Source organism: Magallana gigas, chromosome 4, assembly GCF_963853765.1.
Source record: "Magallana gigas chromosome 4, xbMagGiga1.1, whole genome shotgun sequence".
Taxonomy (NCBI): Eukaryota; Metazoa; Mollusca; class Bivalvia; order Ostreida; family Ostreidae; genus Magallana; species Magallana gigas.
In genome coordinates, this window is record NC_088856.1 from 1,902,767 (window position 1) to 2,046,945 (window position 144,179).

The 144,179-nt window shown below is 34.4% G+C and overlaps 11 protein-coding genes across 16 annotated transcripts; 4 read left to right on the plus strand and 7 right to left on the minus strand.

Annotated features, from left to right (window-relative positions):
* Positions 1–9,707: 9,707 nt before the first annotated feature.
* On the minus strand, positions 9,708–18,530 carry LOC105348017 (uncharacterized). Its single transcript, XM_034450500.2, has 6 exons — positions 18,180–18,530; positions 17,040–17,199; positions 15,384–15,670; positions 14,923–15,103; positions 10,417–10,584; positions 9,708–10,153 (listed from the first exon to the last, which is right to left on the minus strand). Exons 2-6 carry the CDS (start codon positions 17,119–17,121, stop codon positions 10,128–10,130), a joined length of 744 nt encoding a protein of 247 aa, XP_034306391.2. The 5' UTR covers positions 17,122–17,199; positions 18,180–18,530; the 3' UTR covers positions 9,708–10,127.
* A 2,478-nt stretch (positions 18,531–21,008) lies between these two features.
* Positions 21,009–27,884, minus strand: LOC105325994 (uncharacterized). 3 transcript variants are annotated; one of them, XM_034450495.2, is made up of 6 exons: positions 27,759–27,884; positions 25,498–25,598; positions 24,638–24,876; positions 24,145–24,346; positions 23,642–23,824; positions 21,009–23,175 (listed from the first exon to the last, which is right to left on the minus strand). In XM_034450495.2, the coding sequence occupies exons 2-6, from the start codon at positions 25,577–25,579 to the stop codon at positions 22,955–22,957; spliced, it is 927 nt and encodes a 308-aa protein (XP_034306386.2). In that variant the 5' UTR covers positions 25,580–25,598; positions 27,759–27,884; the 3' UTR covers positions 21,009–22,954. The 3 variants fall into 3 exon arrangements, with proteins under 3 accessions (XP_034306386.2, XP_034306387.2, XP_065936942.1); XM_034450496.2 differs by having other exon boundaries at positions 27,665–27,776; XM_066080870.1 differs by lacking the exon at positions 27,759–27,884 and adding an exon at positions 27,281–27,462.
* Positions 27,885–34,066: 6,182 nt separating this feature from the next.
* On the minus strand, positions 34,067–38,243 carry LOC105325993 (uncharacterized). The gene is made up of 6 exons (XM_011425822.4): positions 38,084–38,243; positions 36,685–36,783; positions 36,291–36,544; positions 35,519–35,702; positions 34,724–34,903; positions 34,067–34,485 (listed from the first exon to the last, which is right to left on the minus strand). The coding sequence occupies exons 2-6, from the start codon at positions 36,770–36,772 to the stop codon at positions 34,262–34,264; spliced, it is 930 nt and encodes a 309-aa protein (XP_011424124.3). The 5' UTR covers positions 36,773–36,783; positions 38,084–38,243; the 3' UTR covers positions 34,067–34,261.
* A 1,666-nt stretch (positions 38,244–39,909) lies between these two features.
* Positions 39,910–45,594, minus strand: LOC105325992 (uncharacterized). Its single transcript, XM_011425821.4, has 5 exons — positions 45,439–45,594; positions 44,585–44,675; positions 43,828–43,964; positions 41,617–41,670; positions 39,910–40,908 (listed from the first exon to the last, which is right to left on the minus strand). Exons 1-5 carry the CDS (start codon positions 45,488–45,490, stop codon positions 40,802–40,804), a joined length of 441 nt encoding a protein of 146 aa, XP_011424123.1. The 5' UTR covers positions 45,491–45,594; the 3' UTR covers positions 39,910–40,801.
* A 1,399-nt stretch (positions 45,595–46,993) lies between these two features.
* Positions 46,994–50,468, plus strand: LOC105325990 (uncharacterized). Of its 2 annotated transcripts, XM_066080873.1 has the most exons (5): positions 46,994–47,229; positions 48,941–49,025; positions 49,250–49,419; positions 49,753–49,944; positions 50,158–50,468. In XM_066080873.1, exons 1-4 carry the CDS (start codon positions 47,181–47,183, stop codon positions 49,932–49,934), a joined length of 486 nt encoding a protein of 161 aa, XP_065936945.1. In that variant the 5' UTR covers positions 46,994–47,180; the 3' UTR covers positions 49,935–49,944; positions 50,158–50,468. The 2 variants fall into 2 exon arrangements, with proteins under 2 accessions (XP_065936945.1, XP_034306385.2); XM_034450494.2 differs by having other exon boundaries at positions 46,996–47,229; positions 49,753–50,468.
* Positions 50,469–54,328: 3,860 nt separating this feature from the next.
* On the plus strand, positions 54,329–58,804 carry LOC105325989 (uncharacterized). Its single transcript, XM_066080871.1, has 5 exons — positions 54,329–54,521; positions 57,052–57,133; positions 57,350–57,522; positions 57,967–58,297; positions 58,356–58,804. Exons 1-4 carry the CDS (start codon positions 54,473–54,475, stop codon positions 58,170–58,172), a joined length of 510 nt encoding a protein of 169 aa, XP_065936943.1. The 5' UTR covers positions 54,329–54,472; the 3' UTR covers positions 58,173–58,297; positions 58,356–58,804.
* Positions 58,805–60,521: 1,717 nt separating this feature from the next.
* On the plus strand, positions 60,522–72,722 carry LOC105325988 (alpha-latrocrustotoxin-Lt1a). Of its 2 annotated transcripts, XM_066080874.1 has the most exons (6): positions 65,284–65,417; positions 65,866–66,593; positions 68,755–68,791; positions 69,968–70,030; positions 70,128–70,238; positions 70,367–72,722. In XM_066080874.1, exons 2-6 carry the CDS (start codon positions 65,871–65,873, stop codon positions 71,878–71,880), a joined length of 2,448 nt encoding a protein of 815 aa, XP_065936946.1. In that variant the 5' UTR covers positions 65,284–65,417; positions 65,866–65,870; the 3' UTR covers positions 71,881–72,722. The 2 variants fall into 2 exon arrangements, with proteins under 2 accessions (XP_011424119.3, XP_065936946.1); XM_011425817.4 differs by lacking the exons at positions 65,284–65,417; positions 65,866–66,593; positions 68,755–68,791; ... (1 more) ...; positions 70,128–70,238; positions 70,367–72,722 and adding exons at positions 60,522–60,610; positions 61,916–62,003; positions 62,383–62,552; positions 62,781–62,999.
* A 2,815-nt stretch (positions 72,723–75,537) lies between these two features.
* Positions 75,538–101,845, minus strand: LOC105325985 (uncharacterized). Its single transcript, XM_011425807.4, has 23 exons — positions 101,576–101,845; positions 91,990–92,076; positions 91,483–91,815; positions 91,206–91,296; positions 85,260–91,096; positions 84,917–85,144; positions 84,684–84,821; positions 84,379–84,597; positions 84,112–84,285; positions 83,741–83,945; positions 83,452–83,645; positions 83,186–83,287; positions 82,654–82,880; positions 82,371–82,517; positions 82,165–82,247; positions 81,777–82,057; positions 81,445–81,653; positions 81,177–81,332; positions 80,692–80,819; positions 80,172–80,434; positions 79,893–79,962; positions 77,780–77,976; positions 75,538–76,465 (listed from the first exon to the last, which is right to left on the minus strand). The coding sequence occupies exons 2-23, from the start codon at positions 92,042–92,044 to the stop codon at positions 76,071–76,073; spliced, it is 9,732 nt and encodes a 3,243-aa protein (XP_011424109.4). The 5' UTR covers positions 92,045–92,076; positions 101,576–101,845; the 3' UTR covers positions 75,538–76,070.
* A 1,272-nt stretch (positions 101,846–103,117) lies between these two features.
* LOC105325983 (mitochondrial inner membrane protease ATP23 homolog) lies at positions 103,118–108,918 on the plus strand. The gene is made up of 6 exons (XM_066080875.1): positions 103,118–103,324; positions 103,591–103,636; positions 104,511–104,592; positions 105,949–106,080; positions 107,669–107,752; positions 108,686–108,918. Exons 1-6 carry the CDS (start codon positions 103,141–103,143, stop codon positions 108,899–108,901), a joined length of 744 nt encoding a protein of 247 aa, XP_065936947.1. The 5' UTR covers positions 103,118–103,140; the 3' UTR covers positions 108,902–108,918.
* An 8,672-nt stretch (positions 108,919–117,590) lies between these two features.
* LOC117682578 (NF-kappa-B essential modulator) lies at positions 117,591–127,070 on the minus strand. The gene is made up of 5 exons (XM_066080876.1): positions 126,801–127,070; positions 125,534–126,401; positions 124,857–125,036; positions 123,157–123,396; positions 117,591–119,481 (listed from the first exon to the last, which is right to left on the minus strand). Exons 2-5 carry the CDS (start codon positions 126,389–126,391, stop codon positions 119,359–119,361), a joined length of 1,401 nt encoding a protein of 466 aa, XP_065936948.1. The 5' UTR covers positions 126,392–126,401; positions 126,801–127,070; the 3' UTR covers positions 117,591–119,358.
* A 683-nt stretch (positions 127,071–127,753) lies between these two features.
* Positions 127,754–136,856, minus strand: LOC105348843 (optineurin). 2 transcript variants are annotated; one of them, XM_066080887.1, is made up of 12 exons: positions 136,734–136,856; positions 136,103–136,378; positions 135,230–135,405; positions 134,223–134,381; positions 133,708–134,085; positions 133,278–133,451; positions 132,931–133,055; positions 131,873–132,025; positions 131,253–131,349; positions 130,386–130,565; positions 129,182–129,523; positions 127,754–128,376 (listed from the first exon to the last, which is right to left on the minus strand). In XM_066080887.1, exons 2-12 carry the CDS (start codon positions 136,308–136,310, stop codon positions 128,248–128,250), a joined length of 2,121 nt encoding a protein of 706 aa, XP_065936959.1. In that variant the 5' UTR covers positions 136,311–136,378; positions 136,734–136,856; the 3' UTR covers positions 127,754–128,247. The 2 variants fall into 2 exon arrangements, with proteins under 2 accessions (XP_065936959.1, XP_065936960.1); XM_066080888.1 differs by having other exon boundaries at positions 136,103–136,368; positions 136,734–136,813.
* Between the last annotated feature and the right edge of the window lie 7,323 nt (positions 136,857–144,179).

The following is a 144,179-nucleotide window of genomic DNA, read 5'->3' on the forward strand; positions in this document are numbered from 1 at the left end:
TTCTTCTTTTCAAGATATTAATGATCAAAGTAATGGTCTTCTGGCCCCTTGAAACCCCTAATTAGGTAACAAATGTTTAAAATAAGGAACTGTGTAGATAAACAGCTGTACAATGAACATTTTTGCTTCATAATTAATGACAAATTATTGCTCAGTAAAGAGTTAAAATTAAAAGACTTTAGAGCCCTCCTGGCCCCTTATTAAAGGGGCCAGCCCCTTTTAATCAAATCAAAACAAAAGCTCGTGTAAATCTTAACAACTTTTGCATTACATGTTTTAACAAATTATCTACAGGTTAAAAGATATTTTGCAAAACGTGTTAAAATTTTGCCAATAATTTTGGTGCCAATTTTTGACCTTGGGCGAGCTTCGGCGCCGTGCGCATTTTCCACAATGTCAAATACAGAGGATCATCTACCGACATACATCTACATATTCCTGAAAGTTTCACGTTTCTATACCCTTTAGTTTCGGAGGAGTTACGTGGACAAAATGGTCCTTAAAAATTCACAAAATCTTTAAAATCTCAAACCGGAAGTGACGTCATCAGCCCAAAATTCTATATTCGCAAGCACGTGTCATGTTCTATCAGTCCTGTAAATTTTGTGAAAATCGATTAAATAATTTTTGAGTTATAGCTCTCGAAAAATGTCAGAGGAAAAATATAGAATAACTAGAGCAAAGCTCGTTGCAAAGCAACGAGTGGGTCTTCCTTTAATGTCGAGAGTAAAGCTGGTTGTTCCTGCAAGAAGCAGATATCAATAAAAAGAGCAGCTTAAACAAAAAGATTAAACAAATCGAATTATTCTTGGAACGACTTTAAAAAAAATACGATTGATTTTATGTACGAATTAACAAAAACCTTTACGATTCCAAGAACGACTTAACAAAAAAATTCAGAATGTGTTTAAGTACGACTTAACAAAAATCGAATTATTTTTGGAACGAATTAATTTTATTTTGAACTTTACGCTATTTTTGAAACCGAGAACGCTGAATCAAAATTTCCGAAAAATCAATTTTTAAACCCCGATATCTCTGTAATGCATCTAGCTGCAGAACTGTAGCTCTCCGGGAAAAAATATTGACAGACCGGAGAGCTACAGGGCCACCATTTGAAAAAATTGTATATTTATTGCGCAGAAAAACGTGCGCTAGTTTTGGACTGATTTACCTTATTTATACGCAAATTCTGTAAAAACAATTAGTACCATTAAATTCTTCATGCAATTTACTACTAATATCGTCTGTTTACTTGCCTCGGATAGTCTTTTAAACACCATCGCCAGTCCCGTAACATATGATGCACTTTGTTTACGTGTAAAAATGGCGACTCTCGATCTCGATGTAAATTCAACATACTTGATTTTCCGAGGTCGGTAACGTGTTTCGATGAAAGTCTGAGGCAAATAAAGAGGCGATTACAGTAGTAAAATGCATGAAGAATTTAATGGTACTAATTGTTTTCACAGATTTTGCGTATAAATAAGGTAAATCAGTCCAAAACTAGCGCACGTTTTTCTGCGCAATAAATATACAATTTTTTCAATGGGTAGCTCTCCGGTTTGTCAATATTTTATATCCCCGGAGAGCTACAGTTCTGCAGCTATATTGATGCATCGTCCGATTTTAAAACGGATTAATTTTTAATATTGAAAAACATGAAAACTAAAAAAAATGGTTTTACTTCCGGTTTCGACCGGAAGTATCCGTATTTAGTTTCCTGCCTTATGTCATAAGTAAAATGATAGTTCTTCTCTGTAAATCTCATAGCTTTATCTTTAATCAAAAATGAGAAATGATCCGGACAAGATCAGTTTTTAAAACATGAAAAACGTTATTATGTGACGAATGTGATGACGTCATCAAATAATTTTTTTTTCAAATTTCAAAGCAATCGATGCAAGTGTTTTTGAAATATTTGAGTTGGAAAAAAATAAAAAGACAAGGATTTAATACATACATGTAACTCTGCAATTACCTTAACCTTATACCTATAAATATGGTTCAAGGTCACTGCAAACCATTTACCCAAAGGCACTCTGTGGATGAAGTATAAACCAGATTGAGCCAAAGGGAGAGAAGCTATGCTCCGGATAAGTGATCTTGGATGGAGAGACAAACGGATGGACAGACGGACAAACTGATCACTATAGGGTACTGATCACTATAGGGTACCCGCATAAATATGCTTTTCTATCTACATGTAACCGTGAAATAGTTTCCGTGCTATCTGCCCATGGTGAATAGTCATCAAAACCATTCACCAGCAGGATTCATTCAATTTCCCTCATTTTCAAACACGAAACACCTCTGATGTATTCCGATCGCTGCATTTAATTCTTGGTCCGATAACTGCGATTTGTTTATCATCAAAAAAATTCTGCATTGCCGACAAATAAAGTTTTTTTTGGATAATAAAATAAATATTTACTATTTGGACAATTACAAGTTTATTGTCCCCCTCGATAGCAACTATTTCCGTCGGCTAAGCCTCATTTAGTTACTGTCTTGGGGGAAAATAAACTTGCTACATCCTTATAGCCAGTAAAAAGGTATATAATGTCCCATCCACCTACATTTTGAGTTATATGACCTGATTGACCTCCCATTTGTAACCTGCAATATCATTGTGTTAAGTCAACACAACATTCATAGTTTCAAAATTTACTCCTGCTTCTCATGCACTTAACATTAGAAGCCTTCATATTTCATACCAATTCAAACAGGAGACATCCCTCTAACTAAAAATAATCATTAAAATTAATTTCATGAATCATTACAACACTCATAAGCCTTCAAGTACAGCAACTCTCAATTTTACAAAATTATTAATGGGTACTTTATTCGAAAACTGTCCCTTGCTACCTTTAACTTAGTCAATATCATTTAATGAAAAGATGTTTTGTCTTAGACTTAGAAAGCTAATGCAATTCTGAGAAAAAGTATACCCCATATTCCCAATTCCATTGAGGTTTAAGAAAAATATGGCCATTGAAGTGAACCCACCATTTCAAATTTCCTCTTTTCAACACAGCCTTATTGGGTTCCCCATAGTAAAACATCTTTGCCTAACCTTTTAGAGGTCAATTGATGCTCAACCTCCTTCAATAAGAAACCTTTTTCAATACAACATACATCTACATGATATTATCATGATAAAAGCATCACATCACTTAGAAATGCCTTTACATGTACACTGTATACCCCCCCCCCCAATCTTTTGATTTTCATAAAAAGTCATTGTTTGAAATCTTTTACCTAATTTTATGAAACTTGTGGCAATTTCTTTGAGTCACTTTTCACACATATTTGAAATTAATCATCAATGATACTAAATTTTGATCTTTTTTTGTTTATTGAATGATTTGTAGCATTTTAATTAACAGATAGACATGTATTCCTGCATGTGAATTCTTTTTTCCATAAAAAAAATAAGCTAACAATCATATTTAGTAAAAATTAAATCTACTCTGGATTCTTGTCTCCTTTTAACTAGGTATGCTTAAACAGTAAGGCCTACAAGTTCAACATCTGCCTTATATTAAAATTAAATTCAAACACACCTGGGTAGCTGGAGACGAGGGAGACTTCAATGAAAAATGATCAAATTTTACATGTTTTCCTATATTTGCATGCATATATGGTTGTTTCTTGTTCATTTCAAAAGTAATTATCATGGCAGATGTTATTTTAAGGTCAAATGTACATTTACATATCCTACATGTAATCTTAATGGTGACAATTAGAAAGAGTGGGGCGATTTTTCAATTATGTATACACATCTAAATATCATTATAAAATCATAAAAAACAAAAAAAAGGAAACATAATTGCATACTTTTATTGAAAAACAAATTTTCACAGCTAACAATTGTAAATTACTTTAAACAGCCTTAATTTTGTTTGTTATAATTTCTTATCAAATACAAACCACAACAAGGCATGATGCTTTCTTAAAGTTCCAAAGTAACTGTTCATGAATTACCCGATTTAATTTGAATTACCGGTGAATTGTCTATAGAACACAAGGAATAGTGGGTAGAGGTAACAGGTTAACCTCAAGAGCTGAAAAGAATCAACAGGTAAAAACCATGTGGCCACCAATAGCTGAAATAAAAAAATCAATAAGCTGTGTTAACATATATGTACTAATAATAGCTGTGTTTACATTAACATATGCATAGTATTTCTGGAAAAAATACACTGACCATACAGTGTAATTAGTATGACATATCCCGATACATGACATTAACATTTAGTCACTTTGCTTATCAAGTCTTAATATAGCATTTAAAAATTTTCTTAGGCATAGACACATATCAAATTAAGAGAGAGAGAGAGAGAGAGAGAGAGAGAGAGAGAGATTGTTTTTCTCATAGTGCAACAGTCAATATTTCAATTCGTAAACTACAAAGGAATACTGTAGATTGGCAAATAATCACGATGGTTTTAATTTTACTATGTTCGCGATTTAATATTTTCTTGCACAATTAAACCCATCGTGAATACTATCATTAGTTTTAAAAAACATTTAAATGCTTATATTCTGATCAATTGAATTTTTAATCAGCGTGAAATTAAAACCATCGCAATTGGTACTTTAGTAGAAATCGTGAAATTTTAACACTGTACAATTAAAACGACTTACAATATTTCATCCGAACAGCGTCAAAGTATAATTTTCTGCTATACCATTTCTTATTAATAAATGAATTCTACTGGGGTTTTTTTGGGCAAATAAATTTAGCGAGGTTTTTTTTCTCTTTTCTTATTAATTACATGTTTTAAAAACAATACTATGTTTAGTGTGCATAAAATTCCATGAACAATTTTACAAAGCTTTGGATTTTGGTTGCACATTGAAAAACTGAGGGATTGCGTGATAATACATGCTCATTTTGAAATTTAAAGCATTGTTGATTTCTTTTACTAGATAGAGATATGCACAAAATGATGTTGCTCTGTGATGCTTTGCCAAGATTAAAAGCATGAGAGAGAGAGAGAGAGATCTGAGGCAGTAAAAATTATTACATACATTTCATGTCTTAATGTAAAAATTGTTTACAATGTAGTTGTGTTATGCATGCAAAGTTGACCTAAAATGAATCAATAAATTCAACATATATAAAAGATAAACTAATCTTTAACAAGAATAGAATTCCAGGGTCCCCCGCCGGTCAAGCAGTATACTAGTATCGAGTCTATCGACCAAGGCTGATTTAGGAACTTGACCAAGGTATTAGTGGTATAAACATTTGGTATAAATTTAATGAAAATCCGTCTAAAGTTGAAGGCTTGAGAGCGCTATCAAGGTCAATTTTTCGATAAAACGGAGTCATTACTGCGGTCAAAGTCCCATAACGCCAACAAAAAGTATCGACTAACGCTGCTTTTCGAACTTGACCAAGGTAATAGTGGTATAAACATTTGGTATAAATTTAATGAAAATCCGTCAAAATTTGTAGGCATGAGAGCGCTTACAAAGTCAATTTTTCAATAAAACGGAGTCATGATTGTGGTCAAAGTCCCATAACGCCAACAAAAAGTATCGACTAACGCTGATTTTCGCACTTGACCAAGGTAATAGTGGTATAAACATTTGGTATAAATTTAATGAAAATCCGTCAAAATTTGTAGGCATGAGAGCGCTTACAAGGTCGATTTTTCAATAAAACGGAGTCATTACTGCGGTCAAAGTCCCATAACTCCAACAAAAAGGATCGACCAATGTTGATTTTCGAACTTGACCAAGTTTATAGTGGTATAAACATTTGGTATAAATTTAATGAAAATCCGTCAAAATTTGTAGGCATGAGAGCGCTTACAAAAAAGTGTGACGGACGGACGCACGGACACACGGACCCACAGACACACGGACCCACGGACACACGGACACACGGACACACGGACCCACGGACACACGGACGGACGGACGCCCGGCATTTCTATGTCCCCGCTCCGCGTTGCGGCGGGGGACAAAAAAAATTACAGTGAAATAATCAAATCTCGAGAGGAATGTTTTATAGATATCAAGGAACATTAACCTAAAATCTGAACTTGAAGTTCTTTTCATCTTGCGATCTGTTTTACATGCTCTTTCACAGGCGATAACCATATATAACAGAGAACCAGGCGAAAGGTCTAATTTTAATTAGATTGAATATTTACAATGTCAAATATATTTATTTAATTAAGCACAAGCTTGTCTGAGTTTATTATTCATTAATTAAGTGAAGGCGATATGGTAAAGATCTGCTTTATTCAAATATTTAGGGTAAAGTTATCATCATGCAAACATGCACTCTAATTACAACATTCTAATCTTGTGTACCTTAGGACCCCCACCCCTTTTAATTGCACTGTTTTACAGTGTATTGTTCAATACAAAATAAGACATACATATATAAAATAATAAATAGAAGATCAAAAGAGTGGTGTGCAAAACACACACGTGAAAATACACTGGACAGATAATATTCCGATATTCCTCTGACTCTAACGCCCGATTTTATATTGTGACGCACGTCGAAAGCGGAGGTTAGAGTCAGAGGAATTTCGGGTTAGATTGAAAAGTGCAAATACTTTGAAAAGAAAAAGTCAATACGACATATCCTGTATTGAAACATACCTTTATAACCTGTCATACGTTAGTTGAGCTGAAATTTCCACTATCGACGTCTTGCAGGCCATGCTTCTTTTAAAAATGTTGACACACCGCTATCAGCTGTTGTTCGCAGTCAAAACATGGCGAGTTGACATGGGGAATCGTACGATAATTATTTCGATTAAAACTAATAAGACTAATAAAAACTAACAACGTAATTATCGATCGAATTAACGAAATCTTTTCGATAAACACTATGATTAACATTCAAAAAAAGGAGTTCGGTTTTATGACCTGTACGAATTGTTTTCAGCAGGTGTTACTTTCAGTGTGAATTTTGCACTAATTTTTAAACCAATAACGCGGAATCAAAATTTCCGGAAAAATCAATATTTAAACCCCAATATCTCTGTAATGCATCGTCAGATTTTAAAACGGATTTCAGTTTTAAATTAGGCTTAATAAAAGCTTCTTTGTTGCTCTATGATTAGTATCAAATTATTGATCAGAAAAGAGTTATCATAAAAAGACTTAGTAGCACTTCTGGCCCCTAATTTGAGGGGTCAGCCCCTTTTTCTTGAAATCAAATAAAAGGTCTCGCTAATATTAACATATTTTGTTATACAAGTGTTCACGAATTGTAAACCGTTCTCGAGATATCTAAACAACTGTGTTTTAGGGGCCGACCCTTTCACCCCTTACCGGGGCCACTAACAACAAAATATTTGATATCATATTGTTTAGAACAGTATTTCGAACAACTTTTGTTCTACATTGCTTTTAAAAATATTTCTCCTTTTTCAGATATGAATGATCAAAGTTTTGAATTCTGGCCCCTTGAAACCCCTAATTACGTAACATATGACTTAAGTATGGTACTGTATAGATAAACAGCTGTACAATGAACATTTTTGCTTCTATAATTAATAACAAATTATTGTTCAGTAAAAAGTTATTGTAAGAAGTTATTAGAGCCCTCTTGACCCCTAATTTGAGGGGCCAGCCCCTTTTTATTGATATCAAATTAAAAGTCTTGTAAATATAAACATATTTTGTTCAACAAATGTTCACAAAATGTTTACCGTTCTTGAGATGTCTGTACAAATGTGTTTTAGGGGCCGACCCTTTAACTCCTATATGGGGTCATAAACAAAAACATTTAAGGTAGCATATTGTACAGAACATTATTTTGAGCAACTTTTGTTCTACATTGCTTTTCAAAATATTTCTCCTTTTTCAGATATTAATGATCAAAGTTTTGAACTTCTGGCCCCTTGAAACCCCTTATTACGTAATATATGACTTAAGTATGGTACTGTATAGATAAACAGCTGTACAATGAATATTTTTGCTTCTATAATTATTAACAAATTATTGTTCAGTAAAAAGTTACTGTAAGAAGACTTTAGAGCCCTCTTGGCCCCTAATTTGAAGGATCAGCCCCTTTTTCTTGATATCAAATGAAAGCCCGTGCAAATTGAAACAACTTTTGCATTACATGTTTTAACAAAATATGTACACATCAAAAGGTATTACAGAAAATGTGCAAAAATTTCGTGAAAAAATTTGGTGCTAATTTTCAGGTTCAGGCGAGCTTCGAGGCCTTGAGTATTTTTCTTAATTGGAAGCATGGGGGTACATCTACAGACATTCATCTACAATCCCTGAAAATTTCAAGCTTCTATCTTGATTAGTTTTGGAGAAGATGCGTGGACAAAATGACCCTTAAAAATTTACAAAATCGTCTATATCTGAAACCGGAAGTGACGTCATCAATTGAAAATTTAATGATATGTAGCGACGATGATGTTCTATCACTCCTTAAAATTTCGTGCAGATCGGTTGGGTAGTTTTTGAGAAATAAAGCTCCAAAAAAGTCAGAAAAAGAAAAAAAAGAATAATAGGAATAAAGAAAAAGAAACCGTAGAATAACAAGAGGGTCTTCCGTTGGAAACGGAAGACCCTAATAATAAAAAGAAACCGTAGAATAACAAGAGGGTCTTCCGTTGGAAACAGAAGACCCTAAAAAGAATTACCAACAGAATCAGTACAAGGTCTTCCGTTGAAAACGGAAGACCTTAAAAAGAAAAAATACCAACAAAAGGTTTCCTACACAGGTTCGGGTTCTGTGGTATAGGACAATACGAAGGACTAGATGGGTTATTTAAATCTCTTTGTAGATTTAATAAATTCATGTACATATTTAAATATTGCAATATTTTGTTCATAAGTAAGACTAATTTCAGCATTAAGAATGAGTTGAACTGAAAAAGGCTTTGGCAGTCTTAAGGAATCTATGTTTTGGATTAGTAAATTATCTGTTAGAATGCAATGGAATAGCTTCAATTATAAAAGATTTTTTTAGCAAGAAAATACTATTTTCTAGAACCCCACAATTAATTAATTTCAATAAAACATTTTATGAATGAGTTTGAAGGAAAGTTACAGACCTTAGCTTTTCTGCATCAACTTTTTAACACAGCTCCGCGGAGCCGTATGATGGAGATGTTAGCTTTTCCGTGTGAATTTAGCTTTGCCCCGCGTACTGCAGAATCCCCCGCGTTTGGCAGAGCCGTATGATGGGGTGGTATATGTGCATCAGTACTTCACAAAGAACCTCGAACACGCTAAATTACTTGTGTTTGGTCTTCGATTGCACTGACACTGCATTTTGTGCACCTCCAAGAACAAAATATCTACCTCATTGCCGTCTTGAATCGTTAATATCACACATTTTACCAAAATATTATCAACTTCTTCCATATACAACTTCAGCAAAGTTATAGATTTCAATCTGTTGCCCTAAAACACTATCTTTCCAGCAAAATTCAGGCACACCATTTTCAACAAATTGCTTATGCCAAACGCGTCTTGGGTCGAGCTGATCACAATTCTATCAGCATAGCATATAAGAGCATGCATATTATGTGTTTTAAATATATCAATAATTAAATTTTAAAAAAAAACTATTAAGTATCATACATTTGCCAATCTTTAATGCTTGACAAGATATTATTTCAAAAACCGCTTTCTGATTGTTTCTGAATTCTGATGTCCTTTGCAATTCGAAAAAGCGTGAAAATAAGCAAATGAAAAGTCCCGGTAATCGGTATTATTTAATGGTTTTTCCTTTTTATTACAAATTCAATGTTCTAATCACAAACAAGTGTTAAGAGAAATGAGTCAAAAATGTCGAAAATTTCTACCTGATTTCAGCTATAAAGCAATATCACTGTATATATACAATCCATCTTTGTTATAACACATCGTTTGTAAATCATACACATAAAATAAAATCATGTCCGTATATATCACTTATAATCGTTCTTGTAATATCAAATACGTTATACTCGTACTCGCACATATTCACATTTAGAATGATAACTACACACAAAACAAACTCTGAAATTAATCCATGCAAATACAACTACAAAAACAAAAGTCACGATCACTTCGTAAATTTTGAAATCTTTTCTACATCTTCACAAAAATTGCAAAAATTGGCTATTTGATCTCCTTCATCACTTCCTTAATGGTCGTGTCTCCTCTGTAAAGAAAAGAAAGACGACTCTTATAAATTTGAACGATAACGGAACATTGTTAGACTTGTAAAAAACTGTAATATTTATTCAAACTTTTCACCAACCATTGATTGTGTTGAACGTTATAGGTACCTAAATTTTCCACCAATCACTGATTGCGTAATACTCAAAGTAATCGTCATATCTAATATTCCACCAATCATTGATCGTGCTGCGCGAACATTAATCGTTATTCAAACTTTCCACCAATCAGTGACTTTTTACTGACCTGAGTGGTGGCGGCGTTTGAGGTCGGGGTTGTTCCGGAAGTAGCAGTAAGTAATCACAAGGAAGATGAGGAACACCACACAGAAACAGCCCGCCGTGACGATTCCTAGGATCATGTTCATCGTCTGAGCCGCCTCCAGCTCAGCCGCTTTCGACAACTCTTCTGAATCTACAGAAAGATAACAGTGGTGCCATAATTACAAAATATATGTAAATATAAATTATTCAAAATTCAACAGACGTCAAAGCAATGAGCACATTGGAATTTCATATCATAATATTTGAAGTCTTAAAGGAATAAACAATAAACCTATTGTATGATGTTGTATTAACTTTGATAATAGTTTTGGTAATACACAAGTACATTTTTACAAATACAAGTAGTGATGGGGAAACACGTTGTTATGTTAAATTGTAAATGGATGACGGCCTTAGAGATATTAAAACGGTCCCCTTTTTGCACAATGAGTTATAGAAAACCTATCATGCTTTTAATAATTTTTAACAAGAGTGAAAAATATGACACATTCTGATTGGTGTTGATGGACTGGGTCGTGTTATGGTAATGTACCGAGGATTTCTGTACACCCTGTAACAGGGAATTTTGTTCTGGTTTACGACCCCGTGCTTCCAATAAAAATAAACAGGATGACTGGACCTTGGCACAATAGACGATATATACATGAATGAATTAAGCAGACAAGATTCTATGGAACGCCATGGCTGCCTTATGTTAGATGATTTTATTATATGCTGTGGGTCTATTATTATATGCTGTGGTTCTATAATTATATTCTGCGGGTCTATAATTATATGCTGTGGGTCTATTATTATATGTTGTGGGTCTATTATTATATGCTGTGGGTCTATTATTATATGCTGTGGTTCTATAATTATATGCTGTGGGTCTATTATTATATGCTGTGGTTTTATAATTATATGCTGTGGTTCTATAATTATATGCTGTGGTTCTATTATTATATGCTGTGGTTCTATAATTATATGCTGTAGGTCTAATATTATATGCTGTGGATCTATTATTATATGCTGTGGGTTCAATTATATGCTGTGGGTTCATAATTATATGCTGTGGGTCTATTATTATATGTTGTGGGTCTATTATTATATGCTGTGGGTTCATAATTATATGCTGTGGTTTCATTATTATGTGCTGTGGTTTCATAATTATATGCTGTGGGTTCATTATTATATGCTGTGGTTTCATTATTATATGCTGTGGGTTCATAATTATATGCTGTGGTTTCATTATTATATGCTGTGGTTTCATTATTATATGCTGTGGGTTCATAATTATATGCGGTGGGTTCATTATTATATGCTGTGGGTTCATAATTATATGCTGTGGGTTCATAATTATATATGCTGTCGTTTATTCGAAACTAGCTATTCGAATTCGGATTTCTCGTTTTGGAGTTTACATTTACAAGCACTTTCAGCTGACACCAAGGACAATGGTCGTGTGACCTTGACCGAGACCCATATGCTAAAAATTGCTTTTCAGAACTTTGTTGTCGCCGGGCGCATAGTGTTTCACAAACACATCTTGTTTCAATTTATCAATATTATACTTTCAGACAAACCAGAAAATGTGTTTGTGTTTTAAATCTTTTATACAATAAAAAATGATTAAAATACTGAGTATGCAAAATTGATTTCTTGTTTTATTTACTATTATCAACTATAATAATTTAAGCTTTAATATTAATCGTTGATGTTTTAAAAGATTCTTTAAAGGGAGTGTGCTATTAAAAATCAAGTACAAGCTTGAGAATCTATACTGTTATTTGAGAGTACGTTACTGAAAGTCCAAGTAGCTCAAAAAATTCTATGTCTCGGCATCTCTCTTAGCGCAGCCGTACGTGTTTGCTCACGAATTCTGTCAGGACACATTTTTATAGTGCGTTACCTTTTCTATACATGTACGCAATGTTGAAAACACTATCTTTTATTTGTCTGAGGAACTGAAGTAGAGATGTGCATTCAGCCTCGCCCAATGCCCGGAAATCCAACACAGATTCAATTTTGCGGTATTTTATGCCACTGTAAGTTTTTCACAAACACATCTTGTATTTATTTTGGTTAACTTGGCTTTTTTCCCTTTGAAAAACTACTCATAATTCATTAAATGACATGAATTTAAGATCAGAATTTTCTCACTCACTTAATAAATTTATGATGGCGGATCCATAAAAGAAATACAGTAACGGTGCATTTGGGGGGCAAACAAATTATCAAATTAAAATCAGATGCGTTTGTGAAACACTATGCGCCCGGCGGCAACAAATTTCAAAAAAGCAATTTTTTAGCATATAGGTCACAGTTAAGGTCACAAACTCATTATCCTAGGTGTCATTTAAAAGCACCTAATTAGTGAAGTATGCATACTAAATACGAAGTCTCTTTCTCCTATGGTTCAAAAGTTATGGCGAAGGTTAAAGTTGACAACAGACAGACAAACAGGACAAAAACAATATACGATTCGGACGCATAAAAATGTGTCCTGATAGAATTCGTGAGCAAACACGTACGGCTGCGCTAAGAGAGATGCCGAGACATAGAATTTTTTGAGCTACTTGGACTTTCAGTAACGTACTCTCAAATGACAGTATAGATTCTCAAGCTTGTACTTGATTTTTAATAGCACACTCCCTTTAAAGAATCTTTTAAAACATCAACGATTAATAGTAAAGCTTAAATTATTATAGTTGATAATAGTAAATAAAACAAGAAATCAATTTTGCATACTCAGTATTTTAATCATTTTTTATTGTATAAAAGATTTAAAACACAAACACATTTTCTGGTTTGTCTGAAAGTATAATATTGATAAATTGAAACAAGATGTGTTTGTGAAACACTATGCGCCCGGCGACAACAAAGTTCTGAAAAGCAATTTTTAGCATATGGGTCTCAGTCAAGGTCACACGACCATTGTCCTTGGTGTCAGCTGAAAGTGCTTGTAAATGTTAACTCCAAAACGAGAAATCCGAATTCGAATAGCTAGTTTCGAATAAACGACAGCATATATAATTATGAACCCACAGCATATAATTATGAACCCACAGCATATAATAATGAACCCACAGCATATAATTATGAACCCACAGCATATAATTATGAACCCACAGCATATAATTATGAACCCACAGCATATAATAATGAAACCACAGCATATAATTATGAACCCACAGCATATAATAATGAAACCACAGCATATAATAATGAACCCACAGCATATAATTATGAAACCACAGCATATAATAATGAAACCACAGCATATAATTATGAACCCACAGCATATAATAATAGACCCACAGCATATAATAATAGACCCACAGCATATAATTATGAACCCACAGCATATAATTGAACCCACAGCATATAATAATAGACCAACAGCATATAATTATAGAACCACATCATATAATAATAGAACCACAGCATATAATTATAGAACCACAGCATATAATTATAAAACCACAGCATATAATAATAGACCCACAGCATATAATTATAGAACCACAGCATATAATAATAGACCCACAGCATATAATTATAGAACCACAGCATATAATAATAGACCCACAGCATATAATAATAGACCCACAGCATATAATTATAGACCCACAGCATATAATTATAGAACCACAGCATATAATAATAGACCCACAGCATATAATAAAATCATCTAACATAAGGCAGCCATGGCGTTCCATAAGATTCCTTTACATATCATGTGTCTTTATTTATCGCTAAATGCTCACCAGAGGAAGAAACTTGGCAATCTAAAATGAATCCCGTTGATAATACATGTTGCAAATAATGTATTCTCATAAATGGAGGTAGATGACATAAAAAGTCACGTCGAACACACTTATTGAAATTTATACCACGTGACAGGTGTAGATGAAAGGTTAAGCGAGTTAACGTTCACGCCAGGTGAACAGCATTATATAAATAGTGCCTGTTGAAATTGACACCCCGAGAAAACCATTGTCAACCAACGCGAAGCGGAGGTTGACAATGGTTTTCGAGGGATGTCAATTCAACTGTTATCCTTCCAAACAGGCACTATTTATTTTATTATACTGAATGTCTTAATTTTATATATGTTTTTACTGCATTTATATAAAAATGACGTGAATTCCACGGCGAACCGTACGCGCATAATTTACGCGCATGTAACAATTCGTTGTGTTACCCGTTGTTAAGTGTGTTGCTAACGCTGAGGGTAATAGAACGGATTATCAACTGCGTCTAAACCAATCAGATTTCAGTATTTAACATGAAAGTATAATAACAGTATATAACAGTACACTAGTATTAATGGGAATGACCAGTATACTAGTAATGGGAATCTTTATATCTAGGAACCGAGCGAAAAGAATTGTAACGTTCAGTAGTTGAAAATGAAAACTCCAATTTTACCCCCCCCCCCCTCCCAATTCGTTATGCCACGGCTTTGGCTTCAGAGGAACAAGCTGACCTTTATCTGACTCCATGATGACGTCCTTGGGAACCCCAGGACAGTCGGCGTACACGACGAACTTGAACCTGAAGTCGTTGGAGGGTAGTGTGATGGTCCTGTCCGTGATCACGGTGAACATCAGGCTCTTACCGGAGAAACACCTGGTCTGCATCGTCATGTCGCTGTGACTCAGGGTTTTCTGGAAGATAAGATGTCCCTGATGAGAGAGAGAGAGAGAGAGAGAGAGAGAGAGAGAGAGAGAGAGAGAGAGAGAGAGAGAGAGGGAGCTGGTTCTGCTGTGCTTGATTTTATTAATTAAGCAAACGAACTCGTTGAAATAAGCATTATTACAAAGCACTTTAAGATTTACGTACTATGAGAAATAATTTAAATTGTGTATTGGTGCATTTGAAAATGTTGCAACGGCGCAGTTTTTCAATCAAACGAACAAATTACCAACTTCATTGTCCAGACCTTACCGTTTCGTTCTTGTACATGTTCTCAAACTTGATCTCTATCCCGTTCTTGTCGATGTGTAGACTCTCCGGACTGACGCAGACCTTGTTCATACAGCTGCCGGTCTCACTGACCACGAACTCCGTCCCACAGGATCGGCTCGCCACCTGCCCCTCGGAGAACAGCGTGAACTTCTTCCAGGGGGTGAGGGACCACATCCGCCCACACCCCCAGACCCTGCCCTGGTATCTCTCGTACAGTGGCATCTTGCTGGAGTCCCGCCACACCAAGCCGCTGTTATTGAAAGTAACTGTAGAGAGAGAGGGACCTTTTTTAGGTACCGTAAGAATAAAACACCTATACATGTATTGTTAATAACTTTGAAATATGTTTTTTTGTCAGTATGACATGTTCTGTAACTTTTTCCCAGTCTTTGATTGCAAAGTGCTTTTTTTAGTCTTTGTTTACTATTAATCTCTTTTTAAAATGAGACTAATTGTAATTTCACTCCTCTACATGTACGATACACTATAAAAGAGCTTGTAGGAGCCGTTCAACTAAAAGCAAATATTTAATTACATGTACATGTATATTAGATTAAAGTCATTTCTACAGTCTTAGATATGACAAAGATATAAAACAAAGGTGATTTCTAAAGATAATATAGCAAAAGTGGTATAAATTATTTAAATGCTTTCTATGTTTTTTCTTTGCAAATGCACTTATAAATATTCCTGGACTGATAACTAATATATGTACTGTAAATATAGATGTAAAAACTGTTGTTTGATCGGTAATATATTGAAGAATAGAACATTCAATCTTCAATTCACGAGTTGTTAAGCGTGTGTATGAATTAGATTTCCTGAGGGTTAACCATACACTAATAACAGGAGATGGAGCTAAAGGAAAAAAGATCAAGCTAGAGAGCGAGAGACTGATAAATTAATCAGTACTGTACCCTGTATTTCAAGTACTTCTAAAACACTCTAATGCATGTATGCTCAGCACTAGTACTCAGATTAACATTTACGTACTGGTAACTTAACCAATAGGTGTGTCGGTAACTTTCAACAGCTTTGTCAAATGATGGGGGAAGACGGTTCTCGATTCCCCTCGAATACTGCATGGTGTCTGTGTTGGGATAATGACTGATTTTTGAGTGATGTGAACTAATATTAGTTCTACCAGTATATATACATGTACCTCAATAAGTAGTGATTACGTATGACGTACACTTTAACATGTTGGCCCTCTATCTGTATATGTACGTGCAGGCGCATGTGTCTGGTAATTGTTACATACAGGGCGGGCATGGTACTTATCAAGATGCTTACTTTTCCTGATTATCACAATCAGTTTTGATTGAACACCGAACAATATTAATAAGTAACACTAATATCTCTCTCTCTCTCTCTCTCTCCTCTCTCTCTCTCTCTCTCTCTCTCTCTCTCTCTCTCTCTCTCTCTCTCTCTCTCTCTCTCTCTCTCTCTCTCTCTCTCTCTCTCTCTCTCTCTCTCTCTCTCGTTAAGATTTACAACTTAAAAATTGTCAAATTTTACCTGCGTTGAAAACTATCTTTTATTTACAGCACCATAAACCGTTCAAACACGGAACATTGCAAAAACTTAAATATGATTTGAATCTTCAAATTGACTTTAACGCATATTTATACTTACTCTGAATATCACGCATTGCCATGGGTGCGGCAATAGCCACGCCCAGACACAGGGCGGCTAGGAGGAGTATCCTTGGGTCCATGGGGGTAAAGCAGGTCTGTATGTTCCGCGCTAAGTCCTCTGAAGGTCAACGAAGTCGTCTTGGTCTGAGTGAATCTGCCTGTACAGTAATACTGTATGTATATTTAGACATCCAATAATCACAGTCAGATGTAGATTGTATATAGGGAGATCAATTAATTATTGCGCCGGTAAGTCATGGATCACAACGAGAGGGGGAGGGGCACTGTTAGGAGGGACATTTAACATGGCACCACATTCACATGCAATACATGGGAATACAAATAAAGGATCGATGTTAGCACTCCAATCAATGGAGGAGCCTTGGAACGGGGAGTTTAAACTTTCAATGCAGTAAGTATTAATTATTGCTTGGATTTGCACTTTCGTGTTCTTTTAAATGGAGCGTGGATCTTTCGACATGAGAAGAATTGATCGTGGTATTTCAACTTGCTTGTAATGCTCTCTGTATAATTTTACAAAACACAGAATAGACGTTTTACGATGGAAGAGATTTTCATGCGTTAAAATTCGTCCTATAGGTTTTATGAAAGGTATCACCTCCACTGAATATAAAAACAAGTTTTATGGGTAATAACAACTGTGACTTGATATCAACATTCAACCATTCAACCTCAGCCATTCGCAGATCGGGAGGGGGGGGGGGGGGGTTCCGCCCCCCCCCCCCCCCGGAAATTCTTAAATTCATATGTAATGTTACCGAAAATAGTTCCCCCCCCCCCTCCCCCGCAAACAAAATTACCCCTCACCTTCACCCCACCCCCGGAAAAATTTTCTGGAACTCAGCATACCATTTCACAGAATTCTGACATCGATCCCACCCCTCCATCCACACACCTCCACCCTCCACCTCCGATAAATGCCGAATGCTGACCCATGGATCCAATGACATTGACACAGTAAATTCAATGTCAGTACCGAATAGTTCAAACATTCAACTAATACATTGGCAGAAGATCAAAACCCGTTTAATAATCATTGCAAAATTAACTTATTCCATTCCTTACAACAGATGGCCTTTTTACTTAAAAAAAAAACTAAGGATGTAATCAAACTTACCCCCGGATAACTGCAGGTTAAAAAACTGGCTGATAGGTACTCAGTCTCGGCTAAATTTAAACTCCGGGGTGTCCCGCTATGTGGACTCTCGGAACATTGGTTGATTTACAGTCACTGATCGTTTTACTGCCGTGAATTATAAGTACACCAAATATAACCACAAACACTGGGTCTCCTCTGGATCAATGCTCCGTGTCTGGGCAGGTCCGGCAATTGCTCGCTGTTCCAGTGTGACCCTGGAGTCAGTACACGGCAGGCTGTGTCGTAAAAATCCGGGCCTTTCAGGAGAGACCTTTAATGTCCTCTGTACATTTCGGATCGGTGAGCGTATTCATTGGGGGAGTTTAATTAATCCCAGATTAATTGATTGTAAATTGCCTTTTGAAGTACGATATCCAATCTGAAGGATCTGTCCTGTTTTATACATATAAGAAATGTTGACTCCGTACACAAGAAATGGGGAGGGGGTTAATATTGTGAAAGCTAGTCTATGGAGTTTCTGTACATGCAGGATTTAATAGAAGTGCTACATAAGCATTGAGCCATGGAGTGTAAGAGTAGGAATATTTACAAGTGACCACGGTGGGTTCATACTTTATAAATCTGCACCAGCTCTGAAACATGTAGTGCCTAGGAAAGGAGCAGCTCTCGATTGGTAAGTTTTTTCTTTAATATCGGAGAGAATGTTATTTAAAGATATTTTCTATTACTTATATATTATTGTTACTTATATATTGACTAGTTAATTAATCTTAGGTGTTGACCAGTACTGTATTGTCGTTACTTGGGTATTCGCCAAACTTTGAATTACCGTTACCCAGACCCTGTATAAACCAGTTATCCTTGAATTAAAATTACTTAGATATTAACCGGTTCACTTTGACTTACCGTTACTGAGGTATAAACCAGTTAACATAAAAGTAACGTTACCTTGGAATTAAGCGACTTGGGTAAAAACCAGTTTACCTTTGATTGTCCTTACTTAGGTATTTGTCAGTTAACTTTTAAATACCGTTACGTTCTGTTAACCATGAATTACTGTTACTTAGATATTGACCGCTTTCTAGTAACTTTGATACTTCGTTACTTATGTACACGTGTTGTCCAATTTACCTCTAATTATTTGCGATCATAATTATTAACATGTTAACATTTAATTACTGTTACTAAAGTATTAATGAGTTAATACTGAATTACCGTTACATAGATATTAAACAGTTTACCTTGAAAATAGTAACTTCGGTTTTAAACGGTTAATATTGAATTACCGTTACTTAGGAATAACCAGTTTACCTAAAGATATCGGTACTTAAGTATGCGCCAATTTAACCTGAACTATCGTTACTTAGGTATTAACAGGTAAACCTTGAATTTTCGTTTCTTTGGTATTAACATGTTGACTTTGAATTACCGTTACTTTGGTATTAACATGTTGACTTTGAATTACCGTTTCTTTGGTATTAACATGTTGACTTTGAATTACCGTTACTTAGTTATTAACTAGTTTACATAAAGATATCGGTACTTAAGTATGCGCCAATTTAACCTGAACTATCGTTACTTAGGTATTAACAGGTAAACCTTGAATTTTCGTTTCTTTTGGTATTAACATGTTGACTTTGAATTACCGTTACTTAGTTATTAACTAGTTTACTTTGAATTACCGTTACTTTGGTATTAACATGTTGACTTTGAATTACCGTTACTTAGTTATTAACTAGTTGACTTTGAATTACCGTTACTTTGGTATTGACATGTTGACTTTGAATTACCGTTACTTTGGTATTGACATGTTGACTTTGAATTACCGTTACTTTGGTATTGACATGTTGACTATGAATTACCGTTACTTTGGTATTGGCATGTTGACTTTGAATTACCTTTACTTTGGTATTGACATGTTGACTTTGAATTACCGTTACTTTGGTATTGGCATGTTGACTATGAATTACCGTTACTTTGGTATTGGCATGTTGACTATGAATTACCTTACTTTGGTATTGACATGTTGACTATGAATTACCGTTACTTTGGAATTGACCTGTTGACTATGAATTACCGTTACTTTGGTATTGACATGTTGACTTTGAATTACCGTTACTTTGGTATTGACATGTTGACTTTGAATTACCGTTACTTTGGTATTGGCATGTTGACTATGAATAACCGTTACTTTGGTATTGACATGTTAATGCTGAATTATTGTTACTTTGGACTTTACATGTTGAGTATGAATTACTGTTTCGTATTAATAAGTTAATACTGAATTACATGTATCAATACTTAGGTATTTTAAACAGGTAAACTTTGAATTATCGTTACTTAGTTATTAACTAGTTTACTTTAAATTACCGTTACTTGAATATTGACTGGTTGACTTTGCATTACTGTTACCTTGGTTTAAACAGTATTTATTGATATTAATTTTACAATATTTTACAAATATTGTATTTGGCATAAAGTACAAGTCTTGCAGTTGCAACATCAAGCACTTTTTATGTTTTTGATGGTTGCTCCTAATCAGTGTTATTATTTATCAGAGTGGGTGGGTTTGTTTCATAAATAACTTGGTTCTCTAGCAGGCAAAGTTTTATCTTTTAAGAGCTAAGTTCTCTTTTTTAGACTCACTGTCTGTTTATCTATATCCCCCACCTCCATTATTTAGTATTCTGATAAATTGTAGAGTCTTATAGTATGGGTTCAATTAAAGTTGTGGTTTAAATTGGAATCATATATTTACACACTTAGTTCTGTATTCTTTATAGAAGATGAAAGATCATTTCATCAACAATGCACTGATAAAGAACTACAGAAAAGACATACAGATTATAAATCAAAATTTTATTTAGTGTGTAAAGCACCCACTTGGCTTGCTATTTGAGAGTAAATACACGAATGTGACACAATTTGCCAGGGTGAAACAACCATACAGCTAAGCAAAACATTAAAATTCATATCAGAAGATGTACACAAAAAGGTGACACAATTTTGTCAGAAGAAAAAAATACCGGTTTGAAAAAATAATCATATAATATATTGGATTTCATTGAAAATGTAAGAATAACCAAAAACTTCACTCCGGAATAAAGGTTTTACGTGGAGTCTGGAAAAAAAATCAAACTAAAAAAAAATAATTCTTCAATAGTGTTGCAAGAGTTGCCTTTCTTGTTTTACAAAAAAAAAATTGCTGATCTTCAAAAGATTCTGACAAAAATTGATTGCACATACCATGTAGATACACAATAAATGAGTTAAAAGCTTGGATGGAAAAACTAGCCAGCTACATTCTGATAATGTACATATATACTATACATGTACAATAAGTATAATGTATGGTATTGCAAGTAGGCGATGAATGTACTATCTGTCTACACATTTATCTACATGAGAGAGAAGAAACTAGAGACTAGGGATCACTATATCCCAGATAAACTACAAATCTCAGGGCTCCCAGCCACAGCTATTGAAAGGCCATAATCTGATTCAAATTTTCTATAAATGAGCCAAATGTATCAACGGCAAAAAATGTATACAAATTAATTTTTTTTTTATTCAAAAGTTTGAACTTAAATTTTCTATTGGTTTATTTTTTTCAAATGTATCAAAAAGAGATAAAATTCTTGAAAATTTGCTTTTCTTTGTTCCAAAATTTAAATAACTTAGCTGGGACGACCCTTATAGGTCTAATTGTTTAACACTCCGTGGGGTTGGATTCTAATTCACACAGACACACGTACACAAAGTCGCAGAGACAATACGTCTAAGTAAGTAACCTCTAACTCCCTCTGTAGCACTTCTCTACAAAGTTCTACCGTAATAAGAATATTTCTCTCTCCTCACTGCGTAACATCTAGGCCATTGTTTTAGATGAGTTACTAGTACATGGTACAACTCATGCAGGGCTTAATGAGATAACTATTTTACAACCTCAGGACAGGGTACCACACGGACAGATCTGGTATAAAGTAACAATAAGCTGACCCCTATAACTACCCTATACATGAAAATGTAGTCAAATATTAAAATATCTTTAAAAACACAACCAGCTATAAAAAAAATATGACTTTAAATATCCGAAGCTTTCATTAAGCATTCAAAGATTAAAATGATTACAGAAATTAAAAAAATATACTAGTAAATGGTTTCCACACAAAAACGATAGATAATTATTGAAAATCTAAAATATCTGTATTGGAAATATAAGTAATAAACTTTGATGATTTTACACCAAGTGATGGACAGATCAAATACATAATTTTCCGTTCTACTATACTTGAGCAGAAATGCATGATAAAAACCACTCTCTCAGTTTTCAAAACCAAGCATTCACTTTGAATGTGGGTAAATTCTTGAACACAAAGAACACTGATTTCAGTCCTCCATAAAAATAATATTCACTGCTTAATGTTACAATGGGTATGCCTCTTGTTTTTAAAATTGATTGGACATGTCCAAATTTTACCTTTATTTCATATATGATCAAATTACTCTAGGGGGAAATTCAGCTCAGCTGCAGAGAATGTTACCGTACTTCTCATGTAAATCTTCAACACAGTAATATAAAACCCGCTCACAGAAGACCAGCTGGACCCGAAAAAATCCTACACTCAACCCAATATAAAAACTAACATCTCAACCCAATATAAAAATAAAATAGACTGCAAAATATCTCAAATTTCCCCCATGAAAATTACTTGATCGCAAAGCGACCCTTAAATTACTCTAAGATTACGGCGATCAATTTACGACGGAATGGTGAGTTAATTCTTCCCTTTCTACTCCTCGCCCTTCTCCTCCTTATCGTCGGTGTCCTCGCTGATTTTGATGGTTGGTGAACCGTGATCGTCCTGGGTAACAACAGCAGCGGCGGCTGGAGCGGCGGCAGAGACCAGGGGCTGTAACTCCGAGTTGTCCGTTTTCTTGTAGTGACCCTCCACACGCTTGTCCTTGGCGACCTGTTCTCCCATCACCTTCTTTTCCTTGTTGAAAGTTTCCTCTGTACACAGGAACAGAAAAATAAAATTAAGCAAGCCATTCTTCTCGTTTAAAAATCAAACAGATCCATTCAAAGATAAAAACATTAACCAAGAATATGACTATCTTTTATTTCAACTTTAGCTCTACACATTTCGTCTTCATAACCAGGGTAAACCTGTACTGTATTTAAACTAGATTTTGATGTTTAAAAAGTTCAATGTTGAAAATATGAAAATCTAATTGCCTTCATTGAAAACATACCATGTGACAGATAACTGACAGACAATATTAAATGATTCACATATTAATTATTTGCTCAATATCAAATAAGTCTAACCCCTGGTTTAACACATGCCATTCTATCATCAATGTTCAACATATTCCATAACTAAGAACAGCAGTTATGTTTATTTTTATTTCCCAATCCTATTCAACTGATGTAGCTGTATAATACTATACAAATCTTTCTGGAGGGCAGTACGTACCAAGTTTGGATGTTTTCTGCGACCTCCTCTTGCGTCCCTGGGGGTTGTTCTTGTAGTAGCAGTAAGTGATCAACAGGACGACCAGGAAGACGCTAGCGAGCAGGAGAGCCACGATCACTCCGTACACAATGTTCATCGTGGTGGCCGCCTCCAACGCCGCGGCACTGTTAAAGTCAGCAGAGTCTGGAAACACAAAATAATATTGTGTAAAGAATATGGGAGAAAGGGTAATCAAACCTTTATCTCTGCTGTCTAAAGAATTTGGGTAAAATGAAAATGTTTGCAGGTAAATGATCTTGACCTATCTCTAATTCAAAACTTCTTTGAATTGAAATTCTACTCTAAGAAAAAGAATTTTTCATCATATAATACAGCTTTGTAAGCTCATATTTGTTTCTCTTAAAAAGCTTTAATTTCAAACTAAAGTCCACCACACTAGATCCTAGTTTTTTTTAAATCCCTGACCCTGAGAATTAACCCTCCTATCTGGATGGTTCACTGACCTTTGTCTGAAGCCTCCACAAGTCCCTGGGGATACCCGGGACAGTCCGGGAAAACAGCGAACTTGAAGCTGTACACGTTGTTTGGGACCTCTTCCTTTGCCCATTTCTCGGCATACATCGAATCCTCCATCACACGGATTTCTAATCTTATTCCCGCAAAGCAGGTCTTGGTCATCTTCTCTGAGCCATACTTCAGTACTTTCTGAAAAAAAAAAAAAAAAAAAATGAAGAAAACTACTTAAGTACAATAAACCAACATTTGATACAATTTATTTTATTTCTTGAAAAAAAATAAAGAGCAAAATACTTAGGTTCTTGCATCACAACTACCTTTGATTGAGCAATGAATCATCAAACATGTCAAGCATATTGTCCAGTATTTTATATCTAACTTTGAGAAAAAAAAAGTTATAGGGTTCCTACAGTTTCATTGACAAAACAAATTAAGGGATCATATCTATGATTTATTGTCTACAACACATATTATCCTAACCTTTTCTGCTTCTCCATTAAAAGTAACGTTCATGATGTCAGCATCCAGAGTCCATTCGTCCATACGCACACAGATTTTGCGGGTACACTTTGATGAATGACCTACAACTATCGTGGTGGTACAATCGCCGTTCACTGCCCGCCCGTGAGAGACCAGTTCATACTGGTATTTCCCATCTATAGGTAGAGTCCATTGGCGTCCACATTTCCCATGAACGGACCCCACGTTTTCCATGTAATCTGTCAATAGTGAACACAAAGTCAAGACCTATGTTACACAAGCCAACATAGCAAGCAATATATGACTACTAATACTAGCAGTCCAGTGTTGGTCTTCAAGTCTAGCTATTGGTGGGATAAATACAAATTTTAAGAAGAAATTGTTTAACCTTTTACTTGCAAGCTTTCATATGAGAGATTATATATATATACAAGAAAAATCCTACCAAAACACAACTTGTTGGGCCTTTCTGGCAGAGCTTGGAAAAACACCTTGTATGGTTTAAAACATTATCGGATGTTAGAATTTTATATAAAATGAATTTGCTTGCCATCAATATAAGTACATTGTATCGGCTAGACTAAGACAGCCTTGTATGTCTCTTCTGTGATGCATTTTAGAGTGTATTACTGAATTTGATGAAATCTAGCTCCAACCTCAACTGCTAATTAAATGGTCTGTATTTATATTGATGTAATTCATTTGATGTATTTTTTCGAGCTCTGAGAGGTAATGATTGGGAACATTTCCTCTCTCTCTATATATAGTATGAATACAGTTTCCTGCAAAGTGCAACAATAAACATATACCTAGAGTGTTGCCATTTTTTATGCACGATTTATGTTGCTATGGTTACTTACAGGTCATGTTCATGGGCGCAGCTGGAGCAGCATACAGAGGGACAGCCACCAGGGCCAACAACAAAGGGAAGTAACTGTTCATGATGACTGAGTTATCTTTCCTGAATGAAGAAAAAAAAGACATCAAAAGCTTGCCATTTTAATCCATCTAGTTTATAAATCATTAATGAGAACATTCATGACAATGGTTTATTGGTATACAACAAGAACACATATTGATCCAATATCCTGTTAAATGTCAAGGCATCTCTTCGTGAGAAGCATTTCGCAATTAAAACCTGAAAACCACAAAGTGTTAATCTATAATAACACAGAATCCATTTTGTATGTTGGTAGCCTATGTGACTGTCTGGCATCTATACAATAACATGTTCCTACAATGAGCCTTTTCTCCCTATCAGAAATGTAATTTCACTGTAGTGAAGTTCAAATGAAAAATCCAGTTACCTGCTAATCCCCACCCCCTCCCAAAGTACAGAAATGTCTTACAAAAAAATCTCTATTAGAGTTAGTCCCATCTGTAGGGTACATATAACAAATATATTCAATGTTCTACACAGGTTGCATGTTTCACCACCATTGTCAGGGCGAGGAGCCTTTCATTAGCTGATTAAATCCAAATATCCTATTCTATGGTTCATCTGTTAGAGGCATTGCGATACAATAAAACTAATTTTTTTGCATTCAAATTGCTAAAACAGTACAGTATAAGGTTTCAGTAAAAAATGGTTAATAAAACATTAGATATTCATTTGAAAAAAATCACTTAAAGTGGTAATTGATTTAACAAAACAAAAGAGACTTCAAAATCAACTCCTACCCATTCAACAGTCCAAGTTAAAACAAAATGCCATCTGTCCCAAAAACTTTACATTGATATTGAACAGAAAGACAAGTATTTTCTAATGTACCCTTTGGCCATTAAAAACATCCCAAAAATCAACAAGGAATTTCTGACTGACTAGAGCAATCTTTATGATATGTGAAGCCAACAATCAACACATGCTTGTCAAAGTACACTGCAGGCAAGTCCACTTAATTGTTGCACATTTTTATCCCCCCCCCCCCCCCCCCCACCTCTACAAAAAAAAAATTACCATGACTTACATGTATCAGCTCGAATGCATCCAAAAAACTCACTAAAGTTTTATTCAGTGATACAGAAATGTTGACATCTTGTACATTTATGCGATCTCTTTTTTTGAGGTTTTTATAATCAGTTTCAACAGCGTCAGAGTGCCAGTGGGCGATATAACACTGTGGAAGATTGTTGATAAGTTTTCAAGAGGCAAATAAGGGACTGTAGTTTATTTCATTACAGGCCAGGTGCCTGCCATACCTGTTTCTATTTTTAAAATTTGAGGTGTCAGAATTACCTGTGTGTTTATCTGAATTCCATCTGCATATAATGACCTATCAAAAATGACTTGTGAAGTTGTGAATAATATTATTCAAAAAGCAATTTGCCTAATAAAGCACAAACTGCTGCTAATAGAGTACTAATATGATAGAGCAATAATTTAACTTTCCCCCGATTGCTGATCTATAAACAGACAGGTTTATTATAGGCCTAACGTTAGTGCCATGATGCCATCAATCACCCAAAAGTAGGTTAAGGTATACAAAAGATTCCTGTAGAATACAATTGTCATGAGCAACACATCATCACAATAATCATTGTACTATGAATCAAAAGCCGATCTACCAGACCCCTCTTTCACAAAAACATAGACAAAGAGATTAAAATTGACCACTATATACTAGGCCACTTTTTTTTGTTTACGTCTGTTCGCCTGGGGGTGGTCGGTTATTCTCTTGTACCAGACACCTGGGGTACAGTGTATAGATGTTGCGTTCGATTACGGGGCATGCCAAGTCCAGCAAAGCGTGACACGCCGAACGACACAGCGCAATGATTCTGGTCAACTTCAGGAAGTAAACCTTTGTCATTTACTGACCTGGAGCCACACCTTTCCATTTCATTACACCACAGACATGCACTCTAACAAAATGCGACCTATTTCCTGAGGTAAGCATTGTCCATACTCGAAATGCTACCTTGATAAAATTTCACCTTCAAATCACCCATGTGCATGCTAATTTTCCCCTTCAAATGCGACCACTCCATGAACTGGAGTCGAAGGGATTCCACACCGACATTACTTACCCTGACCAATAAATGAGCTGTTTCCTTTACAACTGTACAAAATTGAAAGTAATATAAGTATATACACGTGTGTACGCAGTATTGGGAAACTCACCTCCGTTCTTTTGAAATCAACGGCCTGATCACACACAAAATGCTGCTACGTCCGCCGACCTATTTGCCGAGAACTCTTCAATTTGATAACACTACGCGATAGTAAACAACGACAAAGGGGCGACCAAGGGGGATTCTATTTCTCGTAAAATTATCTTCTATTGTATTTTGTACTTATCTATTGTAAGTAAATCGATAAGATTGTATTGGCTTGTAGACACAATAAAAAAATGAAAAAGTTACTGAAGAGTTGTCTTATCATTGTATCGAGTTAGGGTTGATTATTCTAATGTATATACATGTAGGCCTATAGGGAAATATTTCATTACTTGACGCAGTTATAATAACAATTTTAATGTTCAGACGTCACAGAATGTTTTGAAATTGCGAACAGACTTTAAAATATTTTTCGTGTCAAACGTTTTGATTTATGACATTAATACTTTAAAATTTTCTTACCCTCCTCCCTTTCAAAATGTTAAAATTTATACTAAAAGAAACTTTTAAAATGACTACAATGCATACATTTAAACTATTGATGTAAAATTGTAAATGCGTTTTAATTTCTTAAATCAAGGAATACTTTATCATAATTTGGCAGACCTAGAATAAAATTCTCTGGAATTGTGTATTTTGACAACTTTTTATTGAAATTAATAATATCATTGAAGCTATTTTACTATTCTTAATGCCAATGCATAATGCCATAACATTACAATAAAATTAAAATTGTTGATGTTTTGGCAAAATTATTATAATTATAGACATACATAATGTAATTAAGAGAAAACCCAACACATTATTCTATGTGGAATTCATTATCATAAAAAAAACTTTATTAAGACAACATTTATATCTAGCCACAAGATTCGTTCTTTAGATATTTTTTGTGGTTTACGCGTGGGCAAACATGTTTTGGCAGAATTCTTTCGCTAGTTTTATCAGACTTAAAATTCTTATTTTATATTTACCGTGACTTGATTTTAATGAAAAATGCATATATATACAATGTAGTTTCAAGGCCTTCAAGAAACCCTAGAGAGCATTATGCACTAAAACAAAAATACAATTTAGCGATTGTGACAAATAATGGCTGCATTGAGCACTGTCTGAGGGTTGGGCAACTTTGGTTTTCGGACAACTCCCACCCTTAATTACCAACAGTGTTTAATTTAGTAAACTATACTTACACGTACATATAAACTTAGACCTTATTTACTACCAAGGACCAGTACTTAATTGCATCTTATTTCAAACAATACGCGATTTTACGACGAATAAAGAATAACAACAAAGCTCCCCACATGTATAAAATACATGCATGTATATAAGGATCGACAAGGACAGAGCGAGCCCAAGTCAAAACAATTATATATTGTTCCATCAAGACGGCGTTCTGATAGGATTAACATGGATTAACATGTATTAACATTAGGTAAATCCCCGTAAACTGAAATTTGGCGTGGTGTACCATTGAAACACCACCGCTTTACGAGAAAGTATTATTTCAAAGAATTATTTGTGGTGAGTATGTTTGTGTGTGTGTGTGTGGTGGGGGGGGGGGGGGGGGGTTGTTGTTGAATCCACCCCTTTCCCCTTTCAAAAATGTGAGGGGTAAAAAATTCCTTGCTCGATCTCGAAAGGTCGAGATTTGTTTATATATTAACCATTAACCATATAGCTATACTGTAAGACGGAGAAGCCGTCAGACAGAAATTTATTGTCGGCGCACATTTCTTTTTTGACCTTATGTAACAGAAAGTGAATTATAAATATTTGTCATCTTTTATGATTAATGAAGAAAGAAAAGAGGAAAGGTTGATGGTTGAAATGTCATCAGTGTTCCAACTAGACTGTCCCCGGCAAGATCAATGTGCAAATATGATTGATGCACAGGTGAGAATTAATTAGGGAGCATTCTTTTGTCAATAAAGAATAAATCCAGGTGAATTATTGGTCCCTGGCAATGTTTTTATCCAGGTCAACCCACTGTCGGCTTCACTTCTGTTATTCCTAAGACAGTGCCTTTTTCTCCTGTCATAGAAGGTTGAATGTTTTTAATCATACAAATAGCTCAACGTTCATAAAAGTTAAAACAGTCAAATACACTTATATATCAAACATAAAGTTCATTAGATTTATAGTTTTTCTTAGACAGCAATTAGCTTGATTTCTTCATGTCCTTTTTGATTTGTGGAAACACAGTAATATTCTCTCTTTGCGACCAAAAAAACCCCGAGATTCCTCCATTTTGACAGAAAATTTCACACATACTGAGGATTACATGGGACAACCGACTCATTTATTTTTCAAGATACAAAAATCTAATATAATAATAAAAAAAATGGTTTGTCTTAATGATATAAAGCTATATTTATCAAAGTTTCCTTATGCAGATTAACAAGATTAATCATCGAAGTTATGGCTATTTTTATACATGTAATTTGAAAAAGCTTAGCCAAGATAATTAAAATAAAGAAGCGTGTTAATAAATTCTAAAGTACAGGAACTAGCAGCATGAGGCCTAGATGAATCGAAACTAACCGCGGAGCTTAAACATGCTTCAAATATTTACCAGGACTCTATTCCGCCAAATTTGATATTCTATTAATAAGTTCAGGAACTACAGTGCAATTATTTAAGGAAGGTGAAACATATTACCCCCCCCCCCCCCCCCCATATTTCAACTTCTTACTGAGTAATTTCATTTTACATGTGTTCATTAATACTTTGCAAAACAATATATTTTACCTTCAACTTTTTTTGACCGTACAGAAAAATTGAGTTTCCGGCACGTAGCGTTCATTTTTTCAATGTGGAGAGGCCAGAAAAATTGGATAAGTCAGTTGCACGTACTTTGCATATAATACAAAGGTATATCTTTGTTTCAAAATAAAAGCACCCTGCCCCCTTAATTGCCTCTGCCTGGTTTTCATTTCGGTCGATGTTAATTTTTTGTTGTTAAAGGAAAGGAAGACGAAACTCTTTGGCGACATAAAAGGAACAAGAGGCCCATGGGCCACATCGCTCACCTGAGGAACAATAGGTATGATAAAATCAGCTTAATGGAGTCATAATACAAACTATCTGGACAATGTACAATAATACATGTAGATCCTGTATAAATAAAATCCATTTTCCCCTGGATATTCTTATGTTTATAATCATTAGTCCCTTTTCTAACAAGATGATTTTATAGTCTTATCATATGTTGAGTATTGCAGTTCTCAAAATGATCCTTAACAATAGTTTATATATTAGATATAAACGTACATCAAACTATGAACCTTCTCGGGAGGCCAAAGAATTGTCCTGGGGCCAAAGTCTTAACAATTATAAAGAAACATCTGGCTGATTAGTTTCTGAGAAGATTTTTAAAGATTTACCCTATATATTCCTTTGTTAAATTTTGACCCCCCCATTGTGGCCCCACCCTACCCCTGGGGATCATGATTTTCACAACCATGAATCTACACTACCTGAGGATGCTTTCACACACGTTTCAGCTTTCCTGGCTGATTAGTTTCTGAGAAGAAGATTTTTAAAGATTTACTCTGTTTATTCCTATCTAAAACATCGACCTCCCATTGTGGCCCAAACCTACCCCCAGGGTTATGATTTTCACAAATTTGAATCTACACTACCTGAGGATGCTTCCACACAAGTTTCAGCTTTCCTGGCTAATTAGTTTCTGAGAAGAAGATTTTTAAAGATTTACTCTATTTAATCATATGTTAAACTTCGACCCCCCATTGTGGCCCCATTCTACCCCCAGGGGTTATTATTTTCACAACTTTGAATCAACACTACCTGAGGATGCTTCCAAAGAAGTTTCAGCATTGCCGGCTGATTAGTTTCTGAGAAGAAGATTTTTAAAGATTTACTCTATATATTCCTATGTTTAACTTCGATCCCCCATTGTGGCCCCACCCTCCCCCGGGGGTCATGATTTTCACAACTATGAATTTACACTACCTGAGGATGCATCCACAAAAGTGTCAGCTTTCCTGGCTGATTAGTTTCTAAGAAGAAGATTTTTAAAGATTTACTCTATATATTCCTATTTTAAACTTCGATCCCCCATTGTGGCCCCACCCTACCCCCGGGGGCCATGATTTTCACAACTATGAATCTACACTACCTGAGGATGCTTTCACACAAGTTTCAGCTTTCCTGGCTGATTAGTTTCTGAGAAGAAGATTTTTAAAGATTTACTCTATATATTCCTATGTTAAACTTCGATCCCCCATTGTGGCCTCATCGTACCCCGGGGGTCATGATTTTCACAACTTTGAATCTACACTACCTGAGGATCCTTCCACACAAGTGTCAGCTTTCCTGGCCGATTAGTTTCTGAGAAGAAGATTTTTAAAGATTTATTCTATATATTCCTATGTAAAACTTCGATCCTTCATTGTGGCCCAACCCTACCTCCGGGGATCATGATTTTCACAAATTTGTATCTACATTACCTGATGATGCTTTCACACAAGTTTCAGCTTTCCTGGCTGATTAGTTTCTGAGGAGAAGATTTTTAAAGATTTACTCTATATATTCATTTGTTAAACTTCGACCCCCCATTGTGGCCCCACCCTCAGGTGAGCTAAAAAGGTTATAAGTTGTTAAAGTTGGTTTCTGGAAGAACAGACTTTGAAAATTTTCTTAATAAATATTGACAAATATTTTACTTTTTTAAGCTTTAGTTTTTAAGATCTGTGTACAAACATAGAATTGTGAGCAAATCGCTGTATCTTGCTTATAATTCGAAGCTTAACACTCAAATATGGTTAGTAAATAGAAATTGTAAACAATTAAACACAAGAAACATGCACTACATGTATAACAAATAAAGAACACAATTTATTTTTTCGAAATGAATCATATATATATACATGTATATACCTACATATTTCCGTCAGCGATATCAAACTCTATTTAAACTGAATAAACTCGAAAAAATGCCGAGCATCTCAACAAAACCTATTGCATTAATCTACATGTACCATTACGCAAAAGATAATGCCGAATTACCGATAGAATGAATTGTATTTCAGTACCCGTCCCCTACATCCGATTTTGCTTAATTTGCGCAGGTAAACAGTTAACTGTTTGATTTACCGAAGTCTCTGTTTGATTTGATACGTAAAAATCACGAAATACAGACGATAGTTTCCAGGTTACAAAGCATAATGAGAACGAAACGAAAATCAGAACAAGCTAACACCAACGTCATGTGTGAAAACTGTCAACGCATTGAAATATTTAGCCTCAATTTACTTCACAAAATCGGCACCAATATATTTTGTATGTTTCAAAATTTCCCTTCATACGCGAACTGTTGCACAACAAGCAAATTCATCATAGTCAGATCGACCCTTTTTCGTATAATGTCATGGCTGCTTTAAACAAAGAACCTCGTTTTAGAAGTATGGAATCATTTTACCGGATGCCGAACCCGAAGCTATTAAACTGATTGAAACACGCATTTCCTTTATTATTATTTTCGTAATAACTCAGATTTGAAACAAAATTTCCACTTAATTTTTGCAATTTATATTTTCCTTCCCATAAGGATAATTTATGCTAAACTATGTTGAATTTGCCTCGGTAGTTCTTGAGAAGAAGATTTTTAAAAATGCACCCCCCTTTTTCTACAGTTTCAAGGTTTTCTCCGCTTTGAATACAGATCAAACTTTTATTTCTGCAATTTATATTCGCCCTCCCATAAGAATGATTTGTGCCAAATTTGGTTGAAATTGGATAAGCGGTTTTAGAGAAGAAGTTCAAAATGTAAAAAGTTTACAGACGGACAGACGGACAGACGGACAGACGGACGGACAGACGGACGACGGACAAAATGTGATCAGAATAGCTCACTTGAGCTTTCAGCTCAGGTGAGCTAAAAACCCAATCAATGAAGCACTGGAAAGAAACAAAAGATCACCTACATGTGTAGAGTACATCTATATAGCCATTGATATTGTCAGTATATATCAACGTTTACAGTGCATCTAAAATCTTTGTATCGTCAAGAACCATGGATTATAGTGAATTGTGAATATCATCAATATTCAGATACATATACACCCTGGGACACAAAGTAAGATGAAGATTACGAATAATTGAACAGAATAACAAGGAAAAAAGATACAAATAAGATACATCTTAATATGAATTGTTTTTATCAAATTAAAAAAAAGATAAATATTGGGTTTCTTCAATATAAGACACAAAATTTGTAAAGTTATATGAAAAACGTCATATATTCCTGTAAACATCTTAAAAACCTTACATTAAAAAAACCCAAAAGACCCCCCCCCCCCCCCCCGGACACAAAAATTAACTACCAAGACATTCTACAATGACAAAAGTTATTTAAAGATAAACAACCACCGACCAAGCAATACATGTACTTGCATCCGGTGTATCTAATACTTTTAAGACATTTCCAAAAAATCATAGGGTCCATAAAATATGCAATAGCAAAAACCAAAACTGTTTTTGCTAAACTTGATTTTCTGCGATCCGTTTTGGATCTTGTCCTATCACAAGCGTCGACGCCGAGTCAGTGCGGTCCTGCATGATGTCACTCACTTCCACTTCCGGTTTATAGCTCTGGTCTGAGTCAGCGATTTTATGATAGCTCTCAGAGGATCTTGCTGTGCCTTGGCTCTTTCGTTTGTGAGACCGGAACGGTAACTTAGATTTTACCGCAGAAAGAATTGGTTCTGAAAAAAAGAAAACCAGTAATCAACAGTATCTGTTAAAGTGTCACTGAAGTCAGTAACATATGAAAATATTTAACAAAAAATACAACGAAATATAGACCTTACACATATGTTTAAAACGCAATGGAGTAAAAATAAGGGGGTAGCTACGCTAAATAGAAAAAAAGACAAAACGAGGACAGTCTTCAAGAACAGACACTTAATGTTTTGCAGCCCACTCCAAAGAGGTACATTGTACCTCTGCTAGAAGACTTGGAAATCTCGCAGCGCGGCGGACCGCTGGACTTCTGAGCCCTGTAGTAGCAGAAGAAGACGATCAGCGCCACCAGAAAAATGGAAGCGAGGCAGATACTGACGACGATGCCCTCTATGTAGATCCAGCGTTCCCGGGCACTCTTCTCCACGGTGTATTTGTGCGCTACGGAGAAACAAAGTTATGAAAATTCAATGAGTTAGAAATTCTTGATGACAAGGGGACACATTACCACAGTGCATTACTGTACAGTATTATAGCTATACCTACCCATAACTGTGGAGGTGATATGAGGAAAAAATAAATCGAAGAATTGCAATAACACGCACACGTGTACATACAATATATTTCCTAAAAAGGTAATTTTTTTATCTTGATAATCAAAGATGACAAAATTATGTGATAAATACCATTGCATACTGGTAAAGTAATGAAAACACGGAATTATGACGGAACTACCGGTTAAACTCTGAGACATGTTCCAGGTCGTAAAAGTTGAATTCATTGAAAGGACTTCAGAGTATGAAATAAAATATCATGATACTTTTGACTTTGTCGTCACTTAACTGTCATCTAAAAAAGAATTGTCTCATCATTGTAACGTTTCTTGCAAAATGACAGCATATTTTTTGATTGAACCAAACGTAGTAAGGGAACTCAGTAAATGATTTTCATTTGATAAATGCTTTTTGCGGTGAATCAAATGTAATGCAAAAAAGCAGATAATTTTGTTGGACAAATGCCACCTACGTTGACAAGTAGCGAGAGAAGGGGACTTACAGATTTGAGCCTCGCGTTCCTTCGTTCTGTCCTTTCTGGCTACGCAGTGAGGGGTCAGATCGACGTCGAACCGATACAGGTTCTCCCTTGTCCGGGGGTAGCGGTTACTCTCCGTCACTATGACGTAGAAAACGTCAGCAGACGGACACCAAGTGGCGGGAAAAGGGTTACGACAATCGAAACGCTACAAAATAACCAGAAAAGGATAATGACATCAATAGCAATTCAACACTACTACTAAGAATGGAGGAAGACAATCGTAGAACCAAAGCAACATAACGAGAAAAGGGTTACGACAACCTCAGCGTTTCAATATTATGCATGATAATATTAATGATATTCAATGTCATAACTTTGTTACTTTATTTCCCTGTATCATTCACATTTCATTCAATTTCCTTATGGGTGCAATTTTATACCTGACATGATACCCATATGTTTATGGCACAAAATGTTGAGTCTCGTGGTAAAAGATACAATTTTTGTTGGTGTAAACTATACTCAATATCTCAACTTTTTCTTCTGCAATATGCTGAACTGTTTTAATTTGAGTTTATTTAGAATTTTTAAGGGGGTATAATGTTTACAGATAGTTGCTACCTCATGGAGAGGACATCATCATTAGCTGAATTAAGGGGGTATAATGTTTACAGATAGTTGCTACCTCATGGAGAGGACATCATCATTAGCTGAATTAAGGGGGTATAATGTTTACAGATAGTTGCTACCTCATGGAGAGGACATCATCATTAGCTGAATTTTGACAAACAACCTTTGGGTCCACGACTTCCGATTTGTCGAAAGTGATAGGCACAAACAGCATCTTTACGTCACACGTATGAAGCTGAGAAACCGACATCTTTATGCAAATTGTCTCGCACTGCAGGTCGTCGTGACTGTCGATACGTAGCGTCACTGCGCACGTGCCAGATTGAAGTCTTCCGGTAGCCACTAGGCGGACCTCGTTTTCAGACGATATGTTGTACAATCTGCCGCAGTCTCTTTCTTCTGTGGTATCTAAACGAACTAGAAAGAAATTGTATTTCAATTAATCAGAATGTTTGCCAACAAAACGGAGAATAAATTGCATGGTTATTGGCAATTTATATTGCCACAGGGGTGATTGTTCATGAATATTTATCGAATGAGTTCTGACCAAGTCGTACTTATCGTCTTATTGAGGGTCATCACAGGGGCGAACAGGAAGACCAGCGTCTTCATAGTCCACTGAAAAACGGACCGGAAGCTAGGCATCTCCGGAAGATCTGAAAAGAGAATTCATACATTAGGTCCATGGATATGTAAATTCGTAGGAAGCTTTTCAGCAATACATTGTAATAGCACGATGCACAGATCTCAAGCATCAATAAACAGACACCGTATGAGGATTCTAAAGGAATTAAAGGTCAATTTAAATATGGACGAGTTATTAAACATATAGTTAACGTTCCTCCTATCTGTAAATATACTGCGCTAGGATCATTAAGTTAAGTGGTTGCATGCGAGATGAGCTGCATAATGGCGGAATGGTCTGGTCCCGGCGGGGGAGGGGCTACATCAAACATGCAGCCCAGATACAGGCCAAGTGAGCAGGGATCTCCACCGGTATCGACCCTGTTGTTTCATATAAGGTTAATTCAGGACCTGCTCGCCAGGATTTCTATTGATTGCTGACATATATATCATGCTTAAAACTTAAAATTGTGTTATTTTGGCACTTGCGATCACTGATTGTCTGGCTTTCTCGCTTCTATTGGCCGTGCAATGCTCAGAAGAAGATGAACATGGTTATTATGATCAAAAGACGAGCCGTTGTAGATATAGACTTAATGAAAACATTGCGTGTATGAAGGTTTGTTCTATTAGGGTAACTGCTTATTAACAATTTATGTTTCATTTCTGTTTCCGCGGAACATTCAGGATATTTACAAGGAATTTTAGATAACAAATGGAAAATATTACACCTATGTGCATACATATTTAGTACATTACTGCCCCGATGTGCATCAAATTTCTTTAAGAATATTCTTTAATGACGAAAGAAAAGTTTTGTGTCCCTTTCAACATATCAAAAAATAGAGTACAGTCCATGAGTGACAAAAAGGTATAGGTTTTAATATTTACACAGGAAGCCAAATACATAAAGGTTGATTTCTACAGACTATTATCTGTCAATACGGGAAGTTTTAGGAAATACAAAACAGCTTCAAAACAAAGATGTAAACAACACAACAATATCTTTGTTGTATTAACATTTTCACCATGGAACTAATGAAACATCCAAAAACGCCACAATGATCGGGGTTTTAATTCAAACAAATATCCAATACACAACCAGACAATGAGGGTAGTGACAAAGAACTCACAGATAACGAAAACATGAATTTACGATTTCAGATGTGCACAGTAATTACAGCATTGTCTTATTTAAATGAATATAAGTAACATTTATGCTTCGAAATGTAGCCACTACGATGCTGATTTAAGTTGCTAGTTTTATAAAAAATGAATTTAAGATTGATTTTATTTATTATTTTAGATGTAGACAGTAAACAGTGATCTTACCTTGTGGGTACTCTGCACACTATTGCTGGTCTGGCCTGCAGCCCACATCTCCCGGATCGATGGGTTCCCGTCTCCTGGGACCGGCATCTCTCACTCCTTGCTTGGCAGTCTGTCGGCGGAGAGCAAAACACACGCCAAATCAACCCACTTAAGTGCAGCCAGGCTAAGAAAAATCAACAACTTAAGTACTGAAAGGCTGCGAAAAATCAAAGTACTTCCAGAGTCTGATAACCTGACTCAAGACTCTGCAAAATAAACACACTAAAGTACAGCGAGGCTCCGAAAACCGCTAAATCACCACACTTAAGTACAGCGAGGCTCCGAAAACCGCTAAATCACCACACTTAAGTACAGCAAGGCTCCGAAAACCGCTAAATCACCACACTTAAGTACAGCAAGCCTCCAAACACCGCCAAGTCAACACGTCTAGATACAACGTGGCTCCGAAAACCGCCAAATCAACACGCTTAAGTACATATGTACTACAGCGAGGCTCAGAAAACCGTTAAGTCAACACGCTACTATTTACTAAGTATGTACAGCGGGGCTCTGAAAACCGCTAAGTTACACACTGAACGAGAAGACAAGTCTACATGCCTAAGTACAACAAGGTCCAAAAACCACCAAGTCAACACGCTTAAGTACTATAGGCTGCGAAAAATCAGAGTACTGTCAGGCTAATAACTCAACACAAGTCCCCGCTATACAAACACCAACCGCTAAGTCAACATTTAAGTACTAATGGACTATGGAAAAATAAACTATAGTCAGAAACACCGATAACTCAACACAAGGCTCTACCAAATCAACACAAGATTCCACCAAATAAACACAAGACTCCACCAAATAAACACAAGACTCCACCAAATCAACACAAAACTCCTCCACCAAATCAACACAAGACTCCACCAAATCAACACAAGACTCCACCAAGTCAACACACATTGAAGGACTGAGAGGCTGTAGAAAATAAAAGTAATGTCAGACTATAATAAAGCAACACACTAAAGTACAAGAAAAAACTAACGAAAATTATCTGAAATAGAGTCAGACTCTACATAACACTCAAATAATTTTTCCTTTATTTAGGTTTTGAAGATTGAAGAGGAATAACTCTTAGAGCGTACTAAGCCCATTGCTATTACCGATTATCGCACACAGTTCTCGCGTCTTTCCGGCAGAGCTCGGAAAGGCCAAAGAAATTGTGATCGTATCACAGATTGTCACCGGCACTGAAGTATACTGACTATCATTTAGTTCAATCAGTGGTTTTTTTTCAGATCAAAGACGACCAGCCATTGCAGAAAAATATAGTCCAGAATACACTTGACTGGTTTGGAGTTTGGTTGTACACAATAAAGGCCATCGCTGATGACGTAAGAAAAACGTATTAATTGTTCACTTGATAATTGATTCGATAAACATGTACTAAGTTTGGAACTTTTTCATCCTAAGGTTTAACATTTCAAAATCAGCTATGTAGTACATATTAGTAAGTATGGACGGATGGATTTATTTCATGCTATCAGATTTATTATTTGTTGTTAGGTTCAATCCGCCGACTTCTTTTTTATTGTTATTGCTTCGTTCTTTTGGTGTTTCGACAAATTGTGCTTGTTGATAAAAAAAAACCCTCAAAAACAAAAAAAAGTAATCCTGTTTGCATTTATATTACCAAAAACTGAAGCTTATTTTAAAAATATACATAATTGATTTGAAAGAATAGCATAGCTTGGAAAAGCATAGTATTCAGAAGATTATACATGTACGACAAAAAGTAGCCATCAATATCTCAAATTCGACGGAACAGAAAAAGTAGCCATTCATCTCTCAAAAAATCGTTTATTCAAGTAACAAATATACACTATGTATTCACAAATTTGTAAACTGGAGGGACAATTCTATGATGTACATACGAAGTCAAGCAGATAAAAGAAATAAACTGTATACGATTCAAGAAAATTCACATAAAGGATGTTACAAACAAAAAAGTGAAGAATTTTATCATATGTTTTGCAACTCACTTATTGTTTACGGAAAGGTAAAATTTGGGAAAAGAAAACAGTCCAAAGATTTACGTTCGTGTGAGACCTTCTGAGATAAGCAGATGTTTTGCCTTTAAAATTAAAGTTGTGAATAGAACGTCAAAATGCAGGAAAACATTTTATACAATTTGAATGTACCAATCGTGGGTATAAAAATACAGTATTTTAGGTAAAATTGGACCTTACAAAACTTCTCATTTCTATCTTTAGAGGGTTTCTTTTAATAAAATCAGCAAACCCCTACCTATGCAAAACAAAATATCACAGAACACCTTGAACTTTATCTACAATACACGTATAAACAAAAGAGTTTATTCTAAAAAAAAAATCATGCTTATTCTTTAAAGTCCTATTACATGTTAAGATTTATTAAATGCAATAGTTTGTCGAAAATCAAGATACGAATACTCTATGTTTATGATTGTTTTTAATTTGTCAGTATTGAGAATTTGTTAAAAAATCTACAACAACAGTAACAACAGAAATACAAATTACTTGGTAAAATACTCGGCCCTGGAGCTTATATATAAAATTATTTAAATGATGGGCAGTACCAAGCTAAAGGGAATCGACCAACATTTTTTGATCCAGTCTGTCACACACTGATCGACACACACAACATCTTGTTTTAAAGTATAGAGCAATAATACAACAACATAGAATTCTCCACTGCTTATTGGTCGTAACCAGTGTGCATGCGCATGGTGTAAGCGCCATCTTTTGACGTCATAGGATAGTTTTGCTGAGTTTCGGTATTCGTCACTATGATTTGGGGCTGTGCTGTAAGAAATAGAATCGAAATAAAAAAAAATTAATACCAAACATGAAAAATAACATTTGTTGTTATTTTTTCTTGCTCATAGAACTTTTTTAAAAGATATATTAGAACTTTCAGACAATACATTGCAAACATCATATTTATCACATGGATCTATAATGACCCCAACAAACAAATTGTTTTCATAACCGCACTTTATATACTTTTGCCTACATAATTCGCTTTGTATATCTGGAATTTATTCGATCATGTTTTTAATGTCCTCTCGAGTTATATAAGCGTCGCTTCATGAATTTGCTTAATTGAAAAAAAAAATTAACAAATAACAATATATTTTTAACAATGTAGGAATGTCTTCATTTCCATCTAAAACCATTCATAAAAAGCGAAATATTTTTAGATAAAAGAACTTGCTAATAGCTGCAATGTATGTTCCCAGTAATTGAATTTTATACTCTACATTATCCGAAACAATATAATCTAATGTGTGAAAGTGTGTCACAAACCCAATAACAATATCCTTTTAACAACGCAGTAACGTCTCCATTTCATGATGGTTCATTTATCATTTGATAAAAAGAAATAAGTATATAATCTATAAATGCCTTCCCACAATTTGATGAAAAGGTAAAGAAATCTGTTGTTTATTGTTGGATACAGTGAATGGAAAATCCCATTCTGTGAGATATATTAGTATTGACTGTTGTTACCTGGGTTGGTAGGGTGCGCACCTGCTTGGTTCGATCTCACGGCATACTTTGACGCTGGAAAACAACGGTATTTAATATGTCATACAAATTATATACTAAGGACTACTGTCTTTAAGAAAATTTCAATCTTAAGTATCCCACTCTTTAATGTTATTGTATCAAGAATTTTTTAGAAGTATATCATTGAAGTCTGTAGACAAAACACACTTAAAAATACAAAGATAATGGGAGGTCAGTGTTCATCCCTCTGAGTTATGACCAATTTAATTTGACCTTTTTGCACCTAAAATGCTATTTCAACCTGATTAGGATTTGTTGTCAATATTTTTGATTAAGCAAACTTTTTTCTTGAAATATTGTTTTTAATTATGCACAATGGTCACACTGAATAGAGGGATTACGAACAAAAATTGTACGATGCTGCATTTTGTGTGTGACATTTTTGCACTTAAAATAGACAATTTCCAAAATAGTTACAATTTGATTTGAAATAAAAACATTTTGAATATCAAGAATTTATAAAAGTAATTCAGTTTGCCTTGATATGTATTCAGTATCATTTTGACATAATAAAACATGGGGGTGAGTGATGTCAAATTTTAGATGTACAATTGTATGGCTTCAAAGGTAAAATTGTTGCAAAATTTTGCTTAAAAAATTCAGACATTTTTATATATTTGCATTATCTTATGCTAAACGTCTATGAACAATAATTTTAATATAATTAATTATAAGATTGAAAATTAGTAAAGGACAATATCAACACTGCCATATACATACATGTATACAAAAATTATTACATGACACATACTTATATGAAAATAAAACGATACCACTTGAAAGTTTTTACTCCTCTTTCAAATCAAAGAAAATTTAATCTAATTCAGACCTCTAAGGGTCTATCGACCAATTTTCAACCACAATAATTTTGAAACGCCTTTCATATATTAGATAATAAAAGGCTGCACGCCTGTTCAATAGGGTTCCTTCCAAACAACATATATGAAGTTGGGGTTATTGTAGCTTTTACGATGAGATCACACCTTCACATTGCTTTTAGATTATATACATATTTCAAGGCCCGCGATACATAGTTTACATTAAGACTCTCCTTTAAGATTTCCGTTAAGAACACGTAAAAACTTTTGGTGTATTTATTGTAGTCCCCTTAAGGGACAGCCACTTGTCCTTCCGACAGGAAGTGTGTTTGTTTCGAGTGTTTCCTGGTTGTTCACGTTGTCATTGGAAGGACCGTCAGTATCAACACTGTGGGTGCGGAGATATTTTACATATGCCTCAAACATTATTTGATGCAACAACTTTTTCATTATTATGTACAATTACAACAGGCACGTAGCATCGTTTTTTAAAGGGGGGGGGGGCAGACACATCCAAAAAAAATTCTTGACAAGCAAACCAAAAAAGAGAGGGAAATTTCGATTTTTTCCCAAAATCTTCAAAATCCTAATCCGTGGGGGTGGGATGGGGTAGGTGGGTTGGCGTTGTATATCTATAACTTTCATTTCACTCCTAAATTCCTTATTTTCATATCAATTTACATACTCCCAAGAAAGTTGGGGGGGGGGCAACTCCATGATACCGGTAATTCAAGGTAAATTTTAAAAATTAGTTGCTGCGAGAAAAAGTAGGGGGGGGGGGGGCAAGCACCCCTTCCCCCCCCCCCCCCCGATGCTACGTGCCTGTACAAATAATTATATTTCAGATTCTATGTCTGTCTTCTTGGCTAGTCGATCGGCAATTGTATTTTTTGTTTGTTTTAAGAATAAAAAAAAGTTCAGTTTCTGGTTTATACCCGTATCTATTAATTCTTTTCCTTGTTATAGTAATTGTGTATTTTTAATGCAACAAAGCATGCTTAATGGTCTTCATATCAAAATGTACCTTTACATCTGAATTCTATTTTACTATATATCAAATTAATAACTCGATATGAAATATATTTTCATATCAAAATGTACCTTTACATCTGAATTGTAATTTACTATAATTCACTTTACGATAACTCGAACATTGATATCTTGAATACAATGGATATGTCGAAGTGATTTGTAAGTCCCAAACTCTTATACTTGGTGTTACCTGGATCTGATGCTATTGTGGTTTGAAACATTACTTACATCTGGACTACATGAACATTGTTGCCATTGTGCCTTGAGATATTAATTTATCTGGATCGTGTCGTGCTTTTACCTGAAGTTGATGCTATAGTTCTCTGAGTTCCAGATTGTCTCCCCTTCTTCCACCAGCAAAAGATGGTGACAGCAAGGACAACGAGACCAATGAAGGCCAGGCACCCAAACACCGCCCCGGCGACCGTCCCCACTGACCTAGATTTAAAACAGTTACTCCGATTAAAAACAGGCACACTGCATGTATTATTGATAAGAATGTCAAAAACTTCCCACATATATCGTCTGTTTTGCATAACTATGAATAGAAAAATATATTTAATTCGTAAAAAAAGAGATGTTTTTATTTACATTGACTTATTATTCTATGAAAAGCCTTCTCTTGACTTGAAAAGTTTAATTGCATAAAAATTTAAAACAATAAAACAGTCCTGTCAATCGAATTAGTTGTATTCAACTTGAATACCGGAAATGGTTTTTGTATTGTGTTGGCGAATTTTCATAATGATATTTACTGGTAAACATCATGAAAGCTTTTTACAAAAATTGTAAATATTTCAAATCAACTCTTCCGCAAAAAGGATATCTTTTATTAAATTAGAAATATTTGTATTCCAAAAATAAACCACACGTAAAACAATTGTTATTATAATATTTTCCCCGTGGTGATAGGGTGGGGATTTCCCCCGTGGTGATAGGGTGGGGATTTCCCCCGTGGTGATAGGGTGGGGATTTTCCCCGTGGTGATGGGTTGTGATTTTCCCCGTGGTGATCGATAGGGTTGTGATTTTCCCCGTGGTGTTGGGAGTGTTACTTACAACCTGTCACTGTCCACGTAATGCTGTACACAGCTTACGTATCTGCTGCCACTATCATCTAGTTTGTACACACAGGAAGCACTGAGAAACCCTGGAAACATAAAAACGTCAATCGGTATTTCCAAATTGAAAGAAGGAAAGACATAATTTAAAGTACCTACACCGAGAAATAATGATTTTAATACATCTTCAATGAATGTTCTGCACAAAATGGTGATTCTAAAAATGCGATATATAATTACCGTAGGTAAAAGTGACAAGGCTAGGGTACCGATCGAATATACAGTTTATACTGACACAAATTGCAAGGTTTTGTCCACCTTTTTATTTATGGGTATATGGGTATCGCGCGACCTTTACTTTTGAGCATCAAGATTCGGGATAGCTGCAGGTATGTAGCGCTAAGTCTGAAGAAAAAGAAAAAAATGGACGACCTGGATCTCCATCCGATTTTTTTCAGACCAGAAACTACTGACCTGCAGTTTACTCCATCATCATGAAAGATGATTGACTGACGCCGACATTTAAGTCATTCATCAAATATTTATTCATCAGAAATTAAGACTCAAAATGTGTAAAATTTAACATCATGGACAAGGAATTCTAAACTGCATTTTTAATTTTGTGTATGTATAGATAAATTAAATATGTGTTGCGAAGAAGAAATTCTGACTTTATGATCTGTTTTAAAATGTTGTATACATTGTTACTCTTATGGTGCCTGGTCATTTCAATACTGCGCATTTTAATCTATAGATAATATTTTACCCAAAACAAATATGTAAGCTTTACACTTTAAGAACTCTTTAATCTGTTGTGACAACTTATACACTTAACATAGTTTATTATCATACCTAATAAGTGGAATAAAATCCCAAACACAAAGATAATCTGTAAACTAGCCATGATTGTCAGAGAAAAGAGATACTGTTAAATAAATTGTAGGTTATATATTAAGTAAGCTATCATTCAAGTCTTTAATTACTCAGTACACAATCAGTAGAGCGCTTCAATGATTATCGGGCCTCACAATGCCGCCTTTTAAATCTGGCAGCAGATTTGGATGATCTTCTTTGTCTGTGGTACACGTTCGTACTCATCTACAGGTATTCTGAGGTCAATTTGACAATTAATATTTACCTGATTTTGTAATCAATAACGCATATAGTATGCATCATAACACACACCGTGATTTCCGGTCCATCGGCCGGACCTTCCGGTCCCAAGACATTTGATCCATTAACATTTCCAAATAATGCTGGCTGTTGTTGTTTTGTTTAATTTGTTTTTTATTTTGTAGATTTTTCGCTTCATCTGCTTCAACTATGTAAATACATTTATTTGCGAAATTGTATTTATTGCCCATACATACTAGTAAATTTAAATAGCTTCTGTGAATCGCCCAAAATAAAAAAAATATTCCTTATACAGTCTTATTCTATTTTTCATGGTACACGTCTCATCGCCTGTTTTGTTCTGTCGCTGTTAAACTCTGTCCCGAGTTTTTGCTTCCGTCACTTTTTGCTTGATATTTTGATAATCATAAATACCTTTGTGCTCAAACTAAGTTCATCCAATAATATGAAAAATGTCCAGATTATCTGTTTTGAAACGCCCCCTCTACCGCTTCAGGTTTCAATACACATCCAAAAATAGAAAGTCTACGAACATTTTGCATTGCATCAGCCATTAATAAGCCCGGATGATAACGTTGAAAAATTGCGCGAGGTATCCCGAGAACTTCCGAATGGAGAAAAGATGTAAACATTTTCCATTATAGATCTCCATGAGAAATTTGTTTTTGTTCCTGTGAACTTTTGAGTGAAAAATGAAAAATGTTCAATGAAGATATCTTGGATACATTCTCTTTTATCGATTTCAACTGTATTTCTTTCACGGGTATGGGTATTTTTATTAAAAAGCATCAACAAGTGATGGACGCAATAACTTGGGACATACTTTAGACACGTTGAGAAATGATATAGCAATATTAAAAAATGTCCATTAAATTATCATCACATAATTGTCAAGAAATTAAAGTATTTATCTGTAATTTCAAATAGTTTACTGTAACCGAAAACAACAACATATATGTACAACAGAGACAATTCAATAACTTCCGTTTAAAATTATTTCCACTGTGAAAATAACAGCTGTTAGGTTAAATATCAATTTCAATCAATGAATTATATTTTTTTATTGAGCAATACCGAATCCTTCATATTGATTTGCTACTGCGTTGTTCAATTCCATATAAAGTCATGAGAAGATGAACGTATGCATGATTCGTTTCACTTGTTTTGACTAAAAAATCCATCTTGACTTTAAATGTCATTTTTAACATCACTATTAAGTATGTACTCGAATTAAGACCAACCATTGCATCTCTATGTCTCACCTACCTAAAACAGTTGAGCAAACAGGACATATTTCTACAGGGATGGTACTCTATCTTTATGAATCTTTAATAGAAGGAAACATATTTGGGATTGTATTTGAGTGTCTCTATATCCTTTTTGTAATTGGTGTGTAGATCATCAAACGGGAACTACTCTGACAGATAGACCACGTGATTAAATCTTTACCTAAAAAGAAGATGGCGAAGAAAGATCTTGGTTCTCTGCTCTTATTCATCACACTTTGGGGTAAGTACAGATCTTACTAAGGAGTACACGATTTCCACAACAATTGAGCAAATCTGTGTATAGATGTTTTGTTCAGGCGATTAAAACTGACCTATAAAGAAGGACTTGAATTTTTACGGAACAAATTCTCTACGTTTTACGCAGGTTAATAATGTCATAACCGAATGATTGCCATCTTTATATACGTGCAATAAATAAATAGAAATTTAAGTTATGTTCATTTTTATTTTCATGTCAATCAACCACAGGAACTTGAAACGTGTATGCTTCTCTCGGACAAGCGCAGCTTTGTTTGTTTACTAAAGGTTATATGATTCATTACCTTGAAAAGTAAAATGCGTATAAGTTTAAAATACATACCAAGGAAATTCCAGATAGAAACCTTACTTTATTTAGTTCATTGAAGCCTATCCAATATGCACATTATTATTGACACGGAGTTGTCTAAGTGATGAACGGAAACGCTTAATTTAACATGAACATCTTAAATATTCCAGTTGATATCTGATCTCAGCGTACTAAATAGGCGTAGAAAGGTGGATGTTGTCCCTTTTCAAAATTATAATCGACTTTATTGATGCCCAGTTTTATCATAAGCTATATATCAAAATGTAAAAGAATTGCTTGATGCACTAGTACTTTATAATGTAATTATTTGCTTGATAGTTGATAATATCTCTGATCTGTTAAAAGTTTAATATTATTTTTTATGTATGTAGTAGAGTATATACATATTAGGTTTGTTTCTGAATGAATGCGGAAATTGTAGGCTAGTTACCGTCAAAAGAGTCATTACGAACCGGCACTTGTTTGGAGAGACTATAAAAAACCCACACATAAAGATATCAATTAAAGGGAAGCCACTCTCCCTTGAAATCTTCAGGCAAGTTGGACAAAGTCTCAGAAATAGGTTAAATACTATCTCATTCGGGATGTAATGCCCAAAATGAGATATGAATTTACAGAAGAATTTTTTGGGGGTTTATTTTGCAAAACGTAAAAATAAAATAGAATATGATTTGTTTAGCTCAAAATTATTATTTATTAAATCAAAAATATCTATATATTTTTCTCTTCAGATTTGGGTATTTTTTCTATATTTTAACATAGAGCTCTCCATCTTATGAAGATCAATATCGTATAAAAATGGCCACGACCATCGATCCCTCTTAAACTAGAATTTGGTCAACAAGTTTCTCTTTAACTCTACAGTTTGTAAGTTGAATCACTCAGTAGATCCAAACATTTTAAGGATCAGTCTCATTAACTGTAGGTTTACACAGAAACTTGCTAAAGCTAGGTTCCCACTGTCGTGTATTCTCTTTCGAACACCATGATCGATAAATCGTAGCCGATCGCGGAACTTTTCTGAAGTTTTGGTTTTGGATACGCAGTGATGCTATTCAATATGTTTATACGCGACTCGTTCAACATTTGTAAGGTAACTATAGACAAAATTCAGGTGACGCGATCTGTCACGATCTCATTTGCTGTTTTGATACGATTGTCCAGATAGAATTTCTGATTGAATCTTGATCTGATCCGAATCGGTTAATGACGATACGAGTACCCGATTTTAGACGCTTGTATACGTGCAGATGCGTTCGCAGACCATTATCTTACTCGTGTGATATATTGGGCAGAGGCACATCGGCATGATGTGATAATAAATATTATAACTGATGTTTCCTTATTGTATATTTGTTGACAGATGCTGCTGAAGCTGCATACTGCTATTATTACACATACAATGGGTACACTTCATACTACTGTACCGCCTCAAGTTACCTATACTTGTAAGTAAACACAAGTTTTATTTCAACACCAAAAGCATTGTTTTATTTCACCCTTTTTAATTGAAATCTAAATTGTTTTTTACTTCCTACTTCCCCTTTTTGACACTCAAACGATTATTTTTCTTAAGTACATACATGTATATTAAAATAATGTGAAAAGTTACATGGAGGCAGTTTTCTTATACGCCATACACAAGATTAACCTCTATACTATTTACCTACAGGCCCATTGGTTCTATCGCGGGAGCTGTGATTGGTTCTCTGGTATTCCTAGCGGTTCTGATTGGACTAATCGTCTTCTTCTGCTGCATCCGACCGCGCCGTATGGCGGCAAGAGGCCAAATACTGCACACGCCCGGATCAAATGTCGCTGTCGTTGGAACAACAGCCGGAGGTATGTGACTTGGTCTTTGCTGGTAAAACATAAAGTTCTGCAAATATACAGCCAACTTTTAATCGTATTCAAGATATTTCGCAACTTTTGAAAGATCCGTGTTGTTGCGAAAATTTACAGGTGCAAACTAGCTAAAGTCTATTGTCTCTGTTGAAGTAAATAAATATAAGCTTGATATAAAAAAAATCAGTGCGAACCAATTAATCACAATTGTGAAATAAAGTTGTAGCAAAATAAATGTTTTGTTAAATTGCTAAAGTATAAGATTTCTATAGTTTTTGAACGTTTGTATCATCTATTATTCCTCTTTAAATGGTTTATTTTCTGCATCAGGAGTACAGATGGGTGGAGGCTACATCAACACTGCCGCCTATCCCCCAGGGACTCAGCCTGCGTACCCCCCGGGGACTCAGCCCGCCTACCCACCGGGGACTCAGCCCGCCTACCCCCAATACAACTATCCCCCAGAGGCCGCGGCACCGGACGGAAAGCAACCTCCTCCCCCTTATACATAGAAATTCTTATGTAAGATATTTTTGTAACAATGCATCTTTGATAATATAATGCGCTTTTTATGAAAACGTCCAGTTTTCAAAATGAAAATGTAAAAATGATTTTGTCATATTCACTTATCTATTAACCTTAATTATTTGTATTTTATAATTTTCATTCTGACATTTGAAATCTTTTTTAACCATAACTTAAGTTAACGAATGTTCCTTTCATTGTATTGTTTAGTTTTGCTGTGTGTGACATCCAAAGAACATTTGATTCATTTTGAAATAACAGGGTATATATCTGTTAATAATAAAAAAAAATATTGCAATTGAGCTTTTTAGTTTCAAATGTTTATTAACTCGTGCATATAGAAAGGTTAAGTTTTATTAATTTAGTTTTACAGATTATTGATAGTTATATAATATCCTGTTTTGCTACACGTAGAAGAATCTGTGTGATAATGATACATTTTGTTTTAATTAAAGAACATGTTATTTAAAATTCCTGTAATATGCAGTATGTTTATTAAATTTTTAATGTGTTTAAACATATCATGCTTCTTTCATTTGTCATATTTGCTGAAACAAATCAAAAAAATATTGACAATGAGTCATAGGTCAGTTAATCCGTTATTATATAACCCGCGACATATCAAACGATAAAAAACCTGGAAACTAACGCAATAAAACTTTTGCAAACTACATGTAAAAGGTAAATTTTAATATAAATTCCAATGTATATGTAGTGTGAATTCACACGCCATATCTTCGTATTTTATAATTTCTCATCATATCAATTTACTGACCTAAAGAACTAAAAATAACCCTTTTGGCAATGCACTTTAAATAAAGAAGAAAATTACCGCTCTTTGAAATTTTTTAGAACCAAGTCACAGTCAAAAATTAATGTGATTTGAGAGTATACCAATACATGTGATTAAGGATTCACTTCCCGCACAATTTAAAAACAAACCCTATAAAACAAAAAACCCGGACTTTTACAGTATGTAGATATTTAAATCCTTCCAAATATTGGGTTAATCTACCGTCATCGATGAGACAACCAATCCAATCCAAATTTCAAACCGGTATAATTGGTATTATAACTTTAATCCCAAACATCTTTTTCATAGCTGCAGGACTGTAGCTATGCGGAAAATTCCGTGGAATGACAACCCAGATTTTTCCTGACCTGTATGTTTGTTCTATCACAAATCTATGATCTTATTCACATAACTTTTACAACGTCAATGTATCTTTTTAATAATTCTAAGTGAAAGTAAATGAGAAAAGAAGAAGAGATAAACCTAGATGCAAATGAGCATCGTATTATACAAAGAAGAGAGCCGACACAACAAAAGTGTCTTTCTATGGTATGATACCAAACACATTCATCCTAGCAATACCACATTCATAACATGACCCATCCCCTTTTCAGACAGATAGATCAGACAAAGCGATTCAAAAATATATTAAATGAAATAATGCTTTTTAATTGTAAGTATAGTTTTGAACGACATAGTGCATTTGTTTCAGAAGTTTGTTAATTGCCTATTCACATGCAATGTTAGAAACCCGATAGTCTGATAAACTTTTTATTCAACTATTGACTCGGATGTTTTTGAATATTCGTAACTTTGACATCACGTGATAAAATCTTATCTAAAACAAGATGGCGAACATGGGTTTGAGTCCTCTCATCTTCTTCATTATATTTTGGGGTAAGTAATCTTATTGAAGAAGTATTTCAATGACAATCGTGTAACACTGATGCATTGTTTTGTTCTGGTGATTAACATTGAAGAATACTATACTAAATTTTATACTAAATTTTGTTTAAATCTTGGTTTATTTTCCTCAAACAACATGACATTTGAATGTTATTGCTTCATAACAAAGATAAGCGGCGGTTTGCTTTCTAATGTTTATTTGCTTAGTTCATCGCAATAGATTACCTTGAAAAATACAGTAGAATGCGATGTAAAAACTATATACACCGGAAGTTCGAGAAACAAACCCTCAGAGGTTGTTGATTTTCGATGTTACATAGAACCCTTTCCCTTAGCCAATCCCCCGCCTGAATATATGGCTATAAAGCACTTTTTACTGGGGAATGATGACCACATGATAGATCCCATTTCACGGAAAGCTGGCTTCATTGTGATATTTCCCCATGTAAAGTCTACTATACATACAGTAGTAGATTTTAAGATGACGTTTATTATTTCATAAGTATTTACCCGGTATTTAGCCCCTCTCAGACATTATGACACAACCCCAGATGCATAAAAAAAACCGACGTTTTGATACTGAAAAAAGTATCACATTTCATTTTATATTGATGTACATTTATCTCTCCTTTAGCTCGAGGACAAAGTTGACGAATGAAATAAAATCATATCTGAACAAGCAAGGTTTAGGCTTGACGTTATGCTTTGCGTGAGCAAAATGTGTTCTCGCTTTTACAAAATCAAATATTGTTAACAAAACATCTGCGCTCGACATAGCTGTCGCTTCCTTTGCATATTATTTCTTCTTAAAGGGACATGTTCACGATTTTGGTCAAATATTTTCCTTTTTTATTGTTCAAAATGCTTTCATAATGTATTTATAGTAATCAACATATATTCAAGAGTCAGTCATAGAGATATAAGCAACATAGCTTTCAATTCTTTGTTATGTGAAAAAGGCTCGTACCTTGTTTTTGTTTACATTGCGTCAATATAATGATAGATTTTATTAAAGCCGATTTTTATATCTTTTTATTTGTTTTAAACATAAATAAAAGTTTCTAGCGTTGCAACATTCACCAATGTAAACAAAATCATGACTTAAGTTTTATACAAAATAAGGTATAATTCGACAATTTGTTCTTAAATTGATAAACAACTAGTATTAGTTATGCATTAATGAAGCAATGTAAATATATAAAAACGGAAAAATAAATTTTGATCAATTTTGAGTGTGACCACGTCCATTTAATGTCAGAGTAATTGAATCATACATGACAGTATAGTCACCGATGAGAACCATGTTGCTATGATATAAGCTAGTAAATACCTAGAAGTACGAAGCTAGTAATGGCGGCCTGTAGGTTTGTAATGGCCATTTTGTGCTTTGACTGGTTACTGCGCAGGCCCTGGGGTCTCCTGAAAATGCTAACCACTGTGATGATGAAGATCACGAGGTTAGCCAGAATGATGACCCCCACGGGAATGGCAAAGGCATAGTAGAAGGCATCCAAAGACATCCAACAACTAAAAGTCAAAGACAATGGACGAAGTGAAATTTTCATGAAACACTTTTTCGTTCCATAAATGAAAACAAAAATTTCATTGCAAATATCAAAGAATCATGAACACAATAGAATTGTAATATAAGTTTTGAAATAAATTAAGCTTAACAAAAATCTGTTAATGAGTCCATCTGCAGATTTCTATATCAAAATAACACGGGAAGTACTTGTTCAGGATCACAAAGAAAAGCAGCATATCAGACAATGAACAAAAATATTGACGTAAATGCATGCATCGATATTTTAACGCTGTAATTGTAATATTATATTCTTTTTACGTGATCATACAATTGAACATCACTAACACTGGAATAATAGTAAATTCATCCGTAAATAACGCCTTTTACATTTAACATGTCTCAAAAACATTTATATATCTAAACAGTAACTGTAAAGAAGCCCTATTTTCAAATTAAACCACCACCTCACATTATGACCATCACCAGTGCTAAAAAATACAGTCAAACAACACATTACTTCCAATAAATAACACTGCCCACCACAAGAATATTTAATGGGTAACATACTAGTGATCTCCCCCTTTGGTTAGATTGTGGTCAATGCTCAAAACAAAAATGATGGGAATTACTGGCAGGCCTGGAAGTTTGCGATAGAAACAACCCTCTGTTCTTTCGCTGTTAGATACGTTGAGAAATGATATAGTAATATTAAAAAAATGTCCATTAAATTATCATTACGTAATTGTCAAGAAATTAATCTTAATCTGTATCTGTAATTTCAAATACTGTAACCAAAGACAATAAAATATATACAAGGGAAACAATTCAACGATTCCCGTTTTTATTTCCACTGTAAAAATAACAGCTGTTGGGTAAAATATCGATTTCAATCAATAATTTTTTTTTTTCAAAATTGAGCATTACTGAATCCTTCATATTGATTTGCTACAGTTTTGTTGAATCACATTTAAACTTACATGAATGAGAAGAGAGCGTGTTATTCAATTATTTGTTTTGACTTTATATATATATTGTTATATCTAACAACACTATAAAATATGTACTCATATTATGTAAATCAAACATTGAAACTTTATGTTATCTTCCTAAAACAGTTGAGCAAACAGGAAAAGATGTCTAAGCTACAAGGATGGTATTTTGTTTGAATAGATGTTTGATAGAAGGAAAAGAAATTTCGTGATGTACTGGAGTGTATTCAAATTTTTTTTGGTAATTGGTTGGTTGATCAACAAAAGGATACTACTTTGACACCACGTGATGAAATCTTACCTAAAACCAAGATGGCGAACATGGGTCTAGGTTCTCTGCTCTTATTCATCATACTTTGGGGTAAGTAATTATCATAAACAAATACATGTATTTCAACAACATTCGAGCGACTCTGTCTTATTGTTTTGTTCCGGCATTAAATTTGAATTAAGAAGGACCTGAATTTTACGGTTAAGCAAGTAAATCATTTTCTATCAACTGACTGCAATCGTTTCATGTACGTAAAATAGTTTCATAAAAAGTTATGCTTATTAATGTTCTCAAATCTTGATCACTCTAAACTACATGGTATTATATGAAGGGCTGGCTACTTTAGGACAAGCGCAATTTTGTTTCTTTACTTAGTTTATACAATTGATTACCTTATAAAATAAAATGCACATAAGTTAATAATACATATCCAGGAAGTTAAGGCGGTAAACCCCATATAATTTTATTCATTCAAGCTTAACCAATTTGCACAGAGATACAGAAAAGCGACACAATTATGAAAGAAACAGCTTCAATTACCGTAACCGATACCTAATCCCAACGTATTCAACAAGGCAAAAAAGGTTGATCAGCTGTTGATCTGCCTCTTTTCCAAATAGAGCGAAAGAAAAAGTATTATGGCAGACTTTGTTGATAAACGGAACTGTTATAAGATGTATTTAACATAGTTTGGGGTACTTGTTGTTTATGATTCAATTAATGTATGATGGTGTTGATGATGCGTGGATCCAGAAAATTTTTCCGGGGGGGTGTCTGAATTTCTGTTTCCCAAAATCATGACATTCCTAATCTGTGTGTGTGTGGGTGGGGGGGGGGGTGTAGTATACCTATAGCTCCAAGAAAAAATCAAACCAAGGAAAAAATATATCCGAAATCTTGAAATTCCTAATCCCTGGAAAGGGGGGGGGGGGTCCTAGGCACATTTGCGTATGTATTTTACATCTATATTTTACAATGTAAATTTTCCAGCCCCCCCTCTAGATCCCATCATGTGATATATTTATTATAAATTTATACGGTTAAAAGGTACATGATATTATAAATACAGCATAATCTATAGTATACACTTATCAGGTTTGTTTTTGAATGTCTACTGTGGTGTTTTGGGTTGTTACAGTTCAGCAGTGCAAGCCATCACTGACAAATTGTCAAATGTTCGGACAGACCATCAGCAATCTTTTTTAAAAGACATCCATACAGTCATAAAAAGATCAGTCATCTCCTTTCAAATTGTTTATCAGGTTTGAACCAGTCTACAAATGATGTATAATATAATCATCGTTTGGGATATAATACCCTACATGTGACAAAAAGTTACAGTAACAAAAATAAAAAAAACCCTCATATTTTTGTCTTTTATTTTGAAAAATGTGGTTAATCCACATTACTTATACCAAAAATTCGTAAACAAGTTTCTCTGCAACTCTTCCTGTTTTTAAGCTTAATCACTTAGTAGATCCAAACTTTTTTGGGGATAATAAACTGTCTCAAAAATTGTAGGTTTACATAGAAACTTGCTAATGCCAGAGTTAAGCGATTTGCTTCGACAAGAGAAGATAGTCGAAAGATAGTCTTCGACTATCTCTACGACGAATGCCGAATATTGAATTCGTACGCAATATTTGCTAAATATCGCGATAGTGTGACAGACGCTTATACTATTCGTTGGTACGGCAATGCCACATTAAGTATATTTCAGGTGATTCTATTTGTCACGATCTCATAAGCCTTTTAGATACGATTACATACAATCTGAAAATATTGTCCATATAGAATTCCAGATTGAATCATGATCTGATTCGAACACCACGATACGAGCCCCCGATTTAAGACGCTTGAATAAATGCAGATGCGTTCCTACACGTTTGATACGTTAACGCTGGCGATTCTTTTCACGACCAAGATAAAAGGTTATCTCGATTTAAGCCACGATTGCATTCCAACAAATATATCTAAAAACCCCTACTGACCGTATTGAAGCATCACAACTGAATTCAGCTTAGCGTTGTGTTTGTCTTGTTTAAGACTGATCAAGATCATCACGATGAGTGGAGCACAAATAAACAAAACCGCTTGAAAGCGACGTAATGAGGATTGATACGATGATAACGTATAATAAAAATGGAAAGTTAACCTTGTTGGTCGTAGAAAATTGCTTTTTTTCTGTGGTCAAAACGATTGCCATGACATACCTCGAAACCTATTTAGATTTGAAAGAATGACTACGATTACTCTTCGATAAAGTCCGCGATTTCAATCGCGCTGCGAATCGTGAAAGTAGGAAGGTAGCATTACCGAATGTTTTTGTAATTAATGTTTATTTATGCATTTCTTTAACAAAATAACAACATTACTCAAATAATTTTTCGTTTTTTCAATGTAAATCTATATCAATTTTAGAGTATTACATTCCAAATGGGCTAGTATATGCCATTTGGACGACTGGTCCTACTCTGTTTGAGTGATGTTACCCCCCCCCCCCCCCCGAAAAGATGCCACAGTTACCCTCCTCGTGCGAGACACTAGATAGAGGCATTCCTGCACGTGTTTACACATGATTTGACAAATATTATATTTGATGTTGATATTTTTCTGACAGATGTTGCAGAGGCTGCATACTGCTATACTTACACATCTTACTATGGCTACCGTACATACTACTGCTACTACAACTTGTACTTGTAAGTAAACACAAGCTTTACATTAATCAATATAGAAGCTAGTATTACTTTCCTTAGATTGAAGTCTCACTTGTTTTAACTCTATTATTTGATCCTAAAATACCTTATTTTGAAATTAAAGTACATTGTTTTAAATGGTTGTGAAAAGTTACACTGAGGCAGTTTTCTTTTACAATCATACACAAGATTAGTTTTCATTGCTCTGTATACCTATAGGCCCATTGGTTCTATTGCGGGAGCTGTGATTGGTTCTCTGGTATTCCTAGCGGCTATGATTGGATTAATCGTCTTCTTCTGCTGCATCCGACCGCGCCGTCTAGCGGCAAGAGGCCAAATACTGCACACACCTGGATCAAATGTCGCTGTCGTAGCCACGACAGGGGCAGGGGGTAAGTGATATAGTCTTCACTGGAAAAACATGAAGTTCTGCTTCCTGCAGGCCAACTTTTACTCGCGTGTGAGAAATTTTCGCAACCTTTGTTAGACTTTAGTCGCGACTATTTATTGACGCGAACTGGTCCGCTAAAGTCTATTATATCTGTTTAAGTTAATAAAAATGTACTTGATGTAGAAAAAATTAATCACTGTGAACAAGTTAATCACAGCGTGAACTCTCTTTCATTTCAATTCATTTTGAATATATGAACATATTTTGTTTTATTCTAATTTGTAAAATCTCAAAACAATTTTGTGTTTTACTGATTTACTATCGTGATAGATAGTTGCAAAATAGTTTACAGTGTTCTATATGCTCATTTAAAATGTTTAAGTGTAAGAATTATATAATTAACGTTTTCTTAGTCAATTAATGTTCTTTCAACGTGTTTCGGCAGGAGTACAGATGGGTGGAGGCTACATCAACACTGCCGCCTATCCTCCGGGGACTCAGCCCGCGTACCCCCCGGGGACTCAGCCCGCCTACCCCCCGGGGACACAGCCCGCCTACCCCCCGGGGACACAGCCCGCCTACCCCCAGTACAACTACCCCCCACAGGCGGCAGGACCAGACGGAAACCAAGCCCCTCCTCCTTATAAATAAATTATCATACGCAAATATTAAACTGCTTTTTTTTTACCCCTCTACCTTATATTTTAATGTAACAATGCATCATTGATATAAATATGCTTTTTATTCAAACATACGGTTTCAAAATGTATATATATATATATATATATATATATATATATATATATATATATATATATATATATATATATATACATGATTTTGTCAAATTAACATCAGCTTTTAACCTTTAGCATTTTCATTTTAAAATTCTTATTCTGGCATCTGAAATTTCATTTTTTATCCTTTTTATCCACAAGATAACGAATGTTCCGTTCAGTCTATTGTTTAGATTTGTTCAAAGTGTGACATCAAAAAAAACATTTGATTCATTTTGAAATAACAGGGTATATATCTGTTAATAATAAAAAAAAGTATTGCAATTGAGTTTTTTAGTTTTAAATGTTTATTAACTTGTGCATATAGAACGGTTAAGTTTTATTTATTTAGTTTGACCAATTATTGATAGTAATATAATATTCTGTTTTGTTACACGTAGAAGAATCTGTGTGATATTGATACAAATTGTTTTTATGAAAGAACATGTAATATCTAAATTCCTGTAATATGCAGTATGTTTATTAAATTTTTAATGTGTTTAAACATATCATGCTTCTTTCATTTGTCATATTTGCTGAAACAAATCAAAAAAATATTGACAATGAGTCACAGGTTAGCGAATCCGTCATATAACCCGCGACCTATCAAACAATATAAAAAACACTGGAAACTAACGCAATAAAACTTGACAAAAAAATATTGACAATGAGTCATAGGTCAGTTAATCCGTTATTATATAACCCGCGACATATCAAACGATAAAAAACCTGGATACTAACGCAATATAACTTTTACAAACTACATGTAAAAGGTAAATTTTGATAAATTCAAATGTATATGTAGTGTGAATTCACACACAATATCTTCGTATTTTATAATTTATGATCAAATAAATTTACTGACCTGAAGAACTAAAAATAACCTTATTGGCAAAGCACTTTTGATAGAGAAAAAAATTACCGCACTTTGAAATTATTTAGACCCTAGTCACAGTCAAAATTTTTTAAAAAGTAAAATGTGGTTTGAGTGTATACCAATATATGTAATTAAAGATTCACTCCCCGCACATTTTTTAAAAAACAAACCCTTTAAAACAAAAACAAAAATCCCAGACTTTTACAGTATGTAGATAGTTAAATCCTTCCAAATTATTCATGAATTAATCTACCGTCATCGAGGAGACAACCAATCTAATCCAATTTTCAAACCGGTATAATTGGTATCATAAGGAAAACCTGGGTGCCTGTACAGTACAAAACAAAATGGAAACGAAACGAAACGAACTGAAACGAAATCTACCGAAACGAAATCAAATCGAAACCAAACGAAACCAAAGCAAAACGAAACCTACAACAGAGCAAAATGAAGTCAAGTTCATTACTTTACATGTATATTTGAACATTTTAAAGTATATTACATGTATATATTAAAGTGTTTACTAGTATTTTAGAAGTAACGAGTTATGTTTGTTCATTTCTAGACGTGCTCATTTGGTGTGGATACGCTTCAAAAGTTATTGCCCATTTCTCTGAAAAAAAACCCTCCATAAAACAAAAAAAACCCCACCAAAAACCAAATTTAGACTCTAACTAAATATAAAACTCACGTTCCTAGTATCACTTTTGGTTATTTTTTTGATACAATCCATTAGTAATCATACTTGTAAACACAAAATCAGACTTTAGAACCTGGCGATTCTTGTGTCGTTATTGTCTATTATATTACCAAACATTATCAGATCACCCACTTTTAGAAACAGTAAAATAGAAGCGAAGGACTAGTAATTTTTTAATGGTAAATTGCAACTAGTCCTCGGCAGTTTAAAATAAACTGAGTTGTCGCACCTGCTTTCGCTTTTTAAGACAAAAAGTATTAGTTGCTACCTGACAGTCTGCCTAATTAAGTTATCCCAGTGAACTGAGGAGACCACCAAATTAAAGGGGAGACAAATTTCATTTTCATAAACTTTGATGCTAATGAGCATCCTAATATATAAAAAAGAGAGCTGACCCAACAAAAGTGTCTTTTTATGGTATAATACCAAACACATTCATCATCGTAATACTACATCGAGAAATTGACCCATCCACTTTTCATATAGAGAGATCAGTATTGAATTGTAAGTATAGTTTTGAACGACATAGTGCATTTATTTTAGAAGTTTGATAATTTATAAATGTCTATTGACATGCACTCTGAGAAATCCAATGGTTTAATAAACTTTTTATCTAACTATTGACTCAGAGCTTTTTGACAGTGTGTAACTTTGACATCACGTGATAAAATCTTATCTAAAAACAAGATGGCGAACATGGGTTTGAGTCCCCTGATCTTTTTTTTTGTACTTTGGGGTAAGTTATAATAATGACAATCGTATTTAATTGTTTTGGTGATGCTTTAAATTGAAGAATTATACTAGGTTTTGTTTAAATCTTGGTTTATTTTCCTCAAACAACATGACATTTGAATGTTATTGCTTCATAACAAAGATAAGCGGCGGTTTGCTATCTAATGTTTATTTGCTTAGTTCATCGCAATTGATTACCTTGAAAAATACGCTAGAATGGGATGTTAAAACTATATACCCCGGAAGTTCGAGAGACAAACCCTTTTTTTGTTTTGTATTTAATACGCAGATATAGAAATAGAATGGCAGAGAAGTTATGAGAAAAATTATGGCTTTGGATCACTTACCCTCACTGTTGCACGACTAAAACGTATTTAACTAGATACCCCCCCCCCACCTCTCCAAATAAAATGGACCAGATTTTACAGGCTCATAGTTGTGCCCAGTACCTTAGAAAGTTACCTTAAGCATTATATGAATGTACTTCTTTATAATATGGATTCTTTAAAATATTATAAAGATATTGATTTACTCTCAGAGGTTGTTGATATTCAATGTTCCATAGAACCCTTTCCGTTAGCCAATCCCCCGTCTGAATATATGACTATCGAACACTTTTACTGGGGAATGGTGACCAAATGGTAGATCCCACCCCATTGAAAGCTGGCTTCATTGTGGTGTTTCCCCATGTATAGTCTTCTATATATACCGTAGTAGATTTTTAGATGACGTTTATTTTTTCATAATAAGTATATACCCTGTTTTTAGCCCATCTCAGAAATTAACAGGCAAACCTGACACTGGTGTGCATTATCTGATGGCAATAGTCAGGTATAACAAATTTTGACACATTCCCAAGAATCAACTTTTTAAATGTAACAATTGATGATGTTTAAAATATTTCTCTCTACTTATCGATGTCTAGCTGGTGTCTAGGATAAGAAACTGTGAAATTCTTGGATCCGAGAGGTAGGCTTCTAAAGCAGGAAAAGGGGAGCTATGAATACACATACAACAGTCTATATAATACATGCTGTTGAAATTTTCTGCCAGATGTCGCTAATGTGACCTGTTTACAGCCTATATGATACATGCTGTTGATATTTTCTGACAGATGTCGCTGATGTGACCTGTTTACAGCCTATATAATAAATCTGTTTACAGTCTATATGATACATGCTGTTGATATTTTCTGGATGTGACTTGTTAACAGACTATATGATACATGCTGTTGATATTTTCTGACAGATGTCGCTGATGTGACCTGTTTACAGCCTTTATGATACATGCTGTTGATATTTTCTGACAGATGTCGCTGATGCTAGGTACTGCTATGAATACACATACAACGGTGGCTATGTATCCTACTATTGTAGCTACTACAGTCACGTGTACTTGTAAGTTAATATAGTTTATCTATTAATCAATCCAGACCGCAGTTTTATTTTCATTTTATTAATTGAAATGCAACTGGTTTTGAATTCTTTAATTAATTGAAATGCATTACGACGACAACTTCTCCCTTTATAAGCGCTTCTTCTTTTTTTTTTTGCAGTTAGTGATAAGCTAATTAATAGTTTAAGCTGCTTTTACGGCCATTTGTATATAACACATTTGTAATTAAAATGTAACTCATTTTTTTTTAAAATTGTCTTAATTTTTGTTATCAAAATACGTCATATGAAAACTATAATGCAATAGGTACATGGAGGCATTTCCTCAGCTTTGTTCTTATATATCATGCATAAGATTACTATGTCTGCTATTTACCTCCAGACCAATTGGTTCTATCGTGGGAGCTGTAATTGGTTCTCTGGTGGGCATAGCCTGTCTGATTGGAATCATCGTATTCTTCTGCTGCATCCGACCACGCCGCTTAGCGGCAAGAGGCCAAGTACTGCACCCGCCTGGAACAAATGTTGCCGTAATGGCGTCGACAACTGGAGGTTTGTGATTCGTTTTTTTTTTATTATAACATATATATTTTGTTTACAAACTGCATGTTATTCTTACTGAGAAAAGTTTGCAAGATCATTATCGTTTAGAACCTTGATTTTATAATGGCCATTGTTGCCTAGGTAAGCGATGGGGTCAATGAGCCTCTTGATTAATTTATTATAAGAATTATAGTTGTTCGTTAGCTGAATTACACCTATGTGTTTTTTCTGCATCAGGAGTACAGATGGGTGGAGGCTATATCAACACTGCCGCCTATCCCCCGGGGACACAGCCCGCGTACCCCCAGTACAATTATCCCCCACAGGCTGCGGCACCAGGCGGATACCAACCTCCTCCCGCTTATAAATAAACTCTCATGTTAGTGTCACGCTGCCCCCCTTCTTTGCCTTATTGAAAAACACTTGTTAATGTCACAATGATTGTTCGATAATAATCCGCTTTTTATGAAAACTCAAAGTTTTCGAAATGCATGCATATATATATATATATATATATATATATATATATATATATATATATATATATATATATATATATATATATATATAATTTAGATTATTGATTTATCAATGTAATTTTGTCATTTTGAATTCATTATTTTTTTCAAATACTTAATTTGTGTCTCTACCATAATATGTCATTAAAAGCTATTGGAATAACCTTAAAATAACAGTGTATATTATTTGTTAGAATTGAATTGATTTATGTAGGTTTTATACGGTTATCGTTCCATACATGTTAAAAAAAGTTTACTAATCGGTACAACTTGTACTATGTTCTTTCCATCAATTTTGGGATATTTACTTGTATCAGATTGTTAAAGATAAGTTAAAAAATCTTCGATTTTAAACTTTTAATGTAACATTGTTTTTCGTTTTATGGATTTTTGAGATGGTTGAGAGTTTGTTATTGTCATTTTTTTATCATAAAAATTACTGAGAGATGAAATATTCTAATGAAAGTTAAATGAAAGTTATTTTTATTTAATTAAGCTTCATAAAGCGAATAAAGGAAAATTAGACAAGTTTTGCTTTAGAACGTTTTCTCTATTATCTACTCCACTTCAAATCAAAGGATAAAAACGCGTAAAGATTACTTCAGGTTTGAGTTAAGGACAAGGATAAGCAATTGCAATAGAGAAGCCAGTTGCTATCAAGTGTTTTTTTTTTTGCTTACATCCTTTGATAAAGTCTTGGATTTGAAAGAAAAACCTCCACAAATTTCGACTTGTTAATACTACCAGAAATCTTACATTAAAGCTGAATGGAAATACCCGGTGGTGTTAATCAGAGCGTTGCAATATCGATTTTGTCTTATTTGCATTCATAAAATTACTTGGTATTCAACTGTTACTGTGACATAAACCCAAAAAGGCTAATGTCCAAATTGTAGAATGTAAGTTATATATACGAGATCTTTATCAATGATAAGTATTTTATAGTTAAACTAATACTCTTTAGTTATAATGAAGAAAGAAATGAATACTCTTTAGTTATAATAAAGAGAAAGTTATTTGGTACATTATATATATATGTATTTAACTGTCTATTTTCTAATATGTGCACATTGCTTACCATTACAAAACAGAGTGCAGTATTTGTTTATCTACACCAGTATTAGAAAGAAATATTTAATAAAGGCTTTTATTTATCAGACGCCCTAAACTCGTCTATATTTAGATAAACGGGTCTTCATGAAAACGCGTGTTGCTAAAACGCGGAACAGAAAACGGAACAGAAAGCGGAACGGGATGGATTACGGAAAATGTTATATAATGTTATTTACTTGATAGATGTGTTAAACAAGCTTAAAACAATATACTTCATGTATTTTTAGTATTGTTAAAACTACTCTCCATATTCAAGTTAATTATTTATTTTTTTTTTTTTTTAGAAAATGTATGATTTTCTTCCAATTAACATCATATGCTTTGACCACTAGTCCCAGTTTATAAAACTAAACAACATATCCATATCTCTATTTGGATTTAGTTGCAGGAATTTACAATAACGTAGGTAAACGTAAAAAATTGCCAATCCTTAAATATTACAATAACATATGTAAACGAATGCCAATTTTGGAACAATTTTAGGGAGATTTTGCAGTACATCTAGAGCGTTAGTGATCCAATGAAATGATTCTGTTTTCGATTAATTTTCTTTAAAATAGCGAGACGAAAACGTTAGCAAACAGATGTTGCAGCTAAAACCTTTAACAATGAAAGTGGATGTTGTTCGTCGGTCACGGTATTGATATCAATAATGCTATTGATAAATGTTTAAAATAGTATCACTAAAAATTCAATGTGGATGAGGGTACACCACGTTTGAATTTTTTAAGAATAAGTATAAAATCCCAAACAAGTTTTAAAGTCATGAAAAACACAACCAAACGCTTCAGCCAACTGCCCTTCACTATTTTTCCAATAATATTACAAAGAAAAGTAATAAAAAAGTTATTTTAAAAGCTTATTTAATCACAATGTCTGTACATTTCATTTCTCCGTTTCGTACTTTATTAAGCAATGATTTAGTTGATAGACATTCGTACGAATTAATCAAATAATAACGCAACCTTTTGATAATAATCATTTATGAAATATGAATAAATGTTATAAAGTAAAAATTTGTATCAAATCTATACAATATTTAAGCATTAAACGTCATGATATTTTTCCGTTTTCCGTTCCGTTCCGCTTTCCGTTCCGCTTTCCGTTCCGTTTTCCGTTCCGCGTTTTAGCAACACCCTCATGAACCGGTTTAAATTATTTACTAATTATAGCACTTCAGAAGTACTGAAGGTATTGAATAAGTAGAAATTACATTAACAGCTATTAGGAGAGCCACTTTTCTGTAAGTATTATTGTATTCCCGCAAGTGTATCTACGGCAAAACTTTTAACTTAAAAATATGATAAATAAACATAACTAATAGAATGGAATGTTAAAAATAGGCATGATCACATTTGTAATTTTAGACTTGTAAACCTTTGACAGTCAGGTGACACCATATTCTTATTCCATTATTGATAATATCTAAGAACTAAGAAGATGTGTCATGGCATGTGAAGATCTTGATGAATGTTACAATCCATGACGTCTCTGTATTAAAGAACCTGCACAAACTAGAGATAAATAGGGAAAAGGGTCCTTTAAATCAAGTCACAGGACCCCTTTTAAAACTTTACAACGTAATCTTGCGATAACTCGAATTGTTTGCAAAACGAGCGAAAATTTTAAAGTTTTTCTTGCTAGGGTGCTCATTGAAACAAATTTCAAATTAATATTTTTTTATTTGAAAGGTAACATGCCGTTTCCATCGGAAGAGAACATCTGGTTTTTAAAACTCAGTGCTTTGATTTTAAATACTGGAGGCTTTATCATGACACACGCATTGAAGGAAAAAATAAAAGCTGAACAACCTACGTTTCCAGATTTTCTAAATAATAAAAAACATGACGTGTTTCATCTTTTCTTCAAACATTTGTGTTGTTTGTGTCTACCTCACGCAAATAATCGGCAGTATGGACAAGTAAGGTCAACCTACCAGTGGGAGTTACTATATGTAAAAAATGAAGCAAGGAAATGTCGCAATAGAAAAAAAAATTGCTGCTGCGTATATGACATAAAACCTAATGTGAACGAAGATGATCTGGATATATCTTTAAAAATTTGTTTGCTTGTTAATTTATTTCAACTTTCTGGGCAAGAAAAACAGAATCTTGAAAAGCTTCGCAAGCAGAGAAACACGTACTTTGGTCATGCACCCAAAGCAAGCATAAATGAATCTGATTATATTCATACATTTGATGACGTGGCTTTTGTTTTAAAAAGCATTGCATTTCCTTATGGAACATCATTACATAATCAAATATGCAAAGACATCGACGAAATTAAGGATGATCCCATGCTTAAAATGGGTTATCAGATGATAATTAATTGGATCAAACAATCGGACGGACCCCATGCACGTGTGATTCAAGAAGATTTTGAAAAAGCAATAACAAAAGTAATGGACGAAATCAAAAAGGTAATGCTAATTTTCTATTATTCAAACTTTTAAATAAATGCCAAAAACAAACTTTTCAAGACTTCACATCTCACATATTCACTTCTCTACAAGTATAGAGACATTGACACTGTCAAATATTTTCTTTAGTTAACTCTTTCTCTCTAAAAATTTAAAGGGTGCGTGATTAAAAGAGATTAAATGAGACTAGGGAAACACTAGTTAACAAAAACATATATCTAAACAAGAAAATGCTTTCTTTTGAGATTTACGACCAATTGATAATTGGGATGTGTAGATTTCAGTTCTGTTATTTTCTACAAAGATATGAATGTATGATCCATTTTCATAAGAAATAGTTGGAATTTTTCTTGGTGGATATAAATATATGTATGTTTTAATACACTCATAATAATTTCATTTACATATAAATACATGTACTTCGATTTCCTTGAAGCTTATATGGAGACATTTTAGCATATAACGATTGATTTGCAAATGATTTTCACACTTAACAAATTTACGGTTGTTGAAAACTAATAACAGTTTCTCAATAACAGTTCTATTAATGACACTGTTCGGGACACTCATATATTTTCTGGCAAAACAATTACTCTGCTGTTAGTATCAATGTTTTATATTCTATACATGGTGCTAAATTTTACTTTTAATATTCACTACATTTAACTGCCAGGTAGATTGATTCATTCATGCAGATTGCATAAATCATCATTCAGTGTTATTTTGTACAAAAATGAAAAAAACCTCTACAACTTGCCAAACAAAAATGCCACGTTTTAGCTCACCTGGAGTGAAAGCTCAAGTGAGCTCTTCTTATCACATTTTGTCTGTCTGTAAACTTTTCACATTTTCAAAATCTTCTCGGGAACAACAGCGCCAATTTCAATCAAACTTGACACAAAGCACCCTTAGGCAAAAGTGATAAATTAAGTTAAATAAAGTTGTAAAAATTAAGGACCACGCCCATTTACAAGGGAATATAATTAGGAATAAATGAAAATTTCCGTAAAATTTTCAAAAATCTTCTCAAGAACCATTTGGTAAGGAAAGCTGAACTTAACTGGAAGCAGCCTAAGGTTGTGAGATTCAAAGTTGTAAAAATCATGACCCCAGGGGTAGGTAGGGCCACAATGGGGGTCAAATTTTTCATAGGAATATAGAAAATAAATCTTTAAAAATCTTCTCAGAAACCAATCTGCCATGAAAACTGAAAGTTTATGTGGAAGCATTCTTAGATTGTGTAGATTAAAAATCAATAAAATCATGACCCCTGGAGGTAGGTCTTCTTCTCAGAAACAAATCGGCTGAAACTTGTGTGAAAGCATCTTCATGTAGGGTATATTCAAGTGTGTTCAAATCACGACCCCCGGGGATAGAATGAGTTCACAACGGGGGGGGGGGGGAGGGAGGGTGTTACATAGGAATATGTAAGGAAATATCTTTAAAAATCTTCATCTAAAAATCCATTAGCTTAGAAAAGTCGTAGCTTTAGTGAAAGCAACTTAAAATGTTGCAGATTCAAATTCGTTAAAATTGGAATCTTTAGAGGTAGGGAGGGACCAGATTGGGGATCCAACTGTACAAAGGAAAACATTTTAATCAATCGCAAATTATAGCACACAGCGGGTGCAACCGGTCAGCAGAGGATGCTCACTCCTCATAGGCACCTGATCCTACCTCTTTTTTTTTTTAGAGGGCCTTGTTGCTCTGCTTTGAATTTGTATTTTGTCTTATTGATTTTTGAGATGGTTGATAGTTTGTTATAGTAATTTTTCACCTTAAAAACAAACAGGGAAACATATGATATTTCAAAACAGATGTAAACACTACCTTCTTAATAACATCAAATTTATATTTCATATATACACCAACCTATAAAGTTTTTATAGAGTATAGCAAGACATTTATTACAATTTTTTAATATCTTCTCGTTTGTTATACATGTGTAGCATTTGATCTCAAAATTAAATCGTATTTTTAACCATTGTAAATGTATAGAATGTAAAGTATAGGTTTTTAATCGTTTACAAAAATTCTAATATCATTAGTCGAGTTGCAAGTGAGATATATAATTTTGTATACAAAGCATCTTATAGATCTACACATTTGACATATTAGATTTAGGGGATCTTCAATTGTTTTTTCATTCAATTGTTTATAGTATCAAATGGAGGAAACAGGAGAAAAGAAACCAAAAGGTAATCAAATCATCTAAGTTATTAGCTATCTAATACTAGTCACAACTGGAATTGTTGAACCTTAAGTAGATTTAAAAACGCAAAATATAAAATATATAAGACGAGTAATGCTTAATTTCAATCATTAAAATAGCAACGTACAACCTTAGTAAGGTTTTTATAAATACAAAATTGATAAAAAAAACTCAACCCCCCTCAATGTTTACATGTTTTTTTAATAAGATTCCAAATTTGAAATAAACATTTTTATTTAATTTTCGTTTTAAAAACATACCTTACAAAGACCAATTATCAATGTGATTAGTCCTGGTTTGATTAAAATGCAATGCCAATGCCAAATACAATTAAGTAATGTTTTTTTTTTTTTTTTTTTATAATTTATTTCTTTTTCAAAGAAACAGACATGCAAAACAGACATTCAATCATACACACACACATACACACTTATGAATAAACACTGAAATTTATTATTTTGTGGTTACTTGCTTATATGGGAAAAAGATTAAGTATAGAAAAAAATATTCATGATACAGTGTAATAAAAATAAATCAGATATCAGCAGCCAAGATATCTTTCCAACTATCCCATAAGTTTTCAAAATATTGTAGTTTACCAGTTTGTATTGCAGCATATCTTTCAATATTGTATTTTAGTTTTAAGTGATAAAGGAAACCAATCAGACATGGTGTCTTATTTGACATAAGACAACAAAAAATATATTGTTTCATATACAGAATTATAAAATTAATTACTTTGTTATGAAATGACAATGGAAGTTGGCCAAGTATAATATTAAACATATTAAATCCAATTCTTTCAGAGGTCTTTCTATAAATGTATAAACTAAGTTCACTCCACAGGGTATGTATTTTCTCACAGGAAATAAAAACATGTATTATTGTTTCCACATTGTTTTTACAAAACCCACATGTGTCAGTATTTTTAATATTGATTTTTTTAAGGTAGTATCCAACTGGAAGAATTTTGTGTAAAATTCTAAATTGAAGCCATTGTACAGAAGAATCTTTGGTAGTTTTAAAACAAATCTTAAATATATCATATACAGTAAGATCTTCAACATTATAATCAACCAGATCCTTTTTCCATCTGGTTACAGCAATTGGAACAACCACATTAAGTAATTAAGTAATGTTTAATAAAATGCAATGATTGCAGGTCATTTAAATCTCCAAGACAGCGATGAAATGCTACGAAAGAAAGTAGAAAAGAAATTAAGTGGTACGGATATTGAATATTTAAAACGATTTTCATTCTTTGTTTTCATTTTATTGTAGCGACCATTTAAAAAATCTACAGTAATTATTATTTCTTTTAGAAATTAAATTCCATTCTGTCCATGGTGTAAATCAAAAGAAAAAGACTAGGTCGTCTTTGTCAACAAGCTTTTCCTTAACAAAAAGAACCAAAGATGGACCCATTAAAAGAGGTAAATATAATGTTCAATCAAAATACCTATTTTATACCGACGTTTTTAGAAGGACACATTAAAAATATTTGAATGACAAATGAATCTGAAATAATAAACTGAATCTGAAATAATAAATTTTTTCGTAGCGATACCTGGTGATGAACCTGAATATGTGAACAACATTCATTCCTTAAAATCAGACGAGATGATCCTTTTGTTGGCAATAATAAAAGCGTGTAAAACTAGAAGTAAACGATCATTTGAAAATAAAATGGCAGAAATACCTGAACAATGTCAGTTTTTGCGTGCCAAAGATGAAAGAGGGTATCGTGTAATACATTATGCTTCTGAGAGAATGGATAATTCAATTCCTTTTCTGGAGGTTTTAATCAACCATGGTGCAAATCTTGCGGACAAAACTTCAGACGGAATGACGGTTTTACACATCGCTTGCAAAAATGGTAACGTTAAGCTCTGTCAATTTTGTTTGTCGAAAGAACCTGATCTGCTTAACATTGAAGACTGCAATGGATGGAATGCGATGTTGTTTGCCTCATTTTACGGAAATAAATCGGTCATATCATTTTTAAGAAAAAACTATAGAGAGGTATGCATTACATCAGGCACAACTTCCGTCAACATCCTCCATTTAGCATGTTTAAGTGGAAACAGTAGCCTTTATATAGAACTTCAGAAAACATATCCTGAGATTACACGCGAAAAAGATAACGAAGGAAGAATTATCGCGCACTATGCAGCACGTGGAGGAAATAAAAAAATCTTAAAGATGCTTATTACTTCTAAATGGGTGTCAGAAGAGTTAAAAGTATCAATATACCCCAGAAATATTTTGCACATTGCTTGTCTGTATAGTGACAGGAGAATTGTCAATCTGATAATTTCCGAATATCCATTCATGCTCCATGAAGCCGACAATGAAGGCTATAATGCTGCCCATTATGCAGCGTTTGGGGGAAATGTATCAGTGATGCGTCTTCTAATGGAATATCTGAATGACAAGGTACAGCAGTACAGTATTAACTGTAACAACAACATCAATATTTTACAAACAGCTTGTATTTATAGAAAAACGGAGATGTGGAAATTCATTGCACAGAAGTTACCAAAACTCGTTTTGGAAAGAGATGATAATGGTTGGTTAATACAACATGTGGCAGCAAGATGTGGTAATATTGATGTTTTGAAAATTATCGTAGAAGACAAATATGTGGAAGACATAACTCCCAAAGACCAAAATGGAAGAACAATTTTACACATTGCCAGTCTCTATGGGAAATTCAATGTATGTGAGTACCTTGTGTCCAAATTTCCTGACTTGATTAAAGAAAGAGATGAATATGGTTGTCCGGCCTGTGTTCTAGCTGCAAGGGGAGGTAATCTGAAAGCTTTTAAGCTGCTTCATGAAATATCCAACTCATTTCTCACCAACGAAGACAAAAAGAACATGTATGATGCTGCAAAACTGTCAAATAATGAAGAAATTATAAGGCTCACAGGAGATAGTTATCAAGACAACAACTTGACGGAAGCCATTCAGGACCCAACTGTCGGTGATGTTGAAGAAATTACATTTAGCCTGGAGAAGGAATCAGATGACAGACTGAGTACATGTAGTGGCTATAGCGAAAGCACGTTCTGATGAAAATTTTTATACATTTACCAGTGTTTATTTCTTCTGCAATTGCAAACAGCAATTAAAGTGACTGATATGCATTTTGAGGCTAATTATATTATTAAAATGCTATCATATTGTTACTTTCTTTGTAAGAAAAGATATTGTAGGTTATCTTTGTCAATGATCCTTATGAGATTATGAGAGTCAGGGATAATTGTGAAGCGCAATTTCAATGTGTATTCATAATTTCAATTAGATGTGAAACCATGATATTATTTTTAAAATCTAGGGTCTAAAGACCTTATAGTGATTTCATTGTTTCTTTTTATTATTATTTTTTATTAATTTTTAAAAAGATTTCTTAAGAACTATTTAAGAAATAATGTACGAGTTATCGTGAATGTTGCAGAATGACCTCCGAGGTTGAGACATGTTGTTTTGAAATATAAAAGCCGAGGCGTTAGCCGAAGCTTTAATATTTTAAACAACATTTCGAGACCGAGGACGTTATCCTGCAACATTCAGGAAAACAAGAACTTTATTTTTATTCTACTAACAGCCCAGTATTTCTACAGATCGTTTCTCCTATAGAGAGACGATCTAGGTCATACAGACGGATGTTCTGTGAAACCCCAGCGGTTATGTTAGTAATATTTACATGTGTATCGATCAAACGAATCACATGCAGACGACAGAATTGTTTCTTGCGATTTTTGATAAATAATAAATAAGTTGCATGTCGACATCAGTAGGTAGCGTATCTAGCATCTTGGATGTCACATGTTGGCGATATTGGAGATTTTTTGAGATTTTGTATAATTCTTATCTGATTGCAATTTTCTTGCATGTCAACATAGCTATGTCACTGGCGGATTTAAGGGGGGGGGGGGGCGTGGAGGGCGCACGCCCCCCCCCCCCCCTAAAATTTTTAAAGTATGCATGACTGTAGATGATTTGATAAATTTTACATAGAAAAGTTAGCATTTTGTGTTTCACTTTATTTATAATTATGCCTGACTCAATGTTACACCTCATTGATACACCAGCTGTTCTATGCTGAATGTAATTCTGCTGCTCTATAAACATCTATAAACATCTGATCCTAATGCATGTTGACAGTCAATTCAACTGTGTTTAAAACAAGCAGTGTTGGTCATTTCATTATGGTGGCTGCATCAAATTCCCCAGGGCCCTGAACTTGGGGCTTCGACCAAGAATCGACCAAGAATCGACTGGAAATCACAGCAGTTGTTTCAAGTGTAGACTGCGCGGTCATTTCCCTATTGCGATGCAAGCAAAAATTTCTGAATATTTAAAAGCTGGTCGAAGGTAAATATATAATTGCATTTAAAACCAGATGGTCTATATGCAATAATTAATTAATTACTATATATTTTTTGAATTTTTTTTCTAGGTAAATAGATGCATCAGATATTTCTAACAGCTAACATATAGGGGGTCGGATACCGTAACGTCATTAGAATGTTGTAACTTTGATAACCTGGTTAATTTTGGGAGTTCACAAATGCCTAAAATATTTTGTTTTTAATCCAATACATGTATTAGGTATAATTTAAGTAACAATATGTGTCAAATTGTTATATATATGTTATAGGCTTTTGTGTAAAGGAAGTAAGCACCAAGGGGAAATAGTAGATGACAGAAGTCTGGTGATTAAAAGAAATGAAAACTTTATCTATGATTATTTTTATTGCTTATTTCATCTTTTAAAAGTCTACATAACTAAAAAAAATTACACTATTTTGAGCCTGGTTTTACCTTCAAAATACACGAAAACCCAGCCTCAAGGCGGCCCCCAGACCCCCTGCCTAAATAATTTTATCCACGCCCCCCCCCCCCCCCCCCTAACTACAAATCCTGTATCCGCCCCTGCATGTTGCATGTTGAAATAATCTACGGAAACGTATAACCACCTCTTGATGTTGTGTTCAACCTCTAAATGGCAAATTCAAATTGGTATCATCTTATAAAATGTATATGTTGTCAAAATTATGTCGACTTGTACAAAGAAAAATATACAAGAAGATATAATTTGGATGATTTAACCGCTCATTTCAAGCTTTGTTAACTTTGATTAAGTCATAATATTATTTTGCGTTATAACTTTGTTGCATTTATATAAATGCGAAGAAATTTTCGCGCTATCTTTAATATTGAAAATTAATTATGTTGAAATTGTACAATTTGTGGAACTTTCGCGTCCACATTTTGATAACTTCTTGTCTGTTTACAAGGAATGTCAACTTAAGTTTGTCGTCTTAAGTTTGAGAAACAATTTAACCCAATTAATGTCAATCATAAACACAATAATGTAAAGCAGTAAACATAATAGCTAACTGCAAAGCCCCGTAAGCGTGAGAGAGAGAGAGAGAGAGAGAGAGAGAGAGAGAGAGAGAGAGAGAGAGAGAGAGAGAGAGAGAGAGAGAGAGAGAGAGAGAGGGGCGTAGCACATTCTTTAGTAATAAAAAAACCCAGCAGTTTTAAAGTGTAAATAAACAAATGCAAAAAAAAAAACAAAACAAATTTGATACAACCAAGATTTAAACAGTTTTTTTATTATTTCAGTACATACCTTAATCAATACATGATTGTATTTAAACTAAATTTGTAATGCAAAACGAAAATTTTTTTGTAGATTTTAATTAGGTTTCAGATAATACATGTTTAAATGTATACATGAAGAGTTGTATCTATACCCAATTAATGATGATTTTACATAATTCGAAGTGCTTTTGAAAGATTAAATATAAAAATACCGCGAGAAATATGCATTTCCGAAGGTTTTATATATTTCTTAACCTTCAATTTAAAAGTAAAAAAGAAAGACTAAACCTTTGGGTTGGGAACCATAATAAGTAAGATTATTTGATGGTAACGAAAAAGGATATAAGAAATCACAAAGAATGCAGTTTTTGAAATGTTGAATGAATAGTACCTGAAATATATTATTAAATTCCTCTCTGTCTTACATAAGTCGGCTAGGTGAATTTGCCAAACACAGTTATGTTGCAATATATTCTGCATTAATAATTTTGGCGGCATAGTTTATACGCATTATTTTAGCGCGACATTGCGTAATTCGACTTTAGCAGAATGAAGTGCTTAAGACGTCAAAAACATGTCGAAATGGTGTCACTAAAATAAATTTTGTTGTGAAAATTAAATTGCTTAACTTTAAAACAATTATATATGACAAAATATTACTGTTAATATATTGCGTTCTAACGCAACAATGAGAGGCGGTTAAACGTTTCCGTAGATATGCCACCATAGATTATTACTACTACACGTTATATATTTTATGTGAAAATGTGCTAGGGAGGTCCAAGGAACAGCTGCATTGATCTCTTAAAAATAAACATTTGAAGCAATACACATCGTTTTGACTATGGACAATTTTCTGGTTTCAAATGGAATTTGAAGAATAGGATTTTTGCTTATTATTATTTACCCTTTTTAATGATGGGCTGTGCCGTTTTCTGAAAAGCAGTCAAGTTGTTCTGGAAAAGTCCAAAGTGGTTATAATAAATTCTTTCCACATTAATGACTCCCACGCGCTTACACCAGTGCCAACGAGAGGATATTAATAATAAGTTGTAGAACTTGTTTATCAGTCATTGTATAATGGCGAGAAAACTTAATTAAACGTAAAGAACAAAATATTACGTGATGATGTTTATTCTGAATGACAACATATGAATTTTTACAAATAAAACGTGTCACAACTTCAAGACAGTCTATAATCTATGGCAACGAGAAAGTGAGACAATGAAGAGTGAAAATATCATAAATAATCCAAATAATAAGTTATAGGAGCACTATATGACGAGTTATCGAACTATCTACCAAACATGCTCTCCCTGTGCATATCGGAGAATAAAAAAAAGTAATGACGACAGCAAGCACATCCCTAGGTGAATCTAAGATAATATCATTTATCTCAGATGTTAAAGATTAAAATGAATTAAAGGATTAATCAATCTGTCATGTGAAATATTTTCCTAATAACCTCAATATGGTTCTGACTATTCTATAGCTAACATAATCAAATATATTGCTTTTTGGTGATTTTCTGACATAAAAAAACAGTATAAACGAAGCCCCTAATTCAGCATCAAAACAATTAGAATTAAAAGAGACACAAACATAAGATGAGCATTTGAGACAAATCAATATAACAAATAAAAAATATATCACAATTTTCTATAATACAGCGAGTCGCGAGACGCACGAGAATACGGTACGGTGTAAATTGAGTCATACTCTGATCCGATGAAGCTGGTGGTTGTTTTGCAGCTATCTGAGCGATCGGTGCGCCCCTGGTGGTGAAGTGTCGAGGTGCTCGAGGTGCTCCTACTACTGCATGTACTGGGGTATGAGGCCGAGGCCGATAGGGTGCGCTGTGCCTTCTGTTGATCCGGGTATATGCAACAACAGATCATCTTCCATTGTTCGCGCACCTGTTTCTTTCGTGCAACGAAAAGAACGAAGATGAAAAAGCCCTGCAGGGAGCTGAGTATGGTGAAGGCGTACTGGAACGGCAGCCTGGCGTCTGATATAGCAAAGTAACCGAGAATCCAGGAGAGACCTAGAGAAATAAGAAAAAAAATGAATATCATATTCTTTTACTGACCATATAATAAAATGTTTTATTTTTTTCGTACTACTACATTTCTGTATTTGTTTTCTGTTTAAAACTAAGCACAGCAAAAGGCGGACGCAGCCCTCTTTGCGAATTGAGGGATAATGCATACACGTATGTATAATCAAATTAATGAAAAATGAAAGCTTAATCATGGGTTCTAAGAGCTGAACAATTTTCTTTCAACTAATGGGCGCCGCCACATTGTACGCCATTTTGTTAAACAAAGTTTACTGGATCATAAAATGACTGGCGTTTTTGATATTTATTGCGATAAAACAAAATGCTAACAATATAAGTTAAAAAGTGTTTAAATAAGTAATCAGTGCATACGACTTGTTTCTGATATTTTCACGTATGTCTTATCAATAAATCCAACAAAACAACCCAAAATGCTTAAAAAAGACCCGACGTTTTGATACTGAAGATTTTTATATTGATGTACCTCTCCTTTAGTTAGAGGACAAACTTCACGTATGAATTAAGACCGCCATATCTTTTGACCAAGCGAGATTTAGTTTACCTTTCGCTTGACGTTATGCTTTGCGTGAGCCGGTGGATCCTATTTTTAAATGAAATGTGTTCTTGCCTTTACTAAGTCAAACTGTATTGTTTCTTTATTAACAAAAAATATGCGTTCGACCCAACTGTCGCTTTCATTGCATATTATATCCTCTTAAAGGGGCATAGTCACGATTTTGGGCAAATATATTCCTTTTTTATTGTTTATAATGCTTTCATAACGCATTTCTAATAATGAACATAAATCTAAGAGTCAGTCATAGAGATACAAGAAACATAGCTTGCAATTCTTTGTTATGTAAATAAGGCTCGTACTTTGTTTTTGTTTGCATTTGTTCAATATACCAATGGAATTTTTTTTCAAGCGTTTTTTTTTCTTTTTAATCGTTATGAGCATAAATAAATGTTCCTAGCGTTTGCAACATTCACTAATGTTGTGAACGTGGAATTTTAAAAATGTACACAAAATCATGACCTAAGCTTTATATAAAAAAACAAAAACTTGTGAGCTCTGCATTTCGCGTATAACTCGACAATTGGCTCTCAAATTGATAAACTACTCGTATTAGATATGCATTAATGAGACACTTTAAATAATAAAAACGGAAAAAATAAATTTGACCTATTTTGAGTGTGACCACGTCCATTCAATGGCAGAGTATTCGAATCATACAATGACAGTATTATTATATAAATTATTATTATCATTATATTACTTTTATATTAGTAAGTATATACCTAGAAGTACGAAGCTAGTAATGGCGGCCTGTAGGTTGGTAATGGCCATTTTGTGTTTAGACTGGTTACTGCGCAGGCCTTGGGGTCTCCTGAAAATGCTAACCACTGTGATGATGAAGATCACGAGGTTAGCCAGAATGATGACCCCCACGGGAATGGCAAAGGCATAGTAGAAGGCATCCAAAGACATCCAACAACTAAAAGTCAAAGACAACGGACGTAGTGAACAGTTTGTTATACGCTTTATCGTTCAGTAAATAAAACATATTATTTCATTGCAAATGTCAAAGAATCATGAACACAATAAAACTATAATATAACTTTATAAATAAATTAAGCATTAGGAAAATATATTGATGAGTCCATCTGTAGATTTCTATGTTAAAAAAACACGTAAAGTATTTGTTTAAGGTAATGGTCCATACCCCACTAGATAAATAAAATGCGTACAGAATTTTTTCATATTTTTCAAACGTGTATCTGAGGATATGTTCTTATCAAATTTTACCCTGTTGGCTGGTCCATCTGTATTATAAAAGCTAGGGCCGTTGCTAAAAATAGAACCGATTGCGGAAATGGCGTTTTTCTCATACACAAAGAATATAAGCCTAAGCCTGAAATTTGACTTTTACAAATTCTTTTTTTTGACTTATATCCTATGTAAAATAAAGGAATTATTATTTCAAAACAAAAATTTTTATGTTACACTTGCTTATTTATCAAAAAATAGATAAATCTGCATACAAATTAGATAAAATGAATAAATTTTCAAAGAGAATATAAGCTCTTATGATTTTATTTACGTACAGAATTCTCTAAAATTTTGATATTATTTACATCTTAACGCCATTAATCAATTGGAAATAAAATTACCCAAGGGACCGGCCTTTACAGGATCACAATTGGCATATTTTTGGTAAAATCATTAAAATATATATTTTGAAAAAAGATCCGTAAAAATAAAACTGTGCATAGGTTAAGTATTTCATAACTCTAAACAAATATGTTTTCATTATTGTTAAATAGAAAATATGATTTAAACAAACTGTAGATTAATCTGTATCATTTAAATCGCAAAAGATGGTTTCTTTGGATGTCGGTTACTATTATGGATCGAGATCGGTATTTAGAAATTGCGGATACATGCGTGGATAATGCTAACTACCTGATATATGCCTTCAAGACAAAACCTCTATTCAAACTTTTTTTTACTGGTTTTAAAGACTGTTCTTATAATGAAATAACTTCTCTTCAGCGCATGGTTTTTAATTCTAAAAACATTTTTTTTGTGGAAAACAAATCTATGCTTGTTGCTAAGCGAATAGGATAAAGATGATATAGGTCAAATTATTTCCCCTTGTGTTTTTATCTCCCTTATGCACTGAAATATAGATCTCGATCAGGATTTCATTTTGGATGTTTATGGACTTTCAGGGATTAATGTTAAAAGAATTTGATTAAATTCAACCTTATAATGGATTGATGTTTATGCACGCAAAAGTAAGCGGTCTATATTTTCAAAACGAGTACGCAATCGACACAACCTAGTCATGTTATTTCGCTGATTAATACCCCGGTGGGCCTAATTGATTGCAGTTGCCAGGATTTTTGATATATTTGTTTTGAATCAATTTCTATGTCAGCTTGATTTCTTTGTTTTGAAATACGCCTTTTAACGTTAGGTCTCAATTAGATCGGGCACGGATAAGACGTAATAACGCGTGAATTACGTCAGACGTTGTTTTGTGACGTATGGATAATGACCTTAATACCACAAAAAAGAAGCTTAACGGACAATGAACAGCAGTATTCACTAAAATGCATTCATCGATAATTTGACGCTGTGTTTGTAATTTTATATTCCTCTTTTTACTTCATTATACAACTGAATATCATTAAGAATGAGAAAAAAGTTTATTTATCCTTAAAGAACGCCTTTTACATATAATATGTCTCTAAAACCTTTTTATATCTCAACATTACCTGTAAAGAAGCATTATTTTTAAATTGAACCACCACCTAACATTATGACCATCACCAGTGCTAAAAATAAACAAACCTTCTTCTAACAAATAACATTGCCCACCACCAGAATCTTAAATGGGTAACATACTAGTGATCTCCCCCTTTGTATAGATTGTGGTCAATGCTCAAAACACAAATGATGGGAATAACTGGCAGGCCTGGAATTAAAATTTGCAATAGAAAACAACCCACGTCTGTTACTTTTTTCATGTGCATGTAAATAAAACTGCTTTTCACAAATGTCTCAAAAAGAGAACTAGAAATACTAGCTTCATATGTTTCATAATTATTCTACCTTTTGAAGGACAATTTTAACTAAAAGATCATTTTCAGTAAAGAGTTGATAATGACAAGAGTGCGCTCTCACCCCACGCCGCGATTACGGACTTCAGGGTATATCTGGTGACGTAAGTACCAAGTACTTTCACAAAAGTCAGGTACTGAAGGAACGCTTCCATCAACATCCACATAAAGGAGGCCAGGATGAAGTAGTGGAGGAGAATGGCCACGATCAGGCAACCAATGAAATGATAGGTCTGTTTGATGCCCACCAGGAATATCACCCAGGAACACAGCATGGCCAGTGCCAGGTTAAACAGCGTCTGCTGAGCTCGTCCTTTGCGTAGTTTTCTATCAATGAAAAAAGTTCAGAAGTGTTTTTTTTTGTAAATCACTAATGTTTGTTGACTTGTTCAATAAAAAATAGGTAGCATCTTGAAATTTTTCCAATTGGTTATGAATATTCTGCATTTTTTTTTTTGAATTAAAGTTATCAATATTTTTTTGATGTTGAAAAGTACATCAAAATACTAGATTTCTGTATAAATCAATATAATCATCACCATATTCAATATCAATATTCTATTCATATGCATATATTTATTTACCTGAAGAAAACAAAAGATATGATGGTGAGGGATAGTCCGAGGATAGAGAGGCTGAGTCCGATTAGAGAGATGATGGAGAGCGTCACTTCATGCACGTGGTCTACTCGGTCGTCCTGTCCGTAGTAATCCTTGAAACACATTTATTTTTATGAATACGCTATTATCTGATTCAATATGAACATAGGTAGGTCTATAGTGACGCTTGTGAAGAAAGCTACAGAGCTCTGCATTAAAATGATTCAAAACTGAATTAAATTGTTTATAATAAAATCCAGTTGCTGATTTTGTATTTGATATTAACACTAATAATGACTGCACAACAGATTTCAAAGAAAATAAATAAATTAGTCTAAGATAGCGTGTTGCTTTTAAGTTAGTTGAGTAGTCTACTAACAAAAACATTTTATCTTGACATACTAAACATTGCAAAAATGAAATCCAAGCCGATATTCAATATAAAAAAATTTAAATTACGTAACACTTACTACGAGTACGGCGAAGTTTGTCAGGTGATCACAGAGACATACGTCACGTCCGTTCACTTGACCATCATACGTACAACCGGAAGACGACCACCCTCCCGCCATGTTGTTCAGAGTAAAGTTGTAAAACGCACAGGTACGGGTTCGGCCACCAACATCCTGATTTAAATACAATATCAAAGTAGACAAAATATTATATTCAAATTAAAATTATGTGTTGTTTGAATTAAAAAGAGCTGCATATTGCTTTAAATTGAAAGCGATTTTGTACCTTGAGTGGCCTGAAGATAGTTTTGACTTTTTGTTTTAATCCTTTAATTCTTCTTCCACCAATGCTGGCAGAAATGACAAAACTGTTTAATTTTTTATTGTTCGAACGTGTTGAATCGGATGCAGCTTGTTGGACATTGTTAGGCATGGACAAATCCTGGAACATATTGCCATCCCGGTACACCATCATGTACAACCTCGAATTGTTTTCTAAAAAAACAATTACGGACAAATAATGAATTATTGCAGTCTAAAAACGTGTGGTTTAACCATCAAATCAACTAAACAACTGAAAACAATGTAAGAAAAATAACTCTGGCATTTGTACGATACCTGCTTTGGTTTCTTCAACCAGCTCTGGTGGCAAATGAATCGCAACATCAATATCATCATAGAGGACAGATTCATTGTAAATAGAGACAATCCTTTGCTGGTTGAAAGGTGTGTACACCGCCTTTCCGTCCTCGTCTGTCTTTGCGGCCATTCCAATCACTGGCTGGGAAAACTTCTGAAGTTCATAAATCTCCATTGCGACATTAGGAAGAACCAATCGAAAATGTCCATCGTCATTTAAATCAGTATCCTCAACTATTCTTTCGAAATGTTTGATGATGCTGGAACAAAAGCAGTACAAATGTCAGATCAGCAACAAAGAAGGGAATGGAATGATACTTGCTTAACTTTGCGTTTAAATTTTTCATTGCATTAATTGTTTACAAACCTGCTGACTCTTTTGGCATTTTGAAAAACCATATCATCTACAGTCAACAATCTATCAACTGTCTCCAAAGCCTTTGCAGTCACCTAAATCATAAAAAATACAAGAGTTATCGTTTCATATGAAGGTAAGTAACTATTAAAAATCTCTACACAAGGTATTCATTCACCAGAGTATCGATTTAAAACTATATAAGGTGAATTACTTACAAATCTAGATTTGCCATTGCTAATAGCTGATTTTTCCATGATTTCATTGATGTACTCCAAATCGATTTCTTTGAAATCTTCAACTGTGTCTGCAATTTCTGCCGTTTCTTCTATAACGCTCTCCAGGTTGTTTTCTTCTATTTCCATCTGTTTAAAAGTCATTGTATCAATGATAATTTAATAAACAGATTTAAAAATGTTAAAGAACCGAAAAATTAATATGATTTTAATTATTTGAATCATCTCTAATACTGACCCTTCACTGAAATCAACTTTTATTTACCTCCGCTAGTTCCCTCAGTCTCTCCTCTGCTGTCATTCTTTGAACTAGGTTCTCGTACTCTTCGCCCTGCTCCTCGTCATCTACCAGTTGTTCGCTGGAATCTTCATCGTTTTCCTCCATCCTGGTATCTGGAGTGCCGCATCTTCTTGTGATTTGGATGTTGCCCCAATATGCACCACTCTTGAAGTTTCCTTTACATGTTGCTTTTCCAGCCCTTTCGCCATTTTCTGAAATTGTTTAGGTTAGATCCGAACTTTGGTTGTAATTTAATTATTGAGAATAAGAGATTCTGTGAACCTAATTTATTAACATTCTAATTTCTAGCAGGTATTACGAGAGTCTCATTGTCTTCAGTATGTTTTGCCGTAAAAAAGACCTGAAAATGTTTCTGATATTTTATTTACCTTCATGTTTGCATCTTAATTGCGATAAGGAGTCGGCGCAAACACATTTTTCACAATTAAATTGCGTACTAAAGTCATCGATAATGTAAGTTGGTTTGCGGTATTTTATCCTATTACACAAAACTTACCACAAACATCAATGCTAGAAACATTCAGGTTTATCCCTGCTGGGAAGAAGTTGGCGGCGAGTCTAGTTCTTGGGTCCGTCAAAGTTGTCTGTTGGCAGGAAACTAAAGAAATGAAATAAACAATTGATTTTGCGTATTCGAAACAATTTTAGTGCCATGTTTTTTTTCCATCAATTTAATATATTAACATTGCGTTATTGAAAATATCATCTAGGCTAAGAGAAATTTGAAACGTTAATATTGGTAGATTATCTTATAAATCTAACCTGTACTACGTATTTTCAAAGATCGAATAAAGCGTAGCGGAGTTCCACGCGGTAAACGAGTCAGGATATTTCCGTCTCTAAGTATCTCTTGATATCTGGTACGCATACTCTTATACAGTGGCATCTCGTCTGCTGTCGTATAATTTTTGGACGCTCTTATGTATACGTTGAAAGACAAAAGCAGAGGCGGTTTGCTGAAATCATAATATTTATAACAGTATGAGTTGCAAAATAGATAAAAATTAAAACTGTTAAACTGAATTTTGATCATGACATGAAAAGTCCATACCTCGATATATCTCCAGGATACGCAGAGGTACTCTCCAAATTAGGAAATTCCTGCTGTAGCTTTCTAAAGACAATATTATTTATATATCTGAGATCTGTCATTATGTTGAGGATAGGTGGAATATTTTTCTCGATCTTGTTATGAAGCAATCGTTCATCATATGGTATGGCTGGTAGAAGGATTATTCCCACAAATGTTATAACATCTGTAATTAAAAACAAAAACCCAAAACTATTAGACATACAAAAAATTTCAATATTGATTATTGTTTCATAATATTAGCTATAAACAGATTTGATTATAAAAGCAAGTGCTCTAGTTAAAAATAATTCATTAATATCTACTCTCATTCTTGTTCACATAAATCATACCAGTAAATCGAACAAATATTTCTCTTGATTTGTCCCTGACAAAAGGGCTGGTTTTCCAAGCCGCACACCAGTAATGTCCCTGGAATATTTCGTCTGTGAGAGACTGATCAGTTGACGTCTCCAGCGCCTTTCTAAGCCAGGTGTTCAACTCTAGGCTGGTCACATCAGTCTCCGCTGAAGAATAACGAAAGTATGTTATCATCAGCTATTTAAAAAAAGGACTTCTACAGATTTTGCATTTATATCGTTTAGATGCTATGAAAATACCTGGTTCCGGAAGAGGAGAGATTGGTCGACCTCCAAGATGAGGGAAAATACTGCTTTTCCTTTTTTTGACTTTGATGTCGATAAGACGGCCATCTTTAAACCACAAAATTGGTAATTCCGAAGCCGAGTTTTTTAAATCACACTGAAGGATCTTTTTGTCATTAATTGCAAACTCCTTAATCGCAAGAGACGTATTCATAGTTCTTGTATTTTGAATACCTTGAATATAAAAACTACATTAATAATTTCCCAAAAGACTTTTTTTTATAGAAACTTAAAACAAACTCAAATGAAGAAATACTTACGTATATCGTTGGCATTCTTTTCACAAACCGCAACAGCTTTGCTCTGATTACATTCAACAGCAATCGGTCCGGAGAGCGTCATCACACTGCAACTTGAATCCCGCGACCCACGCCTTACCCATATTGGTGGAATATCCTCTGTCATGCAAAATATAACGTTTTTATCAAACAGAACTCAAAACAAATTTATTCAAATTTCCATAACGTCTAAATACTTGTCCATAAATGCTGACCTTTTGGGGGAAGTTCTCCCAAATGTTCCTTAATACTATTCAATAGCGTCATTAAAAGATAATTTCCTTTATATCCATCATTTAGTTCAGCAACACTTCCGCCTTCCATTTTACATATGGTCATAGCATCCTTATGTGGCATTTTCGGGATTGTGTTGGCGTTTCTCATAATGCGATAACATTTTGTATGGAAAACATGACCCACCCATCCAGAATCGCATGTCGATGCTGTAAAGCAAAATGATAAGTATTTATCAATGTAGAAGTTTTTTCTCTGAGTTTTGAATAAAACCATTCGATATAGTTTACTGACTTTTAGTTAAAGAGATCTAAAGTAAATTACCTTGGGACTCGACAGTAACTGGATACGTATAACACATGGATGTTCTTCGGCTGTTACAATTTGAGAGTTTCATATGGGCCTTTCCATCATTTGATGCAATTTTTGGAATGGTTTGAGACTTCTGAAAGCTCGGAAGCAACGCTTGATTAACTCTTGCTTCCGCTCTTAAATCTGCTTCTTGGGCCAGTATATCTTCGGGGTCCATATCCATGTCTTCTGACACTTCCCCTGCTCTTATGCCTGCAAAATCTAAATCTTGGTCCTCCCTGTGACGGAATTCATCCTTTGAAGCTGCTTCAGCCATTAAACTTTTAGATCTGTTGTTTAATTTTTCAAACAGAGATCTAAATGCCTCGTCCGATTTTATAGTTTGTGTTTCTTCTGAAGAATCGTCAATATTTCTTATAGCTTCTAACACTATAGGCATCTCGCTGGAGCTTTTCAATTTGAAATGCTTGTCTCGTTCCATTTTATCACGATTTACTTCTTTTTGGTACATATCCTCATCATCTTCTATTTCATTGTTATGGTCGTAGAAATCTTTGAATTCGTAATTGCCACTCCTCATCAACTTATTTTCCTCTGAATTTCGAAACCTCACCACTCTGTCATTGTCTTCTTCAGATGATACAAAGAAATGTTCCGTTGATTCACTGGAACTACTGTATTCTTTTAAATAAGGTTTTGTGGTAGTTTTTTCTTCAAATGAAGAAAGAGAGGCATTATCGTCAGTGCGGTTTACCGATGCATTCGGATCTTCCATGTCTTCATGGCTTTCATCATCTTCAGCCTTGTTTTTAGATTCGATAGCAGAGTCAACCAAAAGATTTGATTTGTCTTCCTCGTTAGAATGATCCATCAAGTGCATTATATTTTCATTACTTTCATTGCTTCTATTATTGGCTACATTTTCCTTAACAACAACTTTTTCAATTTCTTCTGTGCTGTCTCCTTCCTTTGAGAGGTGCGACGGTGACACTAAAGATTTTTCATCAGAGGCTTGTTTCTTTGCATCTATTTGGATATTTTCAATACTATTCCCGTCAAAAACATCATTGAAAGGTAGAGAGTCAGTAGGATGACTGATAACCTCCTTTGATTCCAAATGAGAATTATTTTCTGTAATTTCACTACTGCTTACATCTGTTACCTGATTATGCAATTGACTTACTGTTATAAAGCTTGGTGTATCGCCTGCAATTTCAGTACTGTCTTTGCTATGTTCACCACTCTCTTGAGCTGTATTCATTGGTGTAGATTCTGTTGACGACGATGTTTTTACATCTCTTTCTTCAGAGGAAACAGTCTCTTTAATATCCTTTTTACTCTCATAATTTTTGTCCTCAATGCTTTCTATATTGAAATCCTTAGATAGTGAGTGTACTGGAGTAGATGTTGAAATTTTGTTTTCACTACTTGAGTTTTCATCATCATCATCATCATCATCATCATCATCATCAATATCATCAATATCATCATCATCATCATCATCATCATCATCATCATCAGCAGCAGCAGCAGCAGCAGAAGCAGCAGAAGCATCATCAGCATCATCATCAGTTTTGTTCTTCTTAATAATAAGGGTTGGGTCTTTATGTAATGATTGGACTGGAGTCGAAGTTGAAGTTTGTACATCAATAGAGGAAACGTTCTCCTCACTGCTTTTTTCATCAAATTCTTTGTTGTTTCCTTGGATACTAGTGGATTGTGTTGAATTGGGAGTTTGAAGTATTGAAGTTGAGGTTTGTTCTCTACTACTAACCTCTTCACTGCTATTGTTAAATTGGGAATCAGACCCATGGCGGGAAAAGGACAAAAGAGTACTCTCATTTTCTTTTGACACATCTGACTCATTGCTCTTGCTTTTATCTTCTTGTTTTTGGTTTGAATCAGTTGAATTGTCACTTGTTGCTAAAACTGTTATCTTTTCATTACTGTTTTTGTTACCGTCATTTCCTTCTTCTTCATTTGAAACTGATTCTTTTGCCGAATTTTCATCGTTATCATTTCTATTTGATGATATTTGTTTTACTTCATTTGCAGTTGCTGTTCCATTGATATGTTTAACGTTCGAGGATTCATCAGATTCGAAGCTACTATGCAGACTTGATTTTGGTTCTTTGATTGCATTTTCCTGTCTTTCAAAATCAAGCTTTATATCGCCGCTCTTTTCTAAATTCAATGACTTTCGATCTTTTTCATCGCGGTTTGCCTCAACATCCTCTCTATCAGGCTCCACAGAAGTCTTAATAATTTTTACCCGCTCTTGTTTAACATGTTTATTAACTTTATCTAAGATCGTTTCCTTTTTTTCTTTATTAGAACTATCTTTATCTGTCGGTTTATCAAGGCCACTTCCTTTCCTTACATTTCCTTTTTTAGGTGTGTCAACTTTCTTTGTTTCGTCAAGAAGGGACTTACCATCTTTTTCGTCTGAAGCTTTAAATTTTCTTACTTGAATGTTTGATATTGGCATTGGTAAGGTTGCTTTGATTTCTTTGCTGACTTCCTCAGATGAACTTGTTGACACGTAATCTTCCACCCCTGGTATGATCGTTACGGTTTTCATTCCTTTAGTCTCATCAGATTCCTCGTCTGATGAGTAAGAGTCCGTGTTGTTTTTGTTACTTCTATCAATAACTAAAATAGCATCATCTGGCTCAGATTCCATGATATCTTTTGATGAATCGGAGTCATCCCCGTTATCTCTGAGGGTTGCAGATGTAACTATGCTAGAATCTGTGGAGGCAGACAACTCTTCGGACGAACTAGTGATTTGAGAAGCATCATCAACTTCTAAACTTGCACTAGTTGTGTCTAACGGATTAACATTTTCTATATTTTCTTCAGTCAACATATTTGATTTCGTCAGAGAAGATGTTGCTACAGACTCTTTAGAATTCCTTATCATGTCTTTACTTTTTTGAATACTTCTGTCGTTTAAACTGCTAAAAATGTCATTCGATTGTGTTGGAATAATGATGCCACCAGCAGTTTTCTTTTGATTATCTCCAGTTTCGCTATTTTTTGTATTACTGTCAATTTTAACCATAGAGGAAAACGGTGTTGTTGATATGGGCTTTGACATTTCAGATTTTTCGTCACTTTCATCATTGTCACGGTTTTTGCTATCTACTTCTTTTACTTTGTCAAGAGGGATCGGAGGGACATTTGCACTTATTGTATTTGCACTTGTTGTAGTCCTTGTATAATCACCTGTTTCTGAGTTGTTTTGTATTTCCTCTGACGATTTATTTTCGTCTGATAATTGTTTCCCATTTTCAGTTTGACCATTAAAGAATGCCTCTGCAGTTGGTTTGGTTTTATTCAAGACAACATGTGGTTTTATCGAATCCTTGACTACCTCATCGCTTTTTTCAATCAATGACGATGTATCATCTTTTTGTTTTGGTCTTTCTTTTATCTGTTTCTGAAAATGAGGATTTATGATATTAATTGGTGGAGGAAAAAGACCAGTTGTGATTTTCATATTTTTACTAAATTTACGTTTTTTGTCTCGATCCCTTTCCTCGTCTTCAAAGGACACAGTGTCTGAAGACAATGACTCGCTGAAACTTTCCTCTTTTTCTGCCTTTCTTTCATTGCTAAGAGACTTGTCGTTAGAGTTCACTGTGGTCTTTTTTTCTTCAATATTTTCCGCAAGTTTACTGGTTTTTTCTATGCTTTCTTCAGATGAATTATTTGATTTTTGAAATTGTTCGCGCTTTGTTTTTTCTTCATTTTTCTCTATTACTGACACTGGAATGGGAATAGCTGATACTTTCTTTTTTAGTTTGGTTCTCTTCTGTTTATGAGTTGAGGGTGACTTGTTGGCAATGTCTTGGCGCCGACCGTCTTTGTCAGTGGTATCATCCCCTGATGTATTATCAGAATGTAACATTGATAAAGACAGTGGAACCCCTCCTCTTGCATCTGTTATTGTTTTTCTTTGTTTTGACGTTTGCTTTTCATCTTTTTTTAATTCCTCAGATGTTGTTTTTTCCGATTTTGATGAAATAGATTTCTTTTCTGTCGAGGTCTCCGGAAGGTCGTAAAAAGCTTTTGTATTAAATAAGGTAGTCGGGTTTGAACCACTTACACTTTTGCTTTTTGTCGCTTTACCTGTCTCTTCATCTGATACGCCATCCTCTTTTGTTGTAGGTTTCATGGCATCTAAATATGCTTTCAATTCTTCAGAATCAGCTTGACCAATGTTAATAGGAACTGGTTTTGGTGTTTCTATTTTTTCCAAAGGTATTTTGACTGCTTTGCTAACTTTAGATTGTTCACTACTTTTTTCTAATGTTGTCCTTGATGAAGATTTTTCATTGGAATTTGATTTTATTTCTTCTGTTAAAATAATTTCATCTGTTTCTGAAGCTCGATGTTTTCTTTCATCGGACAGTGAGCTTGAGCTTTTCGAAGATTTAGATTTTCTTCTGTTAGTAATTAAAGCAGGTGGAATAGCAATAGATGGTGGTTTTTGAGGGAACACTCTTTCAGCTTTGTTTTCGGATGTGGTTTGTTTCTGCTGTTTCGAAATGGGGTTAAGTTCTAATGTTTCTGTTGAGTCATCAATCTCATCAGTGTCTTCTGTTGAGTCCACGTTTTCGCTGGAAGACACTAGAGAATCCAGAATTTGGCTCATTTTTTCGTCCTTGTCAGTTTTTACTTTCTCACTTATGTTTGCGATTCCAATTGGGCTTATATCTGTCATTTCTTCAGATGAAGAAATTGATTCAGACTTTGCAGCCTTATTACCTTTCATGGAATGTACATTCTTCTTAGATGTGGTTTGCTTTGTTGATTTTTTGTCAACGGGAGGTTTGGGGGGCACCATTGCTTTAGTCGAAATCGTTGCAGATCTATGAATATTGGCTTTCAGTTTTGGCTTTTTAACATTGCTTTGAGTCGTATGTTTCTTAGATTCTCTTAAAAGCAAATCTTCGTAGTCAACAAAATCAGCAGGATGTGCATTCTTGACATTTTTGTCTTCTTTATTGTCTCTTCTTGTGTTTGTTTCCTTTTCTGGTTTAAATGTTGGAATGGGGACACCAGCTAGTTTATGTTCAGTTAAATTTGCCTGTTGATCATTCATTGTAAAATTTTCATACGCAGGATCAGTAGGCAGTGGTATAATAACGGGGCGAGTGGGACGAGTAGGAATAGATACAAGACTAGCTGCAGTCGTCACAATAGATCTTGGTGTCACCACTCCCTCGAATGTGCTGTTTGAATCTTCTGAATCAGCCTTTAGATCGGGCAATGTTTTAGATTTATCAAGAGTCTGTCGTAAGTATGAAGATTTTGGGTGATCCCTTCTCTCATCGGGATAATCAGTCTCCTCAGTGGGCTGAGCAGGTTCAATAGCCTCATTAAGATTTGTAGTGAACTCTCGGTCATTCTCTTGCTTCTGTAGCAACTTGCGCTGAGATTCTATAAATTTTATTACTTTATTTGTATTTAGTGTAGTTCTTCTTCTATTGTTTTGGCGACTAAATTGTTCTATATAACGCTCTAAGGCTCGTAGTCCTGACATAGATGTCAAATGACGTCTTATGTCTTGAGGAGTATCCACCTCTCTAGAACCTGGAGCTGGAGTCTGCTCTAATTCAGGGATATCGTCATTCTGCTTAATTTGTTTTGATATCTTTTCCACAGATCGTTTAGAAAGTGTATGTTTCTCCATATATTGATTAAAATTCAACAAGCCACAGGTTGATCGACTGTCTTCGTGGAATTCAAAATCGTCATTATCAGCTGAATCCTCGTCCTCATCGTCAGGCTCTATGTTCCATTTCCAATTCCTCCGTTGAAGAAGTTCATATTCCAAAGGACTGAAATAGGAATTTGAAACAACGTCAGAAGAACTATCGACAAATATTAAAGGTCCGCAATAAATGATAACATATTGATTATTGTTTGGTCAATGGTTTAATGACTTACTCATTGTATGCTCGAACTTTATGTGGAGAGATTTCATCCCACACAAGATAGCCCCCTTCCTCATGGATACCGGTCCAAATGTTGTCAATGTCTAAATGCAAGAAATCAGCTTTATATTATTTTTTTATCAACAAAAACTAAATCGTTTGGATTGTAAATAATGAAATCATGTGTCAGTATTCAAATTTTGTTTTGTATATTTATTACATAGATAGATTATATTTGAACACATTTTAAAAAGAAGGTTTTTCATTTAGTATCCATTTAGTATTCGTACTTTTCCTCTTAAGATAGTCCTCAAGCTTCAGGGACTCGATTGATACAGGTGCCTCCATTTTCATTAGAAAAGAAAAATCTTTTCGACAGGTGTCGCGCGCATCGCTCCATGACAACGGGTGTGTGTTGGTTCTGAGACAGACTGTGACGTCATTAACCCGACCTTTGACCCACCCCTCCCGGCAAATTCCACTTAATAGATCTAAGTAATGTCCATCATTTGACTGTTGGGTTTTGGCAAATGTTTTATTTTGAAAAGCTGTTACATCGTGGTGTTCATTTGGGATGAAGTCCTCGGTATCGGGGAAGGGTTGTTGGCTAGAGATCCGGGTCTCTGAAACATTAAAAGTTATTTGTACGACAGAGATTAATAAAACACCTATTCCATATCAATCTTACCTAGCTAATGTTCTTTTTTTCTTGTTTAGATATATTTATATAAAAGCCTAGTATCAAATCTTCATTAAAAGTCAAAACTAAAATAACTTTATGGACTTGATTAAATTACCTATGGACAGCAAGAGAATGATTATCCGAATGGCATCTTGTCTCTTCCTGGTCATTATCGTTTACACTGCTTTCTGGCAATCATGTTCTGTAAAAGCAATCAGTCATTCATATTAACTGTAAAATAAACAATCATATTAAGCCTAGACCACAAAGATTAACACAACTAGACTTATAACATCACAGTAGAAGAGGAACAGGCGATTCATTCTATAAAAACACTCACTTAGGCTATTTTGAAAATCTGAAAAAGTTGGCAATTTCCGTCCGACTTGATATATACATTTTTGTTTTAAGTTGTCAATATTCGTTTACAGTTTTTTATGAGCATCAGATTCACGTATGCAACCATATTTCCCTACATCAACCTAAAGGAGAGCGAAAAGTTCGTTTCCTTGTGAACTTTTCAATTGGTCAAAAGTTCATATTTTTGACATCAAAAATATCATTGCACAAGCTTATGGTTTAACATAAAAACACGATCATGATCTTAATTCTGGATGGTTTGACTTTCGAAATCACCAGTATAATAGTTGGGAATCACAATAATCATATTTGATCACGTGACCAACCAAGTTCATATTCCGTTAAACTTTTAGAAAATCTTATTTATTTGTTGAATACTAGTAATCAAATGTATACATACGCTTAAGACTCGCTTTTTATTTTATTTTTAATCATGATTTTCAAAGTATAATCTTTACTTTGTCGTAATCTCAACACTTATTGGAAGCTCTCAATAACATATTAATTGTGTTTTCTACGCAAAAACAATGACATAAAACTAAGAACGCTACTAATGTATCAAAGAAAAATGAATTTAGCTCAGGTACAGTGGGGACGCTTAGAAAACAAACGTGGTCGTCATATTTTGCGCCGTTAATGGTGTTTCATTATGTAAATGAGGAGGATGGACTGAATGTGTTGACATTAACTGCAGCATAACCATCACTCATACTCTCTGTCAATCAGGCCTCCAGCTCTCCCCAGTATCTTCCTCGCTCAGAGTGTCCACAGCGGAACATGTTTATTATTAGGGAAACTTTCTATTCTTTTATTTTTTCCAATAAAATACACCATTCAAAACAATTGTTAACGCCATATAACTTTGAATTTTTTATCATGTTACATGTAACAAAATCTAAGTTCCGCAAATTGATTGTTTTTAATAGGTTGACTAATTACTAATACTGAATATTTTAATGCCAAAATGCCAATCTAGTTTAGTAACTGCTTTTTTCATTGGTTAATGTCTAAAACAGAAAATAATTAAATTAAACATTATAAGTGCGCTGTTCTGTTATCATAAGTTTCCAATAATTAATTGCTTAATTTTATCTGTTTTTGTCTAAACACATATTTATAGGTTTTTTTTTATTAATATGCTTTCTATTATGTTATCTGGTCGGTTTCGTGACATGTTGATATTCTAAATGCCGTTTGGAGCAATCAGCAGTTGAACTGCAGTTTTCTTAACCTTTTCTTGATTTCTGCTTATTCACAGCAAAATATCATCATTTTTATGACTGTTTTAACTTGTTTAACCTGTTTTTACTTCTCCAGTATTAAAACCCGAATCTGAAAAATATAAGCATAAAAATACACATATTTTGATCATGTAAAGGTTTGCTATAAAACTGGCAATGCCAGTCGGTGTAAGCTTACAGGAATCTTGAACGCTAGACGAATGGACATAAAATCACTGTAATAGGAGGGGGATTCTTCTTTTCCTATCAATCATCTCGTCTTTTGTTTTTGGTCATCCAGTTAAAACTAGTTTTACAAGACACTGGTTTCTCGATAGTTGGTCATTTTCATCTACTCCCAAAGTGTATCTAATGGCGATAAAGCTCTCCCTGTCTGAGTATTAGTTGTCAACTTAGGCTCTAAAGTCTACTTTATAAATAAATGTCCAAGAGTGTCTTATAAGGAAAAAAATTCCTAGTCTGGTTGTGTTTTAATCTTTTAATCTCTACCTGTTCAACAATTTTGACCGGGATCCAAAGTCTACTTCATCAAATTTAAGACTATGTTTTTTTCCATTTAAGGAAATAGAGCACAATTTTAAACATATAAAAATAGTTCATTTCTTTATCATTTTCATCTCAAAACTGTCAAAAAATCATACTAAAGAGGAAATGTCGTATTTTAAACCTATTTGGGAAAAAAATAGTTCTCTCCATAAGTCTACTGTTACTTGGAAAATTATTGTACTTGGATCTTACAATGAAGGTGATAGTACATGTTAAATGCTGATTGAAAATCGAAAAAAATCACATTAATTGAGCAAAGCAGAATTTTTATATAAAGATATTCATGTCAACTAATTGCTTATCGATCGTAAAAAAGATTTATGTTAAGAATGTATATCTTTAGATAAAACTGTAAAATGTCTTCGTCGTATTAGAATTGTTTTCATATCTTCTGCAAGGTTTTAGTCAAGGCATATGTTTACATTGTACATGAAATAGAATATCACAGTGAGGCACTCAGTTTTGATGTTAAACCATGACTGGAATTTCGTGGAATTTGATTTTTGTGGCACGATTTGTATTTATTTCAAGGTCTACTTAAATCATTAACATAGAAATGAACTTGTTCCTGGAACTATCCAAACAGAACAGCAGTTGTAAAACGAAAGACTTGGCTTTATTACCAGCGAGCAAGACAAGTTTTAAATGGAGGAAACACAGAGGATTCTTAAAGAGAGAAAAAAGAAACCCATAAGAATATTTTAAAGACACCTTTCCGGAAATGTTAGCTTGGAAACAAAGTGTTTCTGTATATTTTATTTTTATTCATGGTAGGTCAGTGTTATGATTTGTTTAGAGTGTTATGAGCAGTGGTTCACCAATGACCACTTAGAAACAGGCAGTATTAAAACGAGGCTTCTCTTACACTCTAAAATCGATTTTTTAAGACGGTTAGATTAAACAAAATTCTGATTTCAGTTTAACATGTAGATTATATTTTGTTTACAAACATCTTTATATTTCATGATGCAAACTGTAATTATAGAATTATTTACTCCACGTCTAGAATGGGAACAACCGTTCTTTCAATAATTTAACAAAGTTGCTGTAAACTTTTTATAACATTAATGACTATTTTATTTGAATGTATGACACATTTTGCGTACTTAGTCTACTGTATACATGTAGAATTTATACCGTGTTTGACATATGTATAAATAAATATATTTGCCAAGGAACCGCACCAGGTGTATACGAAAAATTAACCATTTGCGGACTAAAAATACAATCCACGGCCAAGCTTGTTAGCTGAGACAAACTAGCCTTCACTTTCTGTTAATTACAGTTAATCATCAATTACAAGGTGCGCGGGCACTTAGCAAGGGTGTTTACGCGCTGCATTGCCGGTGTCAACGAGCCCTGAACAAGTTACAAGGGGGACCCTCACCCCGTCACTGGAAAATCTCGGTCCCAGGTCACGTGTCGAATTAGTTCACACAAACAATCTTGAGGGTTGTTGCATCTAGTTTGTATGTTCGGGCTTCCGGGCATTTTACTTAACAAACTACCTTGTGAAATATTTGCATATAGTGGTAACAAATAAAATTTAATTAATGAAGTTTATGCCCTTTATTCCGATTGACTAAATTACCATTACCTACTATTACCTATTAGCAATTAACCTATTATTACCTATTAAAAATAAAGAGAAAATGACCGGGCAAATGTATATATTTATGTAATAAGAATCCAAAAGCACGGAAATTCACTATAATCTCTAAATCCAAATTTACCGTGAAAAATAGTTTTTTAAACCATTAGGTCAAAAGTAAATTATGAAAATTAGCTTATTTTGAGGAATAAATAATTTGTATATATCGAAACTAACTGTAAACTATCAAATTGATTGTTCTGTGAGCTATTTCATTTTGACATGACGGCATATACCATTTTCTCGGTCACATTAAGTCTACCTGAATGATTCACCTGTTGACCCCTTTGTTTGTGTCTTACACTGTCACTGACCAAGCACCAACAGGAAACATCCCCCAGTCATCCAAATTTAGAATCAATTTACTGGCCAGCTAACTTCGACCATAAACAGACGGAGTCTAGAGCGATACATAACAATAACTGTTTAAACGTCAGTTACATGTCCTGGAAGTTGCTTTGTAAGAGGAGAAGCGCCTTCGTTGTGGAGGAAATAAGGACTAGATTTTTTTAGGACTTTTTTTGTTTCCTACATTTCCTTTAGCCATGCCATACCAAGACCTTGGGTGATTGAACTGCAGTTGTCTTTGTTAACCTTTGGTCGAGCCTCTTTGATTGAGGCTGGTCAAAGTATTAAAAACAAATGAATTGCTAAAAAGACATTAACTTAGAAAGTTTAGGTTTGTCCATCAACTTCAGTTTAAGACTAGGGTACTTTAAGTATAATTTTAATGAAGATGTATTTTGACATGATTTTTAAAGGGACCACACTAGAAGAATCCAATTGCAAACAACTACTGTATGTAGGCAAACAGCTGGGATGGAGCTTTGTTCTGTTCATAAGTCAACTAGCTTGAAATAACTTAGGATATAAACATATGGAGAAAATATTTATATGATATATTAATGACCAAGATGTCGGATGATTTCATTAGTAGGATTATAAGAATTTCTTAAGAAAATTTTTCACTACTCGATTAAGAATTTTTGTTTAGATTATGTCACAATTAGATTGTATAGTAATTCCTGATATCCAAAATGAATTCTGTCCTATGCGATCTGTCATTTTCTTTGAAGATATTATTAAGATTCATATCTCACCTGATAGATGTAGTATCAATGACAGAAATAGTATCAGATATCTAAACAATGTACTAAACTATGACCTAATATCACGTAAAACGGACGGAAAATGCCACCTTGGTACGGAAGTAAATAATCGGCATTGTGTTCAGGACCCCCCTTTCCACCAACCCCAAAAAATCCGAAACAAATCCCCCCTCCCCCCCCAAAAAAAACCCCCAAAACAAAAGAAAGGACGAAAGAGAACGAACAAACAGAACTGTTCTGCGTTTCCTTAGTATTTTTTTTGTGTTGGTTAAAAAATATGTCTTGGTTGTGAAGAAATGACGATTAAATTTGCAGAATACCTTCCACTATATCGTATTCCATCGATATACCTATCTCTAAATGAATTAATCAATCATTCAATTAATGAGTTATTTTTCTTTAGGTCAGAACTTTATTAAAACTTAGTATTATGTTTACAAGATTAAATAACTGTTATATGTTGTTTTGTCGAGAGAGTATGAATGTTTTTTACATTGCCTGGCATTTTCAAGAAGAAAAATAAACATTTATTTATTCGTATGATTTGCTCTTTCCACCGATTGAACCTGTTTGTGCCATATGTCGAAAAACTTTGTGCCATAAAATATGCAGATCTTATGAAAATGGATTTCACGTACCACAACCTTGTACACTGTAACAGCAAGAGAAGGGTGATTAGTATTCATTGGAGTTGTCTGGTGTATATCAAGCAGGGACTCGCGTCAGAAGAATGCTAACCAAAGGTAATCAGTGGTGTCCCCAGAAACCACACAGCGGCTCTCCGGCGGAATTATTCATAGGAGAAAAGTAGTCCGTACATAACAATACCTAACCAATAACAGGGGGTTGTTTATGGTTCATCAGAACACATTTCAGATTCTAGATCTCAATGTTTACCAATAATTTCTTCTGTGATATCTATGGTCTGTTATTCTTTTTTATTAGGTGTATTAATTTTTTCAGCTTTCTGCAGATGCAATTACAATATGACACTATACTTTGACACCGAGACATACTAAAGGGTTAGATAAAAAAAAGGATGTCTTAGCAGAATGGTGTTGATAAAAGAAAAAGAAATTAAAGACTCTACGTGTAAGCAACATATCCTTAAATAATGATCGGGTGTTAAATGTTAATGAACTTCGTTAATTGTTGATCTATCTTCATATACTTATAAATTTTCCCAGTTGTTCTTTTGTATAAGACTGATGAAATAGCTGCCTTTATTTCAATTACAGGGGAGTTGATTCATCGGAATCTGTCACAGAGCAGATACATCATAGCTAGACCTGCCTCGCCTCGCTGGGTAAACCTAGGTCTTCAGGAGTACAGAGATATAATTAAGTTTCCCTCTGTATAAATTGAGATGGATTAATCAATATGTATAAGCATGCATGTTGTTGTGATTAATTGCTTTTGTTTCACGGATCTGTCATTGTCAATATCATCAAATAAACATTTTAACACCAACAACAGTTCCAAATTATCACCGAATTTCTACAGAATGAGTCGGGTTTTTTCGGACCGTGCCTCAGTCTCATCCAACCCACAAACTCACAACCTTCCATATGTGTATCTAGAGAATTAAAGGCAAGAGAGAAACGCGGGAAAAGTTTGATGCATCATAAATTTTTAAAGTACCGAATAAAAGTTGACAATTCATATGCCATGCATGTGATTTTCTCTTAACAAGGAACCACTATGAATTGATTATCATCAAAGAATTAATATCATAATCATGGCGTTATATGTCTGATCTGCTGTTAAAAATTGAAACCATATGAACATAACGTTATCCTAGAAACTAATTTACAAGTAAAAAAACAACAGTTGAAGTTCCTCTTAGATCAATTTAGAAAATGCACACCATTTATTTTTTGAGTCCTTGACAAAAATGTCGTGTACACATGCCATATTAAGAAAAAGGCGGATAAATACTGCTGAGATGTTCTTTTCTACGGAAGCATATGAACAGAGACATGCAGTAAGACAGGCGGGAGATTGACAGCTGTCAATGGAAAGGTCCAGACGCGGACCCGGGGGGAGAGGTTTACGACTTTATTGTGGCGGGCTGAGAGCGCGGGGCGATATAGTCCCGTGATTGGTTTAATGACCAGGAGAGAGAGAGAGAGAGAGAGAGAGAGAGAGAGAGAGAGAGAGAGAGAGAGAGAGAGAGAGAGAAAGAGAGAGAGATATTTTAAATAATATGCACATAATTATTTTTGCACAAGTGTTTTTTTTTAAAAATTGTATCAACTATCCAAAAAATCAAATCTACACGTCAAGTAGAATATTGTGTCCGTCGCGTTTTTATTGTTTAAATCCAAATTAGATTGCATTTGCATGTTCTTGTCTTCTGTGCTGTCTCGGTATATATATAGTAGCAATTACATAACTTTCAACTTAAAAATTTAAATTAAAGTTTCCAGGGTTATAAGTAATTTTATATTTTGTCAAAAGCCTTAACTTTTTTATTGATATCTATAAATATTTTTAGATACCTTATTCTATGTCGTTTATAATATTTTCGAACCTTAATTATGTTTTCGTTTCTATAAAAAAGACAATAATCTTTATCTTGTTATTCATTTTTTTTTATAAGACATCCAAGAAAAGTAGATTGTTCTTGTGGTCATTGTTGGTTGACGTCACAGTAAAGCACTTTCATTTTTAAAAGGCGCTGGAGTTCACAAAAAAGACCAAAATCTGTAAATGGGGTTCAGAGTTGCATGTAGATGACTTGTAACAAATTCATTTTACAAGGCGCTTTGTTCACAAAGAAATAAACCAAAATTTATTCGTTTTGTGGTGTATGTTGTTTGACATGTGTCAATTTCATTTTCAACGGGGTGATTTGGTTCACAAAATTATTAATTATTTAAAATTCTTTTTAAAAAGTACTATTCTGAGTTTGAAAGTAATTTTAAAAAATGGTTTGAAAATGACACTACAACCTCTGTGACAGTAGCTCTCTAGCCCTACAGTTTGACAAGTTTTACCATCTTCATTAATCTCTCCTCCACATCTTAGTTCCTTATCATATGTAAAAGAACTATATTGGCCTTTGTTTTTAGTATGTCATTGGTTTTTTCCGTGGTTGTCTTTCAGTCTGATTGGTACCTATCTTGACGTTCATTTCATATCAATGTCGGAAAACAGTAAAGCATTGTGTTTTGTTGTTGTTTAGACTTTATATCGTTGGGCATTGAAACGATAATTATGTATAAACAGTTATAAAGAAATAAAATTATTTGCTGTTCTCTTCTTCCATTAAGAGGGATCAATGGTTGTGGCCATTTTTAGACTGTATTGATCTCCTTTAGGAGAAGAAGTCTATAAAAATACATAGGAAAATGCCAAAAAGGCAAATGTATGGACTTTTTTTTTTACCATATAATTGTTATTACAAAACAATCATGTCTTAAATTGTTGGTACATTTGATGGTGAATTTGTTGACCATCTAGCATCCTTAAATTACATTATTGATAATACGTGTATACTGTATGTTACTATATCTTTAAATTACGTTCTTGATAATACGTGTATACTGTATGTTACTATATCTTTAGATTACGTTCTTGATAATACGTGTATACTGTATGTTACTATATCTTTAAATTACGTTCTTGATAATACGTGTATACTGTATGTTACTATATCTTTAAATTACGTTCTTGATAATACGTGTATACTGTATGTTACTATATCTTTAAATTACGTTCTTGATAATATGTGTATACTGTATCTTACTATATCTTTAAATTACATTCTTGATAATACGTGTATACTGTATGTTACTATATCTTTAAATTACATTCTTGATAATACGTGTATACTGTATGTTACTATATCTTTAAAAAGCTTTTAAAAATCAGATTTACAATAAAGCTTTAACAAAGGTAAATTAATTAAACCTTTGTCGTGGTTTTATCAACAAAAATATTAGATAAATGTAAATACAAATCATACACTGTTGTCCATTTGTATATTAATTTAGTATTCAAAATCCACGAAGCAAACTCAAATGTTACCTTATTATAATCATACTAATCACTACTTTCACAGTGTATTTACATGTATAGAAACAAAGAATGTGATTTAAGCACACATGTATGAACAGATAGACACTATAATTTCTCGTGCAATATTGCAGACTGTTTTATTGTTTAAAGATAATTACACATGCCCGTTCGGCCATTTTGAAATACAAAAGCTGTGTATTTAATGCATTTCTCCGTTACCTCTGGCGCTGCGTTAACAGACTAATGATTACATTACCGTGTCACGTCAACGGGAGGAAGTAGTCAGACTACCGCTAATTATCGAATGTAAATTAACAGGAATTACGTCACAAATCTATTGAAACACTGATGTCCCTATGTAAAAACGTGTATTATGTAATAAAGTTTTATAAATTATGTCAAAATCTCAAGAAATACGAGAATTCTTCCTCTTTATATGTAATTTGGTATAATGGTGAGATCCGTTATTTGTGAACTCTGGTATGTGACAGGGATATCCGCTCTGACCTTTACTATTGATGTTGTATCAAACATATAAAATATTAAATACCATATTCTTATGCTTGTAACTTGTGTACAGATATATTTATATAGTTATAGATTAACATAACATTTTAAATTTCGAAGCGTTCAGCTCATCATTTTCATAAAAAATTATCCTTAACTTGTATAATGTAACATTACATATAAACCATAATTTGTTCAACAGTGGAACTATTTCTTAGTTTTCTATCCCATTTCAGTCTGTTATACATTGTATATTGTACTTACATACTACATATATTCTTCTAGTCTTTTATGGTTTATTTCCTCTTTGTCGGAGTTGTCCAATATCGAAATCTAAGTTAATATCACCGAGGAATATACGTCCACTAAATCCACGAAAATACTGGTACAGAAAACTCCGAGATGAATCCGGAATTGGTTCACAGATAACTCCAAGAGAAAATTCGCACACTGTCTGTTTGTCGCACACTCACAAAAACAAGCGTTTTACCATTTACCTATCTATATCGTGCGGGAACCGCAAATCTGCCTGGGGCAGGGATATGACAATTATGATGCATGACTATGTGACAAGTAAGAAGGGCCGTGTTTTACGGGAGCTCAGAGATTTAGCATATAGCTTTCTGTCCGTTGTTGTGTTTATATGTAAAACAATTAACATTGCTGGCTAGATTTATGGAGAGAGTCGTAAAAGGTGCAACAATACTCATGGTGATGCATTAGTAAGCGACTGCTAGTGTGAATGTGATGACCATCAAAAATGGCGAATATATCAATCTATTTTGAAAGAATTTAAACACAACAGAAGGAAACTTTTCATTATATAAATTGAAAAAAAAACAAAAAACAAAAAGAAGTCGGACCCGTATTCTATAGGCTAAGAGACAACATATTTTATTTTCCTCCTCAAAACATCATAAGTCTTTATATCGCTCAATCCCTCATAAAATGCGGGTTTAATATTCTATGTGAGAGAGAGAGAGAGAGAGAGAGAGAGAGAGAGAGAGAGAGAGAGAGAGAGAGAGAGAACTTTTTCTCTAACCAAAAGAAGATGTAACTGGTAAGGCCATACATATCTTAAAACCTTCATATATAGATTTTATATAGATTTTACATATGGTATTTGCTGTTTAGCCCTTCATTTAAAAGATAATGTAAATACATGTATAAATTATTAATATTTTCCGGATCGACTCGTCGCTTTTATGAAATTAACCACTTTTCTGAGAGTGGTCAGGAGGCAATTCATTAGAATCTATACCGTAAGAATAATATAAGTTTGAGTTTTTCCGGGCTGGGAATGTTCGGTACCTTTTGGCTTCCACTCGATCCGCGAGAGCGTATTTCATTTAATTTCATCGGTCAACTGCTGTACAATTTTCGAAAATCAAGTGAAAAGGTGTACACCATCTAAATTTCGAGCAGGAATTAATATGCACTGCAAAAATCAATATGCATTGTCAAAAATGTTGAGGTTACTTGTAAAATTGCAAAGATTTTTGTCAGAACTATTTAGGAAGTACTGTCGAATTTTCCAGAACAATTGCCCAATTCGTTAAAAAAAAAAAAAAACCTAAAAACAAGCTATATATATTTTAAAAATAAAAATTGATTGGTCAGAACAAATTACTTAATTTCAGTTGTTTGTTTTGTGGACTTGTTCTCCGTGAACAAAAGGATAAAGAAAGAAAGCTACACGGTGAAAACATGTGATTTTACGACCCAAAATTGTGTGGATTTCCGATAGAAAAAATCTCAAAATAAGTTTGAATGTTGCATAGAGTCGACTTATTTAGTGCACGCCTTATCTATATCAATGAAGAAGAAAAATGAAGGACGAGTCCGATGAAAATACGAGAAAAAATCAAAGATTGCAAGAGACATTTGAGGAAGATTTTGGATATCCTCTCTATCCAGAACGGAAAAATCCAGAATTGTACAAAGAATACTCTGCACTGGGCAGGAGATGTGTGAAAGTGATAGAAAAGAGGGTCGTAAAATGTTTTACACATTGTAAGTTTTCCCGAATTTCCTCGAAGGTTGTATTTACTACACATTTATAGATTTAAAGAAAATTTGAATCTAAAATTGTGTTAGCTTTTTTTCAAATCAGATTTCACTTTAGCTGAATACTCCTATATATATGTGCTATTTGAAACCAAGAGATGACGGCATTCTTTGTCATAACATCAATTTGGTTTTCTAAAAGTAACAAAGTTTTTGCACTGAATGATTTGAAATATTGCATGTATTAAAAATCTTAATGGTATTTATTTTAGGTCCAGAATTACGGATATTACACCAAGCACTTAGGGATCATGGATGGTAAACAATAATTTTGAAAATAGTAAAAATTCAGAATTACAAACACTCTTAGACCTGGTCAATATTGGTCATTTACTAAATACTTATTTACAAGTACATGTATACACTGATGTTTGTACTGATAAACTGTATATTCAGAATTGTTATGTCTTTTTCAGGGTTGTCTCTAAGACCCGGGAGGTGGGGAATTCCCCCGCCTAAAGTGATGTAATTACCCGGCTATTTTTTCATTTCAAACACAATCTAGCTATAAGCTAGACCTCCAGACCTCCTTCTACTTTTTTATTTCTCCCTTCTACATCAATTTTTAGAGACAACCCTGCTTTTTTGTTTTACCAGGATAATATAACAGTTTCAATTTTTTTTTTGGGTGATAGGGATATGGGATTGTAGATCACAATCTTAAGTACTTCAGTAGGGTGCCTGACTTTTAAAGTGGATTATCATATTTGTATGATAAATTAAAAAAAAAGTCATGATCATGTATGATAATAGGATATATGTTTTAGTGGAGGAAAGGAATACCTTTTAATAATGAAATGTAAAAGTAGAAAATCTTTGGGAAATTGAAAAGTAACAGTTAAATACATGCCACCTTTGCATGTGTAATCTCTCCTGTCCAACTGACAAAAAAGTTCCCAACTCAGGATAACATGATTTGCAATATTAACATTGTATTTTTGAGTCGGCTCGCAAAGCGAGAAGACCCTTGCTATCATCGACATTCTCGGAATGGATTTTGAGCACAACCTTGTTTTGATAATGTGCGATACAATGCAAATAGTTCTTATTTTTAAAAATTTAATGTCAACCCAGTCTTTATACCTTTGTATATAACAGGATTTTGAAATGTTTAGAAAATTTTAATTGACAGTGATTTCAACTTAAGAAGAAATATATCAGTTGAGAAATGTGAGAAAAAAGTCAGTGGGGGATATGATCCAAACACAAACCAGGTAAGAAATAAAGCCTTGAATCCCACATAACCAATAGCAAAGCACCAAAAGAAAACCTTTGACATGTAAACCATATATGCCTGAGATTGAATTTATGGGAATGACCTTTTTGCTTTTTTAGTGTGTAAATGTAAACATTAAGTACAGAATTGTTATTTTTTTTGTAACTTGTTGTTATCTGATTTTTATTTTTTCCCTGGTTCATATATTTTTTTGAAACATGTTTATATTTGCATTCTAATTACATACGTTGAATGTGCCCCCCGTCCCTGTTTGTAGTTATGTAATTTCCCACTTTTCAATTTAATGGTTTGACAATATATTTGTAATATCTGCATAGATTTTTTTAAATGTTTAGTTTTTTCTCTTTATTTTTTTTTTATTTAGTTCAAAATGACCTATTTTTCATCCCCCTCTTTACTTATACTTACTGTACATGCATGAAAAATTAGCTTAACACTGAATCAATTTGACAGTAAAGTATGGCTCTTGCTTGTATATATATAATCTATCTATCAACCCCCCCCCCCCCCCCCAAATTAAAAACAAATAATCTGAGGTGCATGGTTATGGCAGTTTATAGTGAGCGAAGCCAGCTCTAAAAACCAGTGCGCACAGGAAAAAGAACGAGCTAAAGCTTCAAGAAAATTTCAAGCTATTTCAGTATTAACTGCGATAACTGGTTCAGATGATTTGCTAGTACACACAATATAGTTGTTTGATCCATAACCCTAAATTAATCACTGGAAATATAGCGTGAGATCACTGTGACGTCATACCTTAAAATCAATAATCATTTGTTTACGTATCTCGACTCAATATGAAGGTTTGGAAGCATGTAAAAAATTTCCTGGGTCTCACCTAAGCTTTTATGGTACTTAAAATGTGTCCTCAAACCTCAAGGCAGCCTAAACTACGTGTTAAAAGTTAGCCATTTTTGGCATATCACCATGGGAGAAAACATTAGAGAGCATTATGGGACGTAGACAACAAAATTTTCTTGATGAATCTGTAGGTTTAGCTTGTTCTTTGTCCCGTGTGCACTGGTTCTGAGAGCATACAAATATTTTTAGATTTGTATGTACATTTGTATTTTGACATATTTATGTATGGTGTTTAACATAAATATACAGAAGACATTGTATCAAGTGTATAGAAACATACATATATCTACTAATTAAATGTTCATGTCTGTCCTAGCTCTTTCAATCATCCAACTCTTTCCCTCTTGTATATGTTTATTGAATGTTTTGTGTACATTGGATGTTGTATGTACAATCTTCATATTGCCCTTTGAGGGCCCTAAATTGGTCAATAAAGAAATTGAAATTGTAATGTCACCATGTCTGTTTATAGATTGTGCTGTGCTACAGCAACATTCCCGTCTCAGCGACGTGTAAACTGCTGTTCCATGAAATGACGCACGCCTTTGATGACTGTCGGGCCAAAGTAGACTTCACAAAGATAGAGCACCTTGCTTGTACAGAGGTGAGGTCCCTACAGTAGTCTCTTGTACAGAGGTGAGGTCCCTACAGTAGTCTCTTGTACAGAGGTGAGGTCCCTACCGTAGTCTCTTGTACAGAGGTGAGGTCCCTACAGTAGTCTCTTGTACAGAGGTGAGGTCCCTACCGTAGTCTCTTGTACAGAGGTGAGGTCCCTACCGTAGTCTCTTGTACAGAGGTGAGGTCCCTACCGTAGTCTCTTGTACAGAGGTGAGGTCCCTACCGTAGTCTCTTGTACAGAGGTGAGGTCCCTACAGTAGTCTCTTGTACAGAGGTGAGGTCCCTACAGTAGTCTCTTGTACAGAGGTGAGGTCCCTACCGTAGTCTCTTGTACAGAGGTGAGGTCCCTACCGTAGTCTCTTGTACAGAGGTGAGGTCCCTACCGTAGTCTCTTGTACAGAGGTGAGGTCCCTACCGTAGTCTCTTGTACAGAGGTGAGGTCCCTACCGTAGTCTCTTGTACAGAGGTGAGGTCCCTACCGTAGTCTCTTGTACAGAGGTGAGGTCCCTACCGTAGTCTCTTGTACAGAGGTGAGGTCCCTACCGTAGTCTCTTGTACAGAGGTGAGGTCCCTACCGTAGTCTCTTGTACAGAGGTGAGGTCCCTACCGTAGTCTCTTGTACAGAGGTGAGGTCCCTACCGTAGTCTCTTGTACAGAGGTGAGGTCCCTACAGTAGTCTCTTGTACAGAGGTGAGGTCCCTACCGTAGTCTCTTGTACAGAGGTGAGGTCCCTACCGTAGTCTCTTGTACAGAGGTGAGGTCCCTACCGTAGTCTCTTGTACAGAGGTGAGGTCCCTACCGTAGTCTCTTGTACAGAGGTGAGGTCCCTACCGTAGTCTCTTGTACAGAGGTGAGGTCCCTACCGTAGTCTCTTGTACAGAGGTGAGGTCCCTACCGTAGTCTCTTGTACAGAGGTGAGGTCCCTACCGTAGTCTCTTGTACAGAGGTGAGGTCCCTACCGTAGTCTCTTGTACAGAGGTGAGGTCCCTACCGTAGTCTCTTGTACAGAGGTGAGGTCCCTACCGTAGTCTCTTGTACAGAGGTGAGGTCCCTACCGTAGTCTCTTGTACAGAGGTGAGGTCCCTACCGTAGTCTCTTGTACAGAGGTGAGGTCCCTACCGTAGTCTCTTGTACAGAGGTGAGGTCCCTACCGTAGTCTCTTGTACAGAGGTGAGGTCCCTACAGTAGTCTCTTGCTGTCTCAAATCATTTATATTGGTTCAATCATGTAGAAGAAATCTTTTTATTTTTTCATCAAATCAAATAATTTTTCTCAACCAATCAAATTTAAATTTTGTACATTTACCGGTATATATATAAAGTTACTTAATTATGTTATGTGTGCTTGTTTATTACAGTATTAATAAACACTATTAAAATAAATGAACATCAAGCTATTAGAAAAAGATGAGTAATGGTGGTTGATAAAACTGTTTGATATGCACATACATGTATATACATCATTGCCATATCATTATGCAGACACAAGATATCTAGATTTAAAACTAATGTACAACAAGCTATTAGAAATAGATCTGAGGGACTGCTGATGGAAGTTAACTTTCTCCTCCCCAGATTCGTGCGGCGGCTTTTGCAGACTGTGGGGTACTAAGTGGTTTCCTTAACAATGCTGGCTTCGACATTACAGACAAACATAAGGTACAATGTAGGAGAGGAATACCGTACCTTATTGACTGATTAAGAAAGCAACATGAGAATCAAATATCCCAAAACAAAATTCTTGCAATTTTATTAATTTGTACTTTAAAAGGTCTTTTCTGATATATTAGGCCACACCAATATAATTTCTTGTTTGACAAACATTACGTGAAAAAGGGTATGAGCGAGGGAGCGATTAAAGAATAAAATTATTATTTCTTGTATCCAAAATTTTTTGGCGTTACATAAATGGTTATGAGCGGACAGTTATATTTCTCCTACTTAGTTGTTTCTGATTTATAGATTAAATCTATAAAAAATATGAAAAATAGAGTGGAAATAGAACAGAAAACAGTGCAGAGTCTCCTGGATGTGGGAAATTGATAATAATGTTATTTGTATAGATTTATATAAATACGAGCGCACAGGGTCTGACGAACAAGAAATTATATTGGTGTGGCCTTATGTACTGATACAATATCTTTCAAGTATGAAGAACATGAAAAATGATAATCAGATTCAGATAAAAGCCCTAATGGCTCTTTCTCCAACTGATGCTTAGTGACCTGTTTTACAGCAACGGTTCGCTGAATTTTGTTTAAAGTCCATCTTATTGGCTTTAATTTATGATAAAAAACACAAAGTTGGCATCAATGCACTTTGCTATGATATTGTTCACTACATGAGACAATTTTGACATTTAAAGTAGCCTATGAAAATAAATGTGAATTTTATATCTTAAGCTAATTGAAAGGTCATTGTGACCTTGTATGGTTTATTTTTACATCCTGAATAGCATAATTTTAGAAGGTATTTTACAAGTCTTATTTCAAAAGGATTAATATTATTGGGATATTAAAACAAATATAAAGAGTACATGCAAATTTTTTTACAAATACCACCATCTCACTGTGGCTTTTTTAACTTGATCAGGAGTGTGTGAAGAAGCACGCCTTGAGATCTATTGTGACGGCACGGAACATTACGGAAGAGAAGGGGAGACAAGTCATAGACAGTGTGTTTGATAAGTGTTACAATGACGTCGCTCCATTCGAGTCACAGAAACTCTCCGAGGGCGATTACTACAATAAATACATCCGAATGACAAAGAAACCGGAGACACTTATACCCAAGTTTAGATTATTTTAATAAATTATTTTTGTATCTATGGTCTTATATCTGTGAAAATGTCACAAAGACAAAGAGTTCAACAGTAATTAAAATGCGAATAAAAACACAAGAGCTAAAGAACGTTGTTGTGACCTCTTAGTCACTGACTTGAGTAGTGCGACCTTTACTAAAAAATACCTTTACTAAAAAATATTTTAATGTGACGATTTAACAGCTGACCAGTAACAATAGTTATATTAGAGAACCCTGTGACATTTTTGACTGGACTACATAGATGTATCATATTCCCTGACTAGAACGCAGTGGTTCAACGTGTTAATCCGTGAATATAGAACACTGTTGTAACAAAAAACAGTAACTAATGAATATTGTAACTTTTCTCTCACTGACTGAAATAATTTTTGTGGTATTTTTAATATATTATTGATTACTTGAAAATATTTTGTTACTTTTCAATCAATGGCTTAAAATTACTGTTGTGACAAATAAGATAAAATTGTTGATACTGACTGGAAACCATTTTTGTTTCTATTTTGTTTCTAAATAGATGACTAATAGAATCATTCATTAATACGAGTGTGGGATAGTGAAATTCCACCGAGGGGACAAGATTCACTGTCTAGGACGAGGCTTTGCCGAGTCCTAGACCGTGAATCTTGGCCCCGAGGTGGAATTTCACTATCCCAGACGAGTATATAATGAATGATTATTTTTCTCGCTTTATATTAGATTAAAAAATGATGTTTGACAACTTTCTGTTATGACGTTCAAAAGATTACTTTCGGTTTATCCCCCGCGTACTTCAAATAGTGCAAGTTAAATGAAAGCATACGACAGCTTTTTTCAATTAAAATATGAAAAATTGTAATTAATTATGCAACACAATTACTTAATGGATAATCTCAATGCACTGTTTTGCATTTCCCTACAGCAGACAACGTTTGTTTACGTTTTAAAACAGCGTAGTAATACACAGTGTATGACAGAAAAATCTCACACTGCTGTCTCACACCGGACAAACCGATCTCACACCGGTGATAATGCGAGAATTTGTTGTCTTATTTGTGTTATGCAGTGGTCATAGAATAGAAAACATAAATTATTATGGGACGTCTCAGTTGTGACCTTTTAGATACTGATAACAATAGGTGTTCACATTGCTAACTATTTGACTGTTGCAAATTTAAACATTGGTTCCCCATATAAACACTGGTGATTCCCCTGCAATACAAATCATTTAAGCATTGAATGCTTAATTTTAGATGTCGGCGGTCCTATAACACACCAATGCTGTTCAGACAAATAGAAGACCGCGCTTTATCGCGGTGTGATAATATGGTCCAGGTTTAGTACGTTTTCCTAGCCATTTTTAAGGAATAAGGAATCATTCTTTGGGGTTATAATTTCGGTCAGGGCGTGATCAAATCCAATAAAGCCTGAAGGGCTTAATGATAGATTTGATCACGCCCCGACCGAATTTATGCGACATTTGAATTTATTGGACTGTATGGTACAAAATCGATTCGTAGTATTATCACAGGCATAGACACCGGAATATTTTAATATATATATATTGACTGACCGCCGCAAGACTTTTTGGCATTTATTTTTGCAAAAAATCAGTGTTTAATAATTCATTTTAATTTTTTTGTTTACTGAAGTTTTGCCGTTCAAAGAAGATCATTAAGTTAAACTCGGTTTACACGATCAAGTTCCAACCAGTTCATCGATCGGTCGAAATCTTCAACAACCAAAGAACAACCTCAGAACAAGTAGATTAATTTGAGAGATGTTCTCCAACACAAGGTTTACACAAATTTAATTTACAAATGTCACAGAACAGAGGCGGGACTGGAGTCTCATAGAGACGACACCGTAATATATCCTGTACACTACGGCGGGGATCCATGACCGGACTACTGATATCATGAATGGGAATTCAACAATGATGAACAACCCAATTACACCGCAGTCATACAAAAAACGTCATCAATGAATAATCGAATCAGAACCACAGACCTATATACGTCATATCGATCTAAGATATATATTAAGTTTGTAATTTCAGAACGCTAATATGCTTTTTTTAAAGGAGGATCATGGATCAATTTATCATCTTTGCTCCAGTGAGTCACATTGGTTGCTATTATGGCAAATGTTTTGTTTAAAGGCCGAAATATCGACATGTGGTCGACACATACATGATTTATTACTATAACAAAATGTGGGTTGGATGGAACAGCTGTCTTATCCATTAGTACATGTACGTCTCTCTATAGAAACAAACAATTGATGGAAAGATGGTAGAAGTGTTTTGTTATAGTGGCATACCATAGAAGCCTCGACTTATCCTATTATGATCCTATCACCATATAGGGGCCTCATGGACAGAACCAAATATGGAAAAAAGATTTTCAAAAATCTTCTCTACTCCCATCATTTTGGGATAAAACATAAATGCGTACTAATAATGTCCATGGAACTCTCTACCAAAATTGTGAAATTTATGGCCCTTTCCTCAAGGGTTCAGATCCTATGACGGGGCCTTTATGATCATACAATGTATAGTGAAAATGCAATAAATCTTAGAAAATCTTCTTTACCCCCATATAGAAATGAGAATGAACTAAATGCATGATTCTGATGTCCAAGATGTCCTCTACCCAAATTGCAAAATGAATGACCTTTGTGTCAGGGGTTTAGACCCTAGAGCAAGACTATTACATCCATATTTCATTGTATACATGTAGTGAAAAAGTATTCAATCTTCGAAGCCCTCTACCTAAATTGTCTTATTCGTGACTCTTAGAATGAATATCTGGAGAAAATTTTGATAATCTTTTTTTGCAAATTAAATTTTACTATATATTTCAGATTTGTTACATCTGACTTCATAAATCTGATTTAATAAGTTGAGCAACGTGGCCAATGGGACTCTTGTTTTCATTTAAATGTCCTGGGAAAGAATTTGTCTTTGGTCCCTGCGGGCAATGGATGAAAAACACAGCATAGGTGTCGGAACCGGGGGGGGGGGGGGGGGCTTAGCCCCGCACTTTCTTTACAAAGTTAGACCTTACCATTAGGGACATAGCATCATAGAGGGTTCAGCCCCCGCCACTTTTTCTCACAGCAAAGATAATTGTTCCAAAATTTACCTTGAGAAGTTGGAGTCATAGGCATAATAGCCCCCCCCCCCCACGGATTAGGATTTCGATGATTTTGGGAATTAGTTTTTTAAGGTCTTCCGTTTCCAACGGAAGACCTTACTATTATTCTGAAAAATTTTCAAATTTCTTATTATTTTTTTTTTCTTCTAGACGCCAACTTTGATCCTTAATATCTCGCTCGTTTGTTCACCGATTGTTTTGAAATGTTCAGGACTGATAACATGCCGCGTGATGTTGTCGTTGCATATTTTAGTTGAGGAAAATCCCCATCCGGTTTTGAGTTATTCCCCTTTTAGTAAAATTTAACGACTTCTTTTGTCCAGGGGGGTTTAGCTATAACGATGACTGGCAGAGTCTCAAAGATGGGCTGGTTTGGAAGCTAATACATTGAATTTGTGCGAGATATATTTTATTTATTATTTAAATGCAAATAAAAGGGGTGGTATAGATGTTGAAACAAAGGTAAGAAAAAAATTCAAAAAAATTCGCGTATTTTCCGTGTTAGTTTTCTACCTGATAAAAATTTGTTATAACATGTATTTTAAAAGATCTTGGTCTTACCAAGACCTTTCATTCGGTATACAGAAAAAGGGGCTGACCCCTATAATTAGGGAGTTAGATGCGTCAAAAGTTTCTTGTCAATAACTTGTAAAGGAATAAAAATTTCTAATGCATTATTGAAGCAAAGTTGTAAAGATATTAATTTTGAATCCTTCCGTGGTATTCAATTTAATGTTTTCGTAATTTATAGCCAGTATTTGCAGAAACAATTGTTGTCAGTTCGGTCCATTTTTTGGGGGGTGCGCACGTTGGGAGGTTATGAAAGGGCTTTTTGTAATGCACTAACTGATACATGCAGCGCGCAAAAATAATTCTACATAAAATTCCCAAATGTTTTTATTCATATGTACATATTCATTTCATAAAGATGAACGTCTTTGACCTTATTTTTGTTGTTTGTTTCATAACTGTACCCCTTTCTATATTTAGATGCATTACGAGACTCAGGTAACCGATCGATAGAAGAGTCGCTAGCTGTATTCAGGCCGTCGCCTTGACGACAGTGCATATGACGTACACATGTTTAACGCCCCACTGTGTTACTGTAACAGAGACATTTTGAATTGTTTCAGTACTGGGAGATGTGTTAATGAAATGGTTCGAATGCATGGTAATTAAACTCAACTTTTCTACAGTTCGTATACACGGCCGTCATATAAAGCACAATGTGTATTACTGACATGACAAATGTACGCTGGCAATTTAAACGAACGCGGGATTGCTCCCGATAGAACATTTCTTTTAAAGCAAAACAAAATACTGATTTCCGATGGGTATAATATTATCATCGTGGAGATGATTTTAAAAAGTGAACTTATATTCGTATACGATAATATTTGAATCCAAAGCCGCTATTTTTAAGTAACGGTTATTAGGGATATTAATTATGACTTGCCCCGCGTTTCACGTTTTTTACTTGCAATGCATCTACAAACGAAAATACCAAACAACCTTCGGTTTATAAATTATTTATTACATACTAGTACACAATATTAAAGAGATAATTAAATAAATTGTGCTTTATAATTGTACTCGCTATCTTCCGTGGAAATAATGGCATGGAAAAAATGTTATTCAATGTTCATCAAAAACGATGTAGCCTTAGCAATCGAAAATAATTAACAAACTGTTTATTGATAGATTGACACATTTTTTGCAAATTCTATAAAATGTAGACTCAATAAGTGAATTTTTCCGTTTGGGGTATTTTGAATCACATGTGTACGCTATGTGAACATGTACATATAGATTAATAGCCATATAGATAAACACTTTCAGTGTTGAATTTTTAAAAGATATTTTGTACATGCAAAGCAATGCAATGCAAGGGCTATTAAATTCGAACAATGTACATACGGTAGGGATCGAACTGATACTGGTTCTGCTTGTTCTACAAACAGCGAATGAAATGCGAAGTATTAGGGTGTTATTTTTTAAACAAATAAGTATTGCTCTCTTAAAACCTTGCATTACTAAACAAAGTATTTCATCGGAAGCATTTTTAGCTACCTTAGCTGCATATATGTAGCTCTCCGTCTGGAAAAATTGAGTACCATCCGAAATTTTTCATACAAGTTGCAGCTAACATTACCTTAGAATTGCCGCTGTTCATAAATTCATTTAAAGACGCGCAGATTCAAGTGGTTATATGTCGTTTGATATGGGATTTATGATGTCTATTTATATTATTTTAATTAAGGACAGACGAGACGTTCCTCAATTTTATATAATTTTCCTTGATATTTCATTCCTTATTTATTAACATTTAAACCTGTTAATTCCAAGTACATTACCAGGCTCGTTTTGGAGCTAGAATATTTCGAACTTTCCTTAAAATAGCACGCAAAATGCATTTGAATGCTTATAAGTAAAGTCATACTATATATTTTAATATGAACACTTTATATTCAAACCAAAAAAATCATATTACATAAAAATTTAATTATGAAATAACAAAGTGGAAATCTTAATTCACATTGTGGAGATAGGAAAAAATGGAAGATACATGAAGGTCGCGTCTGACCTTAATATTATACAAGCAATAGCTTTCCAAAAGCTTGCCTGACTACCCAAATTTATTCAATGGAAGCATGCATGTATCAATTAGGCTATCTTATAAGAAATGAAATTTAATTTTCGCTGCGGATCATAAATTATTAAACTGAACGTGCAGAGTTTAGAAGCAATTTCAATCTTTTTCTTCGATCGAGTGCATGTACCTGTATATCACTGGAAATTAAATCATTTCATTATTTTAAATCATTTTAGGAATGTACATGTATCGAATAATCTCAAACAGCCATATTGAAAATTGAATTTGTTATATATTAGATGCAAAATCAAAGACATTTTGTTATTTCTAACCATATAGGAAAGGATATTCAAACACGTACATTTAGCATCGTTATTTGAAAGTGTGTGTGTGTGTGGGGGGGGGGGGGGGGTTAGGTGGGCAGCTTCATCAAAAAAAAAATTTGACAAGGAATTCAAAAAATGGGGAATTTTAAAAATCCTAATCCGTAGGTGGGAGGGGGTATTTACATTTTAACTTCAATTTAATTCAATTAGAATTACTTTATTTTTTGGTTCCATTTATTACATGCTCCGACAAAACTGAAAGATCCATGATATCTCTATTTATTATATGACCAGTTAAGAAAATAGAGTGGGTAAGACCATCTACACATCATGTGCTCTGGCCTAACTTGGACTCGCCCACTAATCGGCGGGCCAAAATTATGAATGAGACGTATTATGGCGCGAAGTCTTTCTTTACCATTCACGCAACAGCTGAGATCTCAGATAGATCCATCGGCATAGATCCATTGGGAGGGTGTCCACTATTAACTACAAATATTATACTTTGGATTGAATGTTTTAGAAGAAATCTATCGAATTAACATACACACTTAATTGACTAACAATTCTTTGATGTACATTTACATTTGTACACGCGAGTGAAACCCTTTTCCAGATGAATGAAATCGCCCAATTGATCAAAAATCGGGTCACACGTACCCCACTTCGGCGAATTACTTGTACGTAGCCCCTCCAGTAAATATTCCAATTATATGAATTTATATTTGTTTTAATAAATCCAAACTGTTGATTCTTTGTTAATGATGATAATCAAACACCAACTATTACTTACATTGTACTACTTAGACAATGTGTATCATCTTTCGATATTTGTCATCGTGGTAGATCCGTGTAACAATCTATTAAGTAGGTGCTTGCACGACATAGAACCGGCCCTTGCTGATCAACGTTTTCATTAACACATATAAAGGAAAAAAATATATTTAGATTTTTTCTTGGATTTATTTTGCTGTAAATAAAAAAGAGAAGAAATTAGTTCTATAATATATATGCGATGTAAATCTTTTTTCCATGCAATATTTCGTATAAAACAACGAAGAGTAGTATCTTGAAACTTCATTCAAAATTTTATTAGACCTTTAAATTGTAAAATGCTAACATTGAAAATTGTGCCAGATTTCTTTTTTTTTTAAGGTAAAACTTTATTGATTAAAAAAACTGATTCTTTGAGAGAAAATAAATTGACATAATCAGTTTGACATTCTCTAAGTGCAGTTCTGTAGCTCTTAGTCTGAAAAAGAATCGGATGGACGACCTAGGACCCAGATCGTCCATCCAAATTTCTTGAATATTGCCATTTCTTTCGTACGCGGACGCATGTTGGCCGAATACTCACTGAGACTAAATGGTTCGTATTTTAAGTTTTAACTGCGTTTTGCGTAAACGGGTAATATTGGAATTCCGATAATTTTGAAAATGATTAATTAAATAAAAATGGTTAAAATTACCGTTAAATTACCGGCATCGGTCTTCCCCATGCGCGAATCTAGAAGAGTAGGGTGAGGGTTCCAGACCCCACCCCAACCCCCGCAAAATTTCTTTCCATTACATGTACAATATAAAAATTACAAAAATATGCCTCGGACATCCCCAGGCAAACTCAAATAACCGTCAGACACTCACCCCCCCCCCACCCCAGGAAACTTTTTCTTATCCGCGCATGCCCCCTCCCCCCCCCCCCCTCAAAAAACAAAATTATTCTTCAGAACCCCATGTAAAATTTCAAGGATCTCCGCATACATTCTAAAAGATTCATTGGCCCTTGCTTTCGTTAAAAAGTGCGAGTAAAACGTTTGGTCTTTTTACGTTCATACCGGGCATACCCACTGTGTGATTATAATCGTCGTCCATATATATTCTGTGTATATTGAGTCAATGATGATGAGATAAGTTTCTCAAAATAAAATGCACATGCAAAAAAAACAACATGCGGCGAATCAAACTTCAGACAACTTTTAAAGATCTGTATTTGCTTATATACATGTACTTTGTTTCTTTTACACAGTGTTTATACATCTAATATTGCACCATGGTCAGGTATCAATTTTTGTATTACGTCACAAGTATGACGCAGCTACGACGGAAGACCTAATCGTTGCTTGCAACGAGCTCGTCTCTAGTTTTCCTCAATATTTCTGAGGATTAGTCTAGCCCCCCCCCCCCCACTTTAAATTTGCTTCCGACGCCAGTGCACAGTTTCTCTCTAGAAAAATTATGATTTATACAAGGTTTCCATTTGGAAACCTGAAGTTTACATGGGTTTACGCATTGCGTAAACTTAGGCTGTCCACCTACCAGGTAGTTTCCGCAGTGGAAACTTTGCAGCAACACGAGATTTACTAATGGTGTCCGCAGTGCGGAAACCATAAATAAACTCAATGTTTCGGCAAGTTTACGCTGCGGAAACGAATCATATTCCTTAAGTTTCCTCTGCGTAAACCACCTGGAAAGGTGGACTGCCTTTTTTTACGCAGTGTGTAAACCATAAATAAACTTCATTAAAAAAAACCTTTTCAGAATGCATTTTGTTTTGTATATGTTCTTTTTTTGACCTCTGAATTCATTGATATTCAAATATTCATATATTGATAAGAAAGAGATAGATTACCAAAGCAATTTATTGCATAGCAGTATTAATGTTGAATTCTCAAAAGATACAAGCACTTCATACATATATATATATATGACTTGTCAAATCATAGTTATGAAATTGCAAATGTATGCAACAAATTTGTTTTTTTTCTATTAAAGTCTCTCATCACATTATTTTCAGTTTCCAATTAATAACTTGAAATGGGTAAAACCTAACTACAATGAATTTATAACACACACAAGCATAAATAATTTGCTATCTTCATTACGTGTAATCTACAAACAAATGCACGTTAAATTATATGACTGTCCAAAATTACAGATTGTGCAATACAATGTCATCATAATAGCTATGAAATGCAAAAAGAAATTTGAATTTATATTACATGAACTGTATATTTGAATAAATACATTTGATTGAGGAGGGGGTGGGGAACACCTGATGAAATGCATCATACCACCTCAACTAATGTATCATATCAGGAGCAACTTAAGATGCATGGTTGTTGAAGGTTGGATGACAGTTGTTTTAAATGACTGGTTTTATAGTGAGGGGAACAAGCCTTACAACTCCCTTTCATATAAGCATACAAATCTGTTGAATCTGTTGAAAAATGAAATTAAAATTACAAAAATCACAAACCTCCACTCCTCCATTACTTAACAACATTATACATATGATAGTGAACGGCTGGTAATGCATTTAACACACAAAATAGTATGATACAGGAGCATAACTAGAAAACAGTCGAGGGGATTGGTTAAGTAAAACTTGTATACTAGCCATATTTAGTTTATCTAATAATGAAAACAAATACACAGAAAAGCTAACCGACAGTTAAACAAGTTATTGGAAAATTAAGTCTCGCACCTTTACTATGTCTGATTGAGAACTCCTATTATCGTAAAGGTTTTCACCAAACTGATATATTTAATAGTCCTTGCTGCAAAGTTTCAGGTAGTGAAGGGTGAAGTCATTACATGTTTTAGAGTTTTTGTCTAGAATGAAGGTTTATTATAATAAATGCATATATGAGATTCCTCGACAGGTCTGTGAATGGGCTGTGGTACTCAAATGACTGTTAGGGCCAGTGGGCCTCCTGTTAGTTTTTCACTTTGTTTGGTGTCCTTGTCTGTCCATCAGTCTGTCTAAAACTTTTTTTTTTTTTTTTTTTTTTTTTTTTTTTTTTTTTTTACATTTTTGACTTCTTCTGCAGAGCAATCTGATTAAAATTACAAAAGAGAAAGCGAGCGGATCTAGCATCTAATTTCAAAGAAAAGAGAAGAGATAGAAAGACCACGGCTTTTTTAATATTCATTGTTGACTGACTTGAAGGAACAAAAATCTTAAAACATTGTTCGAATCTTACATTAATATTTTTTATTGACAAAACCACATACTCAGCAAATTTTTTCTTGTTAAATTAACAATTTTAAGTAATGTCAGTTAAAATATAAAAATTAAAGCAGATACATGCATAGAGAAACTATTTATCTCTTAACATTTTCTATGTATCTAGAGGGAAAATAAATACATTAAAGAAGCTGAATTTCAGGACACTCTTTGGTTCCTTAAAATAGTTTGATAAATATATCAGCTTATGTTTCACAATTACAATACACATGTCATATAAATGTACCAATATATATATATATATATATATATATATATATATATATATATATATATATAATCATTTATCTTTAAAAAATGTGAGCGTGTAAATTCAATGTTTTAGTGGTTTACTAGCTCACAGGTCAATGGGTCACAGATTATTAGACATGTTCTGGTCCACAGATCTGTGAGTGGATCCGGAGCAGTTTTATGTCTGGAAACGTCTGCAGACACACCGGGCACATATACTGCGGAAGACCATTTTCTTTGGAACCTATTTTAAACTTCAAAATTGAATCAAGTTAATGAATTGTCGGTCAAATGTATCATTGCTATACAAAATGGTAAAAAATCAGAATTATTAAATTAATAGAAATTGACTCATCGAAATACCGGATTGTTAAACTAAAAAACAATCAAAACTCGCATCTTAAGATTGATTATTGAACGTAAAGATAATCATAAAAACAGTTTAATGTCAAATAATTTATAATAATTATTAAAAATGTATAAAAATGGTTGTTTGGGTATCTATATATCTTAATGATATGCCATTTTGCTTGATATCTTTTGAAACAAATCATTTTTAATATGCTTAATTTAACCAATATTAACATAATAATATTGAAATTTTAGATTTGCTTTATAAAAGATGCCATTATAGAAGTTCAACAAAGCTCAACTTTAACAACTTTTGACCCTTTTTGGGAGTTGATTTTAATCAACTCTCCTATGCAGTTACTCAGACAAACCGAAAGTGAAACGGTGTTTGGACCTCAGCAGAAATCATTGCTGCTGACAAGACTTAGTTCTTGAAAATAATTGATAAATTCGATGTAATGTATGCTAAAGCATTGTTTTTAAGGAAACTTATTTATACATGCCTTGAAAATAGTCAGATTTTAAATGGTACGAACAATTTAAATATTTTTTGTAGTCGTATGTATTCCTACGCCAGAGTTCAATATAGTCTCGTTCAACTCGACGCTCGGCTGTCTCCGTAAATCCTTGTCGGAGATTTATGGTGTCAGCCGAGCGTTTGGTTGAACGAGACTAGAGTTCAATATTGCTTGGGTACAATGTTCGAGAAATATTTCTATTACTGATACGTAGTTTGATTGAATTAATTTTATCTTTAAATATTATTTAACATGATTCATATGGTTGTTTTTCGACATTCTTGTCGAAAAGATTTGTGTCAATGTAAATTGTGGAGCAAAACTGACCTAGGAAATAATTGATGAATTCCAAGTCTAATTTTTTTTTAAACAATTTGTTTCCGAAGTTAGTTTTTTTCGAATTATTTAAGTGAAAGGGTACATACAAACCATCAGTGCATGCACGTTTATTTGTAAATGTTTCACCAAAATTATCAGATCCAAAGTACAGATGTATGTGTCAGACGTATGGTGGACTCAACATAAACTACCCAAGTACATTTACATGTGTATTTAGTATATTAAACGAGGCTTCATCTAAACTTGAAGTTAATAAAGAGGATGTGTATGTAACCTACGAAATGAAATCTATTTAATCTGGAGTCAATGTTTTGCATCGGTTGTATGATAAATGAATTATCTAATATTAAAAAAAAATTGGGACTTTTGACGACTCTAAAACATAGTTGAGCTTTCATCATATTTTGGTATTTACATTTCAACAATGCTGAAAATACTTTTGTGATTAACCTTAGTTAGACTACCTAAGCTAACACCTTTTACTCACCCAAAAATGAAATAAAAAAAGAGGAAAATATAAAAGTCAATAATTCACATAGTTAGTTTTAAATTTCAAAATAAAATATCCCACATATTTTGCATGGAAGTTTTTTTTTTTTTGGGGGGGGGGGGTGAAGTGCTTAAATTGCTACACATTTCTGATACAAATATACCTTTGTACTATTTGTAAAATTTAACATGTCATGTCAATTTTATTAATTTCATATAAATTAAAAAAATAGAGTTTTGATAGGTGGTACCAATTCTTGAATAGAAACTTTCTTACCATGATTTATGCACATTCTTTATATTTGCATTTGCCGTTTACATGTTAAAACGACATATTTAGACAATCGATATATAGTTTTCATTCGATTATTTTTATTCAGAAAATTGATTTACGTTTCATATATTTTAGTAGATTTGGCAATTAATAATGCAGAAAATATACACACACGATGCACATGTAGTGCAAAGGTGTATTTGTATAAGAAATGTGTAGCGTTTCAAGCATTTCAACCCCCCCCCCCCCCCCCAACTTCCACGCAAAATATGTGTGAGCGCGATATTTTGAAATTAAAAAGTCTATAAGTGAATTATTGACTTTTATTTTTTCCTCTTTTTTATTTCATTTTTGGTGAGTTAAAGGTGTCATGCTTAGGTAGTTAAACTAAGGTTAATCACAAAAGTATTTTCAGTATTGTTAAAATGTAAAATGAAAGCTCCAACTGTGTTTCAGAGTCGTCAAAAATCCTTATATTTTTTTAAATATTAGATAATGTATTTATCATACAACCGATGCAAAACATTGACTCCATATTAAATAGATTTTATTTCGTAGGCTACATACACCTACTCTTTATTAACATCAAAATTATATGAAGCCTCGTTCAATATACTAAATATACATGTAAGTGTACTTGGGTAGTTTATGTTGAGTCCATCACACGTCTAACACATACATCTGTACCTTGGATCTGATAACTTTGGTGAAACATTTACAAATAAACGGGCATGCACTTATGATTTGTATGTACCCGTTCACTTAAATAATTCGGGGAAAAAAACTAACTTCGGAAACAAATTGTGTAAAAATAAAAATTAGACTTGGAATTTATCATTTTTTCTCCACATTTACATTGACAAAAATCTTTATATGAAAGTAATAAATATAATTATTCGAATCTTTTCGGGGTTTTTTTTTTTTTTTTTTTTGGTTTTTTTTTTTTTTTTTGTGTGCATGAAATATTAAAATTTCGTTATGTTTAGTATCTGTTGTATGGTTGTTCGATGCTTACTTTATTTTGTCCAATCCATGGTTAAATCGCTCATTACTATATTTTCTATTTTTAAAACAAATTCACTGATTTCCTTTCAATGATATAGCAAGAGGAAACCAGAAAATTTAGTAAAAAAAATTTTTATACTAGGGCCATAATTGACCATTGATCAAAATAGAAATTCCAAGGGTGTTCGAAGCATGGTTAAGTCACCGTAGATAGCGATAACAAAATAGTTCTGATGAGTTAATTATTTTGAATTAACATATCCTATATGCTTCATCATATATATCTTTCAAATAAAACATTTCAGTAAGTTTTGTTGTGTGAATTTGTCACTTAATAGGATTAATATGCCTGAATACTTTACGACTCTCTCTCTCTCTCTCTCTCTCTCTCTCTCTCTCTCTCTCTCTCTCTCACGCAAACACAAATGACAAGTTTCTATCTTTTTATCTATCTAAAGAATATCTATCTATATATCTGTTTATCTACTTTCCTTTCTGTCTGCGCACGTGCATAAGCTCGTTGTCAAGGACGTAAGTCTGGCCTTAACTTAGTCTGATACTAGTGTTTACGGCCAGGCGTACGCCTCTTAGTGAAACGCAGTTTACGCCGGACTAAATTTTAGAGTACGACCTAAGGCTTAACTTTAGTTTCGTCGTATCTTACGCCTTTTAGTGAAACGGGCCCCAGGTCTCTTAGTAGTTTATCATCTGTTGAAGAGGTCTCACCTGTGTAGACAAACATTTTGCCTCGCTGTGTTAATCGGTTGCGATGGATTACCAGAATACTTATATCAAATAAGTAGGTCAATGCATTATTTACAAACAAAATATTCACATAAAATAAGAAATAAATGCATAAAATATTAAGACTACTTAATCAAAGGGTTTATATACATGTACATGGCCTGGGTGATGGTGCCTATTAATGAACGGTATTAAGCTTTAATAGTTACCTTTCCCGTGGTCATATTGGTAGACCCGCAACATAAAGGATTCAAACAGGGTTGGTCAGAGTAAGACTGAGTGGGGTAGGCAGGGGGCTGGTAGGGACTGCCGTCGTTCTTCATCTCATCCAGCAGCTGCTGGTTCCGGAGTTGGAGCTTCTTCAACATGTTTTCTATCTGGCATTTCTCCGCGCAGAGTCGCTCTCTGAGGTCTCTCTCCGCGTCAAAGTCGGACTTCCACACCTCCGCCTTCAAATAAAAACAAACATTTTCTCTTCACAAATAGTGATTTTCTTTTATCAATATCAAACCCACGACTGACTGTACATTAAGTATTTAGATGGTAAAATTTTAATTTTTTATGCATGAATATAAAAGTGTTCAATGGGTATAAAAAACATTCTAAATACATGTTATTTCTATGTTTTTAATAACATAAATTTTCTAACTATTCACATGCATGCATGGCAGAGATTATCTTTTCCATTAGGTTTATTAGTTTCCACATTTCAATGTTTGTAGATAGAGCTGTCATCCTTGTCGCCCATTCAAAAGTCCTAAACACTCTTCAAATTCCATATATATAGATCATAAACACATTCTTAACATTGTCCTATCATCAGCTAGAGTGGCCACTTTTACAAATTCCGGGAATAGTTTATTTGTTTCATAGAGTTAGTAACTATTAAAAGAAAATTTATACATAAGATCTTTTGGAACTGAGGAGCGGGCAACCTTAAACATTCCATGCTATCCCCATTCTCACCTGAGCCTTCAGCACAGGTACCACGTTGTTGGGCACTTTAGAAAACATTTCAAAAAGCCCCCTTTCTCATATTTACTTAAGGAGGCCGATTTGGGTTTTTTTGCGGAAAAACTACAATAGCATAACTCTTTATTTTTTAACCATATGTAATTTAAACCAACTCTAGTTTATTTGCGAAGGTTCATGAAAATCAACCGTCTGGTTCTTTTTAGGGACCATCTCAAAATAGAGGTACATTTACTATAGGAATATATAGGAAACTGTCATTTTCCGCAAATCAAAGCAGTTTAAAAAAATACTACAATAGCTTTTTTTCTCAAATTGTTATATATGATTAGATATATCATTTCCTATCTTATATGTAAAAAACACAAAATTCTACCGTCTGGTTTTTAGTGGGGGCCATCTCAAAATATTAAAATGCACCAAATTTTGCTATATATTTGGATCATCACGAATGATGATTGGTATAATGGATTCATTCCAAAAATGAGGAATATGTCCTTGAGGATAGCATCATTCTGTATATAAAATTTCAACAGCGTACAATTTTTACTTTTTCTTTTATGTTATTTCTTATAAAGTACTCCTACAAAGCTTCATTTTATCATAACGTCATAAAAGCGCAATAGCAATGCTCCCCTACCGCACAACGTAAAAATCGTGTTAAAAATAAAAATTTTCCTGTAAAAATCTTAATATTTTTATCTGTATTTTGTTTATTGTGTTCAATTTTATAAATGATATCGAAAAAAATTCATAAGAAGTATAAATCAACTGTATTATATTAGAATGCGCAAAAACATGCGCAATGCAAACCAAAGTCGTCCTCCTTAAATCATGGACACTTCACAATTCTTAAAACCTCCCTTCTTCATAAAGCCTCATCAATACATAGATAATAAACACATTTTTAGACATTCCATTATATTTCCATTCTCACCTGAGCCCTCAGCACAGGGATCACGTTGTTGAGTTCCTTCTTAATCTTCTTGTTCTCCTCCTCCACTTTCTTCAGTTTCTCCTCTCGGTAGTTAATGGCCTCCTGTCCGGCGTAGACCTGAGCTGTCAGGCGACCGATCTGGTCCAGTAACTTCTGCTTCTCTGTCTCCGTACAGCCACTCTGAACAAGTTAATAAAATGACAGGTACAGAAAAAGTACATCATAGAATAGGTACAAGGACGGATCAAACAAACAATAAAATGGCATACATGTAGAAATGTAAATGCTCAAAGCGTAAATGTGAATAGATTTGAGTCACATGTTTAGGGCTTTGTTATTCATGAGGTCAAGACCGCTTGAAATTCGTAAAAAAACCTAACCTTTAGCACTAGGTCAAGCACACAAGATTTTGTGCTTTTTACCAAAAAAAAACTTAACACACGACTATTTAAAAACTTCAATTAAATGATTTTAATATCTGTTTTCAGTGACTGCATTTACGTCAACTTGAAACATTTATGTGCTCATATAGAAAACATGCATTCAAAATGGTGTTGTTAACTAAACATCTTTGAGAAAATCGATGTTAACAGTATACCATAAGACTTGTTATATTAATTAAGACAATTCCTTATTACAATGTTATGAAGTAAAAACAGAAATTAGAATTTAAAAACCTCTATGTTTGAAGAAACGGACGAGGCTGAGGGTGGACTGCCAAAACTCGATGTGTAGTTTTCTTGTGACTCATTTACTGCTGACAGAGAACCAAACAGCTGATATATCTGTTTTTTGTTGATCTTTTGTGAAGATAAGCTTGTTAAGGAAACTGTAACTTTAGGAGGAATTCGTCTATATTTAGAAATGCTAAATTTGTATGAAGAGATACGACTAGCACCATTGGAATCTAGTAATTTCTTCACATCTGCAATGATTCGTGTTATTTCAGAAATATTACGCTTAATTTCAAAATCCTGTTTATCAAGAACAACCAGGTCCTTTGATTCCAGTTCATCAACGTCATTTTTGAGTTTCTTGATGGCGTTATCAATTTCTCTGTGCAAAGTTTCTCCTTGTTTGTCCAGAGCTGTTTTCAATTTTTTAGAGTTTTTGCGCAGATCAGACTTTTGAACCGAGATGTAAGATGCAATCTCCTGGTATTTTGGATAAATCAAATTCTCTAATTCTTTTAGATTTTTTAGTAAAGCCTCATTCTTATTTTCTAGAAATTTCAGAATGTCATTTTGTTTGTGTCCTATATGTTCACCAGATGATACACATTGCACACAGATAGGAATGTCACACTGTTCACAGTGAAGATGGCACAACTTGGTGGAATGTTTTGAACAGTAAAGAGTGGATCCCCTCTTTCTGAATGGCACTACTTTGTGTTCTGTAGATTCATCCGAGAGATGTTCCCCAACACAGGGTTTACACAAATTTAGGTTACAGATGTCACAGTACATAGGTGGGGCAGGAGTCTCACAGAGATGACATCGTAACACATCCTGGGCATTATTACGGCGATGATCCATGGGTAGGATGCTGATCAAATGAAGTAAATTTTATTTACTTATATCAAAGAAATTGGTTTTGAAAATAACTTGTATGGTTTCATTAATATTTTGGATGTTAGGTTTTTGGCGAATTTACTGAATTTCACAGCTTATAGTTGCATATGTGTATGCGTGGCAAATATTCCAACATTGTCAACATTAATTACAATATGTTCGTAAATAATTATTGCACGTCAACTGACATTTTATCCAAGTGCACAAAGTCAATTACAAATCAGCAAAATTGGTATTTAAGGAATATTGACGGAGCCACAGTACGTTGTTTCCACTGATTCATTAAAAAAATCAACAGTTACTTCATAATGAGATCTGAAGTATTAGCTATTACTTCATAAATATCCTCAAGACCTTCCACAATATAACAAACCTGTTCTTGTATTTTACTTCCTGGTCTTCTTGCCTGGTGTGATGATCACGTGATTAAATTAATAGAAGAGGTGGATTCACAGGGGCGAAGTCTTTTCCGTTAAATTTGTTTATTTTCAAGAAATAATTAAACGCAAGATGCGTTAGTAACAAATGATGCATCAAATTATAAAATGTTAGTTTCATTTTCATCGAAGATTCTTGTTTCACTGAGACGAATTCAGTATACCTATGACTCTAACAACTTAGGAACAATTATGTTTGCTGCGAGAAAAAGTGGAAGAGGTGGGGGGGGGGGGGTGGGGCTGAACCCTCTATGATACTATCTGCGTAATGGTTAGGTCTAACTTTGCAAAAAAAGTACGGGGGGGGGGGGGGGGGGCAAAGCCTCCCCCCCGGTTCCTACGCCTATGGCATATAATTGAAAAAAATTTCATTTTTTACTTTGAAATGCGTATGAGGTATGGTAGCAAGGAGAACGTTTCAACGCATTTTTATGTATTTGTACACCCATTTCAGAATAATATAAGAATTAAAAGTGGCAAAAAATAATTTACTTGGAGGGCTAAGACACAAAACCATTAATAAAACCTCACGTTGTTTTATAACAAAATCTGATTCACATTCTGACTTCAATATTGTATAATCAACAGTTTGGAAGACACAAAGGACAGAGGACGAATTAACCTATTGACCGACCTAATTCTGACCTTCAATAATGGCTCCATTGAAAATGTTGCCACATATGATTTTGATATGCCCGTATTATATGTGATTCTAATTTCAAAATGATATGATTCCATTATCATAATGGTAACTTTATTTAACTTCTGTTATGTTGCCTCAGTTAATCAAAAGAATGTTATAATATCAGAATGATTGATGAAAATCAAATGTGGCAAAGTTTTTTTTAGTATATAAACTTGGAAGATTATGAAAGTCAAACCAACAATATAAGCTTACATCGTTTATTGACAAAATCACATTGTATATTCTATATTGTAAAATCAACAGTTTGAAAGACTGTAAAAACAAATAATAAATAAACAATTCAAAGGAACCAAAAAACTGTCATTATAATACCTTAAGAACTAAAATTTTGAATCAATAAATCAGAAAGATGATAAATCACATTAAAAGCATGTTTTGGAACTGAGTTTAAAATTTGTGCTTTTATATTTGACTCTATTTCATTAAAAATAACAACTAATTGATGTTTAGCAATGACACATAATTAATGCACATCCACCAACATATGTGCATGTACCAACCCATATTACATTATCCTAGCAATGTTTGATTCAATACAGAGACCGTTACTTCATCTTGATTTAATATTTCATCTTCAGGAATGGAGCATTTCAGCATGTTAGTATTTCACAAGTAGGTCACAAGTCAATAGGTCATAGATCAGTAAGTCACAGGTCGGCAGTTCACAGGTCAGTAGGTCAGGTCATGTCCTGGTCGATACAGTCCAGCACGTGGATCTGGAGGGTGTCCATGTCGGGACACGTCTGGTTACACTTCGGACACTCAAACTGCTGGAGCTCCTCCCCCTCCTGAGATCCGCCATGAGACTGAAAGATCAATCAAATGATCAGATGGAAATATAAATACTTTTTTCAATAATCGGATGTTGATATAATTAATGCACCTAGTACAAAATCAATGTTGGATCATTTAATTCATGATGGCTTAATTTTAATTGGTACACGTACCTTTATCAACTTATTCACTATTGAAAACATATTAATCCATGAAATTACATGCCAATGAACATTTAAAAAAATATTGGCCCATTGAATTTATATGACCAGAAAATTGTATTTTTTTGCTTTCAATTCTTATAAAATAATCACAGATTTGTTGTGTTTAAAGGTGAACACTGCTCATAGATAGGCATTCTCCGCCATATTTCTCTTTTATCACCACTATCCATACAACCCCTATATAAGTCATAGACCTCTTAGTAGTTTAAAATATTTTGTTGAAGAATTCTCACCTGTGTGGACATACATCTTGCCTTGCCGTGTTACTCCATCACGATGAAATTAACAAATTTTACGCACTTTTATCAAGCCAGAAGAATACTTACATCAAATAAACAGGTCAATGCATTATTTACAAACAGAATATTCACATAAAATAAGAAATAAATGCATAAAATAAAAAGACCACGAAAGGAATACTGCATGTCAGCCACGAGTTTCAGGTGTGCAATCTGGTGTAACGAAATTGAAGGTTTTTACACCGTACCTGGCATGGGTGATGTGCCTATTTATGAACAGTGTTAAGCGTTAATACTTCAGCCACAAAAAGCAAATGCCTTGTTAGCCCTGTTTTACAACGACCAAAGATTCTGTCTGACCAGTGCAAGCTTACCTGTCCCATGGTCATATTGTTAGATCTGTTGTCATACACAGCCCCTGCCCCCGCCGCGGGGCCAGGGTAAGACTGAGTGGTGTAGGTGGGGGGCTGGTAAGGGCTGCCGTGGTTCTGTTGCCCCACCCTCAGGTGTTGCTGCAAGGAGTGCTGGAAGCCCTGGTTGGCGTGGCGCTGCTGCATCTCCTGGAACTGCCGCTTGGAGAAGTTCTCCATCTCATCCAGCAGCTGCTGGTTCCGGAGTTGGAGCTGCTTTAACTCATTCTCCAGCTGGCTCTTCTCCGCGTGGAGTCGCTCTCTGGAGTCTCTCTCCGCGTCAAAGTCAGACTTCCACACCTCCGCCTTCAAATAAAAACAAACATATTCTCTTAATAAATAAGTGACTTTTAAATATCAATATCAAACCCAAGACTGAATGTAAATTATAGTATTTATAATTATGGTAAAATTTTAAGCTTCTAGGCATGAATATAAAAGTGTTCCTTGGGTAAAAGCAAATGAAGTTATCTTTATGAAGATAAAAACATTTTAAATTAAGATACATAAAATTTCTGATGTTTCTTATAAGATATTAAATTTTCTAAACTATTCACATGCATGGCAGAGATTATATTTTTCCTTAACTTTCATAAATTTCCACAATACAGACATTTCAGTGTTTCTAGATATGAGCTGTCCTCCGTGACAACCATTCAATAGTCCTCAACACTCTACACATTCCATAAAGCCCCCCTTCTCACCTATACATAGATCATGAACACATTCTTAACACTGTCCAATCCTCAGCAAGTATGACAACTTTAACAAATTCCGGGAATAGTTCATTTGTGTCAGAGATTTTAGCTTTTACATTTACTTTGGAACTCTTGATATTTAATAATATCAGAATGTATTTTGAAATTTTCTTTTTCAATAAGCACTAAACAAGTAATTATTAAAAGAAAATTTACTCATAAGATCTTTAAGACTTGAGAAGGGGACAACCTTAAACATTCCATTCCATCTCTATCCTCACCTGAGCCCTCAGCACAGGTACCACATTGTTGGGCACTTTCACATTAAACATTTCAAAAAGCCTCTTTTCTCATCTTTACCTAAATCATGAACACTTCACAATTCTTAAAACTTCCCTTCTTCATAAAGCCTCGTCTATACATAGATCACAAACACATTTTTAGACATTCAATTATGTTTCTGTTCTCACCTGAGCTCTCAGCACAGGTACCACATTGTTGAGTTCCTCCTTAATCTTCTTGTTCTCCTCCTCCACTTTCTTCAGTTTCTCCTCTCGGTAGTTAATGGCCTCCTCTCCAGCGTAGACCTGCGCCGTCAGGCGACCGATCTGGTCCAGTAACTTCTGCTTCTCTGTCTCCGTACAACCACTCTGTACAGGTAAAAAAGGACATTGGACAGGTACAGAAAAGGTACATCATAGGGCAGATACAGGAAGGGTACATCATAGGACAGATACAGAAAAGGTACATCATACAGCAGATACAGAAAAGGTACATCATAGGACAGATACAGAAAAGGTACATCATAGGGCAGATACAGAAAATGTACATCATAGGACAGATACAGAAAATGTACATCATAGGGCAGGTACTGAAAAGGTACATCATAGGGCAGGTACAGAAAAGGTACATCATAGGGCAGATACAGAAAGGGCACATCATAGGAGAGGTACTGTGGAATCATCATTGTTCGTAGGTGATCAATGTTCCTGACTTTCATGGATAATCCTTGCCCATGAATTTACATCCCCACAAACCTATATACAATCACTTGTTTAATATTTATTAAAATTTCCCTGATTACAATACCAACAAAATTACATTCCCATGAACCAAGAAAATTGACTACCCACGAACATTGACCCCCATGAATAAAGATAATTCCACGGTATATGAACAGATCATGCATCAGCTAGATTTTACATCAAGTGTGTGGTTCAATTGGCAAGGTTCTTCTCTCTTTAAATATCATAAACATGTTTAATTTTTACTGACTTGAACAGAAATATGACATATTTGAGTAGTTCCTTGTAAATGTTGATGATTAGTTTCCCTACCTGTTCCTGCATGCGGACATTATCGTACTTCTCCGACAAATTTTTGTGGTCAGACACCAGCTGGTTGAAAGACTGTCTGAGTTCTACGGATGTTTTCCTGAAATGTACTCATACTTTGTAAAGCTTGATGATTTGTTGAAATACTAGATAACCTTTGATAAAACAAACAGAGGGCAGAATTCAGTTACTAGAATATAAGACTGGGGTCACATCTACTGTTTCTCTAATCCACTGATTACTAAATACTACTTAACAAATGCTACAGAAAACCATCATGTGACCATTTTGCTATAATTTCTCTTATTAATTCTTTAAACACTGATTCTACCACTCGTATTACTTTTACACATCACAAGCCCCTGCCCTCTTTAATCTTTGTGTTAACTTGTTCATGTTCACACATTGTGAGCCCTCGTACTTTGTGTTAACATGTTCACACATTGTGAGCCCCCGTACTTTGAGTTAACATGTTCACACATTATGAGCCCCCGTACTTTGTGCTAACTTGTTCACACATTGTGAGCCCTCGTACTTTGTGTTAACTTGTTCATGTTCACACATTGTAAGCCCTCGTACTTTGTGTTAACTTTTTCATGTTCACACATTGTGAGCCCTCGTACTTTGTGTTTTGGTGCTCCTTTCTCTCCGCGTTGAGGGCGTCCTCGTAACTCTTCAGGGACAGCCTGAGGGTCTCCACCAGCCCCGCGTCCTGGGCGCGCTGCCTCTGGAACTCCTCGTGTTGGACCGCGCTGCTGTGTTCTAGTTCCTGGAGTCTGTCAAAAGAACACATAATACAGTAAAACTTGGTTATAGAACCCCACCCTGTATTCTATCTACTGGATGCTGTGAAGAACACAAAATACAGTTAACCAAGCAGTTAAACATGGTTATAAAACCACATTCCTGTGATCTAGCTCCTTAGGTCTGTGTACAGAAATCTTCAATCTATCGTTACTAACTGGGTACAGGACACACAATTATCATTATAAACCTTCAACCTTTATACCTTTAACCAATCCATACACTATAGAGCAAAACATGAATATAGTACCATAGTTACTGGAGTCTGAGAAGGAATGGTAAATTTATCTAACCGAGTACTGGACGCAAAATGATCAAATTATCTCAATCAACAGACATAAACTTTACCATCACTTATAATCTAATAATTGAAGCTGTCTGAATAAATTCTAACTTTTAAAATGATTTTTCACATTCATTTGTAAATCAAGTTTTTACGTTAAACAAGTGTTTTAAAATTCTAAATCCTTTTTTGGCCATATCACTTAAATCTTTCAATACATATGAATATATTTTACTTCAGACCTTCAGATAATATTCTAAAACTATTTGGCACTTTTCTATTTTTAAAAGGCTATATATATACCTTATATACAATGAAATTTCAGTCATTGTATATTCTGCTTAAAAATCAACATGTTATTTGTGTCCCTGACTTTGGGTGCTACTGTGGAATCATTTTTTTTTCTTTGGGGTCAATATTCATGGGTAGCCAAATTTTTACTGGTTTGTGGGGACGTAATTTCATTATATTAAACAAATGCTTGTATATGCATTTGGGGGGATGTGAAATTGAGTGCAAGGGTTACATAGGTCCTCCACTAATGATGATGACTACACAGTAATACAATAGGTTTGATGGTCAGTGCAGACTTACCGACCACTCTTCTTCTCCAGGGCATCGTTTGCAGCCTCCAGTTTATTCTGGGACTCGGTCACCTGGGAGATGAGGGTCAGAACCTGACTTCTAAGACTCTGGACATCACTTGTATAGGCCTTGGTCTGAAAGGTTACAAATAAGTAATAATCATCCAGAGAGAGAGAGAGAGAGAGAGATGGACTGAATATCATAGGGATACATATAGGGCTTTGTCAGAATGCACCAAATACACATCAATGTCAAAGAGATAACAACAAGTATTTTTCATTATATTAGTTTTGTTAATTATGTAGCATCCAAGCCATAAAGGAAATAAACATTTAAATATTGTGAATCCTGTGCACCTGTTCATCTTTGGTTTGCTGAAGTTCGTGTTGCAGACAGTCGAGTTGCTGCAGCAGCTCCTGCCTCTGTTGCTGGTGTTGCTTGGTCAGGTCAGAGATGTGGTGCTGCTGTTGCTCCTTGTAATAGGCGATCTCCTCATCCTTCTGCTTCAGGCGCTGTCTCAGGTCACCCAGCTGTACACAATGAAAGATATACAGAATAATTTATATATATTTTATCAGAGGTGATCTCCTCATCCTTCTGCTTCGGGCGCTGTCTCAGGTCAATAAGCTGTACTGAATCATACAGAGAATCAGGATCATGATCAGGATCTTTCTTGAATTTAATCATTTCAGACACTATCATGAGCTGAGCTGTCTAGGCACCTACCCATACTCCAGACTAAACAATCTCTGTATGTACTCCTGATTAAGTTATCTGTGCACTTACCTCAGTTTGAGCCATCTCAGCCGCCTGAATCTTCCTGTCCTCCTCAGTGCTGACCGCTGAGGCCTGGACTCGAGACATCTGTTGCTCCACCTCCTCCACTCGGTTCCTCAACATCCTGGTCTCTGACTTCATTCCCTTATTCTCGTTCAGCAGCCCCTCTATCCTTTGACCGAGCTCTGTATTCTCACGCTCCAGCTTTGCATTGTTTTCCTGAAGTTCCTGTTTCACCGTTTTGTAGGAGTCCAAATCACGCATCAAACTGTCATTGTTTTCTCGGAACTGCTTTACTTTATTTTCCAGTTCTGATATTTGGGTTTTCAGTAACACATTTTCCTTCTTGATGGCAGCTGTTTCCCCACTGTCATGGTTTACAAGAACCTTGATAAAACAAATACAAGTTTATTCATATGACCTTAAAAAACATAAGAAAAATAAACAAAAGAAAAAATATGAGAATTTTAATTTAAGACAAGGGTTTCTCCATCTGCATAGTATCACTCCACTAGTGTACTCACTGCATCCAGGCTGTCTGAGGAGCGAACCCCAGCCTGACCCCCCGTGGACTGTCTTATCTCCTCCACTGTCCTTCTAAGCTCTATGAGGGCCTCCTGCTTGGACCTGAGATCACTGTCCATCTCTACCACAGACCTCTGTAGCTGTTGTAGCTCAGTGGCCTATAAAATAATACATCACCAAAAACTGATTTCCATCTCAATGAAAAAAGCCTAAGCCTGCATTTCTCTCTTTAGAGATTTTGAAAAATCGAAACAAGTGATGCCATAAAACTTTATTGTACAGTCCTTAAAATCATACACAGACAAACACTGAATGTTAGAATCACATGCATTCAATACAATAGGCAAATCATCAAAAGAGGGTGAGACTATTCACTGAAACTTCAACATCAGTGCTCTATCTTATAGTGGATATTGTTCTTACTTTCTTCTTTCATCAGTTACCTCCTGTTCAACAGGTGAATTCTACTTTTCTATTCAGCAGCTTTACTACACCTTTATATTAAACAGATGAATCATACACTAGTATACAGTGATAAACAAGATGTGATTCCTACTTTTGTATTCAGGAAGTGAATTATATTGATAATAATACATACCTTTTTCAATATTACACCCTGTATCAGCCCGAGACACCCTCTGGCTAATATTGGTCGAGGGCTGATATAGGGTGTAATACAGAAAATAGTATGCATTATAATATTTATAACACACTTATAGTAATTGATAACATAATATTATCCTATTTGTCCATGTCTGTATGCCTAAATTCAATGAAGACATAATACTGTAGATTCCTATTTAAACGCGAAGAATTAATTTCCGTGTAAAATCAAGAGAGAAAACCCTCGCAGATTTTAAAATCTTGCTTTTCTTTTTCAGACAGTTTTGAACGTTAGTAAATTATAGCAAAACATTGGTGATCGTGATTATATATTTTTGCGATTTGATAAAAAACAGTGGAATTGCGGAATTAAGTACTTTTCCATTAAAAGGTTGTATCTTACCTTTGCCGAGACTTGGGCTTTGAGCTCCGCGTTTTCCCGCGTCATGGTCTGGACTACTTCCTTGGTCTGGTCGAACTTCTCCTTGTTCCTGGCGTTGTTGACCCGGATTTTCTCCTTCCACTCGGACAGGTTCTGATACTGGAGCTTCATCTTTTCGTTGTTATCCTTCAGGTAATCTGGTCAACATAAAGTATTCTATAGTAGTTTTTTATAAATATACTACATTATGTTTTAATAATTCAGGGGCTCTATTAGCTTCTTTGATTTCAACTGTCTTAATGAAACATGTTATAGAAAAGAAAATTTATACTATAGTTTTGTCTATTAATAAAATAACTAATGGCAATTAAGAAATGAACTATTAGTAAAATTACTGCTTTCAGTTTAAATCTTATCATATAATTAAATCATTGCGGAGGTTGACAATGGTTTTCGAGGGTTGTCAATTTCAATGTGTGTGTGTGTGTTCTTTATGACAATTTGCATTCAGGGGTCAATATCGATTTCTTGGTTTCAGTGGCGTCCAATATAATGACAAATGTTTAAGAGTTTAAATCATAAGATTCATCAATATATGAGAGTCATTGTATTGAATAGTAAAATATGTAATGGATTTCACTCATCAAACAGCTTAACCCAATCTTATACACACCATTTTCCCTATCTTTACAAACATCTATGCTCATCATTTTCCCTGCTTATAAACATTTCCTTAATCTTATACACACCTCATAGTTTATCATTTTCCCTTTGTATGGACAAACATCTTTGTTCATTATTGATTCTCCGGATACACTTCTCTTAACTCATTATATTTGTTACCCACACACACCTTTATATTCATTATTGTCCCTACTTACACAGTATACACACCTCTTAGTTCATTATTTTCGCGGTGAAGTTCCTGAATTCTATCCAAAGCCTGCTCCAGGTTGACGTCGGTCATTGACATTTGACCTATGCCCTGGGACAGGCTCATCTGGTTACTGCTATGTGTGCTTGATGGCATTGTAGGTATTGCACTATACGATACCTCACCGTTCTGTGTGATATTCACATTGGGCGTGTGGGCTCCATTCATCTTGCTTCATTACTACAGTCTCATTGCACAGTTCTCCGAGTTCTATCCAGGAATCAATCTACAAATACCTGTTATTCAATCAAACAAAGTGTTTCAAATATATCCTTTTGCTTAGCATGGCTCAAACTGCAAGTTCTATATTTCCGCTACCAAGGCAAACATTAACAATGAGTTATCATAGAGGTATAAAAGTTCAACGTTCATTTTGTTATGTTGATCTACAATCATTAAAAGAATTTTCGCTTTCTTAATGCCCGTAATCACCCTAAAATTTTCCGACATTAAAGTGTTCAAAATGAAAGTAGAACAAGATTTTCTTTCAGATTTTGGTAACTTAGATGGATTTGCTACCAGAAATTAAAGTAACCCCCGATGGAGAAATAACACCTTACATCTAATTAACCAAATATTGTAACAACTTACCTGTAATTCACAAATTATTGAATAATTTCGTTAGCTATATTTTCAGTATTCTTATCACGAACAAAACAACAAGGAAATAGACTAAGGGATGTATAAGAGAAACCGTTCACGGTAGAAATGTTTTTTTTCCGATAAAATAAATGCAAGCGTCGGATAAAGTTTTCCTACACTTTTCTAAATCTTCCATTCATATCAGTTGACTTGTAGTAGGAAGAGGGCTAAACTAAGCTGTGCCTGCTTCCCAATCTCTTTTAAAATACTTTTTTGAATAAAATGTTGTTTAAATTAAATTGAACATCAGTTGAGGGGGTGTACATTTGAGGATAAGAAGGTAAACATTTCATGACCTGGCTTGTGAAGCGGGCAGCTCATTACTGTAGTTTTGGTTAGAGTTACTCCGTTTTATTTATTGATTCTTGATAATTTTAATTAATGCATCCACTGATAACCAATTAGCATCATTATTATTTTTATACAATAATAAATATTCAATGTATATAAGTTAATTAATTGTTATGTATAAGTATTTTTTGGGTTAGATCGGATTAGTGAGTTTATTTTTGATTTCCCATTTTTAGATACTTCAAATTATTTTAGGCCGCCACATATGTAGGGACAGTGTCTCTTGCGATTCGGAGAGCGACTGTTTGGGGTTGAACAGGTACGGGTAGATTGTCTACGTGTCAACTAACCTACGATACAGAGTGTTCGTTCATCCCTGCTTGTAATGGTGGTGGTTGCGGCGGAGCATTAGTGTGTGGTCATCCCTGCTGGTGTTCTGACCTTTCTAGCGCAAGTGTGCGGCACTCACTGCTTGCGTTAGGTTGAGCTGTTAACGTTGGTACCTGTTGAGTTGCGAAGGTGTGCGGTCATCCTGCCTGCATTCCTGCTGGTGTTCTGACCTTTCTAGCGCAAGTGTGCGGCACTCACTGCTTGCGTTAGGTTGAGCTGTTAACGTTGGTACCTGTTGAGTTGCGAAGGTGTGCGGTCATCCTGCCTGCGTAACGTTGAGTCCCTATATATGTGCAGGAGCGGTGATTAAAGTCTGCACTTGTAAATATTGGCAGCAATCAGAGCTATCCGCTTCTATCTCGGGTACGGGCCCGCGGGGATCAAAGGCAGTGACCCCCTTGCACGTTACATAAAATTTGGTGGCAGCGGTAGGATACCCTGGAATTGCTGCAGAGAGGGATAATGAACGACATTGACATAGAGATTACTTTTCTAAGGGAGAAGATTGAGGAGATGCGGGAGCGCAGTGACATAAAGACATCACCCCCATTGCAAGAAAGACGCGCTCTGATAAAAGGTTTTGCAGGGAATACCATGCGCAAAGACGAGGAATACCTATGTGATCATCACTCTGCAAATGAAACATATGCAAACCAGCGCAGCAATGATATGTTCTCTGACTATTTTGAGATGTACAATGCGCCTAATAGGAAAACAAGTCCTTTGCAAGAAAAAACACAACACTTGTTCTTTGCACAGAGCTGATGCGTTTTGGAAGTCTCGGGAAAGGTACACAAGCCCCGATATAAGCAGTACATTGGAAGATGCCTACGAAGCGCAAAATTCCATTACACCAGCTACTTATGATGACAGTGGTCAATGGATCGATTACCATGCGCACTTTGAAGCCTGTCCTGAAATAAATGGTTGGAGTTACGCTACCAAAGGTCTCTTCCCTCCAAGGCAGTGCACAAGGATGTCTTGGCAATATAGCAAAGGGTGAAAAACAATACTATGAAACACTTGTGTTAGCTTGTGAAGATAGATTTGCTCCACCAAGTGAAGCAGAGCTCTACACGTTACACTTGTTTTTGAAAAATATGAAGAAGACTTGATACAACAAATTTTGCATTTAGTCTTTATCTACATAAGAATTCTTTAGATCTGAATTTTTTATTACAAAATGATGATAACTTTTGAAAATACAAATATTCAAGCTTGGCATTTAAATAAAGACTTTCCCTTTCAAACAATATTAGCATTCTAGTACGAGATAGTATTGCTTCACAGTTTACCAAACTTACGTAAAAGTGAATAACGCATATTTGGATAGAGAGAAGGTTGATTCAAAAGTAGTGTCACATGACAATTAGATATTTACATAACAATCACGTTTAATTAAAGTGGCACGGTGACTCAAAATAGATGTTTTACTTTACGATTATGACAACGAAGATAAGAAGTGCTACTTGAATTCTAATTTAATCATACGGAAGGTTTCACGCATCATAAGTCATCACCTATCAATTTACAAGTCATTACAACTCATCCGGAAATTGCACACGTAAACAAACCGAGTTGTTTTGGACATTGGTTTAGTGTCACGTGATTGCGATTTCTTTCTAAAAATAGTTACAGTGGCACTCCTGCGAATGTTATTGTCATTTAAATTTTAGACCACGTGATTTTATTTGACCCTTTCAGTTTAGCAGTAAAAATCATGCCTCGTGTTTATAGTCTATATCATAGAATCTAGCTACTTTGTAGTCAAATATGAAATCTAGAGGTTTATTGATTTTAAATTTTATCTTCATTAATTGGTGGATAAAATGTCTTCTAGAAATAAATACGACAATACAAAAAATAGTTTTTGTCTGCTGTTGCAACAGTTAACATGCTTAAGGAGATCCCCCCTGAGGATTAATTTTCGATCCGCGCCTGACCTAGTAATAGAATAAATAGTGAAACGAACTATACTATTTCATGCAGAATGTTCCTTGAAAATGGCTCGATATACTAAGTTTTTATGCAAAACAGACACACAATTATTATTTTTCTAAAAACATGGTATTGCACACCACAAGCATCAAACATGGCTATGATTTTATTAAGCAACCCAATGTTTACATTTTCAACCACTCTACACGTGGTTGAACAAGAACAATAACTCTGTTCTGAATATTATCGTTTAATATAAATAACCGCTAGATGGTGGAATAAGACATACATCTCAAAAGATTTTCATGTTTTAACATAAATCCAAGTAGGATATGATGTGAAAAACGACCAGTACTTATGTATTTTGAGAATATTATCCGAACACTTATACTTCCGCTCGAAATATTACAGGAACTTAACAGATCTCGGTGAAGTCTCGTGAACTTTCATTCGGGCACTTCTGTATTTATTATATACTTAGCAAGGATAAAGAAAACATTCCGAACACATTCGCAGGGGTGAGAGGGGTGGAAAAGAATGTGAATTTGAAAATATTCGATGTCTGTGGTAAGAAATATACATTAATAGAGAATGCATCTTAATAAATATATAGTTCTTGAAGACATCATGATTCAATGAGAAGTTTCTGGCTCATGATGTATACTACGCTGCTGTCTATACACAAGTGTTCTCTTTGTCATAATCGGGAGAAGAACCAGAAATGTTCATAGACAATTAGGTGATTAATTATGGTCTAACAATTAGTATAAAAACGCCAGTCAGCATACGACCAAGTGGAAGATTGTATTTGCTGACAAGGTCGTTGTATCGACCACAGAACTTACAAAAATATGACTTCAAACGAGACTGTTGATTGTCCTGTTTTATCAACTTGTTTGTCAATAGCTTGCCTCGCCTTAGAAACTGTTCACACGCGTTTATCATAAAGTTTTGTTGTTAGGTTACCAGCAATGTCCATTTCCAGTAAAATATCCAAATGTGAAGCAGATGACGCAGACTCTGTGGTGACCTATTGCAATCGGTCCTCTTCCGTCGACGTGCATTAACAATTTTATATTTTTAACTTCTTCTTAAAACCTGCAAAGCCAATTGTTCCCATTTTTTGTGTGAAGCATCTCTATGGTAAGAGTAATTTAAATTGTGAAAGGACTATATATGGTATGGGCCTAAAATGGCCCCCTAAAAGGAATATCATTATTTTACTGTAATTCTTTGTTTTCTTTGTACTGATATATATGTAATGTTTTAATGTAATGTTCATTTTGATTCAAGTGCTCACAATTTAGAAATACAGCATTATAAAGACAGCCTTTTCCCGCCATTTTTGCATTTTAGCATAAAAAAGCTTGTTTTCAAGAAGTTTTTCATTCAGGAAACATAGAGCGCATGCTTGAACCAACAAAATATTTTAATCAGAGATGTATCTAGCCAAGACTAATAAGTGACAAAAAATTTGTCCTGGTTCAAACATGCGCTCTATATTTCCCATTCGTAAAAAAGATGAGAAAAATGTCAATTTCGACTGATTTCGATTGAATTTTTGAAATAGCGTCACTTCTGACGTCATATACTGCAAGTGAGTGCAAATAAATCAAACAAATCTGTGAAAAATATATTTTATATGAACTCTTCTAAATTATAACATAACATTTTATTGTAACCGAAAACTTTAAAAAATGTTGAATTATGGGGGCCAAATTTTACTCTTATCATATATAGTTCTTTATGATTCTATTTTCCTTGGGGAGGGGGGGGGGGGGGTAGGGGAGAACAGGCTGGGCAAATATGCAAAAAAGCCAATTTTGTTTTTAAAATCTTCTCCTTTACTCCCACACATGTGAGGAAAAAATGAAGACATGGTTATGATGTCTATGAAACCCTCTACAACAATTGTGAAATTCATTGCCCCTGGGTCAGGGGTTCAGTCTATAGGGTGGGGCTACTTTGGTCATATAGTGAAAATGTATTAAATCTTAGAAAATCTTCTTCTCCACTCCCGTATAAATTTGAATAAAACGTAGTGCATGGTTATGATGTCAGCGGACTCCTCTACCTAAACTGTGAAATTCATGACCCCGGGGACAGGGCTTTAGGCCCTAGAGCGGGGCCAATTTAGACATTATTGAACATGTGTTAAATCTTTGAAAATCTTCTTTACTCCCACACTGTGGGGACAAAACTAAATGCATGTTTATGATGTCCACGAATTCCTCTATCTAAATTATAAAATTCAAGGCCCCTGGGTCAGGGGTTCAGGGTTAGCCATATAGAGTTAATGCACAAAATGTTTAAAAATCTTCTTCTCTACAGACACAGAACACAGAATAAAACTAACTGCATATTCAGAAAAAAAATTATCCTGTCATCTATACTACTATATTAAAATAATAGACTCGAATTTTTGATCTTTAATACCAAGAAATCGAAAGAGTACGGTCTGTTGTTTGATATATTTTAACCATCATTGGTACTTGATTATTACCAATTTGATTTTATTTTTTCTCAATCAAGCTTCACTAATTAATAATCAACGAAAATGCCTTTAAAAATCCGGAAGTCATCTGGATTTTTTGGATTTTACAATCTTGCGTATGCGCATTACTTTCACGTTTAATCACGGGAGGCTCTTTAGATTATGTTTCCAAAATATCACATTTGCATGGATAAACTCAAATACATGTAAATTTTCATTGAAATTTTGTCATATATTCTGTTCATTAGAGGAAATACGGGAGATATATCTAATATGAAAAATCAAGAGAGTTTCAAACGTCAACATGGTATGTAATTTTGAAGCGAGTGAAAACGTTGGTCAAAAAGTGTTGAAATTTTCATTAATATGAATTAAATTTTTAGATGAAAGATATTAACAGCCTCAAAATGGTTTGTTATGAATAAATTAACTATTATTTTCAATGTGGCTTCATTAATTTTCTCTAAAATCGTTTCGGGGCGACTCTGATATTGTTTGCTACATTACGGGTATATGGGAGGCATTTTAACTGTGGAGAGACACAGTTGGATTATTCTAACTAATTTAAGTAGAGTGTAATGAAATCAAAAGCATTATTGCAGGCTTAAAGCTTGGTTATGTAAATGTCAACCCGCGCACGCACGGGTCAAAGTCTAGTCTCTAATAATAATTCTAGTCACCTGCATGTGAGGCAAGGGTTATGTCTTGGAAGGAGGGTATTTATTTATCTTATTTTATTCTGCACAGGAATTGCAATGAAAGAAATGAGTTCACATGTTTAGAAAAAAAATGAAGCTGTCCACCAAAGGTATCGATATAATATTGTGAAAGAATATGAAGAGAGTACAGGGAAAATTATTATTACAATTAATTGAGTTATATTCCCTTGCTTCTTCAAAATGGAGTTATTTTCCTTCGCTTGTTTATATTTAGTAATCAATTATTTAGAGCCATAAGCAATCAAACTTTTTCGGCACGCATAGAAACCGATTTTGCCGAACATTTCCCAAAACGTAGACCTTGTTAAAGTATAAAAAAATCAAATGCCAGATTTTCTATATACTGGCCAGTTTCCATGGAAACTCGATCCAAACTTCAATTTTTATCAAAATTGACCATTTCTTGCAGTGTTATAAAAATATGCGGCAAGCTCAACGTTTCACAATCATGTCGTTAAAATAATTAAACCTTCAGCTATCTAAAAAAACCTAAAAACTTGATGGAGAAGATATATTTATTAATGTGAAATAATTAGTTCAAAAATGGTTTTATTTTTTGGAAAATTAATTATATCCCTTTGCAATTTAGAACTCCTTTGCGCTGAGAGTTCAAAAAGAGAAGTGTTGAAACAGCATGTCAACAAAGTCTGGTTTTTACTAAAGCCTTGCAGATGTTATCCTTATTTTTGCTTTGACCCACAGATATTATCTCTACATCTCTAAGATAAGCCACCATTAGCTGATAAGTGTTCCTGAAATTCCATCTAATGCCCTATCATGTTGATAAAGTGCAGTATGTTGGACTTAAACAATGAATCATTTGTTACCCAAGGTTTTTAGTTTAATATCAGTTATGCATATTGTAATAGGGTGCATTTTATGAAAATTACATTCATGCATATTATTCAAATTTCCTTATTAATATCATCATCATCATCATCATCATCATCCTACATTTCATTCCATATTTCACATGTACATAATTAGAAACAAACCTCTATCCCTATAACTCCATGTCTTTAATGCACCTATCAAGTAACCATTTTTTAATTACCTATTCTAGTGGCCTCAGATATTTTATAGCCTTAAATCATTTCACCTGTATGGTCACTTACATGTACTCATGTGGACATGATCAGGTGGTTTACTATAGCCAATAGTAAGTTTTTTAAAATAATTTTTCCCGCTTTAACTGAGTAGCCTTTGTGACAAACCAAGGTTAGTATTCTTAGGAGAAGAACTGTTTTCTTCAAGAGACGATTTAGCTTTTTTATTTATTTGATCAACATTTTGAAAACATTCAGTCATAGTAAGTGTCCTATTTTTGATATTCTTGAACTATAATAGATTTAACAGATAATAATGATATTTTCTGTTAATTGTTACATTTGGCTAATTCTACTTTTTGAGGTTGTAATACCTTATTTATGGAAGAATGTATTTTATAAAGTATCCCAGTAATTCATAGTGTTGATATCTAAGCTATATTATTTTATTTCTAATATATGTGAAAAGTTAGTTATTGTTACCATATTTAATACTTGTAGTTAGAGAATACCAACA

What these genes read in the sequence shown, in the direction of transcription:
- LOC105325990 (XM_066080873.1), top strand. Translation starts at nt 47,181, where the DNA reads ATGGCGAAGAAAGATCTTGGTTCTCTGCTCTTATTCATCACACTTTGG. An exon ending in CTTATTCATCACACTTTGGG is followed by an intron (nt 47,230 to 48,940) that starts GTAAGTACAGAT and finishes ATTTGTTGACAG; the next exon opens with ATGCTGCTGAAGCTGCATAC. An exon ending in GCCTCAAGTTACCTATACTT is followed by an intron (nt 49,026 to 49,249) that starts GTAAGTAAACAC and finishes ATTTACCTACAG; the next exon opens with GCCCATTGGTTCTATCGCGG.
- LOC105325993 (XM_011425822.4), bottom strand. Translation starts at nt 36,772, where the DNA reads ATGCCTAGCTTCCGGTCCGTTTTTCAGTGGACTATGAAGACGCTGGTC. An exon ending in CGGAAGTCGTGGACCCAAAG is followed by an intron (nt 35,703 to 36,290) that starts GTTGTTTGTCAA and finishes GTTATTTTGTAG; the next exon opens with CGTTTCGATTGTCGTAACCC. An exon ending in GGAACGCGAGGCTCAAATCT is followed by an intron (nt 34,904 to 35,518) that starts GTAAGTCCCCTT and finishes GTTTCTCCGTAG; the next exon opens with CGCACAAATACACCGTGGAG.
- LOC105325983 (XM_066080875.1), top strand. Translation starts at nt 103,141, where the DNA reads ATGAAGGACGAGTCCGATGAAAATACGAGAAAAAATCAAAGATTGCAA. An exon ending in GCACTTAGGGATCATGGATG is followed by an intron (nt 103,637 to 104,510) that starts GTAAACAATAAT and finishes TTTAATTGACAG; the next exon opens with TGATTTCAACTTAAGAAGAA. An exon ending in ATGATCCAAACACAAACCAG is followed by an intron (nt 104,593 to 105,948) that starts GTAAGAAATAAA and finishes GTCTGTTTATAG; the next exon opens with ATTGTGCTGTGCTACAGCAA.
- LOC105325985 (XM_011425807.4), bottom strand. Translation starts at nt 92,044, where the DNA reads ATGACCAGGAAGAGACAAGATGCCATTCGGATAATCATTCTCTTGCTG. An exon ending in TATCCTGGAGATATATCGAG is followed by an intron (nt 83,646 to 83,740) that starts GTATGGACTTTT and finishes TTATGATTTCAG; the next exon opens with CAAACCGCCTCTGCTTTTGT. An exon ending in CTATCTTCAGGCCACTCAAG is followed by an intron (nt 81,333 to 81,444) that starts GTACAAAATCGC and finishes TATTTAAATCAG; the next exon opens with GATGTTGGTGGCCGAACCCG.
- LOC105325988 (XM_066080874.1), top strand. Translation starts at nt 65,871, where the DNA reads ATGCCGTTTCCATCGGAAGAGAACATCTGGTTTTTAAAACTCAGTGCT. An exon ending in AGTAGAAAAGAAATTAAGTG is followed by an intron (nt 70,031 to 70,127) that starts GTACGGATATTG and finishes TATTTCTTTTAG; the next exon opens with AAATTAAATTCCATTCTGTC. An exon ending in AGATGGACCCATTAAAAGAG is followed by an intron (nt 70,239 to 70,366) that starts GTAAATATAATG and finishes ATTTTTTCGTAG; the next exon opens with CGATACCTGGTGATGAACCT.
- LOC105325994 (XM_066080870.1), bottom strand. Translation starts at nt 27,447, where the DNA reads ATGACAAAGGTTTACTTCCTGAAGTTGACCAGAATCATTGCGCTGTGT. An exon ending in TGCGCCCATGAACATGACCT is followed by an intron (nt 24,877 to 25,497) that starts GTAAGTAACCAT and finishes CACTATTGACAG; the next exon opens with ATTACATGGAAAACGTGGGG. An exon ending in TGTGGAGGCTTCAGACAAAG is followed by an intron (nt 23,825 to 24,144) that starts GTCAGTGAACCA and finishes TTGTGTTTCCAG; the next exon opens with ACTCTGCTGACTTTAACAGT.
- LOC117682578 (XM_066080876.1), bottom strand. Translation starts at nt 126,391, where the DNA reads ATGGATCATCGCCGTAATAATGCCCAGGATGTGTTACGATGTCATCTC. An exon ending in CCGTTTCTTCAAACATAGAG is followed by an intron (nt 125,037 to 125,533) that starts GTTTTTAAATTC and finishes TAACTTGTTCAG; the next exon opens with AGTGGCTGTACGGAGACAGA. An exon ending in CCAATATGACCACGGGAAAG is followed by an intron (nt 119,482 to 123,156) that starts GTAACTATTAAA and finishes TCAATTTTGAAG; the next exon opens with TTTAAAATAGGTTCCAAAGA.
- LOC105348017 (XM_034450500.2), bottom strand. Translation starts at nt 17,121, where the DNA reads ATGGACCCAAGGATACTCCTCCTAGCCGCCCTGTGTCTGGGCGTGGCT. An exon ending in GGCAATGCGTGATATTCAGA is followed by an intron (nt 15,671 to 17,039) that starts GTAAGTATAAAT and finishes CTCTCTCTACAG; the next exon opens with TTACTTTCAATAACAGCGGC. An exon ending in ACATGTACAAGAACGAAACG is followed by an intron (nt 15,104 to 15,383) that starts GTAAGGTCTGGA and finishes CTTATCTTCCAG; the next exon opens with AAAACCCTGAGTCACAGCGA.
- LOC105348843 (XM_066080887.1), bottom strand. Translation starts at nt 136,310, where the DNA reads ATGAATGGAGCCCACACGCCCAATGTGAATATCACACAGAACGGTGAG. An exon ending in CGAAAATAATGAACTAAGAG is followed by an intron (nt 135,406 to 136,102) that starts GTGTGTATACTG and finishes TATGTTGACCAG; the next exon opens with ATTACCTGAAGGATAACAAC. An exon ending in AGCAAACCAAAGATGAACAG is followed by an intron (nt 133,056 to 133,277) that starts GTGCACAGGATT and finishes GTAACCTTTCAG; the next exon opens with ACCAAGGCCTATACAAGTGA.
- LOC105325989 (XM_066080871.1), top strand. Translation starts at nt 54,473, where the DNA reads ATGGCGAACATGGGTCTAGGTTCTCTGCTCTTATTCATCATACTTTGG. An exon ending in CTTATTCATCATACTTTGGG is followed by an intron (nt 54,522 to 57,051) that starts GTAAGTAATTAT and finishes TTTTTCTGACAG; the next exon opens with ATGTTGCAGAGGCTGCATAC. An exon ending in TGCTACTACAACTTGTACTT is followed by an intron (nt 57,134 to 57,349) that starts GTAAGTAAACAC and finishes GTATACCTATAG; the next exon opens with GCCCATTGGTTCTATTGCGG.
- LOC105325992 (XM_011425821.4), bottom strand. Translation starts at nt 45,490, where the DNA reads ATGGCTAGTTTACAGATTATCTTTGTGTTTGGGATTTTATTCCACTTA. An exon ending in GATTTTATTCCACTTATTAG is followed by an intron (nt 44,676 to 45,438) that starts GTATGATAATAA and finishes TTATGTTTCCAG; the next exon opens with GGTTTCTCAGTGCTTCCTGT. An exon ending in TACGTGGACAGTGACAGGTT is followed by an intron (nt 43,965 to 44,584) that starts GTAAGTAACACT and finishes TTTTAAATCTAG; the next exon opens with GTCAGTGGGGACGGTCGCCG.